Source organism: Dipodomys spectabilis, unplaced genomic scaffold (genome assembly GCF_019054845.1).
Source record: "Dipodomys spectabilis isolate Male_0828 unplaced genomic scaffold, ASM1905484v1 ptg000302l, whole genome shotgun sequence".
In the NCBI taxonomy this organism is placed as follows: Eukaryota; Metazoa; Chordata; class Mammalia; order Rodentia; family Heteromyidae; genus Dipodomys; species Dipodomys spectabilis.
This window is the reverse complement of record NW_024870979.1, coordinates 1733852-1878030: the sequence shown is the minus strand read 5'-3', so window position 1 is coordinate 1878030 and position 144179 is coordinate 1733852. Positions and strand designations below refer to the sequence as shown.

At 41.7% G+C, this 144179-nt stretch overlaps 1 pseudogene; it reads left to right on the top strand.

Annotated features, from left to right (window-relative positions):
- The first annotated feature begins 70159 nt into the window (after positions 1–70159).
- On the top strand, positions 70160–122335 carry LOC122127557 (annotated as a pseudogene).
- Positions 122336–144179: the final 21844 nt, after the last annotated feature.

The window sequence follows — 144179 nt, the reverse complement described above, 5'->3', positions numbered from 1 at the left end:
CCTGGGACCTGGTGTCTACTCAGCATTTCCTTTTATGCCAATTGTACCGGGTCACCTGCTGCTTCCGCAGCACATCCCTCTTGCCTTTGATCAGTACACTGATAGGCTTTTATAACACTTGATATTTATAATCAGAGAGCTGCATGCGGGTATTGTGATATATTCAGAACATGCTTTTCCTTTTCCTGTGAAGGAGACTTATTCCCCTGATCACAATAGAAGCAATGCCGAGATTCAGCTGGAAAAGAGAGCTTCCAGTAGGACCACCTTGAATTTAAGTACCGGAACCAGCGTATGCTTTGTCCCCCGTGATGGACATAGGCTGGTATCTACTGAGGAGGCAATGAGATGAGATCACATGAAATGCAGCAAACTTTTATCTGCTACAGAGAAAGACCCTCCTGGGAAAATATGGGCCTGCTAGGAAAGAGTACTGGGTATCAAAGGTGATTTATATTTCCTGTAGTCAGTTCTGAACCAATTCCCAGAATGGCATGAAGGGATGCCAATTTGAACAGAAGACAAACTGTGCTCTCTTGTCCATTTCAAATCACATCACCTAGAAGAGCAATTCAAATGGCTTGGGTATATGTATATATATATATATATATATATATATATATATATATATATATATATATATATATAGTCCCTTATTTCTGAGGAGGTCCAAAGGCTGCCTACCCACGATCACATTTACCAACATGCTGTGAACTCTGTTTCCAACTTCCAGGGATAAGAGGAGACAGAGTAATTCCTCCATGCCCCACCTCTCTCTATTGAATACTCTCTGCCCAAGCAGAGAAAAAAAAATATACTTCTGATCCCAAAGGTGCCATCGAAACAGCAATGCTCACGCCACACAACTTCTTCCCTCTGCCCACATTTCATCTCAGTGGTCTTGGCCACGTCCTTGGATCTTTTGGAGCCTCTGTTTCTTTTGTCTATAAAATGAGTGCAAGTGACTCCTACCCGGAGGACTTACATGAAACTGAACTAGTGCAAGTAGAACATCTAGTAGTGTTCGCACTAATGACCAATGAACTGCTCCATTGGTCATTGTTACGTATTTATTGAAGTAGCCCCCTAACTCCAACCAGCATTAGGCCTGTTCTCCTCAGCCACTCCTACCCTCTTTCAAAGTCACTTTGAGATCTATTTTCAGAAAGGAGAGCAATAATGCCGTGTGCATGTATATACATACATGTACAATAGAGATATACAGATATAGACATATATAATAGCTATCTATTGTATACATATATGTATATGTGTGTATGTATATATACATGCACACACACATATATATGTATATATATATATGTGTGTGTGTGTGTATATATATATATATATATATATATATATATATATATATCCATGAGAAAACCTAATCATACATGAGCACAAGGGGCCAGGTACCTCGATCACCACCCTCTACTCTGACATGAGAAAGACAGCCTTCACTAATTGAATGGAGTCATTCAATTAGTAAATACCCATAGCTATCAAGGAGGTAAAGAAATTTCCAGAAATAAAGAAGTAGAAGAAGAAGAAAAGGTCAGACCTTGAAAGTTCCTCATGGGAGGGATACAGAGCTGTTACTGAAAATCAGTGTGGCTCACTAACTCCGTGCCAGGCACAGTAACGTCTCAGCTTTGTCACTTCATTGGTCGCAACGATATACCCCGGAGCCCAAGAGCCTGGCTCTGGCGAGAACATGCAGGCTGGTGGGAGGAGATCTTAACTTGTTCTGCCACACAGACACTGCAGCCAGTACCCCACACCCTTTCTCTTCCTCCGCTCCCCTCCAGCCCCTGCTTGCTGCTGAGCTGAGCCAGGGACCCTGAGGGCTGGTAGTCTGTCTTTGGACCGTTTTCAGAAGTAAGTCCCAAGATGTTTCGGAGGAGACTTATTATTAGCCTGGGAAGAAAGAAACACAAAGCACACAGAAACCATTCTTGGTATGAGCTTTTGCGCCCTGAACTTCCCTTGAGCATCACAGATTAGTCCTCGTGTCACTCGCTAGAGTAGCCCGGTAAACACAAAGAACTTCATTATCCCTTTCTAAAATGGTCCGCCCAGTTGAACGTGTATGTCCACACCTTAGATCCACACAGGGAAAGAGCAAGCAAGAAGCTTCACTGCAAGCTTCCTGGGATGTCTTTTGCAACCAAAGCTATTTATCTCCTCGAGATGGAAAATAAAATCCCAGCTGTTTTTATGGGCTTTCACTGCAGACTGAACCCCACGGTTGGTTGCAAATCTCTTTATAAAGAATGATTCCTCTCCAGCCGTATTCAGAGCCATTCCCCAAAGCTGGAGAGAAAATTCCAGGATAAGCTAGACACCAAGGGCCCCCCTTTCCCTTCGCAGTTTTCACGCCCCTCTGTGGGACTGGCCCTGACACTTCATACACAGACTGTGTGAAAGGAATGTCTTGTCGGCTTTGGCTGGTTATCATTCTTATTTCAGAACGATTTTAGAAAAGACCATAAGCTTGTGACAGAGTGAATTTGTGATCTTAGCCAATCATCTGGGCTGTTTGCAAAACTTCAGTAGGTGGCAGCGTTTTGCTGATAAATGTTTTGCTAGCCAAGTGATCTCATTTAGTGCAACTGCTGCAATATTAATAAACTGAACTTATGATCGTGTTTGCCAGGACCAAAAATATTGCCATTTCATCTAGTGGGTGCTCTTATCTGAACTGATGGCAACCTTGGGGTGAGGGATGGGGGGGCCATTGCTCAATTGTGTGTGTGAATGCACACGTGTGTGTGAGTGCACACGTGTGTGTGTGCACACTGTGTGTGTGTGTGCATGTGCATATGTGCTGTTATTTTTTTAAAGCAATTGAGCAGAGGGAGGGCTTGGAAAGGGAGGCTGGGAAAGAAGAACAAGAATGGGGGTAAAAGAAAAAAACCTAAAACGCCATGCCCACTACTTGGTTGGTTGGGCTGGCACGTATTTCTCCTTCCCCCGGTGCCCTGGGTGCCTCACAATGACCCCGAGGCCCTGCGGGAATTAGCTGAGAGTCATTGGTTATGGACTCAGCTCAGATGCATTGCACCTAAATGGAAAGCCTCAAGAGGCTCGAATCAGCCTGCCAGCAATGGGTTAGGCAAGAGAATAATCAAAATACGTGCTCAGGCTTCTCAGGGGTAGGACACGGCTCCATTACCTCTCCAAAAACAAAAACAAAAGAAAACCAACTTTGGCTAGGCCCATCATGACTGATCAAATGGACAGCCCAAGAATAGCCAGTACCCCAGGATAGGAAAGTAGAAGACGGAGCTGAGCATGGTTGCACATGCCTATAATCTCAGCATTCAAGAGGCAGAGGCAGGAAGATCTCAAGTTGGAGGCAAGTCTGGGAACTATAGTAAGAGCTTGTCTCAAAAAATACACAAACAGGGCAAAAAGTAAAGCAAAGGGGAGCAGAAAAATCATTTATTAAGTGTTTTGGACTGGCTGGACATGGTGACTCCTACCTATAAACCCAGCTGCTCAGGAGATCGAGATCATCAGTGAGATCGCCATTTCAGGCCAGTTCAGGCACAAAGTTTGCAAAGCCCATCTCAGCCAATTGCTGGGCATGGTGGTGCATGCCTGTGATCTCAGCTGTGCAGGGAGTATAATTAGGAAGATTACAATCCAGGATTGTCCAGCCAAACATGTGAGACCCTAGCCCCAAACAATTAAAGCATAAAGGGCTGAAGACATGGCTCAAGTGGAAAAGCACCTGCCTAGCATGTGTGAGTCCTCAAGTTCAAACTCCAGCACAGCTTCTCCTTCAGAAAATAGCTTCCCGCCAGGCACCAGTGGCTCACGCCTGTCATCCTAGCTACTCAGGAGGCTGAGATCTGAGGATCGCAGTTCAAAGCCAGCCCAGGCAAGGAAAGTCCGTGAGACTCTAATCTCCAATAAACCACCAGAAAGCCAGAAGTGGCGCTGTGGCTCAAATGGTAGAGTGCTTGCCTTGAGCTGAAGAGCTGAGGGACAGTGCCCAGGTCCAGAGTTCAAGCCCCATGGCCAACAAAAGGCTTCCACATTTCAACCAAAACTCTAGGCTCTTCAACTCTGACTCCACTTGTGTTTTCTTCGCCTACATAGCACCTGCTTAGTGCCTGACCTTCAAGGACCCAAGCAACCTACCTGTACTTCCCATCTTCCCTGTCAGCTGGGCAGCATTTCAGGGAGGGCTTGGTGGCAGTCTTTGACACTGAGCCTAGAAGATGCCACATCCATCCACACCCCTGGAGACGCCTTCATTCCATCGTCCCCGAGTCGGTTCAAAGCTTTCCTTGGCCATGAAGGCTCCTCAATCCGCCCCAGATGGCAGGGACATCATCACAGTGCCGGCAGCATGGTCTTGGTGGCCATAACCTGGCATCCCTGCAACTGCACAACTATTTCTGAAGCAAAGGACCATGCTCTACCTGGACCTCTAGGCATTTCACTAAAACATAGCTACTTAGCCAGACACAGTGCCCCATACCTGTCATGAGGAGCTCATTTTTTTTGAACGGCCCAGGCAAAAAAAATATGTCTAGGATAATCCTAGCAGATGAGCAGAACAGTTCAATAGCTACATACCTATGACCATATACGATGACGCCAAGTGAAATGAACTCCAAGATATGGACACAAGAGGTTCTTCTTTGTTGTTGTTTTTAATGTACTGTGTGATTTCTGGTTTCTTTTGTATTTTCCCCCTAGGGTTTATCCCCTGTTGTCACTATATTTGATTTTGGTATCCTGAGTATTGTATATACGTTTATCTGAATTAGGGAAGGGAAGGAGAACAACTGAAAGATGAGACAAAGGACAAAGGGGGAACCAATGCAACAAAGATACTCGCATGACTGTGTGTGGGAAATGATCCGTACAGCTTGCGGGGGACAGGGACGGGGGAGGAAAAGTGGGAGAAAATGAGGGAGAGGGTAACAAGCTTGACAAGAAATGTACTCACTACCTTACTATGTAACTGGAACCCCTCTGTATAACACCTTGACAAAAAATTTTAAATAAATATATATATACACATATATACACAAGAAAAAATAGGTTCGTGCCTCTAATCATAACTACTCAGGAGGCTGAGACCTGGAGTATAAAGGTTCAAAGCCTAGGTACAAAAGCTCAGGTGTCTCCATCTCCAATTAGCCAGCAAAAAGCCAGGCTGTAGGGGTGGCTCAAATAGTAAAGCACCAAGCATGAGCCAGGAAGCTGAGTCAGAGCATAAATTCCTGAGTTCAACAAGAGCAAATAGGGCTGGAAGCATGGCTTGTGAAGACTGTTTGCTTCATAAGCAAATGCAAAGCCCTGAATTCAAACCCCAGTAATGCAAATAAACAAGCAACCCCCCCTAGCTAATACATCACGTATGCTGTTTTCAATTTACACCTGTTATACCACTTATTTTTGCTTTGTATCAAAATAACAATAATACCATATGTTCAACGCCTGCTTTTCTCTCTAAAGTATAAGCGCCTGGCATGCAAAGGCCTATTATAGTTATCTTTATTTATCCCTAACCTCTAGCACAAAGGTTTAAGAAAATTGTTCTGGATTAGTAAATAATGGATGGATGCCTTTACATTTGAACTAGCATGCTAGTCAGTCTCATAGCTAACTAAGAGGAACACCTTCAGTTCATCTCTCTGGAATATCAGTGTTAGATTCCTCACCAGGAAAAGGTCCCTATAGCACACAATACCTCTCAGCTCTTGAAGACAAGACCCAGGCCTCTGAGAAGCCGAGAGCCAGAATGAACTAATGATTAGCTGAACAGATGGCCTCTGTGCCAGAATAAAAACCTTCTCCTCAACACTAACTAGTAATCTTTCTTATTTCCATGGATGATATCTCATCAAAGCAAAAAGATAACCATTATATGAAGATCATCTTTCCTCCCATGCCAGGTTCTCGCATTAAAGCCAATCAAGAAACTTGGAAGATTCTTTCACTGGCAATAGAATCAGTTAGAGCCCCATGTGGTCCAGAAGAAACATATTGTCTCCCCTTAAAAGGCTATTACTCGGCACAAATTAGAATGCCTAGTTTTGCTTGCCCCATGCCTACTGCCCCCTAGGAAGAGCTTTGCTAACACTGACTTACAAGCTAGACCATAATTTCAGAGAATAAGGGATGGCAAGTTTAATAAGAGAACATGATGTTCCATTTACATTGAGTCTCATCATTGCATTCAACTGCTTTCCAAGAACTACAGTGCTATTTAAGCTAAAGATTTTATAACAAGTTGGAAAAGATGATATGGATTGGAGAAGGGACTTGGACATGGTGTTTTAGCAACACATATTTGTAGAGCACCCGTTGTTTTTGGCTCGTCTCTTTGTATATAATATGAGGCAGAAAGGAAAACCAAGATGTTCCCGTGACATTATGAAGTCTTCTGGGGGCCAGATGCAAAGCTCATGCCTGTAATCCCAGCTACTCAGGAGGCAGATAGCAGGGAGACTGTAGTTCAAGGCCAGTTTAGGCAAACATTAGCAACATCCTATCTCAAAAAAACAAGCTGATTGCAGTGGCAAGCAAGCAAGCACATGCACACGCACACACACACACACACACACACACACACACACACACACAAAACTATCTGTAAGAACTCTATTTTTTTTAAAAAGATAAAAGTGGTATTCCCTCTGTACAGTATTTTTGCAATAAAAAGTAAAATAAAATTTAAAAAAAAGAAACAAAGGTCAGATGAGACAAATCAAAGCAAAAAATAAATAAATAAATAAAAGTGGTGCACACCTCCCATTCCAGTTATTCAGAAATGGAGAATGGAAAGATCAGGGTTTGAGACTAACCCAGGGACATAGTTAGCAAGATCCAATTTCAACAGATATGCAGGGTTGGTAGCATATGGATGTCATACTCTCTGTCCAGGAAGAATGAGCATGAACTAGGCTGGTCCTTGGGCCAAAGGCAAAGCCTTACCTGAAAAATAATTAGAACAAAAAGTGCTGGGAGAATGGTCCCAGTGGTAAAGTGCCTGCCTAGCAAACTTGAGGTCCTGAGTTCAAATACCAGTACTGCAAAAAAGGAAAGGTTGAAGGTAAAGTTATTTTGCAATGGAGATGAACCCTACAGAAAAATAAGATAGAGTGCTCCCCTCCTCTAATCTCTGATGAGATTAATCCATCATTAGTGTTTCAAAGATCTCCCCTGGCTCATGAAATCCTATTTGTTCCATTCAAACTTCCAAGCCGTGTCTCAGGAAACTGTGCATCCACGGTAACCTGCCCATGGTTTACTTTGGAGTGATCATTAGTCCAACCAGCTCTCAGCATATCCTGGGACCCAACTTATTGCTCCATTTTTTCCCCGGTACATTGCTCCTATGGACTACAGAAAATGTTAATCCCTTCCTGGTGATGACATAAATGAGCTACATAATTATGAGGGAGCTGGCAGGAGTCGTTTTCATGGCTTGCCCCGAGAACTATTTCTCCCTAGTGTTGTCATCTCCCATTTGGTAGCAACATCATAACTGAGGAATTAAAGTTGTCATACAGTGGGGAGTCTGCCATTCTCCCATTGCTTTTATTTTTGTCTTGTCTTGTTTTGTTTTGGGTTTTTTTGGCACCTAATAATCATCTGCTTCATCTGAGGTCTCGAATTCACATTGCTTACTACGTATGAGTGGGCATTGGGTGTGTTCGAGCTTCGGCTCTTAATGTTATGATGTTATCCTTAGGGCACAGCGTAGACCAGATAGGAGAAAACTTTGAAGAATTGGAAAAGTCTCACTACAATCCCCTGATCAGTAATGGAATTTTCAAATCTGACAAACCAGCTAGTGTCTCAAGGTGCCATTATTTAAGTCATTCATTTTCACAGCATTTGGCAATCAAATGAAAAGCATTTTCTATCAGCATGGCCTTGTCTGGCATGAAGTGACATTGAGAAATTCATTGCAGGAACCACTTTTATTTCACATTTGAGAGAAGTTATATGGTTGTTCTGAGTCCAAGAAACTAGTCAAGATGTGCCAGAAGGAGCAGTAGGCAGGAGACTCAAATCTGGGTCCATTTCTATTCCAAATAAGATGGCTTTATATATAAATCTCCTCTCTTCTTTGGATTTCTGTTGGCTTACTGGCAAGAAGAGGCCAGGCATTTGCTAATGGCCCTCCACTTTTAGCACTGTAGGATCCTGTCAGCATTATAATGTTGACACAGGGAGATCTGGAAACAACTTCCAGGCAAGGAAATCTTGACTTTGGACCACCATCTTCTTCTCAGTTTACATGCTCCCAATTTTCCTGGATCCTTAGAATAAGAAAATACTTGGGGCACAGTAGAATTTCCTCATGATGTTTCCCACATCTGTCTCTCACTTGCTGACCATTTTCACATCAAAGTCATTCTAAGCCTGCTGTGGTGGTGCATGCCTGTAATCCAAACACTCAGGAGGCTGAGGTGAGAGGAATGTGAATTTGAGATCAGCATGAGCTATCCCATGGCAAGTTCCAGGCCAACCTGATCTATATAGTGAGACCCTATTTAAAAAAAAAATTCTAGATGATAAATTGATTGCTTCCTTACCTCTCCAGATTATTTAACAGCTCCTCAAAGAACAACTCTTCTTCCATAATCTGATCATAATATTAACTATAGCACAATTATGGAAGCCATTAGTTAAATACTTCAACAAGCACTCACCACTGTATCTACCTACTACCTGCAGCAGCCTGTATGCTCTGCTTCCTTTCCCCATCCCAAGAAGTCGGAGTGCACTATGCTATGACCTATTCCTCCACGTCTTTCATTAGGTTCCAACATTTCTCATCCATGGAAAAGTATTTCTCTTTCACCTACTCCCAGGGACCTCCTTGTTGCCAAATCCAAATGTCACTCACAGCTTTCAATATACACAGTTATATATGAAATATATACATACAGATATGCTAATGGAACCTAATTTTGTTATGGCCAGCTAAGATAACCACCCTGAATCCTAGACCAAAATATTCAATTGCTTATTAATATTCACAGTGATCAGAATGATCCATTTGCAATGTGGATGGCCTTCATTTAATTTGTACCACGCCAGTAAGGGTTACTTCACCTTCCAGATAAAACCATGGGCTTAGCTTGACTCTTGCTTCTCTAAATCACATGTAACCACTCAACAAATACTATGGTTTTACCTTTAAAGAGAATAACATTACTTTTTATCACCTCCACCACAGCCACCCGGATCTGAGTTAATACTGTGTCTCAACCGCGACTACCGCCGCTTCTGTCAGGTTTTCCTGTCCATCTTTGACATCTCTAGATTGTGGTCATTACCGTGACCTGGTGATTCTGTGATCAAGTAGATCAGATGAGGTCATTTCTCTGCTTAATCCAGCAATATGCTCTCATTTCACTCCAAATAGAGATCCAGAGCTCCTCCATGGCCAGCAAAGGGCTCCATAATCCACCCCGTCAGCATTCAGTCACCATCTCCTCCGCCCCCACTCTTTCTTCGGTTTACTAAGCTCTGTGGGCCTTAGATGCTCCTGGAACATGCTTAGTACTCCGCTGTTTTCAGGCCTGGCTTCTACACATTCCTCCTTCTTCCATGACTGGTTCCTGAGCATTCTTTGTCTGCTCTTCACCTGCCACCTCCTCAATGAAAGCTACATGGACTCCTACTTCTAATTAGAATCCACCCATCCAATTTGTTCCATTACCCACCCAAGTCATTTTTTCATAGACTCAGTAACTCCTAATGTACGATATACTGCCTTAGCTATGCATCTATCATTTGCCCTATGTACTCCTGCTAAAATGAAGGCTTAATAAAGGCTTTGAATCTTGGCTTTCTTGACCCCAACAACTAGACATTTTTCCTGGCACATAGTCTTATTTAGAAGCTGAATATCTCCTCCAGTAGGACACAGAAATGCTCAAAAGGTATGGCTTACGATAGTCTGCTCTAATGTAAAATGAGGAGGTAGATGTATGATGGAAAGAGTAATTTTTATCTAAGTATTTTATATGTAGTGATTGTGGTTTTATTTCACTGAAATTTGAAGGTAGGTGGGACTGTTGTCCAATTCTGGCCATATCACTTGTCACCTCAATAGTTTGCCGAAACACCTTTGAGCCAACTATGAAATTATAAGTAATGAGGGAACCTGCTATTCAAGGTTTTGGAGAAAATGATATGCGTTGATTTACAGAAAGCATGTAGCACCGTGTCAGGTACAGACTGCCTTCTCCATACAAGTTGTTTTGAATGTTTGAATTGCATGAATTAATCAGCTGTGCCGAGGCTCAGGGAAGGCTTAATACTTAACCCCTCTCTTCCCAAGGGAGCCCTCTGAGGAGAAAGTCTTCGAGGAGGAATTTCTAGCATCAGGAGCAATGAAGAGGATTTTCATTGTGAATGGAAGGAAAGATGATAAGCACAGGACTGTGTGGTCTCATGCACTCCATGGGAATCCAGTGTCATTAGAACCTCCAGGTCCAAATGTTTAGCCACCTTAATAGACCGTGACTTCTATAACATAGACAGAGAGTGGCTTTGAAGATGAAAATCCTAACAGCACGACCCCCACTGAGATAAATGCTGAATGACAGGAAGGACAAGCATACAGGAGAGAGCTACAATGAAGACAGAGAGAATATATATATATATATATATATATATACATATATATATATATATATATTGGTGTAGTAATTGCTATGTTAATACCTGATTGGATAACACACAAACCCCCATGGTATGTGAAATGAGAAATTCCAAAGACTGTAAATATAAGAAAAATGAGAACACTTGACCCTAACAGTTGGGATTCACAGGCAGGAGCAGTTGGCACATGGAGACTCATATTCCCCAGCCTACACACGTGCAGAAACACTTGTTTCCAACCTCCCCCTTCCTTTAATAAGCCAATAAATATTGATTCTGACCTGGTTGCCACTTGTTTTCCTAGCATCTTCTTTCATTCCAAGGCTTCTCAAGAAACTATAAAAAGCTAATTTCCAGTTCTTCCCAGCCTGGCTAGAAGGACTCAGTTTTTCAATCAGGTATCCCAGAGGTCTGATAGTGATCATTATGAATGAGAGGAGGTATTCTGTATTCCTCACTGCTTGCTCGCAGACACCAGGAGCAGGGCTGGCTACCTACTGAGGCAAGGTTGAAATTTAAACGCTTGTACCTGCTACTCACCTTGGGAGGATCACAGAAAGTACAGGCAGCCAGGCCTGACCTTGAAAAGGAGGGTCAGCAGACACCGAAACACGCAGCTTTCAGACCAAGCATAGGATGAGATGCTAAAAAGGATCCTTGCTTCTGCCTGCCAGGCTTCTCGCTCAAGCAACGCGATTCTGAAGGAAAGCATTTCGAGCAACATTCAGGATGATTAAATTGGAGATTTAGAAAAATATGCCTGGAAGGAAAAACTTGATCTATATTTTGAAGCAATTGTTTTTCATTTCTCAGCGTCTCTGTAATTGAAAAACATGTATTTAAGGACCTACTGTGGGTTTAGCACTGCTGAACTAGGGTATCTGGGAAACCACTGAGAACTAGAAGACTCAGGTTCTGAACTCCAAGAGATTTCATTAATTAGAAAGACAGAGGAGGGGCTGGGAAGGTGGCTTGGTGGTAGAGCGCTTGCCTAGCATGCAGGAAGCCCTGGATTTGCTTCCTCAGTACCACATAAATAGAAAAAGCTGAAAGTGGTGCTGTGGCTCAAGTGGTAGAGTGCTAGCCTTGAGCACAGAGAAACTCAGGGACAGTGTCCAGCCTGAGTTCAAGCCTCAGGAATGGCAAAAAAAAAAAACCCAAAAACCAAAAAACAAAGAAATCCAGAGGAGCTTGTTACACTCACATTTGTGATGCGTTTCTACTTGGGGAGTCTCAGACTTAGAGACAGATGATAGGGATCAAGGCCCATATTAGGAAAATTCAGATGTGCAGAGAACTTTCTTACATGGTAGAGTTCTCATCCTCATGGATTCCCTGATGTCCCCAGCCAGCGTTAGAGCTCCCAATCACACTTTAACTTGGCACACTTACTTGTACTTTAGAAACACAGGTCATGTGTCACTAGCCGCAAGGAGGATTCTTCCATATAATCATATTGCTGAGTAAATACATAGATCAATGAATTTAAGACTGCCTGGCCCAGATAGGTACCAGAGGCTCACAGCTGTAATCCTCGCTGACCAGGAAGATGAGAGTTAAAGATTATGGCTCAAAACATTCTGGGCGGGAAAGTCTGCAAGACTTTTAATTCCAATCAACCAGCAAAAAGCTAGAAGTAGAGCTGTGGCTCAAGTGGTAGAGCATCAGCCTTGAGAGAAAAAGTCAAGTGAGAGTTTGAGGCCATGAGTTCAAGACCTAATACCCCCCCCACACACACACACACACATAACAATAACAACCAAAGTCCCCATCTGAACTGATAAGTGGGAGAAGCAGAGCTTTGATAACACTGTTGGGGTCAACTTGGGGAAGGTACAAGTGCGTGTAGATTCGAGTCCTTAAGGAAAGACACCATGAGAGAATCTGAGCCGCAACTTAACAAATGCACAGCATTTATATGGTTATGTCTCAGAAATAGCAAGGGCTGTCACCAAGTAAGACATTATTAACATCTCTTTTTATTTTGCTGGGAGAATGCAGTTTTGCATTCAGTTATCCTAAGGCTTTGTTAGAAGAGGGTCTTTTAACAAAGGGTATCTCTCGTGCATGGACTCAACATGAGCCACAAAAACTGGGATTGAGATGCAGGCTGGGATGAAGGAGATCCTAGTAGCCTGGAAGATTAGATGGCCGACAAAGCTGAGATGTGTCTCTCCTCCCAGCATGCCTTTGCATGGTGTGAGGGAGACTCAAACTCTTGGGAAGACAACACTGAGAGGAAGAATTCAGGTCATCTGCCTGCCCAGGTGCATTAGACTTATGAAAGGCTTTGATCCATGCCTTCAATTCAACTCGAAGCCAGACGCTAAGATGTGGAAGGACAGCAATGGATACCAGGAAGCAAAGTCTTCAAAGTTTGAACAATCAGCTTAGTTACCTTACCAAGCCTCACACATCCAGATGTAAAAAAAAAAAAAAAGAAAGAAAAAAGAAAAAAAAATAGCCATAAGAATAACTAAGAATTTGGGGAAAATCAAAGGAGAAAATTTGTGGAAATCATTGTGGCATCATGTAAATACTTTAAACTGCTTTAAACTGCTGATTACCAATAGACAATACTACAGTACTGTGGTAGTTACATAATTAAACTGAAGGCAGAGGATAAGATTTAGATACCCAAATATACTTGAGACTACAGATGCATCTTCCATTGAGGTCTACATTCAGAGGACACAGGAACAAAAGGCAAATGCTGGTATGTACCTGGGGAAAAGTGTGGAGTGGTGTGCTCACTGCCTAAAGAAGTCAACTCCTTACTCCAGCCCCTCAATCTCCGCCACCACCTCCTTGCTCCCTCCCCTCACCCACCTTTCCCTATTCCTTCAGCTTTGCATAACGGCCTAATGCACAGGACTTCTTCCAAGCTTACTATTTCTCAAAGTCTGGTATTTTTGTTTGTTTGTTTCTTCTTTTCTCACCTCCTTTTCAAAGTCTAAGCCAGATCACTACCCTCTGGAATGCGCACTATTTTGAGCCATTTGCTCACTGGTATCCAACCTGACATAAGTCAGATGCACACATTGATTTGAAAGCTTTAAACCTTATTTTTCCTGACACCACTGGATGTTTCAGCACTCCATCCCTGAGTTGCATATGCAGGCTTTACGCGCGTGCGCACACGCGCACGCTCACACACACACACATACACACACACACATACACACACAGCCTCTCATGTCTTTTGAGGGTCTTCAAAAACCAGCAGTAGCTTACAGCTGCCAAGAAGGCGTCTTCATAGCTATTCTCACTAGTCCTTACCTTTTCTGGTCCTCATCCCAGAAAGAAATTTCCAGCATCTCCTTTCCTGTACTCTTGCTACATCTGATACTTGGAACCATGGTTGACTGAGGAGCAGGCATGGATAGAAAATACTTGGGGAGTGAAGTCAAAATTGATACAAAGTAGGGAATCCCAACTCTGCTTCCATGTTCTCAGCTCCCATGGCTTCTCCCTGGAAGGATGCCACTGCTGTTCTACCCTCCTTACCGTTGGACATTTACTTTGGATATTAACTTGCAACCATTCTCATAACTGCAAGTTACTTAACAGCCAAGGAATAATTATTAAGATGTCCTCTCTCACTAAAAGCCTCCTCCTAGAGTGAATCCCTGCACACAGACTCAAAGGTACTTTGTTGAGAGCAGGTTCCACTCAGTCAACAAGGGTGAGGCTAACATCTTACTATCTATGGCTACAGAGAAACAGAGACTTTGGCTCCCACTGTGTGTTCATAATGATTTTCTGTCATCTTTGTCTGTCTGTATACAGCGTCTTTGAAATCAGCAGAGACGGACACTATCAAACACATATGGAATGTCGAGGAAGACATAATCACAAACCAGGGGATATTCCACATGTACAAGACTGATGATCACACACAAAGATGTTGCTGTCCTTATGTCTATTCATTTATCTGCCTGAATCAAAGGGTTCTTAGAGGCGGGGGTAGAAGGGGGGTCTAGGCATGATTAACAATGGGTGCAAAGCAGGATGAGCTAGATTAAACTGCTCCATATGCAAATTATACAAGTCTGATTGCATCAAACCATGCACAGTTTAATGAGGATAGTAAGACGCCTTGATCTCTGCTTGGATATGTTCCTAAAAGGAAGACTGTTCCCAGATAAAGCGTGGTTTAATAAGGAGATTTTTCATTACAGAGTCGATGAGCATTTGCATATCTCCCTCTCCGCTTCAGGCCTCCTGTTCCTTCCTCTCCATCTCTTTCGATCTCTCTCTTGCTTTTCCTTCCTGGCAAACGCCCTCCCCTCCAACCCACCATCCTGTCTTTGAGCCATGTGGCTATTCCAAATTCTTATATGATTTTTGTAAACTGAAGCCAGTAAATATTTACATGTTGTAGGCATATATTTTAGAAGTGTGTACACTCAGTAAATTAGACAGCCCTACATAGATGCGATTAAAACCTTTAAAATACGATTTGAGCAGTTATTTCAGAGGACTTTCCATTTGTTTAACATTGCTGTGTGTTAAGAATTATTTAAATGTGTTCTGGTAATTTGTGTGTGTGTGTGGTATGTATATATTTCACTATTTTTTTCATCTTTCTGAATGCTGTGTAAATTTAACCTACAGGTGAAAAACCCCATGATTGAAGTTTGAAGTTCTTCTATCATTTAATCTTTGATTATCCACTGAACTCTTCCCTCGCCCATGCAGTAGAGTGATACCCCCATACAGGCTGGTGAAGGATCAGCTGACACAGCGTATGTAAGGCAGGCAGTACAGGCTCAGCATATTGGACTTGTTCAGTTGTGCATGTTATTCTTAGCATTACAGTCCCTGGAAAACACAGTAAACATGTATCCACACCTGTCTAAACACGTCTGATATGGACTATGCATATACAACTATACGTGTACACACACACACACACATAAGTGTGTGACTCAGCTGTATCTCCTGGCCACACTGCACTCAGACCCCTAGAATTCCCTTCCTAATTCACAACCAGGATGTCACTTGAGGCGGTGGAATAGCGGCCATCTTGACATATGGGAGCTGGTGGAATGGCAGCCATGTTTTTTTTTTTTTTAATTTAATTTTATTTTATTTTATTTGTGAACATACTGTACAGAGGGGTTACAATTACATGGGCAGGATAATGTGTACATTTCTTACCAAGCATTGCAGCCTCCTCCTTTGTTTACCCTTCCCATCCCTTCCCAGCCTCCCCCCTCCCCCCAATCCCAATCCTTCCCCCCCTTCCCCCCCCCCCCCCCCACCGACGTTGTAAAGCTCGTTTTGGACATGACAACTTGTACTTCTCATTGTTGCAACAGGTCCACCTGTATCCTTAAACAACTGGTTTTTCCCCATCTCCTCCACAAGTTATACTGACATCAAATATAGTGAAAGCAGGGGTTACACTGTGGGGGAGGGACATACAAAGCAACAAAGAGATAATCTTATAAATGCGTTAGAAACACATGCATGAAAGAAAAAAACATTAAAATACATATGTAAGGGTTCATTTTCCTGACATCACATTATCTGACCTTTTCCGCTTGACTCATACATATACTAGATATTGCAAATAAGGGAAACCATGGGACCTATGTTTCTTTGGGCCTGGCTTACTTCACTTAATATAATTTTTTCCAAGTTTTTCCATTTCCTAACAAATGGGGCAATGTCATTCTTTCTGATGGAGGCATAGAATTCCATTGTGTATCTATACCACATTTTCTTGATCCATTCATCTACTGAGGGGCATCTGGGTTGGTTCCATATCTTAGCTATGGTAAATAATGCTGCAATAAACATAGTTGTGCTGGTAGCTTTAGTGTGGTCTTGTTTGTGATCATTTGGGTAAATGCCCAAAAGTGGGATTGCTGGGTCATAGGGGAGTTCTATGTGAAGTCTTTTGAGGAACCTCCATACTGCTTTCCAAAGTGGTTGAACAAGTTTACATTCCCACCAACAATGAAGTAAGGTTGCTTTCTGTCCACATCCCCTCCAGCATCTGTTGTTGTTAGAGTTCTTGATTTTTGCCGTTCTAACTGGAGTGAGGTGATATCTCAATGTTGTTTTGATTTGCATTTCTTTTATGGCTAGGGATGTTGAACATTTCTTCATGTGTCTATTGGCCATCCTTCTTCCTTCTTCAGAGAAGTTTCTCTTTAAGTCTTTCGCCCACTTATTTATTGGGCAGTTGTTTGGCAGCCATGTTTTTTAACCCTTCGAAGCCCAGTCCCAAACTGGGAACCTGTTGTCTCTTGCTGTTGGTCTCAGTGGGTCCCTGTGCTGACTTCCAGTCCCCAGGTTCAGGAACATGTGTGTGGTTTCTTTGAGAGATACTGCCATGGCTGAAGGCCTAGAGGTGGTAGAAAGCCTCCTATCTTCTATTTGCCCTACTTTATGTCCACACCATCTCTCCCTATGATGATGACTGTGTAAAACATACCCTCAGCAGCATTCGGTCAATCCTTATTTTTTTATTTTTATGCATGTTTCCCCTTGAAACATAATCAGTACCTTAGAATTCATGCAAACCCAGTAAAAACACTAATGCTGCCATTGTTAGTATCTTACAGGTTACCAAGAGGGACACAAAAATTACTCTGTTTTTTCCAGAGACTCAAACCTCACAGAACCACAAAAGCCACATCTGACTTGATTCAACTCCCTGCTCCTTAACACTGAAACTTCATGCCTTCTAAGTCTTTGATAGGTGAAAATTTTTCACATTACAATTGATATTTTAGAAATATTTCTGTAACAGGGTATTTTTTTTGCCAGAGATGGTGGGTGTGGTACAGGTGGGAAACTATGATTACATAAAGTATGACTTAAGTAGTTTCTGCCTCCCTTCTCTCTCCCTCTAGGATATTTTCCTCGGGAAAAAAAAAAACACATCCAACTTCTATCCATCATGGCAGATTAGTACACTACTTCTAGAATTTCATATAAACAAAATTGTCAGCTAAGCACTTGTTGGTCTGGCTTTTTGCCTTTACATGTTTACTTTGACATTTATCTAGGTTATTGTGAACATCAATAATTTATTATCTGTATTCCTTGTGTAACAATCCTTGATGTGAATAAGCCACAATTTGTTTACCTATTTGCCAGTTGAATGACTTTGGTTGTTTCCCAATAGAACTACTGTAAATATTTCTGCCCAAGTGTTTCTCTGGACATAACACTGATTTTCTCTTAGGATACCTTGGAGTAGAATGGTAGATTCATAAATGTGTGTGTTGGGTTTTCTGAAGACAGAGTGGTCAAACCATCTTATATTTTCAACATCATCTCATGAGCATCTCAGTTCCTCATCCACACCAAATTATGATTGTCAATCTTTCTACATTAAGTTGTTCTAATCTAGATGTACTGGTTCTTTGTATTCATCAGGGTTCTCAGGAAAGACAGAAGCAATGAGATATTTATGGACAGATAGCCAGATACACAAGAGTGAGGGGTTATTAGGGAACTTATTTTACATTATTATACAAGCTGGAGCTCCTGGGGGCTGGTGAGATGGCTCTGTGAAAGGTCAAAGGTATGGGATCTTGCTGGAGGGAATGTGGACAGAGAGGAACCTTACTGCATTGTTGATGGGAATGTAAACTTGTTCAACCACTTTGGAAAGTAGTATGGAGGTTCCTCAAAAGACTCCACATAGAGCTCCCCTATGACCTAGCAATCGCACTTTTGGGCATTTACCAAAATGATCACAAACAAGACCACACTAAAGCTACCAGCACAACTATGTTTATTGCAGCATTATTTACCATAGCTAAGATATGGAGCCAACCCAGATGCCCCTCAGTAGATGAATGGATCAAGAAAATGTGGTATAGATACACAATGGAATTCTATGCCTCCATCAGAAAGAATGACATTGCCCCATTTGTTAGGAAATGTAAAGACTTGGAAAAAATTATAGTAAGTGAAGTAAGCCAGGCCCAAAGAAACATAGGTCCCATGGCTTCCCTTATTTACAATAACTAGTATATATCTGAGACAAGCAAAAGAGGTCAGATAAGATGATGTTAAGTGAAATGAACCCCAAGATAAGGACACAGTGGGTTTTTTCTTTCTTGCTATTCTTTCTAACGTATTTATAAGGTACCAAGTGATTTTTTTTTGTTGCTTTGTATGTCCCTCCCCCACAGTATAACCCCTGCTTTCACTGTATTTGATGTTGGGATAATTTGGGGAGGGGAAGAGAAAAAACAAATTATTTAAATAGGGATACAGGTTGACCTATTACAACAATGAAATGTATAAGATGCTATATTGAAAAATGAACTTTACAATTTAGGCAGGGGGTGGGGGAGGGAGAATGTAGTTGTGGAGATGGGAGGGAAGGGATGGTAGGGGGAAAGCAAAGGAGGAGGCAACAACACTTGATAAGAAAAATGTACTCATTACTTTGCTCATGTAACTGTAACCCCTCTGTAGAGTATTTTCACAATAAAAAACTTATTTGAAAAACTTATTTTTAAAAAAAAGGAATGGGATCTTGAAAAGCCACAGGTGGAAATTTCAGTCAGGTTCTGGAAGTCCCAAAACCCAGAAAGCCATTAGAATAAGTTCCAGACCCCCAAAGGCAGAAAGCCTTAGAGTTCTGATGGCCCAGTTCAAGAGAAAGGGTGTTCTAACTCCAGGAGGGAGAAAGAAATATTGCCCCCTTGCTTTCTTTCTACCTTCCCCTCTTAATCAACTGGAATCTGCTCTGAAATGCCTTCTATCCATGCACGGAATGAATGTCCTGCCATTCTTCAGGTAGCCCTTCATCTAGTCAAGTTGACAACTAACATCCACCATCACGTTCTTTTTTCTCTTATCTTTTGTATAGAGACTGAGGCTATTGATTCGGAACTTGTCTTTTCCTAGTAAAGTCATTTAAAACCATAAATGCTACCACAAATGCAGCTTGCATCCCACAAATGTTGATGTTAGGTATATTTCTGTATTTTTCTAGATCAAATTTTTTCCATTTTCAGTTCTAATATAGTCTTTAGCCTATGGTTATTTATAAGTATATTATTCAGTTCCCAAATATTTGAGTATTTTTCAAAGCTATGCTATTGTTACTAATTTTTTTCAATTGTGTTCAGAAAATCAATTTCACATTATTTGCATCCCTTTAAATTTATTAAGATGTATTCTATGTCTACAGTATGGTCTATTTTAACAAATACTCTGTGTGTACTTGAAAATAATGAATATAATATAGTGCTTTATAAATGTCCATTTGATATTAATGTTAATATTATATGCATAAATATCAATTTGACAGGTGCTCATATATAATGCCTTTCAGAGTGTTTCCAAAACTTCTATGTCCTCAATGGTTTTATGTACTGAATCTACAAATTATTGAGAAAAGGTACTAAAACTGTTGACTATAGTTATGGATTTGTCTCTTTTTCCTTGAAGGTCTATCAGTCCTCATAGATTCTAGAGTCCTTTTATTGGGTACAAATACCTTTGGCCCTTTATGTCTTCTAGAGATCTTGTTTGGCTATAGTACTAGATATTGATTTGAAATATATTTTGTCTGATCATTCCACATTTCTTTGGATTGTTACATTGCTTTACCATGTTAAAAAAAATGTTTACATTATTTACATAACGTGTTTCTTGCAAGCAGCAGCTGTTGGGTCTTGCTTTTATAACCAAAATCACAATATCTGCCATGATTTCCAATTTGTTTGAATCTATTACCTGGTTATTTGTTTTCTCTTGGATGATTTTTCATAATTTTCTTTCCTTTGGTGGCTTATTAGCTATGGATATATTTTTGCATTGATAGTGGTGGTGAAGTTGATAGTAGACATAATTGTCCACACTGTACTTAAAGTAATATACTCATCCCAGTATTTTGCCAATTTTTTTTGGGGGGGGGGTTCGGTTGTGGGGCCTGAACTCTGGGCCTGGGCGCTGTCCCTCAGCTCTTCAGCTCAAGGGTAGCACTCTACCACTTGAGCCACAGCGCCACTTCCGGCTTTTTTTTTTTTTTTGCTTATGTGGTGGTGAGGAATCGAACCCAGGGCCTCAGGCATGCAAGGCAAGCGCTCTACCACTAAGCCACCTTCCCAGACCGCCAAATTTTTCAACCTAAAGTTACAAACTTAAAGTTTACATAGAATGTTAATGACTTGTACAGCATATCTCTTGCCTTTTATAGTATAAATGAAGCTTTCCCTATGTGAGCAGATTAATTTTTCTCACACAATTTATAATCAAGATCTCAACCTACTCAAAGTAAATAAAAGTATACTATACTGTCTGGTAAAGGGTTTTTTTTTTTTGTTGTTAAATGGCAATTCCTTTGTACAACTACTTAAAGATAATTTTTAAAAGAGGAAAACAAAGAAAAAGATTTTTCTATAGACACCAGAAGTTAAACTGCACATAAATTTCCAACTCGTTTATTTGATTTATACTTAAGCTCTGATGTATTATTATAGACATCTGTACCTACAGTGAGATCATGTATGTTCTAAGTGTTTGGTTATTCAAAACTATTCTCTGTTTTTATGGTAAGGATCTTGGCAATAATCTGCTGTCTCTAGTTAGAATGGACATCATCAAGAAGACAAACAACAAAATATGCTGGTGAGAATGATGAGGAAACAAAATCCTCACACATGTTGATGGGAATGCAAAATAGTAAAACTACTACAGAATTCAATCTGGATGTTCCTCAAGAACTGAAAATAAAGCTGTCATACAATAGAGCAATATCACTCTTAGGCCTGTATCTGAAGGAATGTAAGTAAGATACAATAGAGATTCCTGAACACCCATACTCATTGCAGAACTACTCGCAATGGCCAAGCTATAGAAACAGCCCAGATGCCCTACCAATGATGCACAGATACATATGATAAATATGAGGGTAAAAAGGCAGAATGTATACACAATGGACTATTACTCAGCCATAAAGAAGACTAAAATTATTTCCCCTGCAGGAAAATGGCTGCAACTGCAGCATATCATGTTAAGCAAGTAAGGTATGTGCAGAAAGACAAATACCACATGTTTTCTCTCATATGTGATGCTAGATCCTAAAAGAAAAACATCTATGTATACTGTTTAAGGAGATTCAAGGGAAAAGGAAAGGAGAATGGTAGGGAGTAAAAAAGGCTGAAATACATTATACCTGCCAATAAAATGCATAGTCTGTTGAATAATAGGGGATGGAGGAAGTGAAAGTAAACCAAGGGAGTAATGCAATGAAAGTATGCATGTATGAAATACCAAGGTGAGAACCCTTTGAACAATTAGCAATCACTAAGAAAGGTGAATGACAGGAAAGCAAAACAGATACTGTCTGGGGTGTGGAGACTCATGGATGGAGGAGAATACATGTGTTTATGTACATGTGTAAAGATGGAATGATGGAGCTTGTTGATACTGGTTTGGAAAGATGCGATGGAGGAGGATGTGGGTCTGACCAAGGCACATCATATGCATCTATTGTCATGTCCAAATTACAGCTGCTTGTGCAACTAATCAATGTTAATTTTAAAAAATGTAAGAAAAGCATAATTTGCTGCCTGAGGTTTGAAAAAAACTGAGCAAATCAATTTCATTCCTTCAGATGATATCAACTTATTAAATTATTTTAAAATTTAATTGCACTGCAATGAGTTATTTCTGTGCTATGATTCTGTCAGAGTTCATAAGGATGTGGAAAGTATCAGTCAGTCTAGAAGGAAGAAGAACCAAAATCTCAGCAAGAGCAACTATTTTCTGGGCAAATCCTGACTTGAAGTTTTTATCTCAAGACACAATGAAAAGAGAGTACTGTATTCATTCATTCAATATGTTTTTATTATTTTGCTGCATTTCAAATAAATTTTCTACTTTTGACACCTGCCCTAAACAATTTATGTTGTTTTTACATTTGCAGATATTTGTATGCATGACTAGGACACTATGTTACGTTCATTCTTTTATTTTTAAGTCACACACACATTTTAACCTTCATGGGCACATTGTCATTATCACAGACTATAAAGCTTATGGACTCTACAAACTTTGACACTACAGCTATTTTCCAAAGTCAGGTGATATGTACATTTCTTTCCCTTCGCTTAATGTAAGCTGTTCCCTCTTTCCCTCATTCCTTCCTTCCCATCGCTGCCCTTGAGTTGCTTAGCTCACTTTCATCAATGTCCATTGCAGCTGATGGGCCCCTCTATTGTATTTTCCCATTTCCCGTGTTTCCCACTGATTCTGTGCCCTCCTTCTACCTTCCCTCAGATGTGTACATGTATACACCATATATGAGGTCAAGAACATGGAGTCATCTAAAAGTGATATGACAAATTAAGAAAAGGTCCTTCATTTCTTAAGTCCTGTTTACTTCATCATATCTCTTTGTGTTTTGAATTTAACATCCTCATATCAGGGAGACCATGTGCCCTTTGTCTCTCTGATCTTGGCTTACTTCGCTCAACATGATTTGTTCCACTTCCATCCATTTCCCTGCGAATGCCATTATTTTGTCCTTTCTAATAGCTGCATAATATTCCATTGTATATAGGTATCACCATTTTTGGATCCATTCATCTGTAGTGGGGCATCTAGGTTGTTTCCATATCTTGGCTATTGTGAACAGTGCTGCATTGAACATGGAGAAGCATGTTTCCTTGAATCCTGGTTCCTGTTGGTCAGGATAGATGCTTGGGAGTGGTATGGCTGGGTCATAGGGAAAGACTATGTTTAGCTTTCTGAGGTACCTCTAGACTGCTTTCCAGAGTGATTGTACTAGTTTACATTCCCACCAGCAGTGCAATAGGGTTCTTCTTGCTCCACATCCCTGCCAGCATTTGTCGTTGGCTGAATTTAGGATATGGACCTGTTATGGTCACTCTTAGTAGCCTATTTTCTGTTATTATAAATTAAGGATATAGCCATCAGTAGATATAAATCATGTCAAAATTCTTCTGAGATAATTCTCATAAACAGATACTTCTTAATTTATAAAATGACAATTTCCTTTGTCTTTCTCCCTCAATATCTCTCTTTCCCCCACTTTCCCTCCCCCCTTTCTGTCTGTCTGTGTGTTATATTGGGACTTGAATTGAGAGCTTGAGCCATACTTCAATCTTTTTTCACTGATAATTTGTGAAATAGGGTCTTACATTTTTCCCTGGTCAGCTGGATTCCATGATTCTCCTATTTATGCATTCCACTGTAGCTTAGATGACAGCAAGCTCAACTTTTTTTTCTGCTGGGACAAGGGATTTTCCTCAAATTTTATTATCTGGGTAGGCCTAGGTAGCCAGGATTACAGGCATGAGCTGTGGTGCTCAGAATACACTTGTCTTTCAAAATGAATTATTGTCTTAGCTTTCTTCTTAGAACTCTCAAAGAATACATAAGTCAAATAAGTATACAACAAGATGATTGAATTACACCAAAACAAAAGCTCAACCCTTTTTCTTAGACGTGAATAATTCTTACCATTAAATCTCAAAGCTAAAATGGTAACTACTCAGATTTGTAATAACTCCAATTCCTTACCTCTTGTTCCTTACCTCTTGGTATAGATATTCCATTTGACTAGAAAAGAGTAAGTAAAGATACAGCATACTACTTTGTGTGTGCAATGTTATTCCTTTTGGGATAATTTACATAGCCATAAAACTAATACACCTCAAGTCTCCCTCAAATGGGTCTCTGCATGGAATCTTAACCGAGACACACAGCCCAACAGTCAGAAAGTCAACTTTAAAAGGGAACTCTAATCGTATACTAATTGTGACAAGGGCCAAAGCCTTTATGAGGTGATTGGGCATGTATTACTGCTGTTATAATCACATGTATGTATGCTAAATACATAGAATGTATATTCTATATAACAATAAGTGCATCATTAGTATTACAGGAGGGAATTCTGTGTTGTGAGAGGAGATTCATGGTGGAAGTACTCCCTCTCTTTTCCTCCAGCCTTCTGTGATGTTGATTTCCATGCTGTACTGCCATACAAAGCCTTCTCCAGATGCTGTACCCTGAGCCTGGACACCTCAGCCTCCAGGACTATGAGCCAAATTTGTCTCTTTCCCTTATAAAATACCAATCTGAGGCTTTCGCGTGACACTTCCACGGGAGCAAATACATCTAGAAACTAACAGAACTCAGTAGGTTTTAGATCCTGGCTACCTGTAGCAGAAAATAAATTCCTAACAATAAATCAACTCAATTATCTAGAGAGTTGAGTGTTACCAAGATTTTGTTGAGGATCACTTTCTGAATTCTCCTAATCAATAATGTGACCTGTCTCCCTGCACCATAATTCAACTGCAAGAATTTCCCCCAGAGAGCAATAAGCAAGAGTGGACAGACAAGCAAGGAATAATCTTTACATTTTTTTTAATGGCTGAGGAAACAAAATCAAAAGATGAAGAATATTTTGTGACGTGGAAATTTATGTGCCATTTCACCTCCAGTGTCGTCTATAGAGAATTCTTTTTCTTTCTGTTTTTCCCTTCTTTTAAAGTTATCTTGAAGTAGTTGTACTAAAGAGTTGTCACTTAACAAAGCAGTTTATGAAACAATATATCTTGATCTTACAGGGGACATAGATACCGCTGCTCACGACATGCTTTCCCTAGCGGACTCTGCACTGGCTACAGAGGGGCCTGCAGACAGACCAAGGCCCCTCGATGTTAAAATATTGACCATCTGGTGTTTCATATAACATGCTTGCTAACTCCTGCTTGCCTCAGAACACTGCAGGCTTATTTTGTTCAGGAAGTTACACTGGTGTCTGCTTAATATTTAGACAGCTAAAGCTCACTGGAGGTAACTAAAGTGAACTTTCCATTCAATAATAATAATAACAATAATAATAATAATAATAGGATACCACAGGTGTATTTACCCTAAACATACATCTTCAGGCTTCAAACTGGCTAAGTCTATGAAGAGAGTGTACATTTATAGGAGAAATCAGCCTGGCCTTCTATGGGTACTATTTTTATTGTTAGTAAAAACTGAACTAAGGATTTAGAAAAAAATAATTGTTTGTCTAGCAAATTTAGGTAAGAGGTAGATCTGAATGTTTTCATATGAATCATGGACTTTACGATTTCAGGCAGTTCCCAAAGAATCCTCCTATTCGTCAGTGAGGGTGTCTAATTATTTTCTCCAGAATACCGCTTCTCTCCCACTGTTGCAACAGCTACCCAGCATGAAGAGAGGAAGACTTGTGAGGGAGAAAAGAGAATCCCCATGCAGCTCCTCGATGTGCTTAAAAATTAGAAGAGTCTGTTCATGTTTCGATACTGTAATGCTACATTATGCCGAAGCGCAGTTGTACAATTTATCCCCTCTTGTTTGCTCCTCCCTCCCCCTGCCTAGTTTCTGCTTACTGGAAATCTGGGTACCTCAACTCCTGTTCTTTCATGTTAGTCAGCCAGGATGAACCCTCCCTCCCCATCACCCTCCTCCCCCTTCTCTCCCTAAGTCACTAAAAAGTACTCTGGGAACTTCAAGGTTACCGAATGCAAAATCTGCCTTTTATTTAACTCACAGTCAGTGGCAGAGAGTCCAGACTGGCAATTGTGCAGATCTGCCACGGCTTAGAAGAAACACGGAAAGGGAGAGCAATAATATTTTTAGGGTATTTTAAAAGAACAATATTACTCCATTAATAGCCTTATTTACACCAGCATAGCAGGCAGAAATGCACAGTTAAAACTGCATTTTTTAAAAGATAAATACCAAATGTATTGCTATTAATGCATTTAAGAAGCTAAAGTCCTGGTGAGCTTTAAGTGTGTGGTGTACAGGGAAAACATTTGAAGTTATCAATGCAGAAAAGCTTGATGTAAAAGGAAAAAGCTCTAGCTTAGAAAAGAGTTGAAACTACTGCTTTTAAGTGACGTGAGTTTTGAAGGTTTTTGAAAGACATAAAGAAACCCAAGTGTTGGAGAGCTGACAGTAGTAAGGGAAGGAATAACGCACAAGGTCTGGGCAATAAATTGGAAAGTTCTAGGCAGCACAACTTGGAGAGAGAAAGCACCCTAAACATTTCTCCAAGCCCCTGAAGCGTAAAGTTCAAGCTTATGCTTTCTCTAACAAGTCTGGACATGACAACACACACACACACACACACACACACACACACACATATCACATTATCTCTGTCTTCTCTGTCTCTTTCTGTCTCCTCTGTCTCTCTTTCTCTTGCTCTTACTTCGTCTGTCTCTTTCTGTTTGTCTCTCTCTGTTCTGTCTGTCTGTCTTTCTCTCATACACACACACACACACACACACACACACACACACACACACGCACACAGACAGGTCACATGTGATCATAGGTCAGAAGAGCAGAGGTCATCCTCGTCCTGACTACCAACCTGCTACCTGCCATCCAGGTATGGGAAATATGGGCAGCATGTGTCCCCCAAAACTGGTATGTTGAAATTCTAAACGCCAGTTATTCAAACTGACTCTATTTGGAGCCACGGCCTTTAAAAAGTGACAAAATTAAAATGCGCCCCTGAGAGTGGGCCCTAATTCAGCCTGACCAGTGGCCTTGGAAGAGGAGGAAATCGGGACACATGAGAACACCAGCGGCTGTGCATGCCTGAGGGGAAGCCATGGATGGCCACGGGGAGAAGGCGGCCAGCAGCACAGCCAGGAGAAACACTTGCCTCACCCCAGTCTTGGATGTCCAGGTTTTACGATGAAGACAGAACCAATGCAGCTTCCGCAAACTAACAGAAGAGGAGAGCTGAAGATAGGCTTTCTACACGTAGGCACTGTTGTGAAGAGCTGTATGCTCAGCTACTTAAGTCTCTGGTACATAGTAGCCTCCTACCAAGCATCTACTAAACTGATACCTGAGGGAGCAAGAGTTCCAGGCCTCCTCGTCTGCTGGGACAGACCACCCCACTACCAACACATTAGGTCCTGATCTGTATCAGAGGGAACGTGTGTACGGACTTCTTTTAGCCACAAAGAATGACATCAGACTGTCTTCATAATCATTTGTATTGCTGTTGTGGCAACGAGTAACAGCCCCACAACACTCCGAATGTCTATCATGACATGGACAGAAGAGGAGGTGGGAGGAAAAATAGGCTAACGTATCATTATTGTGCAGGAATGCAAGAATTTGGGGATGTCAAATAGTTTATGTGTGTTCTGAGGCTGAAAAGATACATGAGTTCAGGACACAGAGCTACCAGCAACACCACAAGCCACACAAGACCTTCTTGAAATGAACTTCTGAATAAATAATTATGGAATCAGGCTATTAGAAATTTCCATTCGTGAAGGGTCCTTTCCACAAATATTACCAAGCTTAGCAAACCCATGTGTCTTTTTTTATAACTCTCATAATAATATAAACTTGCCCTCTGCTTTAGACACAAGGTACCTCAGGGATGCTACGAAGAAACATCATATCTGCAAAGCATATAACTTTTTTCACCATTGGAAACAGAACCCCAAGAAGTGTGATGACAAGTTAATTGCTTCAGTACCATAGTCTGAGGCATGTAGTTCATAATTTCAAAGAATGCATCTGTGTTCAATCCTTAGATTCCCAGCCAAGCATTTCTTAGCTTCTGTCACTTTTTTGCCACTAAAATTATTAAGACCATCTTGACTTTAGGCAAGGGGGCCGTAATGAAGACAGACCCTTCAAGATCTAGCTGCCTTCTTCCACTCTGGACTCCCAGTGACAGCGAGTCACTTTCAACCATCTGAGCTTAACTTTCCTTATCGGTAAACATCAATCCCACAATTCCCACTGCAGTCATTACAGACAGAGATGCAAGGTAGATGGCCAGAATTTAAATCCTAGCTCTTCCTTTTCTAGTCATACAGGGGAGAAATCTAACTAATGAGCATTTCTGGGCCTTGGGCTTCTCATTTGACAGCTTTTCGCACACTGACTATGGTTTGGCAACATACAACAGCACCCAGCCCAAGAGAGGGTCAGAGCTAAGATCTTCTCCTGGTTGGCCCTGCTCTGTCTGCCCCTGGAAGAAGTGGGTATTACCCAGTACTATATCATCTCCAAGTCCAGGTGCCTATAGTTGGGAGGCATACAGCTCATTCTCACAGTGTTATGGAGGTGCCCATCCTACTCTGAGGTTAAGTATGGTATACAAATGTCCCTCAGCTTTCAGTGTGAGTACATCCCTATCAACCCATTTTAAGTTGAGACTATTATAACTCAAAAAACACATAGAGTGCACATAACCTTGTGAACAAATCATAGCTTACCATATTATATCCCACAGGTCAGGTCACAGACAACTATTTTCAGATGAAAAAAAACATCTACCATACATCCTGTCTTATCCACATCATGTACCCAGCCTGATAGGAATCATGTGACCATAACTAAGAAATGGCAACACTGTACACTGTACACTGATTTCTCCCCAGGACCACAGGACTGACTGGGAGCCGTAGCTTACTGTCATTGTCCAGCATCCGGGGAAAGGAACAGACCATCTATCTCTACTATAGGAAAATGGGCAGATTACAAATTCCAAGTATGGTTTCTACCAGGTACATATCATTTCCATACCATTATAAATTAAAAAAAAAAGATGAGCAGAACTGTCGTCAATCAAGGCCTAGCAAGTGCAAGCCTAAGTTGTAGCACCCGAGCCAGCGTGACACTAAGTCCCTCTTAGCCCCTCTCCTCTGATCCCATCCTCTGGCCAGTGCTCAAAGTGCTCCAGCCTCCCATCACTTCTGTGATGGCAACTTAGCTTCCCAATAGGCGCCTGCCACCAGGGCAGCCCTGGCTCACTCTGAGTCGTTGTGTGAGCATGAAGGTGATGGCCATGCCTGCTGGGACCCTGCATCTGAGCTTGGCTTACACAACGCTTTCTCCTCGGTGCCCGCAGCCCCGCCAGCTGGAGCCCGGTTCTCAGCCCACCGCAGAGAGTGTCTGGATGCATTTCCACCCGTCCCCAATGCTTCCAGCCGCTGCCTGCTCCTCAATATTCTCCCTCCATCCTGTGGGCTCAGGGGCCTGTCCTGTGCCGGACCTTTGACCTCTGTCCACTGTGACCCCCAAGTAATTTGCTGGAGGCCACACAGTTAATAAGTGAAGGTCACATTTGAACCTCACACTACCTGACTCCAATTCCAGCCCTCTTGCGACTGTGCTAGCCTGCGTCTTTTCATGCACCAAAGTGGATTCTGATTGCTTTCACAGCCTCTCATTTCTATTCCTGAGGCAGAGCGGGGGCTGAATCAGGACAGACCATCTTTCCCCTGGAAACTGGGTCTTTAACCTCTAACACTGAACCTATCATACAGTGATGGAGTAGGTGACTTTTCATATTTGTCTCTTCCACTGAGCAGAGGGGAGTCTGCATAGGAACTGTGACATTCATTTCCTGGGACCCACATCCTGCAACCCAGGGGGTGCTCAACAAATATGTGGGTGAACATGAGGGGGGTATAGTACCGTGGATGACAGAAACCCCGGATTCAAAGGTGCTGACTTAGCCACGGAACCATGGTGTGAATTGTCATAGATCACACCAAACATTACATTCCCCAAGCCCACTAAAGCCAGGGATACTACTGTAAATATGTTTACATCTTCATCAGCAACAAATACAAAAGAAAAAGTGCTCACTCTTGCCAATTGATACTGAATCTTGAATAAAGTTATATCTGACTTGTGCCAGAATTCTGTTACTGAGCTAAATAGAGATCTACAGTGAAGGAACAACTAAATAACCACAAATAAAATAAAAACAATACTATTCTACACTACTTTGTGGCCTGAAGGGGGATGTGATTGTGTATGGGTGTGTGTGTGGGGGGGAGGGGGTGTCAGTGTGTATATGTGTTCTGGTGTAGGTGGGTGTCTATGTTTATGTATATGGGAGTGGGTGAACCCACAGGAGAATCTGATTACCTTCTAAGGAAAAATCATTGAAAAGATGTAGGTTTTGTGGCAAAAATAAGCCCCAAAATGTATCTTTAAGGAATAAATTCATACTGCCTAAGAATCCTAAATGTTCTAGAAGACTTTGGGAGGGGGACTTTGGAGGGAGTGAGGTAGCAGAATCTTCAGACCGATCATGGGAAGAGTGGAATCCCCTCCACCACTCTTTGGCTTTCTGGGGCCTCCGCGCAAGTGTGCGGATTCATCAGCAGACCACTGAGTGTGAGAGGAATTCCATGCCAAGAACTCTTGTCCAGGCCATGTGGAGGTCAGGTGGAAACACAAGCCGTAGCCTGGAGTCCACTTGCAAGGCTATTCAGATGAGGACTCTTTGGCTGGCTCTCCCGAGATGATTCACCATCCCCCAAGTGGAAGGAAGCACAGGCATCATTGATGTGATGTTTCACTGGCTAATGGAGCTCACGTGATAGATGGTGGCTGCCTGGACATGTATGCTGTGGAAATGGCTTTGAGGAGCCCGAGCTGCTGGAAAAAAGGCCAAGAACCCTGGACAGGATTACAAATGCTCACAGCCAGGTGCAGTGCAGAGCGCTGACACCTGAGGATCCGATCCCATCAACGGCACCCTTTGGAGTTGTGCAATGCACCACTTGCCTTCCATACACGATGGCCTGCACTCGGGTTTCCTGGGAAAACTGGCCCAGCAGAGCTAGCAAGGGACTATAGGGCTGTATGGTGTCGAGTAGTGCAGTCCAGTACCTTCCTGGTCCAGTCCCTTCCAGTCCAGTACCTGTACACACACAGCCCACAGGGATGTGAAGCCACCCAGAGTGAGTATGCAGAACATGCAGGGACAGAGCTGCTGTCAGCTGCAATGTCTGTAGAGATGCGCATTACATGGGCAGGAAGTGTTCCTTCAGGGGTCTGACCCAGCCTGTTGTATAATCCTGTTACCGCTCAGGAAGGCCACCAGGACAACTTACAGGACTTGGTGGGAAAGCCAGTGTATGATAACCAGTAGCCTTGCTTTGATGTTACAGGGAGAAGGCTAAGGAGAAAGAATATTCCAGATTTCCTATGCTTTTCCTCCCTGCCACCCCGCACAGTAAGTTTTTACCTCACCTTGACTCAAGCTAAGTAGCCCAGATACTGCAATTGCTAAGAAAGTGTGTTCCTGCTGTGTCATTTACCCAGAGCCACACAGCCAAACTCCAGTAGAGTCTGATCTCAAACTCCCTGATTCTATTTTTCTGCTTCCTTTCCATTTGGGCTATCTGCATCCTCTCAAACACCAAAGTAGACTCTGGTTCCTGGAACAGAGACTCTGATTTTGATGCACTCATTAGAATTGAGGTTCAACTGGTTCCAACAATTACCTTCAGCAGTTCATGGTTAACTCACCAAGCACTGGCTAAAAAAAAAAAAAAAAAAAAGCCCAAATATCCTGTTGCTAACACTTCTTATGTGGCCCAAGCCTCCCTGGTTCTCAATAAAATTACATTTAGAGTTTCTCTTCAATCCTGTGTATGGTTCCTGTGTCCTCTCTTGCCTTAAGTTGAATTTAGGACAGTCCTGGAGCTGATCACCAGCATCTTCTTGTGACCATCCAGGTCACAAGAAAAATAACAACATTTTTATGTGAATTCTTTCTACCTGTAAGTATTCATAAACACTTTGGCTTAAGTTGTTGAGGTAAAACTCTGAACAGTTGCCATAAGTTTAAATAAAATTTAGCAGGAAAAAAATAGCAAACAAAATCATCTTAATTTAACAAAGAGCTATATTTTAGTTTTATCCAATTAGCAGTGCTCAATATTATTAAAATCTGTTGACAAAAATGTAGCAGATGCTTCATTTCCCTTGATGTTAATTAATGAAGTTTTTTTTTACCTCTACAAAATTTGGAGAAACCAGAACTTTTATAATCAAATAGCTTTCGCCTACACAAAGTAAATCTACATGGGGAACAACATGTAAGTGTGTCCATATTCAAAAATTATAATTATCCCTCGAGTTCCCTCCATCTTCATTTCTTTCTGAGTGTTCCAAATGAAATGATGCATGAACTCCACTGAGATAAACAGTGAAAAGAATCACGTGGTGGATTATTAGGTCACATGCTATTTATTAGGACAAGAATGGATCATTGATAAACTTAGAAGATTATAATAACCTTAACATGTTACTCCACAATCTTCAACCTACAGAAAAGAAAGTCTTGGAGATGCTGATTTCTAACTTCCTTACTGTAGAAAATTTTGAACCTATATGAATGAAAATGATACAGTGAATGCTCAATTACCCATTGTAGAACTTCACAATGATCAATTTCTGGACATTCTTACTTCACTCCTAACTCCACACGCTACCCCATTCTGTCACTACATGCATAAATATCTCCTTAATGAAAAACAAGCAAATAGTTCTATGGCATCTTGCTAAAATGACACCAGTTTCTCCATGTCCATGTATGAATTTCTCTGATTCTCTCTTCATTGAAATAGGGCATTTGATTTCTTTGAACTAGGAAGGCACAAAGGGTTATTGATTGCATGTGGTTGTGATAAACTACAGCAATATCCATCTAGTTTACAGTAAGTATTTATTTCTTGCTCAAGTTACATTAGAACTGAGCTGCCCTGTGTCCTTTGGTCCTGGCAGCTTTGGCGGAAGGGGTAACAGCTACAAAGGGCCCATTGATCTGGGCATGGAGGGCGAGACAAGCAAATCATGCAGCAACACTGACAGCTTCTCTTGGATTCCATGCCTGAGTCTTGAGACAAATGAGCAAGCCAATGAGCAAGCCAATGGTCAAATGAGCAAGCCAATGGTCAAATCCAAACTCAGTTTGGCCCCCACGCCAATGTCATCCTGGTGGGGGGAGCATCTTCATCAGCGCCTCAACCACAGCAATGTAACACTGAAGTATCAAAGCAGGGACTCTGGGATTGAGGTTCCTCACCCCTAACACATAAGCGAGAGGTGTGTCATCAACATGCCATGCTTACGCCAGCTTCCAGTACTCACCCCCCACACCCCCGACCTTGAATTGCTGTTATTGAGCTCACAGGATGTGAGCGGAAGTCATGAACGTACCTGTGACTCATGAGTCTTGAGCCCAATGACCAAAGCAAATCAAATTTGGCCAAGTCCAAGTTCAGTACACAGAAAACTAAGGGAAAACTTCCGCGCAACACTATTGGAGTAAAGCAAATTCGTGGCTGCCTTGTTCACAGGTCTTCTCAGATACAATGATACGCACCATGCATGGCCATCCCAAAGACGAGGAGAGGCAGCAGCTGCCTTTCCCACGTGTGTTTGATCCCGGAGTTGTATTTTCAGAGCATCTTAAGGAAGCAGAGCTGTGAGGAGGGTCTTTGATGCACCATCCTTGCAGGATATGATGGCTCTTGAAGTATCTCCAGTATGAACCTTCCTGAGTATGTGGTGATCCCACCCCCAGACAGCTGTACCATCCGTCTGGCTGCCATTCAAAGCATCCTGATGTCTGAGCCCCACTCAGATTTGCATTCAGATTTAATTGGCAGGTGTGGGCCGTAGGCACAGGCTCTGTTTTAACTTCGTGTTCTTCTAATTGAGTTTTGACCTAGACAATCTCGATGTCTTATTCACGCACCATCTGCTCCGGATGTGGCTTGTCTTGTGTTTTCCAGTCTCCTCCTATCTGTCCATCAGATCATGGGTCCTCCACATTTGTGGTCCTTAACTTTAAACCCCAGGCTCTATACCACTTGGAGGTTTATAATGTTGCTTCCCAAAGAAGCTGGTCATCCAAGTACCTAGAGCAATTTGAAGAGTGGGCACTCCAGTTTCTAGGCCCCATGAGGCTGGTGGCAAGATACCAGGGAATGTGTTTAGTGTCGTTTCTTTCCAAGTTAACCAAGAGACTTCAGTGACCTAATGAGAAGCAACTTTGGGGACCCCTGGCCTGTCCACCCCAATTGTTTCTACCCTCACCCAAAGACACTGACTGGAAGGCATAATTAATCACTTTTTTATTTGCCATCCCAGAGCTTGAACTCTGGGCCTGAGTGCTGTCCCTGAGCTTATGTGTTCAAAGCTAGCAATCTACCACATGAGCTACAGCTCTGTTTCTGGCATTTTTGTGGTTAAAGATAAGACTATCACAGACTTTCCTGCCTGGGCTGGCTTCAAACCGGGGTCCTCAGCCTCCTAAATAGCTAGGATTATAGGTGTGAGCCATCAGTTCCTAGCCAACCACTCTTTAAAATATATAATAATTCTTATCATAAATATATGATAATATATGATTGCTGCTGAGCTATGTAAGAGGCTATAATCTGATAGGTCAGGTGATGAGTACAATGCATCTTGGTAAGAGGTACCCCTTCACCGTTCTCCCCCATTTTCCCCTCCCATCCCTACCTTCAAGTTCTGGAGTTCAACTTTTTACATAATGTACATTGAATTTAATGAGTACATTTGCTCACCCTTCCTCCCTCCATTCCTGTAAGTTCACTGGGAAGTTCTGATGTCAGTTTTGAACCTGCAGCTTCCATTTGCATGAATCTGAAGTTTTAAAAAGTTTGAGTGCCATTTCGTTTCTATGCAATGTCTTATTGGCAGGAGATACTTCTAACTGGTGAGTCATGGTATTTGTATATAGGTGCTAGACCTGACACTGTGACAAATTTAAGGGATACAAATAGTGGTTCCCAAATGCTACAATTCCCAGTGTACTTTCCTTGCTAATTATTGTATAACTGTTAAACCAATCTGAGTCAGAAGACAGTTGACTCAAGGAGCTAATTTAGTTGACGGATTTTCAGTCCTGGCTCATAAAGAAGTAGCAGACACAGCACCAACAATTATAGGAATGTAAGAGTTATCCATCCAGTAGGATCCAAGACCATGAGAAGAGCTAGTTTAGAGTAGGGACAAGGTCAGGAACCTGGCTATGTGAGCAACTGATGAGATTCGGCCCAATCAGGAATGAGCTTCATGAGGGGCTAGTAATGGAGGGATGTTGTGATGGTTCAATGACATTTTTAACTAGAGGGCTTGAAGCAAGTCCTCTCCTATACTACAGGCTAAACTAATGCTACACAATGTCATCTATGATTAGTCTTAAATCATTGGCACGAATGAGAAAAAAGGCAAATACATCATCTAAACATCATTTTCAAAAAGGTTTTAAATAAAGACATTTAAAGCTGGTGCTCTTCACCATGACGCAGTAAATCACCAGAGTAAGAAGGCAGGGTCTTTGCAAGTTGCAAAAGGTTGAACTTTTGTTTTCCACAAAATGGCATATCTGCGTGAGAGTTCAGATCTGATTCATGGCATGAAAATGACATTTGATGTGCCCGCAAACTGCGAGGGGGTTTGAGCACGGGCGGCGTGCAGCTAGGGCTTTTCCTGCCCGATTCCAGAGGGGAGAGAAGGAAAGAGGCCAGGGCTATTTGCACACCGGCAGCAATTATGCTCAGAAAGCCAGCGGCTGACAGTCCCTGCTTTTAGGCAACGCGCACTGCTCCCTGCCACTGGCTGCTTAATGCTCCAGAGGTGATGTTGCCTGAAGGGAAGGCGCGAACAGGTGGTAATTATGACTGACACGATGTCGGCTTGTGCAGACATGCAGCCTCGGAACAAAACAGTGCAGTTAGCTAACAAGAGACCCGACCGGCAAGGTTTTCTGCGGGCACTGTGTCTCCTGTCTGACACTTCTGAAAGGGAGGGAGGAGGGGGAGGAAGGCATTGTGAGGCTGAGTATTCAGAGGGATAATGGGCTGGCTGAGTTGAAGGGAGAATGCTTAACATTTGTTCCTTTAGCAGGGGATTCTATGAGCCACTGTTTTCATGTTGATTTGGCTGTGGCGCTCTTTGCTGGCAATTTGTCCCTTTGAAAAGATGTCCTTTGGATTCTTTTCTTTGATACTGGGCGGCTTTCATGCATGACCCAACATTTGGAGCAATTTTCAAACAGTTCATGTATTTCTCCATATTGCAGGTCATACACACACAAAAGGTTTCATCATACAGTCTGGGGTCTTGGGAGGTGTACTTTGTGCCCTTCTGAAGATGAAGGGAGGGAATATTGAGATGTACCCTGCCATCAGAACTGCATCACCCCAAGACCCATCAAGAGCCATGTGTCGGTGGGGGGGGGTAGAGCAGTGGTAAAGAGCCAATTGTGTAATATGTAATAAGTGCATGTGAAGATGCTACCAGATGCCTTCCCTGCACTGGTTTTCCTTGCAAAACATCACCCTCAGCTCATATCCCATGCTACTTTATCCGGCTTGGCCAATTCTGTGCCTTGGATCTGTGTGATTGGAAGTTGACTTACATTCCAGTGTTTGACCTCAGCACATCATTCTTGGGTTGCTGCCAAAATGATTTTGCACATACATACACCCTCCTTTCCCACCTCTGCCCCTCCTGCTTCCTCCTTCCTCTTTTCCTTTCTTTCGTTGTTATGCCTGTCCTGGGGCTCAAACGTGGGCCTCATGATTTTGCTTAGACCTTGCACTCAAGGCTGGCATACTACCACTTGAGCCATGCCCCCTGCTTTTTGCTGGCTATTGGAGAGAGTCTCACAGACTAGACTTTTCTGCCTGGGCTGGCTTCAAATCATGATCAGCCTCCTGAGCATCTAGGTTTACAGGGAGAAGTCACGGACGCCTGGCTGAGCTTCTTCTGTAAGGTACTAGACTCAGCGTCACCAGGTGGAAACACGAACTCCAAGGGCTTTCCGGAGAAGCAGATATGTGTCCTTGGAATGGATCATAGTTCATTAGCTCCTCTATTGCTCTTTGATCAGTCCTGGAAAGAATTCACTTCAAAAGCTACTTGAAATAATGAGTATGTTTTTGTCTCAATGTTAAAAAGATCATTTAAACCCTAGGATCAATGTTGTGGGTGGTCAGTAACCAGTTCAGACTATTCCACGGTCTGGAGAATAGATGGCTGATCAGTTCAATTCGACCTCTGTTTCTTACACTGGATTATGAAGCACCGGAATTTTATTTTTCTTCCTTTCGTCTCTCATGGAACAATGCTTCTCTGCATCATTGCTTTCCCTGTGTTTGTCCTTCCATTGTAGAGAGATCTTCCTTTCCTCCCCTTCACCATTCACAGTATACCTTCAGACCCTTTCTTTAATCCTTGGCTTTATTCTCTCAAAGCAAACTCCTCTGCTATCTATCACTTGCAATCCTCAAGATTCCAACGCAAACCTGCCATCCAGACTGGTCTTCAAACGTCCCCTCAGATGAACATGCCTGCGTCATCCAAGTTCTTCTCAAGTCTCACAGCTCTCTTGGCTAATTGGAATTCCTCCCTCCTCTTCGCTCCCCGGTGTTCTCTCATCCTTCCAAACCGACAGCAACTTCAGGATGTCCTGTTACCTGGCGCTCTTTCCCCATTCACTATATCAGACATTTGTAGTAGGAAAGAGACTTAGGAGTTGAGACCAACACCTCTCAAACTAAAAAAATAACTGCAACCCCAACAAAGACACTTGTCAGAGAATGTCACAACCTCTACCCCGAGCGTCAGAACCGGGACTCATTCATCCATGTAATACATTTTTTCAATTCTTATATGTGTTAGTTCACCAGCCCAACACATTTAATAAAGTAGAAATGGGGATATGGATTCTGGACCTCCTGCAGCGACTGTAGAGGAAGCATGACATGGGAACTTCATGCAAGGACATCTGTGGATGGATACTTAAGGGAAAGGCTCAAGAGAGACACAGAAGTCAGTCCTTGTGTCCTAAGGCCTCTCCATCCGGCCCTAGCTGCCACATCTTCTCAGTACAATTCAATTAATGTGACTCCTCCAGAATTTCCTAGGAAAATTGATTTATTAGGTGAAATCAGAGCCTTTTCACAGCTACCTATACCTCTGCATTCATTGTATCCTTAACAGACACGCTAATGTTAGAGAAGCTAAAGACAGATCAAGAAGAGACCCAAGTTTTCACTGCGTTATTATGTTTTTATGATTTTAAAGTACATGAAAACAGTACAAGACAAACAGTTTAGGTGAAGTATTGCAATCTAATTATAATCCCTGAAGGTATGTCCTGGATTTAAAACTAATAAGGAAAAGAGAGTAAGTTGAGATAAAATAAAGTCTAAGTGCCTTGAGATCTGAAATTCAAAACGTATATTAAATACACTAAATTCGATAGAACCAAATATCACAAAAGACTTTAGAAACACCTTTTCGTTCAGGAGAGCTCATCTCATGTGCAGGTGAGATTGTGGCAAACAAGTTTCCAGCGAGCACAGGACTTTCTGTCCTGGTCCAAACAGGCAGAGCTAAGTTCCATGCATTCATGGGCTATCAGAATCCATGGCTCCCCTTCCTGATGGCCAAGGACCTTAGCCATCTTCTACCACTCAAACAAACAATTATAAATAATGACCCGGAGGAATTTCCCCTTCAAACAGAATAGTAAGAGGAAAGAGCCAGCCAGTTTTAATTATCTTAGTTTTTACTGACCTTAAACATTTAGGAAATTATCTAGATCCTCTATGGGAAAAAGGCACTGATTCTATTTGTATAATACTAATGAAACTTACATTTTTATTTTTCTCTGGAAAACCATATCTCATTCTGCAAGTGAGTAAGGGAGAGAGTACACACAGTCCCGTGAGGAACACCTATGAATCCAGGTTCAATAAGGCCATTCAGTGAAATGATACCACAGGAAGAGCAAAAGTAACTCACCATTTTCATGTCCTGGAGAATATAATGATATCATTTTGGATATTTTAATGATAAGACATGATTTTCAATATATTAATAGACTTACAAAATATAGTATATAGCAAGTATTATATTTTCTAGTAACACTTTAAATGAGATGTTATTAGAATTGATGTTTCTTTTTACTTTTTTATCAAGCTATGAGAAAATTCAAATCAACCCAAGTGCAGCACGCTGTATTTCTATTGGACATGGTGTTTTTTGTTTTTTTCCTTGAGATAGGGTCTCACTAAGGAGCCCAGGCTGACTTTGAGCTCAAGATCTTCTGTCTCAATCTCAGGAGCACTGGGATTACAGATGTGTGTCACCACAACCAGCTTTAGATCCATGGTTCTTAAAGTGACATCGCTGCACTAAAAATAACATCACCTGGGGGCTCATTTCCAATGCAAACTCTCAGGTACCACCAGAGACCTACTGACCGTCCGAACCAGACTCTGGATCTTCAGGCTCCAGAACCACAGATTTAATCAACTGGTAGCAAAACTATTCAAAACATGTGTCCCTACTAAATTGGATAGACTTTTATCTTGTCATGCCTTAAACAATACCATTGAGCAACTCTTTATATTACATTGGCAATGTATTTGTTATGATAAGTGAAGTTAGAGATCATTTAAAGTCTCCAGAAGGATGTGTGTAAGTGATCTGTGAATGACATACATTTTGAGGAACTTGAATAACATACATTTGGGTATTGTGGGGGCTGACAAGGAGTTCTGGGGCTGATACCCCAAGTGGTTCCCTTAGGAACCATCTAGTGACATGAAAGATGCGGGAGCAGTGGACCTAAGAGTAATTTCTCCCATATGGATGTAGTGAAAGTGTTTACTGAACCTAAAATTAGAGGAGGGGTGGGCAAATACAGTCATCATATGTAATGTACATATGTGATACTGGAAACAGATAGCTTGAGGAGGTTGGGTGGGGATTGAAACAGATAATGGGTAGAATGGTGAAAGGGTGACATGTGGTTTAGTGGTCGAGTGCTTGTCTAGCATGCATGAAGCCCTGGGTTCGATTCCTCAGTACCACCTACACAGGAAAAAGCTGGAAGTAGTGCTGCGGCTCAAGTGGCAGAGTGCTAGCCTTGAGCAAAAGAAGCTCAGCGACCGTGCCCAGGCCCTGAGTTCAAGCCCCAGGTCTGGCAAAAAAGAAAGAAAGAAAGAAGTAAGGAAAGAAAGAAAGAAAAGGAAGGAAGGAAGGAAGGAAGGAAGGAAGGAAGGAAGGAAGGAAGGAAGGAAGGAAGGAGTGATATGAATCAAGATTCATTGTACTCATCAACTGACGTGGTAAGACGAAATCCCTTTGTACAACTACCTAAAGATAATAAAAATAAAGAAATTGAAGAGAAGGGTGTGTGTACTCCTAAGCTGACATGCTGAATTAAAACTGCTGTGTACAGCTACTTAAAGTTAACAAGGTAAAATAAAATAAAACTTCCAAATAAATAAAAGATACATAATTATATTTAAATGCGATGTTCGACTTTCAATATTCTCTAATTTCTGTTCAAAATATTTTCATATGACCTGTTTTGTTTAGAATCTGTAAAATATCAAGGGATTTCACATCCATTCAAAAACTACATATTGTGACATTTTCATGACAGTAGATATAATCATCAAAACACAAAAATATTGACTGGACTCACTCTGGACCACCTATCTCTGGCTTATTTACTACTCCCTCCTCTTCATATCTGCACTCATAAGCTTTTCTAGTTTCTCCAGAGCATGTTAAATTTGATCTGATCTGATCTGTCAGGCCTTTGTCATCTCTCTTTCAAAGAGGGGAGGGAAAAAAAAGATTCAAGGTCAAGCTGTTCCCTCATCACAAGCAGTTTAACCTAATTTGCCTGAAAAGAGATTTGAATTTTCAAAAATAAGCCTAAATTGGAAGCTAGCAAATTAAATACTGACATTCAGTGAAAGCTAAGAGCTATGTCGTTCTAAACGGAAATAACAGGTGTTCTGGTCATCTTGGATGCTCTCGGGGGTCACCGGAGGGCAACAGGCACAAAGTGCCCAGTCCTCACCCGGGTGGGGATTCACCCCTCAGGAGCGGGCAGACTCGTGGGACCAGAGACAGCAGACATGACACTGAAGGATGAAAGGCACCACAGAGAGCCCCCGTGGAACTTCCCCCTGCAAGAGAATGATCACAGACCCGCACTGTTGTCTAGATCATATTGCCTGTAATATATGTCCATGTAATTAACATTGTGAAAATAATAAATGTGCAGGTTTTTGGTTCTATACCATAAGCAAGACATAAAAGTGGCAGAAATAAAGCTAATGGGAGACTAAAAAACTAAACAAACACAAAATGGAATGGCAAGGCGTCTCCGATCACTCCCAACCTATTAAAATCTCTGGAAATAATCACAAAAAGACAGCAGGTTATAAAAACTCTAAAAGAAAAGCAAATCCAGAGCTCTTTGAGTCAAAGGAAATGAGAATACAACCTCCACTAAGCACCCAACAATTGCTAACACACCTTTACTTCCCTTCTAAAATATTATCTGGATGGTAGGAAATAAGAATGAGAAATTCAGGCTCCTGAATCATCTTGTCCTGGGCCTGAGATCCCATTCTACCTCTTACAAGAGGTAGAAGTTGAGTTCTCTGAATGGTGGTTTTTCAACTGTAAAACGCTCTTGCTGCCTTGTCTCCTGTGCAGGGTGGGTAAGCTGAAGAGAGATGACATATTTTAAAGGTTTTTGTCCAGCACCCAACACATAGGAAGAAATCAATCAATGTACTGCTTTTACTTTAATAGATATTGCTATCATCCATGCAACTTTCCTGACACTTCCAAATGCGAAGGCTCCCACAGGGAGGGAAATAAACACTTTCAATTTTCAACTATATGTAAGACGCTCTTTGATGGCCCACCTTCAAAACACATGTAAAAGGTGGGCACTCCTCTGCCTTTCACAGAGAGAAAAAGAAGGTCCTGAGATATGAAAGAACTTGGCCAAGATCACACACATGGTAAGAAATAGCCAGAAATCATACTCCAAATCTAGCTGGCTTTAAAATGCAGTCTTTCCAACAGACCAGGTTGTCTGTTTAGAATTCTTAGCATTGGTAGAGATTGGGAGGGTCCCACTGTAACTTTCTAAGGAAAGAAGATTTTTTTTTTTTGGTTTTATAGATAGAAACTGTAATTTTAACCAGAATAAGTAGAAACGCATTATGTGTGGAAATTAGTAAAGATGTTTACATTTTTGTTTGGCTACTCTGAGACTTAGGACCCCCAAATGCTGAGCTAATCTTGGGTCTCATTCAAACAGCAACAAGAAAACAGCTCTCAAGAGCTGATCTCTGAGAGCAAGATGCAGTTACATATACATTGAATTTTAACAAATAGATTTTCATAACTATAGGATTTTCTATATTTATTAAAAAGAATCTGGCACATGAGAAAATATCAGATTTCGCTATTCCACCTCCATATGTGCCAGTTATCTATAAATATAGAAATGCAATAATTATCACTAAAACTGTTACTTGTTAAATTTTCAAAAACAGATAAATTGTGAATATGAATTTGAAAAGAAAACTGCTTTAAGGAGTTAAGAAATAAGGAATCGGTGACTTTCTAACTTTGCTGTGGCCTGAAAAACCTCCCAGTTCAGACATAGTAGGGCACAGCGGCTTCAAATCCTATTTATGCACCTCAAATGCTGGCAATTTCATTTACCTGTACAGGCACTCATTTGCTACTCAACCACTCTGTCTGTTGGTAATGTCTTTGTTTATTCAAAATCTGCTGATACCAATACTACCTTTCATGGAGCCACTACTCTGTGCCATGTAGCCTATTGACTGTTCTGGTGCCTTCCTGTGGACCTTTCAAGCCAACCTTACATAATACTCACCTGTTCCCATGAGATACCTTCATTAATGTGCAAACTGTGATGTGGTTGGTAAGTTGCCAGTGTTCCTGCCTCACCAGGAAGAACAGAAACTAATACAGCCAGGAGTTATCCAAGAAAAGGAAGAATGGGCAGAACGTTCCTCTCCCCTCTTTGTACAATGGTTTCCTAAAAGTAGACAACCCTGCAGAATCATCAGCTACCCTCATCTTCAGGGTCAATACCCCCTGAGGCTTTTCTGGTCTGGGTCCTCTTCTCATTCTGGGAAGATGGTCTCATCACACGATTCACAGAGGAAATGGTGCTGTTCATTTACTTACCTCCCTCACTACTATGTATTTGGCCTCAAGAGGCACTTGACCCAAGCCCATTACAACCCTTCACCGGATTTTGGTTCATTCAGTAAAGATAATTGTTTCTTTTACTAAACTAGGAAACAACGTGACTCGTGCCAAGGGGTTAGCACTCCAGATTTTTTTCTTTTTAATACACCAGGAGAATGAAGAGTGAGGCAAGTAGAGAGGGTCCCACAGCATTCGAGTTCAAGGCACTCATGATTTGACTCTAAGAACCAGAAATGCCTTTTGTGTCCAATGAAAGCTAAGTTTCTGACACTCGCCACCCCAGGAGTCCTGCTAGTTCATTTCTTCCTTGTCTCCTCTTGGGCCATTTTGAGATGCAAATGTTGGACCTGATGTTTGAGTCACACTTGCAGCTTACAAAGACATTTTGGGACCCAAGGTGTGTTTTCCATTTTAGCTTCATGCCATCTACAAATTTAATAAAGTACTTAGCAGATTCCTCATCCAAGCAATTTATAATATCTGAACCACAGACATCATAGGACAGACCCATATTAACTGTGAGACTCTCTCTTCAAAACTGACTTTGTCTGCAAGCAACATTTTCTTCTCTGAGCTGTTAAGTCTGTAGTATAAACTCGCATCCCTGCCTCATAGTCTTTCCTCTCCCCAAAGTGTCTTCCAGGATTGCCAAACCTAATGGAAACAAGTGACACTGTAATTCACAAAAACCAAGCATTCGGCTTGAATAGAAAGAGAGGGGGAAAGCTTAAAACTTGGAAAGGTTTTGTTCTCACTTTATGGATGAAAATTCTGAGCTTAAGGGACTTGGCTATCATCATGCAGCTGGCCAGGTTGAAAGATTTTATTTTTTAATTTTTAAATAATGAATGTGAAGAATTAGAATTAAAATGTGTTCCAGTATCTATCAAACGGGTCAGATGGTTTTTCTTATTCAGTTATGTGATTTTTTAATAAAAGAAAATAATTTTTCATTAACAATACTAGACCAGAGGTGACTTGGATGATGTATTAAGTGGAAGGTATTGAAAGCAGGGGGATGGTAAAAGTGTAAGGACTAACCAAAGATAAACTATATATATATATATATATATATATATATATATATATATATATATATACCACACACACACATATATAACATTTACACAGTGTCAACATCCTCTGAGACTTTCTCAGCTTTGCTGGGAGATAAGATCAGGTATGGACACATCATTCTTCTTACTCAAATCACTGGTGTGATAATGCCTCCTTCACAACACTGTTGTGATGCGTAGGTAGTTTCTATGACTAAAGAATAGTACCCCGTGCATGCCACATAGTAATTTCTCAGTCAGTGTTAGATCCTTCTTCCTACTCTATTGCTGAGATATGTTAACCTCATGTTTAAAAAAGTAAAAAATCAGCCATGCCTGTAATCCTAGCTACTCAGAAGGCTGAGATCTGAGGATTGCAGTTGGAAGCTAGCCTGGACAGGAAACTTATCTCCAATTAACCACCAGAAAACCAGAAGTAGTGCTTTGGCTCAGAGTGGTAAAGTGACAGCAAAGTGGTAAAGTGATAGCAAAAATCAGCTCAAAGACAGCATCCCAGCCCTGAGTTCAAACCCGTGACTGACAAAAATAAATAAATCAAATAAAAAAACCAAAGATGCCCACTCACTATGGAAAAGTAGGAACGATTATAATTCAAAAAAGTAAACTCTATGAATGGATAAACCAAATGTGGTACATATGTAGAATGGAAAAAAATGGCCTTAACAAGAAAGGAAATTCTGATACACTCTACAGTGTAGACGAAACCCGAGGAAATCATGCTTCATGAAATAAACCAAACACAAAACCAAAAAATTTGCATGATTCCACTTATAAGAGAAACTTAAGAGTCACAAAACTCGTAGAGACAAACAGAAGAGCAGTAGTTTCCAGAACTGAGAGAAAGGATCGGGAGTGTCACCATGTAATGGGTACAGAATTTTAGCTGGAAAGTTCTGAAAACAGATACGAGCGATGGCTGCACACAACGTGAATGTACCATATACTAGCTGCCACCGAACCTACTGGTCGTTCCAATGATGGATCTCAATATTATGTATATTTTACTGCAATAAAAAATTACCATTTTAAAATTAATCTTGGCGATGTGTTTGATTTTACTGTCAATTTCAAAAATTAACCCAAAGGTTTCCAAACCATAGAGTCAGCCATTTATAAAATGCCCCAAGGTCAGCTTTGGGAGGGTTTTGCTGGATAGGGCACAGCAAGATTGAAGAGGCCACGCCCACTGTAAGGAGGTGGTGGGATGGATTCGCTCAACACCTACTTGCCTGTAGGTCCTGTATCCTACAGAGCTGTGGCTGTCCTGGGCACAGCCATAGGGTTGTATCTCTCTAAGCATCTCCTTACTTTGCCCACCATAGTGTTCTTTCTGAGATGGTTGAAACAGCAGGCTTCATCTATCATATTTTCTCATTTGATTTACTCAGATTTACATTTGTTATAATAGCTCTATCTTCATAATTAAAAAAGCACGTCAGCTAACATTTTAATCTGAGGGAAATTCTTACTAGCAAAACCCTGAACATCTTGGCTCACAGTAATCACTACACCTTTAAGCTCTTGGTACTTTCTCTCTGTACTACTCAATTGGCATTTGTCATCTGCGGCTGTGTGACATATCTTTTGTGTTGTCGTGTATTGTCATCTATCACTAAGTCACGTTCAGTAAATTCACTGACAAACCTGACATCATCATCGCCTCGGGGTTGATTGAGCATCCCTTGCCTATAGAAGAAAAATACCTCAGACGTTTTCTGTAATTGTTTGACATGTTTTCTCTGGATTTGCTGTCGTCTTAAACCTGTGCTGCCTAAATTGCCACTTGATAGTTGAGATCCAGCCTCTCTCTCTATTCTCTTGCCAGAATTACCTACTTAAAATTTAAACCCAACCAGGTAACTTCTCCACTGAATATCACTCATTCAGTTCTTTCTTCCTTACATTTTCTTAATTGAGCACTAAGTGCAACTATCTTGTACTAGACCTTGGAGGAGTAGCTAAAGATATAGAGATGAAATGTATCACTTGTTTTTAAGAAGCACATCTTTGGGGACCCAGCCTCACCTGATACCAACTACTGTATAGTGTAGGACCAGACTGCAAGCCAGATACAAGTACATGGAGAGCCAAGACATGAAAAACATGGGTGTGAGGATTTAGCGAAGGCTGCTCAGAAACTCTCATTGTTTTCCATATACCCATTAAGATACTTACACTATTCTAAAGGATAGTACATCTTTGAAGATTGCTTCTCCCTGGCTATAGACAGATGCTCTGGGCTGCTAAAACACAACCACAATGCCCAGGGGTTTCCCTCACGAAAGCAAGAGTATAAGAGGAACTTGAGTTGGGAGACTCTTCCCAACACACAGGAAGACCTGTGTTCCACACCACACACAGTTACTTTGCATATTTCAAACACTGGGCATCAAGTCAAAGGACTAGGCCCAAATTTCCTCTTACAAGGTAATTCTGCAGCCAAATTCAGTCGGGCAGAAGTTTTTACAGGAATTCTGGGTCCCTGACCAGCAGTGGTTGAATGGCCTCCATCTTCTTAATTGAATGTGAAAATATCTTGAAATCTGAAGCATTACAAGCAGTGGCTCCAAGAATGGTTCCTCACTTAAAAGTAGTCATTATTGATCGGGGCTGTGTCAATTCCAAGACCTTACAGATCCAATTAGAACAATAAGAGCTGAGGACAGAGTTTGGTGGTGACATTGCAGTCCCCGGGGACTTTCCCCCCTACCCTGACTCAGTCAATGCAAGATGAAAGCATTGAGTTCAAAGGACCTGAAAGCATCCAGACTGGAAAACCACAGGGGACCAGAATGAGGCCTCCTGCGCCTTCCACTGTGTGCATAGCTCTGCTTTCCACTTAGTGCCCACACAGCCGCGAGAACAATCCCGATGCGAGACATCGCCTCTGCATGGATCTCCTTTGGCACATCCTCAAACAGAGGTCTGGGTAAAAATATCAAAGACAGAAAGAAACTATGTTACCTGCCCCTAATTCTGAAATGTATTCCCTTTTGAGTTGGCTTCCCTTAGGGACAAGGAAGTCTATCCATGAGTGCCTGCTGGCCTCTAACGCAACTGCATGAGGAAGGCTGAACAGAAGATGAGTTATACAAATGCTCGAGCATCGTTAGATGTGATGCCATACAACATTAAAAGAAATGTGAAAAGTGTGTGTGTGTGTGTGTGTGTGTGTGTGTGTGTGTGTATGTGCTGGTACTGCAGCTTGAACTCAGGGCCTGGGCTCTATCCTTGAACTTCTTTTGCTCAAGGCTAGCACTCTTACCACTTGAGTTACAGCTTCACTTCTGGCTTTTGGTGTTAATTGGAGATAGAGGCGCACTGATTTTTTTTTTTTTTGGCCTGGGCTAGCTTCCAACCATGATCGCCAGACCTCAGCCTCCTGAGTAGCTAGAATTATAAGTGTGAGCCACTATTCTTATCATATGAAATAGAAGGCTGTTCCCAAGGTAAATAGGTTTTATTCTCCCTGGTTTATTTAGGCTACCTATTCTACTAGAAGAAGATGGGGTCTGAAATTCAGAAATCTTTTTTTAAATTGTGAAAATACTGTACAGAGGGGTTACAATTACATGGGCAAGATAATGAGTACATTTCTTATCAAGCATTGTAGCCTCATCCTTTGTTTCCCTTTCCCATCCCTTCCCATCTCCCCCGCTCCCCCCTTCCACTGAATGAAATTCGGAAAGCTTGAAGTAGTTTTTAGACCCTAGGAATTGAGAGTGCATCAAGGTTTGTTGTACTGTGTCACCTAATACTTCTATTTCTTATTCTCCTCTTTATTGGCCCAGGTCTCCCTTTCCTTCTTAGATATCACCCCAACACCCACTGAAAAAGTCTATAAAGTGATCCTTAGTGTGCTCACTAGCCACTGCCAATATTAACTTTCAATACAAACAGATGATAGGGTAAGATGCAATTTGCACGTGGCAGATAAAGTTATTTTGCCAGTGTTGGGGGACGTCTCCATGGCTTTAACTTTCTACCAGTCCTCTGACTAAGCTTTCCTCTGATGGCACTGGTGGGACCACTCTCTGAAAGAGTCCCTGCCCCCCAAGCTTCCCATTGTGTGGAGTAAAGTCAAGCTGTCTGAGACTTTCTGGTCCTACCACAAATCTGTCTACATCTATTTGATATGAGGGTTGGAATTCATCACTTTGTATTCTGTTTACTGTAACTACAGAGTGATGGCAGTTCTGATGACAAAAGGTACCAGTGAGCATGCCTGTCTTAGAATTCTCCAGAAGGGGGAAATGCAGATGCTACCACAACTCAAAACTCTACCTTCTGGCCTGCCTGAGACTCTTCCAAGGGTATCATGGACCTGCACCATGCCAGACCCTAAAAGTAGTGAATTCAGCATGGGATGGCTTGAATGTAAAATGCCCATAGACAACAGGAAATAGCAGAAGGAAGTTCAGGCATGAAGTAAGGTGTAGAAGTAAGCCATTAAAGTGATCTATGGAGAAGTCACCAGACTGGACACAACTGTGCAGAGAACCCATAACATAGAGTTACCGGGACGCTGTCCCAGGATACAGGCCACATTTAAGTGGAAAAGAGAGGGAAATGAATGATAACAGGAAGAATGAACATCAAAGAAGCTGAAGAAAATAGATGCAAGGAACTAAGTAAACACCAGAGTCAGACTACAGAGAAGCCAGATTCACAAGATGTTGGTTTGATTGGTTCATTAGGCACTGGCCATCATCAGCACTGGCTCCCAGAACGATTTCTGCGAAAAGGACGTGGGAGGAGGCTGGGAAGAGGCAGAATGAAATCCTGTTGAAGAGCCAAGTGTAGGTCAAGAAACAGAGGTGTTTGTTTTTAAGGGAGTTTGAAAAGGATAAGAGTTGAGGGAGGAACAGGGTTTGTGCAATGTTTTCCTCCTCAGATGAAGAAGATGCAGTTATGCTTGTAGCCAGAGGGGGAAAGAACCACAGGGTTGAGGAAGAGAAATGGAAGATTTAAGAAAAAGAGAGAATAATTGATGTAGCAGAGACTTGGAGCAAACAAAACAAGACGGGATTGAGATTCACAAGAACCAGTGTTAGCCTGCAACAGAGGGAAGAGAAGGATAACAGAGGGGGGAAAATACCATACTGTAAAACCCATAAGCAAGAAACACAGAGAATTCTTTTCCCATCGTTTCAGTCACAGAGAAGGACAAGAAAAATGTAACCATGACCCAGATACTCTGTTCCTCTATTCTCCTACTTTAACAGAGATCCAGGAGAAATTGGGAAGGAAGAGATTGGAAGAGAGGGACCCAGATTCAGATTTCTGAACAGATTACGGCAGGGCTGAACATTAGACATAATTCTTAGAGCCATAATAAATACCAAAACCTTCTTGAAACCTGTGGGAAACTGGCCCTAGAACGGCCACTGGGACGGAAAAGCAAGAGCCTTAATTTGAAGTTAAAAACAGGAGGATATTAATAAAGGGACCACAAGACCCACAACATTTTCCAACTTAAAAGTCAACACCAAGGTTAATTTAGTGAACAAAAATCCAAGGCAGCTGTTGGAGGCATGCATGCCACGTTCAGCATTCAGATAGCACCTTGAACGATGTTTGCCTTGAGTTTTTAACTTGGTGCATTTAACTAGCGCTGACTGACTTCTGAGTGTGAAGTTATAGCACTACGTATATTTTCTATTCTTTCGTCTTCATTTCCCATGTTCATTTTATTCTCACTAAAAAAAATTACTCAAACTTGTAATGTGCCATCTCTTCAAAAAAAAAAAAAAAAAAAACCCAGAATAAACCAGAAACTTCCAGGTGACTGTCAAAAATCAGCAGGTCAAAGAGAATAAAGAAAAGTGAGTCACAAACAACTCCTCTCAGTTTAGTTCTCTCATCCTTGTTCCAACTCAGCCCTCGCTCTTCTACCCTCCTAGGACTGACGGAAGTGTTCAGTGAGAGTTGAGAAGGAAAAGTGTGTCCAGGCGTGTCTTTTTGCACCATCTTTGTCTTCCATCTTTGAACTGGTCTGCTGTTTACTGAGTATAAATGTGACTTCTAGAAGGTCTCGTTAGAAAGATCCAAGATCACAGACAAGCTCTGGGATGCCTACCTTTATCTCATTAATACTTCAGGATTAAGAAACTATGGTTGGGTAGTTATCTCTCTTTCCTTACTACTAGCCACTGAGACAGGCACTGAATCAGTCCATTGGCTCCCAAGGTGACATTGGCCAGCCAAACTTAAACGCCTTTGGTGCACAGCTGACCTCATCTCTCTGGGGACTTGCCACTTTCTTCCGTAGAGTCCCCCATCCAGTGCCTTTTTGTGACAATTAAATTCACTGGAGGAAAAAAACAATTGGGAATTATTTCCTTGGCAGCCAGCTTCTGAAATTTTCCAAAGCATGCTTTTTTAGCTCTCTACTTCCCTTCAGCCACATGATGATGTCATTCGCCTCCCCGAAGTGCCAGCGAGTCTGCTTTCATAGCTCTGAAATTGGCCAAACTATAAAAACCTCAGATCTCAGTTTAGGTTTTAATCCGTTTTGCCAAAAAGGCAAAAATTACTTTCTACTCTTCTCAAAGCCAGAATACCAGCCATGTGCACGTGCACGCGGGTAAATCTCAGTTCGTGCACCCGTTCCGTGGCTTCTTGTGGTTCACAGCGGGGGGAGGGGGCTGCCCTCATTTTGTTCAGAAGTTTCATTTTCACAGCTTGACCTCGAGTGCTTAGGGCCATACCTGTGACTGGGCACCTCCAGACTTGACAGGTAACTGGGAGAAAGAGACCGATTTCTCCAGTGCAGTTTTACTTTGCTTTAGGTTGGATTCATTAGCAACTTTTTAAAGTTAGAGTGTTTTCCTGCTGATAGGGAAGTTTCATAGATTCTTGTTATGTATTTACTAAAGCTTTTTAATTCACCTACAAAGCAGAGAGAGAGAGAGAGAGAGAAAGCCTGCTTCTCCCTCTAATTACAGTCCCATTTCCTTAGCAAGTCCTTGAAAAAAGAATTCCCCAAGTCCCTAATCATCTCTCTATCCGTAATCTCCATAATTGTGTCCCTTCCAGATCCTTCTTGGCATAGCCCTGAGACTGATTTGCTCCATGTGGTTAAAACCTTTTATTTCATGCCAGTTAGGACTTGTTTTCTCCACTTTCCTTCTAGGGTCTCGGTGCTACATAGGAGGCGATTGATCACTACAGGCTTCCTTTTAGTCCCCAATGAGTAACTAGAGTCTTTGTTCCGGCTTCTTAATTTCAGGGCAAACTGAACTCGGCCTGATGGGATTATAGCCAGGGACTCTGCCAGCTCCCCTCCTCCTCTGCATTTCCTGTCCCCAGTGAAGTTGATTGGTTTGGTGTAAAGCCATCATAAAGAGAATTATTTCTCCTCTAAAAACACATCAAATCAAATATTGGAGTTAAGTGGCCCTAATCCATTTTTGGACCAGTGGCACTCACGTTGGGTGGGTTATGCTCCTGCTCCTACTCACAGCCCGGGTCACTGACGGGGTAGATGGCAATTCTGGAGCCATTTGTGGCTGTCACAAGTAGGAGAGGCTACTACTGGCATCTGGTGGGACCCAGAGAACCCAGACAGGCACAAGAATTATCCGGCTCCTCCCATGAAGAAGTTGAGATGAGCCATCTGATTTGAGGAACCCCCAACAGACTCACAGTGATCATATCTTAAATCTCTCTGTCTTTGTCCTCCAGTAGACTGGCACATGATCAGTATTTGTTGATGAGCCCTTGCTACTTAAGAAACAAACCTACAAACACCTGTCTGCGTGGCAATCCCATGAGTAGCAGTCTTCAAGATTAGAAACTTGTTTAGTGACAGTCTAACCAGAGTTCCTCCTGGGGCTGCTCAGATGCTCCCTTCCTTGATGACGGGAGATGGCTGCATATATCCTCACCCAGTGTCTCCGTGGTCCTGGGGCCCATCCATAAAACCCGGGCAAAGGAACCAGTCCCTGGCACAGGGCTCCTCCACTCAGGAGGATCCTTCCCTCCGTGGGAGGATTCGACTGGAAATCCTCTGGGGTGGGTGATGAGACTTCTACGCCTCAGGATGAGGATATGCTCCATCCTCATCAAGCCGAGAAGGGCCTGGGGGAGGTGAGCAGACAGGAGTGGCGTGTCTGGAATAAGGCTTAGGTGGACAGCTCAGAGGGGCATTCCTCTACTACCTTTCCCAGCCAAGGCCCTGAGGGGTGAGATCCCGAAACAAGCCTGGACAATGTGAATTCCGAGCACAAAAGACAGGACAGCAGCAGCAGCAGACGGCCTCTGTGACACAGGTGCCAGGGCTGGGAAGGCACATGGAGGTGAAACAGAGGGAAACGAAGGCCTGGAAGGAGGACTGTGCAGAGAAGCACAGAGAGAGCGAGGCTGCGACAGGCCGCAACTCCCTGCTGTGCTCATCACTCATGGAGTTTGCTCTCTCTGGAGCTTTTAGATACGGGCACAACCTTCTTACGTTGCAAAGTCAAAACTATTATCTTTGATTGATTGAGTCTCCCTCTTATGGAGTCTCCCTGGAAGCATGCAAAGAAAGGCCACTCAGGCCCAATCCCATGGGGTCGCACCCTTCCAAGCCTCCCTGGTATCAGCTGGGGGACGGAGGCCCATTAGAAGCCATGATGTCCCCCAGCACCTCACCAGCTGAGAACCTCAATGTCTTTTTGAAGGAAATGATCACCAGACCTCCTGAGTCTGCTCTCCCATCACCAATCACCTCCCCTCCTACGAGATCAGGCTTGTGATCGATGACAGACATATAGATCTATAGACTGCCAAGGGTCTTTAACTACCCCCAACACACACACAGACACACACACACACACACACACACATACAGAGTCGTGTAAGAGGTCTTGGGGGATGATCTACAAGGCTATGGTGGCACACAATAATGTCCACTCATTGCTTCCTGGCCATGAGGTGACCATCTTCCTCCACTTCTTGTTTCCACTGTTAGGTACTATTTCACCACAGGCCTACATGCAACAGGACCACATAACTATACACCAAAGCTGTAATTCCCCAACTAAACAGTTCCTCTTTTTAAATTATCTCCAGTATTTTGTTACAGAAATAGAAAGTAGCCACACACACACACACACACACACACACACACACACACACACACACACACACACACACACACACACGAGGTATATACTACACACTTTTCCAGATCAGCCCATTAGATAACTAGCTTAGCTGGTCTGGGTTCCATGACTTTCTGGAGACCACAATCACTTCCTCAAGAGGTTCTAGTGAAAGATGAAAAGTTCAAATGCCGGGCAGCCCGTGGACATTTTACTTCCACTGTAACAAACCATTCTGGAGTAAATTCATGTTCTGACTGCTGAGTCTATTGGATCTCATTCTTTATATAAGATTTCCCAGCTGGACGTCCATGGCTCACGCCTGTAATCCTAGCTACTCAGGAGGCTGAGATCTGAGGATCTCGGTTCAAAGCCAGCCTGGGCAGGAAAGACTGTGAGACTTCTATCTCCAATAAACCACTAGAAAACCGGAAGTGGTGCTGTAGCTCAAGTGGTAGAGTGTTCACCTTGAGCTGAGGAGCTGAGGGACAGCGCTCAGGCCCAGAGTTCAAGCCCAATCACCGACAAAAAAGAAAAAAAAAGATTTCCCTGTGTATTTGGAAATTTAAGTGTGATGTTATCGGTTTCCCACACAGTTATCCTTTCTCTGCTACTATACACCTACTCAACTCTCCTCTTCTTTTTCACATGCCAGTGCCACTCCCTGACTAGAACTTCTCTGCTCACTTTCCTTTGACTCTCTCTTATCTAATAAATATCATTAAGGTGGTTCATATGGCATTTCTGGGTACTATGGGAGGTACCCCAGACACAGCTTCCTGTCTGGCCAGCCACCCAAGCCATTCTTTACCATGAGGTCATGTTTTTGTCTTGCTGGTTATTACTATAGGTCCAATGAGTGGATGTTTATTCAGATGGGTACCATTTTGTCCAGCCTTTTTCCCTAGGTACCAGATGCCCATCCACCTCTAAGATTGGACAAATGAGCCTGGTTGAAAGGTAGACAATAATGTCTCACAAGATAGACATTATTTCCTACAGAAGTGAAATCTCCAGGCACACACATCACTCTGAATCATAAATTGTTCTTGCTTAGTGGTTATCTCTATTTATTTTCCACATTCCTTTCTTTTTACATTTTAACTTCATTGCTATGTACTTGGTAGAGGGGGGTCTCTGAAGCATGAATTCTTATGCCATCTGAGATTAAGATTTCCAGTGAAGGCTTAATTTTTTAGTAATATTTTCCCTAATTATAGGGATGATGGATATTCATTGTAGAAAGTCTTAGAAGCTGAAAATTATAAATCCCATAGCTCTGAGATAACTGCTGTTAATATTTTAGCATATTTATTTTAAACCTTCAGCTCTAAAAATTCATACTCACACATACGCTTATGAAATTGATTCATCCTGTACATTCAACTTGGTTTTTATCACCAATTATTGTTTTAGCATGTATTCTAAATTCTGCTTGCTGTAGACAATTCATAAAATATAGAAGACAGGTCTATCTTCTCTAATTTCACTTTCCACAGATAGCCACTACGGCAATTAAAAGCATTTTATCCTGTACAGTTTAACATAATAATAAGGATTCCAAGGTCTATAACTTTTTGCACAATACTTTTAATATAATATTATCAGAAATTTTCAAACTCACCAAAACCTGGTTTGCAGTAGTTTCACAGCCTTCATTTTGAACTTTCTCCCCTTGAATGAAGAGCATATTTCTTATGAATTTTCTCATGTATCTTAACTTTAAAAATGTATTCAACTCTCAAAACTATTATGTGTTTTATGGTCAGGTATGGTCACGGGCACCTATACTCCCAACATTCAGATGACTCAGGCAGATGATCACATGCTTAGAGTAAATCTATAGAGCAAGAGCCTGGCTCAGCACTCTCTTACCCCTCCACCCCCAAAAGGAGTGGACTACGTACTATGCATTCTCACCTTATTACTTAAATCTCAATAGGTACTGTATATCACTTTAAAATGTTTTTTTCATTTTCATGATCTTTGTTTTTTAATTACATTTTTATAATCTTTAAGTAGTTGTACAAAGGGGTTGCCACTCAATGCATCAGTTTAAAAGTACAATGTATCACATTGATATCACCCTCTCTTTTTCTCCCCCATTCCTCCCAATCCAACCCCTCCCTTCAATGTTCTTTGTTGTATGGCTATCATTGAACATTGTGACTTCGTTCTCTTCCCTCCCATCTTTAAGAGGGAAGATTGAATCAGAGACTCTCATCTATTTTTCAGCCAATTTGTCCACATTCTAAGAAACTTTGTTTGATACATGTTAGTTAGATGGATGGGTCTTAAAACAACATTTTTATCATTTTAACATAAGAAACATTCCTCTTTGATTTACTCATGTTTGTCTTAATTTATATTTTAATGTGAAGTCTGCTGCTACAGACTTACTTTCTTTTTTCTTTTTTTGGGGGGGGAGGTCCAGTCGTGGGGCCTGAACTCTGGGCCTGGGCGCTGTCCCTGAGCTTATCAGCTCAAGGCTACTGCTCTGCCACTTGAGCCACAGCGCCACTTCCGGCTTTTTTCTTTTTTTGTTTATGTGGTGCTGAGGAATTGAACCCAGGGCCTCAGGCATGCAAGGCAAGTGCTCCACCACTGAGCCACCTTCCCAGCCCCAGACTTATTTTCTTTTGTTGGTTCTCTGATAAATATTGGACAAACCTCTAAGTTTTACTCATTGGTGAGCTCTTTCCTGAGAAGTGACTCATAAGAATGGAGTGAAATTTTGTTTTTCTTCATTTTCGTCTTTTTTCCTCGTTTTGTAATCCAGAGCACATGTGGACTTTATTTTTTTAATCATTTTCATCATTTTTATTTTTATGTTCTTCCGGTATTTACTTTGTGGTTTGCTGTGTAGACATATTTCTGCCTTCATCTTCTTCCGTAGGTTAAGTATATATCTTATTTATGATTCTATGCAGGGTTAGATTTATGCTTTGAAAACATTTCTAGTTCATAATTGGGCTCAATTACCTGAAATAGAAAATGGTCTACAGCAGCCCAGACTGGGACTCGATGTTCTTGGATCCCAGGAAGCGGGTGTGCGGGAGCAGAGGGTCCGGCTGCTCCCAGGGCCACCCTGGCTCCACGCCCCTCCTCTCCCTCTGCTCTCTCCTGCTAAGCATAAGGCATTCATCACAAGGAGGTCTAAGTGTCCCAGACATGGCTGCCCTTTTGCCTCCATCCACATTCCAAGCAGTACAGAGTGGGAGGGCTGAGGGGAGGAGGGGCAATGAAGGAAGCAGCTGTGGTCTGCATCTGAGAAGTCAAACTAACCAAGTTCTTCAGCACAGCACAGCCCGTGACTTGGCTTGGCGTCCACTCCAGCACCAAGAAGGCTGGAAAGCAGAGGGGTTTTCTTCTTCTGTTTTTACCCTGAGTAATTGGCTATCCTGAACAAAGGATGAAGCATTCATTTGGAGCAAACAATTAGGTGTTGCCTATGATCCTTTCCAAGACTCTTAGAATCAAGAGTGCAACACTGAGTACTGTCTGCCCTGCTGAGGTTCCGGCTGACCTCCCAGCCCACGTTAATCCTGGGTACTCATGAAGTTAAATAAATCTCAAGCATCTCCTAAAAACTCCTTCCAAATTGTAGTTTCACATGATAGAACATCACATTGACATTGTTTTAAACCATCTTCACTTTTTCTTTCTCCTCCCTGTAGGGATTTTGAGCGCAGAGGTGCATGCTTGCTAGGTAAGTGCTCTACACCTTGAGCTATAACCCTGGCCCTGTCTTGTACTTGTTTTTCAGATAGGGTTTTGAATTTTTTTTCCAGGAGAAGGCCTCTTTGCCTCAGGGATTATAAGCATGAGCTACCATGCCCAGCTATACATTCAGGGATTTTTTTTTCGTTATCATTGGATGTGTGTGTGTGTATGTGTGTGTGTGTGTGAGTGTGTGTGTGTGTGTTTGTGAACTCAGCACACCACTTGTCTTTTCCACTCTGCACTCGGGCTCACATTCTACAACGTGAGACATAGATCCTTCTCTGGATATTTCTTAGATTAAGTGGAGATAAGCGTCATTTTTTAACCTAGGTTGGTTTCCAATTGCAATCCTCAGATCTGACTCTTGAGTAGCTAGGATTATACGCGTGAGCCACCAGTGCTCAGCTTGGGCTCAGTTTTTAAAACAGTTTAGACATTATAAACCCTTTCATCTATAACGTTGATCTTAATTTTTCCCTCAGATTCTTTGTTCTTGTCTCTGTCTCTCTCTTTTTCTCTCTGGCTCATTTAAACTTAGAGTCTTACATTTGGAAGGTAGGTAACTCTACCTCTTGAACCACAATTCCAAAATGTTTTGCAACAGTTATTTTTAACATAGGGGCTCCCTTTTCGTCCTGTCTTGCATGTACAATCTTCTTTAGCCTTCCCACCATATCTGGCATGACAAATATGCACCTCCACGCTTCTCTTGGTTGAGATGAGGTCTTGCAAATATTTTGTCCAGGCTAGCCTGGAACCACAAGTTCCCCAATCTCAGCTTCCCTCCCAAGTAGCTACGAAAACAGGTAGGAGCCACCATGCTCATCCACCTCAGACTCAGATAACTTGATGCTTAGATTTTGGATTTGAAGGTTCATTTTCCATTGTCTCAAGTATTTGGTTAAGTTGCAGTTGAACACATGTTTGCATATATACACATATACTTCACTATATACTCTGAACTCTTCTACATCACAAATTATCTTTCTATGTCAGCACTCCAGGATCTAAATAATAGGTCACATTTGAAAATGGTTGTCATTATTAAATGCCTAAAATGCAGAAGAAAGTTTGTTCTTGTTTTATTTCAGAGGAACCCTTCCATTGGATGGAAGTACTGCAGGGTACCCGTTGGTACACTGGTAGGTAGAAGTATGTCTCTAAAAAAGATACAATGGTACAAGTCTGTTCTGAGTCCTAAGGCCTGAGAACCAGAAGTGGGGCTATGCAAAGACAAAGTAAGAAATGATGGGTTTCCAGCTACAGCAGAGAGTAAAGTGTGTCTTCCTTCTTCTACCTTTTTGCTCTATTCAGGCTCTCAATGGACTGGGCAGTGCCAAGCCTACTTGGCAGGACAGACTTCTTTGCCCAGTTGTTTCAAACGCTGGTCTCTACGAGAAATTTCTTAGCCCTCAATTTGACATATCAAGTTAATCATCACAATTATTAACTTATCTATTTCTGTCAATGTTTCATTCCTGATAAAGATGTTTGCATCTAAAGAGTACATTTTTTTCTTCTTTGTTAGTATGGCTAAAGAATTGCTTTTCATTTTTTTTCTATTGATATCATGTTGTTCACTGATTTCTTCTTTAACTTTGTTAGGTTGCTTAATTTTGGTTTAATTACATCTAATTTTGGTTTTATTTGCTCTTATTTTTCCAATTTGTAAGATAGGATATTTCTTCTCTTCTAATACAAGAATGTGACACACTTATAATCGTAGAAATCCAAAAACAATCTTAAAAAATAAACCTAGAAAATAAGTTGAATCAAATAAAAGTGAAAATGAAACATCAAATTTATGGAATGCAGTTAAAGCGGTGCTTAGAGGTAAATTCATAGCATTGAGTGCTTTTTGGCTAAGTACTAAGGAGTGGAATTGTCAGACTATATGGCAATTCTATTTTACTTTATATTGGTGATTCTATTTTAAATTTTTTGAAGATGCTCCATTCTGTTTTCCATAACTTCTTCATCATTTACATTCTGACCAACAGTATATAAGAGTTTCACTTGCCCAAAACATGTCAACCTTTTTCATATTTTTCTGTAATAGCCATGCTAGCAAGTGTGATGTGATAGCACATTATGGTTTTGATTTGTATTTCCTGATGGCATTTTGCATGTCTTCTTTGGAGAAATGCTCTATTTAACCCCTTTACCTGTTTTCCAATATAGATCATTCTACAGGTTTTTCCCCTTTCTTCCAGGAAATTCAATGGTAAATCAAAGGTTTTGCTTCTGATAATGTCTCACTTATTGCTCACTTTTTATTTGGTTACTTCTCAATCTTTTTTTTCTTTTTCTTCCCATGACTAAATAATTTAAATTCTGTCAATATGTTCACCAATTCTTTTTCCAACTTTTTCATTATTCTATTGGGACACTATGTTTTTTTTTTTTTTTAAATTTCAGATAGTACTTATTTTCATTATAAAAATTCCTTGCGGTTTCTTTTTGTTTTCTTTTTTTCTGCTGAGAACTTTTATCTTCTATTCATTTCAAGAAAGTTTGCCTTTAACTCATGGTTCATTGACATAAAAGCTCCCTCAAAATCTTTAATAATTCCAGTAGTGAAAAAAATGCCTTTGAAGGAGGTTGAGAGACTCTGGCCCCTTCCTCTTTTCATCTTTTGCTTCCTGATCATGAGGTGGATGGTTTTCCTCTGCCACATGTTCCCTTCTCCTGACCCATGCTGCCGAGTCCCACCAGGAGGAAGCACAGGTCCGTGGGCCAGAACCTACAAAAGTGTGAGCCAGAATAGACCTCTTCTTTGTGTATAAGTTGGTGATCTTAGGTGCTGCATAATGACAGGAAATAGGCTGATGCGCTTGTTTAGTTCCACGGGGGTTGATTCAGTTACATTCTGACTATACCCCTCATCATCTTCCACAGGTCAGGGTTCTAGCATCACTTCAGTCTGCAAAGCCTTGCTGTGCTTCTATGGGTCTCTTCTGCATGTAGCTTAAAAGTGGCCTTGAGTTGAGTGTTGGGATATATATGCCCCAGGCCCAGAGTACACTCTTCTCTAACTATCCTTTCTCAAAAGTTCCCCTCTCAGACTCCACTCCACTTCCTCTGGCCAGGAAGATGAGTTTCTCTCTCTAGGTTTTGATCTCCATGGTATTTCCTTGTTCCTATCGATGAAAGCCACCCTTGAGATAAAAGTGTAAGACTGTAAAACACCGAACAAATTGGGGATTCTTGCACACGTTATTCAGGCCACTGAAGCCTTTTTTCTAGTCTCTCTGACTATGAAGAATTATCTCTTGGAATTTAGAAATCTCACCACCACCACCACATCTAAGCATTACACCACCACAGCGGTAAGAGTTAGCCTTACACATGTCCTATAAAACAAAAAGAGATTCAACATGACAAAGCTTTTACCCCACATTCTCTAGCTGTCACAGAATTCTTTCATTGGTTTCTGACCACAAATACAGCTTTCTTTTGGATTTTGCTGTCTTCTTGCATCACACATGTCCACCTCTGTGAATCAGTTAAGACATCAAGGAGGGAGAATTTTTCAGGACTTGCTTGTTACAGCTCCTTTAATATCCTTTAATGAACTTCCTACCATGATGTTGTGATATTAAAATATGAGGTTTGGGGTAGGTAATTAGGTCATGAATGGAATCAGTGTTTTTGTAAGAACAGATATATGATCTCTTCTCCTACTCTTCCACCTTCTTTCCCTCTTTCAATCTTCCCTCCCTCCCTTTCTCTTTCCATATGCCATAGGAAGATACAGCAAGAAAGCAGCCATCTGTGAACCAGGAGGACCCTCAGCAGACAGGGATCTGCCTGTGGCAGCTTGATCTTCCACTTCCCAGCCTCCAGAACTGTGAGAAAGAAATGTCTGTGGTTTAAACCACCTAGTCTATTATAGCAGCCAGTGCTGACTCAGGTATAGCTATTCTGCAGATTTCAGCTTTGCTCCTCTGCCTGCCTGCTCCTTCTTTTTTACTTTTCTGAGTTTTTAGGTAGTTACTTTTTGTATTCTTCCTAAAGGTTTGAGTTTTAACCAATTAAATAGATGAGAAATAGTAGGTTTACTCTCTTGGACAGCACCATATACTCTCTATTTAGAACATGTAGTCTCTTGGATTCTTCTGTTTTTATTTTGTATTCATCAGGTAAATGATATTTGGGTTCTATCACAATGATATTGATTATACTAAAGTAAGAAGACAGTAATATCACTTTAAGGATTATACCTACTGTCTACCATAGGCTTTTGAGTTTCCAGTTTGTTGACTCATATTAAAACCTTTGTAAGGGTAAACTAATGTAATCTTTGTGTTATAGGTTCCTTATTTAACTTACTGATAAATAAACCCAAAAGAACAGCATGGAAACTATGAAGCTTTAAATAAAATATCTTCTTCTAAGTGAGAACTGTGTTTTATGAAGCTAAAAGATTGGTAGTCTGTAATAACATGTCTCTTCCTGTCCTACAAGAATGATCAGAAAGACACCATATGGCAGCAGTCTGTGTTTCATATATAAATGGGCAGGAGGAGGAGGAGGAATGAGACATAGGGAGATGAAGGTAGCTTTGATTATTAATCAAAATGGTAAGTCAAGACAAATCCCATTTCTCTGGCACATACACACACACACACACACACACAAACACTCACACACACAAATGTTCTGCAAGGTAGACTGCTTGCCACATACAAGATAAGACTTTAACATACATGACAAGTTTCTCTATTTCTTAACTTTATAGGAGAGGTATATTATTACCCACTCCTTTCAACTAATTTGAAGAATGATAGTACCAAAAGAGTATAAATATAAAGGTGAATTGAAATTCTGAGTATTACTTCCTACCTCCTCCATTTCCTGCTAAACATGATGTCAGGCTCTCTCTCTCTCTCTCTCTTTCTTTCTCCCTCCTTCCCTCCCTCCCGCCCTTCCTTCCTTCTCCTCCCCTGCCTCTTCCTCCCTCCTCACTTCTCTTTCTCTCAGAACTTGGGTAAATAAGATAGGCCTCTGAGTACTTCATACTCTAAGACTTAGGAGCTATGAGCAAGGGTATCTAAGCAAGCCAGAAGGCCCATTGTCCCCAGGACTGAATAATGATAGTGTCTGGTTGTAAATACATTCTGCTGGGAAACTCCCAGCCTTCCCTGTGAGGTGGTGTCCTTGCCCGCCTCCCTTTCCATGGTCCCTTTCTCCAGTGACTTTTAGAAGAGATTTCAGGGCCTGTGCCTTCTGCCTGGGTTGAGCCTTTGACTTTGAAGGGACAGAGAGAGTTGGGAACAAAAGGCAGCCACTAGCAAGTGACTCAGAAGTGGGAATTCCATTTACCTGACACCATCAAGGTGGGAACAGGAGACAGAAACTGAGGCACAAAGCAGATTGCCCAAGCAAAGTGGCCACCATCTTTCTCTCTGCTGTCTGTCTGCACCCTAAGAAAGAGTGGGAAGCAGGATGGGAGGGCTGAGGCAGGGAAGGAAGTCAATGATAGGCCAGGTGCTCACAGTTCACAAGAAATCGCACACACCCACATGGCATGCTGAGTTATGTAACCCGAATCATCGCCACTGTCAATAAACCAGCGAAATGGAGGTGTTTGAGAGAAGGACTATGGGAGGAACGCTTGCACAGCAGCAGAGCAGTTGCTGTGAGCCTCCTGTACCCCAGAGGGGAGCAGCCAGTGCAGCCCTGCTGTTAGGGGTGCTCAGTGGGCTGCCAGGGGGACCCCGCCTGACCACCACCGTGACACTCAGAGAAGCCCCGGAAGAACATAAATAATGTGTTATTCAACATCCCTGTGTGAATAGCACGCCTCTCTATTTATCCAGCCTTCTCTAAAGAGCCCAAACCTTTATCCAGGAGACCAGAACACTCGCTCTTAACACCTTGGAACAGATGGAAAGGGCACAATCGGGAGCCGCAGGAAGAGCAGAGAAAACCGTACCTCTTCCGAACTCACCTTGGCTCAGAAAGAACATAATGTGTACGGTGAACCGTCAAGAGAGAAATCACAGTCTCTTCAGAAGTCGATGTACCTTTAATTGCAAAAGTACAACAGAGTACCATTTTCTAGACAGATGATCCCACTTCATATCTCTTGCTGTTCTTTGGGTAACTTCTGTTATTCCTCTTCCATCTGTTATTTTCATTTATTTCAACTAGATTTTTTTTTTTTCCAAATTGGAGGATCTTATTTTGGGAACGATGTATTCCAGAAATGTTACCCCATTTAAAAGGAACGATGTGGGTTGTTTTTTTTTCCTCTCTCTCTCTCTCTCTTTTTAATTTGAAAGAGGATTTTCTGAGTCTGGAACTTAAGTATATATTTTCAGAAATATAACAGTTTTCTTTTCTGAAACTTGCAGCTAACTCTCCCTACTGAGCCCTGAGCCTTGAAGAGAGAGGGGGCACCTGGCCACTGACACAACCCCCCCTCCACTGCAGAGCAGAGTTTCCTGCTGCATGTTCACCTCACACCCTTGCAGTTTCCCCCTTTAAGGAAAGTCTAAAGCCTAAAGCCCCAGCTGAGATTTTGGCAGTCAAGGGAACTAAAACACACACATGCCAGTATCAGTGGTATATCCAAAGAGCCAGCTCTCCCGGGAACAGCCAGACATTCCATCAGAAAAGCAAGAAGGAATATGGAAGGGAAAGCACACATTTGCCTAGAACAGTCATCTTCCTGCAGCACAGGCCTGGAGACCCCATTGTTTATGTATTGGTGATGTTTTCTCCGCTCTGGGTCTTCTGGTGGATGTTAATTTCTTAACAGTAAGAAAGTAAATACATGCCACTTCCCTCCAGCTAGTTCTCAAGCCTGCTCTCCCTTCCCCTTTCAATTGACTTTGGCCTCCACCAAGATGGATTACTGCGGATTCCGCATTCCATCCGTACCACGCGTTTGTTTGCAATGAGTCTGTGAGCTCTCTTCTGTGCCTTGCTCACTGCAGGGTAATTCCTGGCCTGTCTCCTCCCACCCAGCTGCCCGGTTACCTACGCTGGGAAAACTTCTCCATCTCCCAAGCCACAATGGTCACATGTCCAACAGCTCCCTGTGGCCCATTCCATTCATCTCACTCAGGGCACTGCTAGTACTTCATCTTCACTGCCGGCTTTCCCCACAAGACAGTGCTAAAGTTAGGTGTCCCCTCCATGTTTGTGGGTGGAGAAATTGAACTAAATTGTATGGCTTCCCTGGTTAAGGAGACTCTAGCCTGCCATCAAGCAGGGTCAAAAGAGAGATGGTGTGGTAAATCTCCCATGAAGTATTAACCTCAGCAGCCATGTCTACTGACATCATCATGAAATGTCTCTGCCACTTGGGAGAAAAACTATGACTAGCCCAAGGGATTCTCCTCCGACTTCTGCCACAACTAGCTGAAAGATGTTCTGCCATTCACCCCTGCTCAGTTTCTCTTCTGTCAACACCATAATGATCTTTCCTTACCTTTCGTACACATCTTGAGATTCACAGAAAGATCTTAGAGATATGAAGGTTTCTAAAGCGCTAGGATCACTCTCGTATCAATTTCATTTCCCTCAACTTCACTGCCTTTTCTTACTCACCAATTCCTGGTTATCTACTTGCCAAAATAAAATGATACTCAAAGCAATAATAGCCATACTGAAAATATTTGATTAGAATTCCGTTTCTCAATTTTGTTCCCTACTTGTAAGCTGCAAGTATAAAGGATGCCTATGTGAATTCTTGAGGAAAAAGCACATTAGCACATACCATAAAATTCTGTTGTACAAATGAGGGAAAGAAGAGGAAACAGTCGAGTAGACAGGGATTTAAAAATGGCAGACATAACATGTGTCCCCATCACACTGCTCAAAATGGCACATCCTCTTCCCATAATGCCTTAGGCTCCTACTCAAACCTGACATCAGTCGGAAGGTAAGGCTCATGCACAGTGGGGCCTGACCAATCAGAATTACTTCCATACTCATACCCTGAGACAGAAGAACGGACAAGAAGAGCTAGGGAGGCACATACCTAAGCTGTGAAGCAGTTACTGCAAAGTCCGTGAAAGGAAGGACACAGGAGAGGAGATGTACCACTGCCTCCCAGGAAGGCGTCATGGACAGGGACCTATCTGCAGTCTGTGCTCTACTCCACCTGCAGCATACTTGCTGCTTTACTTCACTCCTCTTCCTCTCCGTGATTTACCTGGTGGAGAAACAGACCCCTACCCTCGTACAGCATCACAAAGATAACCTTTGAGCTTCCATCTTGGGAAAACCTGGAATCTGGCTATCCCATCCTCCCATCTTAGAGAGAGAGCGTTGCTGGAAACTAAACCTGGAAGAAGTCCTGGGCCCACGTGAATTAGGCACAGGGATAGAATTGAAACTCAAGTTCTTAGAAACTCAAGGTCAATAGTCTGTGGCTGACAGTTGGCTGAGGAGATGTCCTGGAGAAATACCATTAGTAATATGCCCCAAGCTGAAAAGACAGGGTGCTGCCAAGTCCTTCAGCAGCCATAAAGCACAGAAAAGCAGACACTGTTCCTTCCTCTCACCTTTCCTCACACCAGAAACCTCCACAGCATTCCGCTGACCTCAAGGTGTGCTCTGGCTGGGGCAGCTGTGTCTGTCCTCACCCTTCCTTCCTCCAGCCCACCGCCGTGCAGCTAGCTCCCTCGCCTCCTCTAAGTCTTCACTCGGATGTCACCTCATACAAGAGAATGCTACTAACTACCCTCCTGAAATCACGGTCCCTCCTCCATACACGCCACAGATCCCCATGACATCAGAGGCCTTTGCTTTGCTTACTAATGAAACCCAGGTACCTCCGGCGATGCCTGGCATTGCTCAGAGCAATTGCTGAGAAAAATGAATGAATGGGTGATGACGTGAGCAGAGTACATTCCTGGGAGATGATTTAAAAAAAAAAAAAAAAAACCACCATGTTCTTTCAAGCCAAGTGCGGGAGGTTCACAACTGTAATCCTAGCCACTCAAGAGGCTGAGATCTCAGGAGCCAGCCTGGGCAGAGAAATCCCCATGAGACTCTTATCTCCAATTAACCACTCAAAAACTGAAAGTGGTGCTGTGGCTCAAGTGGTAGAGCACTAGCCTTGAGCACAAAGAGGCTCAGGGACAGTGCCCAAATCCTGAGTTCAAGCCCTGCAATGCACAAAGAGAAAAAGAAAATAGAAAACAAAACACGCTGTTTCTTATCAGTGTGTCTCTCCTTGTCACCAAAACACCCAGATGTTTTCCCCTGGTCAGAGAAGGCTCATTCATCAATCCTTAGGCTTGGCACTCCACACTGCCTAGACTCTGTCCTAGAAGACTGTCAGCACTTAGCACTATCTGCTGAGAAGGTCACCTGGGTTACTGCAATTATCTGAAATAGCCTACCAGGACGGGAACACCATAAACTTCCCCTAAATGATCTCTCTAGAAGGGATTCCATGGACTTAAAGCCCTTTGATTTTACTATGGGCAGAGAATTGCTTCAACTTAAACTTCAAGGTCATTATTCTTTAATGATCCCTCATGCCAACTCATTCTCTGGCTAAAAATGCAATCTACATATATGTTGAAAACATCCCTATTTGTGTCCTTAAGACAATTCTACATTTAGGTTTCACTAACTTAAAGACGACTTTAACCAGATCAATTTCTATTTATCCTTCACATTAATTATTTGGGGATACATAGTCCACCTTCCTCAGGTCACTATAGCAACTCAGCTGATCAATGCTGCCTAGATGCCTTTGTCTACCATCCCTCATGCTTCCCAGCATACCCCCAGGACAACTAAGGTGTCAGAAAGTGGCTTTGCTGCTAAGAAGAAACCAGAGCCTACTTCCTTGCTTTTGACCTATGACATATAAAAACTCATTAAATTAATGTTATACTTCTAATGTTTCACGTAGTGATCATGTGATTATGCACTTGGCAGCACACACACTGGCCACTCTTCCACTAATAGTGATGGATTGGCTCTACCCCAGTATTTTTCCATTTATTTTATCTTCCAGCTACAGAGCCCTTTTACTTCAACAGAACTCTTCATGGGACATACACGCAAACACACACACACACACACACACACACACACACACACACACACACATCAGTTACAATTTGATCTGCCGGGAGGAGAGCAAGCAGGCAAGAGGATCGAGACCAACCAACTCTCAATCAGCCAATTAGGAAACACTTTGGTACAGTTTTGAAGTTGCAGTCTAAATAGTTGTGTACCAAGGTGGTTGTACTTATTCATCTAGCACACAATGACAGAGGAAAATACACGCAAAAGGGAAGCATAAATGACAGGCACAGTCCCATGGGAAAAATATTATACACACTATTTCTCATGAGACTACAGACTAACACTTTAGTCCTTAACTAAGGCAACCTGCAGGAAGAATATATGTATTAATTACAAAATAAGAGTGAAAAAGGAAAGACTGTATTTTGCTAACACTCCAGGCTGAGTAGCGTTAATCTGAAAAAAATATGCAATCTTCAATGCACATAATCTGAGACTTGTTGAACACCAACATAATACAAGTAAAAAGTCCACACCTGCAGCTCACCAGAAGCTGTTACAGAAGCCAAAGTTACATGTGATCAACCTTCTCTCTGTGGCAGACAGAGTTTAAATATGCATCTAAGTCCATCTTTGCCAGCATAGCCAATGTCAGGAAGAATCAAGCCCTAAATGAAATTCTGTTTTTTGGTGCTATTAGGGTTTGAGCTCAGGATCTTACACTTCCTGGGCAGGCACTTGAAATGTATCCCAGGCCTTTTTGTTCTGGCTATTCTTAAGACAGAGTCTCCTATGTACACTTCCTGTCACAGCTGGCATGATTGATATGCATTGATGCACCTCGCTTTTCCTGTCAAGCTAGAAGGTCTCAAAACATTTATCTGGGTTGGCCTTGAACTCCCGATCTCAGCCTCCCAAATTAGGTAGGATTATAGGCATGAGCCATCACATACGATGAAACTTCTATTTCTTTGAAGGATTGCCCTTTGTCTTCTCTTCAATAAACATAGTCAGGAGCTTTAGTCTATTTTGGGTGCTCTAACAACAAAATACCACAGACTGGGTTGCTTATAAACAAGAGAAACTTTCTTTCTCAACCTTTCTGGTAACTGAGAAGACTTAGTATCTGACAAGGGCTCACTTCCTGATTCACAAGTGGTGACTTTTGGCTGTGACTTCACATGGTGCAGGGTCAAAAGATGCCTCTGGGACCTCTGTTGTCAAGGGACTAGTCTCATCCACAAGGACTCCATCTTCACAGCCTCCCCATTTCTAGGTGCACCTCCTCCTGATACCATCACTTTGGGACAGGGTTTGCATGGAGGAGTTGTAGATGGACACAAGCAGTCAGACCACAGCCTTGGCTAGCAACTTCTCCCTGTTTGCCCTGAGCTGTAGGTACTATGAAAGTCCTAGTGCTATGTTGATTTATAATGCAGTGGTAAAACGAACTGCCTGCTAAATGTTCTGTGAGGATAAAGGCAAGGTTTCTTTTACCATCATGCGTTAGGTTCATGTAAATTTGGAGAAAATCTTTCATTCCAAAGATAAATGAGGAAAGCAGGGCGGTCCTACCCTGAGTCCATGAACATTCTACCTTATTCTGGATTCTATTGCAGTACGTTCATATTTTCATGCATAAAATCTAATTAGCTGCACAGTGCATACTAAAATAGAATGCATTTATATGTGGCTTTCTCTCTATACAACCTGAGATAATGGATTTACTATGTCAACCCAAGAGTTAAAAACTCTACCAAATCTAGGGCTTTATTTCTCTGTGAGACCTGAATTTAGTGTTAAGTTTGGCATTCTCTCTCTCACTCACACACACACACACACACACACACACACACACAGACAAAAAATAGGTGAATAATAGTAGTTTAAACAAGATAGAAAGTGGCTTTCTCTCATCCCTCCTTGGGCACCGACAGCACTGTTTGAAATTCTAGTTCACCTTACCTCATTCTCAGAATCCAAGATGGCTACATCTATCTATCAGGTATCAAAACAGAGACACGTGATGAAAGAAACCAAAAGAGCACAGCAATTACCTTTGCAAAACCTGCTGTGGATGCCTGGTTCTGTGACTGTGCAGGAGATAACTTCTCTGAGCAGATAAAAGACCTTGGCCGCATCGCCTCACGGAGCACAGAGAGCATCTGGCACATGCAAACGAAGATAACATGAACGCTTGCAGCTCGTAAAGGTTTGGATACAGCATCCTACACATGACTGTCTCCTATAGGTGCTGGCAGGAAGGCAGGTGAGTGGATTTCCTCACATCAGAGACATTGCTAGAGGACCAGGAAATATCCATAACAGACTCGGGAATGATAAAGTCTTTCATGAGCCGTGTGTGTGTGTGTGTGTGTGTGTGTACACACATGATGGCTTCAGTCCAGCTGCTGGGCCCATCTTGGCATGGGGAGAAGGTATGAATCATGGCAGAGCAACAGGAAGTGCTCACGGAGGTGGATTTCAACTGCTATGAACAGAAAGGAAGTGAAAGGGCCATGTAGAAGATGTGAGACAAGGAAGGGCGTCAGGAGGAGGCCTCACGTGAACAAAGAAGCACCACCCAAAAGAAAACCAACCAGAAGGGTATTCAAGACAGAGGGACAGATGCGTACCAGGGCATGTGGTTAAGTCACTGTATGATTTAACCAGGAAATCATCAGGGTAGTCATTGCAATTAAGAAAGTTAAGTCCTGACACATGTCCAGGAACACAGGAGAAAGACTCCAGCTGCGAAGTGAGCTCGCAATTATGTCAAGGGTGCAGGTGAGAATCCAGAGCTAGCTAAAGGGACTTCCCTGTCTAGTCCAAGACAAAATAGAGAGCACATTCTGGCTTGTATCCCCTGCCTCCCGCCTCCTCCACGAGGAGGTGCCTCCTGGCACTTCTGGAGCCTGAACACAGTTGTTCCATTGGTTTTCCTAGGGTTGAAAGAGTTTACAAGAATGATCTGTTCTTGGCCTTCTATCATTTTCACCAATGTTTCAGGTCAGACAGACGGGGCTGGGCACACCCGGGCTGCTGACCCTCACGGAGATCATGTGGTCTATGAAAAGGCTATGCAAAGAACGTGGAATTCACGGCGAGAAAGGCCGGCTCTGGCCTCACAGTGCTTCAGCTTCAATTTCCTCCATGCCTTCCTGAGTCATCAACCGACTCTGCTCCCCCTGCATGACTTGATGATTAACTCTACCAAAAACCCCACTGATAACAAGAGAGCCCAAAGCGTGCCACATGCTTTGGTTCCTGCGCCGCGTTGCATAATTCTCTAGTTTTACCCACATTTTGGCAGTTAGTCTCACTCTCCCTGCAACAGAGAGAAACATTTCTTTACCAAAAAAAAAAAGGACCAACCCCCTCATATTCACACAAAATTGTTTCACTTCTAACTTCATTTCAGTCCTTACGTAAGAGCCGTGGCTATCTAATATTAGATCACTGTATTGCACAGGACTTACTTCTAAGCATGGGGGGAGCTTCTAAGCATGAAAGAGCTTCCATTTCTAAAGCTACCTCCCCATTCCCCCACCCCCTGACTCCCACCCCAAATATTCACTTGTATTTTTACACCCTTCATTTGATGTTTTTTTCAGATTGGATTTAGTTAAAAGTTTGAGCGCAACAAGAAGAAATGAGTTTATTGTCATTATTCATACAATTAAATATGACTGTGTGTTTGGGTAGCCGGCATGCAGCTGTAACCGCATTACTGTGCCTATGTCTTAGTGATACGGTAATCTGATTAAAGCTCAGGATGTGGGGACACTGAGGCAACAACACAGCTCTGAGAATAACTAGGGTACCCAGGAACCACCAGAGAGCGGATGAGCTAGCCCCCAGAACTACACAATCCCCGTTCTGTAGAATCTGTAGAACCCTTCACACTGAAGATCATCCACTGCATTTGGACCCAGAATGTGATGCAGTCTTTGTAAGTGGGGAAAAGTGGTCTAGAAGATGATCTGTGGTTTTACAGATACTGACTGGAGGAAAGTGGGTCTAACTACACAAGTGGATGAAGACAGGGATCAATGGAAGATGGGTACCCTATGGAGAAAGGCTATGGCTTGATTCTCCTGCGGCTGAGCTGAATGCACATAGCTGATACTCTTCAGATGCTAAAATTTTTCTCCGAGCCCCAGGGTTAGCTTTGCACTCGAGCCCATCAGATCTCAAGTGTGGACGAGGGATCCCTGCCCCATGGGGATATGCAACTGCTTAGCCCAGTTACACCAAATATAGCAAACCTTCTAAAAATGTGAGCCTCCTCTCACACCAAGTTCCAGTCTCCACCAATTAATTTCCACATGCCTTGGCAGCTGCTCCAAGATGTCTGCTTCAATGGAAAAAGTTTCCATACCCAGCTTCCAGTGTGGAGGGGCTGAGGGGTGAGGTAAGAGGGGCGAGAGAGGTGGTGGGAAACCTTGGGAAAGAGCTAAAGAGGAGGAAAAGGCAACTCATGCTTAGAGCCACATTCTAGCATTTGGCCCTGAAAAAGACCCAGAATGAGCCGAGAAAAAGCCTCCCCCATTCAAGCCTCCGAGTCCTGCACTGCCTCTGATCCACAGCGGTGGGAGGGGCAGGGAGGGCAGTATGGAAAAAAGCAGATTCAGAAGTGTTAGCGTTGCAGCACAAATGCATGGGGCAGGGGCAGATGTCTTCATATGCACAACTTGCAAGAAAGCAAATGAATGCTGTAATAATCTGGAAAACTTGGGGATGTAATCAGTAAGTGATGGAGGCTAAGACAAAAAGATACAGCTAAAATTATTTCGTATGAGGAAACTGAGATTCAGAAAGGTTAGAACACAGAGACATTTACCGACTAATGTGTAAAAATAATAGCACTTGAACTATATGTGTTTAATGTATTCACTTTGAGGGTTTAAGCAGATAGAAACAAGAATCTTCCTTATTTTCTTAGTGTGTTTTTTTGTCTTGGTTTTTGAGTGTGTGGTTTCTGGTTTTGTTTTTCTGAGGGCTGGGTTTTGAACTGGCCTCACATTTGCTAGGCAGGTACTCTATTCCTCGAGCCATATTCCCAGCCCTCTGACTTTAGTTTATTTTTAGGTAAAGTCTCTCACTTTTGCGCCACCACTCCCAGCCCTAAAGAGGCAGCCACCTCTGGTTCTCCTCCTCCTCCTCTTCCTTTCTGTTCCAGCCCTCATGTCCCTGTGTTCTCCTCCTCTTCCGCATCTCCGCTGCTTAGCCTGTGTTTGGCTTTTAACCAAAACCACTCTTATCAAAGAAGGATCCTTATGAGCAACGAGTTACTAGTGTCTTTTGCCTTGATCCTCCAAAGAATCTCAGGAAGAAAATAGGGCAATTTTCAGCTATCATTTCCAATATCCAAATGAAGAAGCTAAGACTCTGAAAGGCAATGTGGACTGCTGGAGACCATGCAATTTGTACAGAAAGGAGCGAAATGCAAGCCTGGCTTCCTTATCTGCTTGTTGGTTTCAAAACCCCATGTCGCTCTCCCCTCTATTACACTGAGCACATGATTTATAGAAATGTACAGCTGGTATGGGAAAATCAGTCATGCCATTAGTTCATTTCTATATATGTTTAATTTCTACTGATTGTAACTATGTTTTTGCTTTTCTTTTTCTGTGCTTTTTTTCCCTGCATCTTTAATGGATGGCTTTGAACTTCAAGAGATATGCTCTAGGGGAAACTATGACAAACTTAAGGATATCTCAACATTTTATATATAAAAAAAGCCCTTTGGCACAGCATTCAGTCTTGAGTTTTTCTTTTAACAGGGCAATCTTTTATTGCCTATTAGGTAAAAAGACAAATGAATATATTTAGCCTTAATAGCATTCCTTTTCAACTGGAATGTCTCTGCTATTTCTCTTCTTCTCTTTGTTTCCCCATCAGAATAGAACATCCATCCATTTTATCCAGAAGTATAGATTGAATATATTCTATTTGCAAGGCACCAGAGGACTCGTTGACAATGAAGCCCGTTGTACCTGGCTTAGTGAGTCTGCTTGTCTGGCTTGAGTCCTACTTTAAATGATAATCGACACTTAGGCCCCGAAATTCATTCTAGGGAAAACAGAGGCTGAAAATGATGTGAGGGAATTTCCTCCCGCTCTGGGCAAAGCTAAAATATTTATCATGAGAATCTGACCATGAGCCCATTATTGTCTGTGGAAGAAGGTCAAATCTAGTATTGAATCAGGCAAAATGAAATAGAGATACACAAGAGAACACACACCACGAACCAATGAGTCTCAGCTGGGGACGCTTGGGAGTGAGTGGAAGATAGACAGATGTTGGCATTGCAGCTTCTAGAAGGTTCCTTGGTGGCCAACTGTAATCATTTTGGCCTCTGTGTGTCAGTGGCTATGATATTCCAGGTTTTACAGCTTACTGGGGTTGGCTGGGGTGGTGAAAAAAGCTAAAAAGAAAAAAATAAAGACCTTCTTGTCCTCAGGACAGACATTCTGGGACAAGTTCAGAAGATTTGGGAACATTGTTGGCTCAGTGTCCTTCTCAACCAATGCAGGAATGCTTTGTAACAACAACAACAACAACAAGTTTGTTCAAGGAAGGTGCTCCAGATGACACCACCACCAAGGACAATCCTTCCATGGCATCCCTGTCCTGTCTGGCTGTCTCTGTTCACAGCCAGACAGGGGCCAGCCGCTCCCTGGAGTCCCCAAAGACCTGGACAGATGGAAGCGAATGAAATAATAACACCATGAAGTAACTACTGAAAATTCAATGTTAGACATTTCTGGTCTTTTTCATTTCTGCTGGCCACCACCTCTAATGGGAATTTCCCACTGATCAATGGCTCTCTTCAGACTTCCCGAGAGCCCAGCTCATTCTAGCAGTTTTCTTCTCTCCCAGCCCTTCCTTCTGCGTCCCTCACGTGTAAGCCTTCATCTGTCTCTCCAGTTCATGGCCTCTGATCAGTCCAGTCTCTTGAACATTCAAGTAGTGCGCCAAAAGTTCTCTTTCAACGTATTTTATTTAAACAGAATACTAGGTGGCCTGAGAATGTCATTGTTAGTCCCTTTGGGGGGCTAAAGCAGTTGACATTGGTTGTGATAACATTTGCTTTCCTTTTTCTGTTACAAATGTTTGGCTCTCCATCCATGTTAGAACTGCAAAACAAGCTTAGAATGTGAGAGACACAAGATGGAAATGTATACATATGATAGTGCCTGTAGACATATATACCTACTACATATGCACACATCTACTCATCCATACACATAGAATCTACATGCATGTGTGTATGTTTGCATTTATATATACACATAAAAGCTCATAAAATAAGAAACCTGATTGCTGAGCTCCATGCTGTGGTTCTGGGGCAGAAGAAGACTCAAATCAAGACCTGCTAAGCCTTGAACCCCATAGGGGAAAATTTGGCACATTGTCCTATTTGAGTCTGGCCACCATGGAAAGTTGCAAGGATTAAATCAATACAGGGTTGAGTTCCCTCACCAACTATGAATTTGTGGCCAACCATGCTTGCTGGGAAAAAAATCTGAAAAACATAATTAACTTGAAATAAAGTAAAATCGTATTGAGTACCTAAAGTCTCTTTGGCCAGCCCTCAACTGGTCAATCTTGGATTCAATTGTAACAAGTGACTGATACAAAGTAGATGTGGTTTAAGATAGGTATCACTGAGGATGTATGTGTTTGGAATATATCTTCTTTAATCACACATAGAATTTTAAATACAGACTTTTCAGAAGTCTGAGATAATGGTAAATAATTAATAAATATTATACACTTTAAAGTCACAGTGCAATTTGATAAGCTTGTGAATTAATTTAGCAACAGCCATTTTAGAAGTGAGTGGTAAGCTGGTAATTTTATTTACCGAGGCTAATTTAAGCAGTTACTTATGAACTCATTAAGGACTGAATCATCTTTATTCAATAAATATATAGTAAATATTTAGGATCTGTGTTTACTATGGTAAATCAGGGGAAAGATACCACCAAACACTGGGGACATTTCCATTTAATTATTGAAATAAGTAATGTATAGTGAGTTTTTTACTCCAACAGATTTTTAACGTTAAAACAAACAGTTCAGCATTAAAATTTTTAGCTATTTTAAGTAAGAAATTTAAAAATGTGATCACTGGGGGCAAATATTAAATTATCATAGCTGTATCAACTCAGGAAACTTTAAATATTGGGTTATGCAACCAATTCAATCTCATTTCCTTCTCACATGTTTATAACAACTGTGAAAGAAAGATAAGCCATCTTTGCCTGTGTGTTTTTTTCAGGTCCCAGATGATTGTAGTGTGAGGGAAAAACTGCACTAGGAAAGTATTCCTCTGTGGTAATTATGAAGTTAAAATTAAGACCACAAGAGACCAGTGAAAACAAAATCTAAACTGGTAAGCTCCACGCACTGCTGAAGTATTTCTGGCAGTAATCTGCATCAAACATTAGGCTACTAGGTAGGCCAAAGTTGTATTCTTTAAAAATTTTCCTTTTAGAAGACAATTTCAAAGGAAGAAAAAACAGTGACGTAAACATAAATATTCATTGCCGGAATAAAGCAATAAAGAAAGTAAAAACTATCCAAGTGCCAGTGGTTTAATTATACATCGTTAGTTGGTGAGATATGACAAGAAGGAAGATTAGAATTAATCAACTAAATAAAATTTTGTATGATGACATAGAGAAATCCTGGCTGTAGTATATTGACAGTCAATGTTAACTATATGCCCTCTCACGCACTACCAGTTAACTATTTTGGAAATGGGATGGAAAAGCAATTTTGGAGAAAAAAATAAAAAGAGGCCTGCTATCAATATAAAAGGAGTCTCTCATGAAAACTGCTTTCCCCTAATCCTGGCCTCATGTGGTATTACCTGCCTATATTAAAATGGGGGAAAGATAGGTTGGTAGATTAGATGTTGTCTTAAAGGGAAGAATAAAATAAATATATACATGTGATAGAGGCAAAGGGAAATCCACATGGGGAAAATATTTTTCTAATCTTATTCTCAAAATTGGAATGTAAAGCATAAACTAAGTCTCTATCTGTAATTTTAGAAGTTGAATTACATTTCCTCAGAAGATACGTTCCAATCCTAATCTCTAGTACCTGTGACCTTGTGCGGAAGAAGAATCATTGCAGAGGGATCAAGTTATGGAGAAGTCATCCCAGTGTTAGTGAGGGCAGAACCAACAACTGGTGTCCTCAGAAGACCTGTTTCTTGTTGACTGATCATACTGTTCGTTCTATTTTGCAGAGGTAGGAACCAAACTGCAGGCTTAGCACAGGACAGGCAAGCATTCTACCACTGAAGACCTGTTTCTTGTTGACTGATCATACTGTTCGTTCTATTTTGCAGAGGTAGGAACCAAACTGCAGGCCTAGCACAGGACAGGCAAGCATTCTACCACTGAAGACCTGTTTCTTGTTGACTGATCATACTGTTCGTTCTATTTTGCAGAGGTAGGAACCAAACTGCAGGCCTAGCACAGGACAGGCAAGCATTCTACCACTGAAGACCTGTTTCTTGTTGACTGATCATACTGTTCGTTCTATTTTGCAGAGGTAGGAACCAAACTGCAGGCCTAGCACAGGACAGGCAAGCATTCTACCACTGAAGACCTGTTTCTTGTTGACTGATCATACTGTTCGTTCTATTTTGCAGAGGTAGGAACCAAACTGCAGGCCTAGCACAGGACAGGCAAGCATTCTACCACTGAAGACCTGTTTCTTGTTGACTGATCATACTGTTCGTTCTATTTTGCAGAGGTAGGAACCAAACTGCAGGCCTAGCACAGGACAGGCAAGCATTCTACCACTGAAGACCTGTTTCTTGTTGACTGATCATACTGTTCGTTCTATTTTGCAGAGGTAGGAACCAAACTGCAGGCCTAGCACAGGACAGGCAAGCATTCTACCACTGAGCTACACTCACAGCCCTTGTGAAAATTCTGGACACAGAGATATACACAGGACAACCAGCATGTGATCATGGGGGCCACTGGGGAGAAACATCCGTAAGGCTGAGAATGTGAAGGAAGGATGCTAGGAAGAGCTAAGGAAGGATCTTCCCCTAGAGCCTTCCAAGTGGGCATTGCTCTGTCCTACCTTGACTTTAGATTGCTGGCCTCCAACTCTGTGAGAGAATACATTCCTACTGCTTGAAGCCACAGTCACCCCATGAAATACATACACACAGAAGCACAGTGTGCCACTCAGACTTTGCATCACTGTAATGAGAGTATCTAGCATAAAATCATAAGGAACTTTTAGCCTTCTGTTGATTCTAGGGTGCTTGGAATATTGTAACATTTTGGGGTAAAATGTACTTCTTACATGGTTACAACTGAAGAAAGAAAGTCTAGATGCACAGATTACTGACATATGCTTCTTGAATTGTTGGCTATTTTGGTGTCAACTTTTACATTGAGAATTTCATAGAGTTTTTAGTGTTATTTTACTCCTCATGTGTGTATGTATAACTTATATGTATATGTACGTATATGCATATATATTCCTAACATACTGTTCAAATACAATTTGTTGTGCTTGAATTCTGATTACATGAAAAATCACCACTACACTATTACTATTATTATATAATAGTGTATGCCAATAATCATTTCAAATGGACATTTCTGATGGCCCCAGAGTATTGATCTCTAAAGTTCTCTATGTCTACAGCCAAAATGAAGTACAACTTTACAGTATTTTTTCTAGGGCCCCTCCTTAAAAACAAATGAACATTAAAAAAATCACATGTGAAAATGGAGCCAGGTAGCTTGAGGGGGTGACTGAAAGCAAGAGCAGTGGAGAGAACCATGGACAGGTGACACTGGTCAAGGCAGAGTGTACTCATAAATTGACTCGTTGCATTGTGGCCACTTCGTATAAGTGTGTAAAGCCAATAAAATATTTTAATGTTTAAAAAAATACCTTGCGGGGCTGGGAAGGTGGCTCAGTGGTAGAGCGCTTGCCTTGCATGCTCAAGGCCCTGGGTTCGATTCCTCAGCACCACATAAGCAAAAAGAAAAAAGCCGGAAGTGGCGCTGTGGCTCAAGTGGTAAAGCGCTAGCCTTGAGCTGAAGAGCTGAGGGACAACACCCAGGCCCAGAGTTCAGGCCCCACGACTGGACCCCAAAAAAAAATAAAAATAAAAAAATAAAAAAATACCTTGCATAAGCAACACGAAGGAGAGATTCTTTACTTTGCTTATGGTTTCAGAGGTTTCCATCCATCGTGGTAGAATAGCAATATTCACAAACCTGTGGCAGGCCCGTCAGGAAGCCAGCTAGGCCACCTAACACCACCATGTTGGCCCAGGAGCAGAGTAGTGCCGTAAAAGGAAGAGGGCAACACAAGACAAAGTTCCCAAGTTCACACCTCCAGCCGTCCACTTCCTTCAACTAGACCCCACTGCCTACTTTCTACACCCCTCGAATAATAACGCCAAAGATCATGAATCCACTCAGGAATTAAACAGGTCATTAGCACAGAACCTTCATGATCTAACAATCATCTCCCAACAAGTCCTCACAGACACTCCACCAAAAGTGTGCTTTGCTAATCTAGACATTTCTAGATCTGATCAGGCTGCCAATCAAAATTAGCCTTCACACAAACTAACATCCAAGGATAATCTCTTGTAAAATGTGGCTGATGATTATTGATACTTCTGAGGTGAAGACTTCAAATGGTGTTCTCTGCATACTCGAAGAACAGCCCTTGCAAACTCTTGGATAGTTTAGGGACAAGAATTCGAACATTTGGAGCAGTGCTTGAACATGAGGCCTGATTAAAAAGTAAGAAAACTTGGCTTCCAACACTGATTCCATTAGGCTTCGATATATTGGAAAGAATCTCAACCTTCCTGTGTTTAGTTTTTGCCTTGAGAAATGTTGATAAGGATTGCCTAGTTGGGGCTGTTGTGAGAACCACATTAGCTAATAAATGAAAAGCTGGCCCATTATAAGCCTTCAGTAAATGTTAGCTGTAATTATCATGTCTGACTAAACATTTTGGTTCCATTCTCATTTAAGAATTATGAAAGTTTCACAGACATATTTTTAGAATGCATATATCAATTTGTAAATGACTTATATTCCACCATATCAACACTTTTCTTTTCCTAACTGCAGCTAATTCTTTCCCAAATTCAAATAGGACTTCAGGAGCCCTGACTCTGAACCCCCCTCTACCCCCCCACCCCAAAACACACACATACACAGGGACAGGGACAGGGATGAGTAGGTACAGAAAGCAAAAAAGAAAATGACAAAAAGGTGAGATTATTCTTGAGGATGAGAAAGACTTTGGAGCCTGGGTGTTTGACAAGCAAGGCACTTAGATAGATGTGTCCTCCACCGTGGATGGGAAAACGTTCACGCTGATTCTCATTCCATTTGTGTGGATGAACGACTGCGAGTCACCGAGAAGTCGTGTTACATTGGTCCAGATTTGCAAACTCACTCCCGGACTCTCCTGGGATAATGCTTTGGAGCATCATTAAACATCTCCATAAAGTGCGAAGGTAAGCAGTTTTCAGGATAATTAAAGCCAATAAGATACAGAGCTGCCAAATGCCAGCCCCCACCATCAGCCTTCCTGGTTCTCACCAGCAGATGCTAACAGTTGTCACTGTCCTGTTCCAAAAAGCATCCCAGATATCTTAAATATTTATTGTCCCCATGCCACCCTGCCCTTCTCCAGTAATTATGCATGCAACTCTCTAGGCCCTCTCCTTTGATCTTGCCTCATAGGACAATATGAGAAGAGGCCTCCAGCTAGGAAAAGGCAGGAAGTGAACAGCTTTCACAGCAGGAAGTATAGCTCTATTCAGTGTCAGAGATTTTTGAAAGAATAGTTCATGTTTCTGAAGGCCAAATCCAAAATTTACTCCTGTTGAGAAACTAATTAGCTATTTAAATGTCTCTGACTAATCTTCTAGGCTTTCTTCTACAAATTAAGTATAAAATAAGATTGCCTGATAACCAGTATACAGTGTAATTAAAAGGCGAAGGTGTGCAACGTGCAGTAGTTTCTAAATGTAGCATTCAGATGGGATCCTGTCCCTTCAGCCATCCCAGGCTCAAAGCCGCCCAAGAATAGACACCTGAGAGAACTCAGCTGGACAAGGTTGTTGATAGAACCAGGGAAAGCGTTGTTCATAAAGAAAAAGGAAGAAACTGCAACTTATTTTGGTGAATGGTAATGGTGCTGGCATGGTTCTGGCACCTGAAAGAAATAGCTTTGGTTGGATGTCAGCTGAAAAAGAGGAAAAGAAAAGAAATGGGGGGGGGGACAAAAAATAAGCTGAGCATAAAGGAAAAGATTAATAACTCCCACTGATTTTTTTCCCCAAATAGGCCAAGAAAAGGCTGAAGTCTTTACTGACGACAATTCTGGAGTTTTTCCAAGTACAGAGAGTGGGCCTAGAAAATGCACTTAATGAGTAAGTGTAGCAAGTCAATGAATTCGAGACTAGGTATTAAAAGGAAGAGCAGAGACTAAGAAGTTGACATCAACGCAGCTCCGTCCACTCACAACGAGGCAGCACTGATAAGTGGTTTACAACACTGGAGCCAGCCCGGCCTCCCCCACCCCCCAGCCCCCACCCCCACACTCCCTTGAGGAAGATCTTAATTCCCAGGTTGTGTGCTTCAGCACGAAGGTGCGGCTGTGTGATTTGTCACCCCTACATGGGCCTGTTAGGAATGAACGGAGACAAGGTAATAATCATTCAGGGCCACACCTGTGAGCCTCAACCATCCCAGGTGGCTAGGGTATATTGACAGCTTAACAGGGACCCCTAGAAATCCACTGATTTGTAGTCATTGACTATGATTATTGATCCAGCCTCTGGTTATAAGAAGGGGGGCGGGTAAAAGGAGAAAAGTGACAAGTAAAACGTGTCACTCTCCTGGAACATGTCCCCACGCCCTGCCCATCTCATCTGGTTTGGGGGCAGTCATGCCATTGGTCTGCATTTTTTATACGTTGGCTTTTCATCCAGTCGAGGAAATTTTTCAACCCAGAGTTTCCATTATGAATTCGGAAGGGACAGGTGAGCATCATTATTATTCATTAAAATGCAAACATAATTGCACAAAACAACCCAGCAGTGTTTATGTCTACAAAGCTGTGGCATCCAATCATTTGACAAAATAGGGCTGAAGCCAGCAGCAGCACCCGGTTCTAGGAAGCTTCCAAATGCAGAAACTCAGTCAGTTGTGCCCGATCGTTTTTGTGAGTTCAATTTCCATTGTTTTCTATTTTGTACAGCAACATTTTTTTTTATTACCGTAGAAATGTGAGTTCTCTCCTTCATTGCAGACGCTGTTTCTCCCTACCCCTTCCCTGGCCACCCAGGCAGTTCAATTTGGAATTGTAATAGATGCCTACTTGTTTTTTTTAATTATATTTCAAATCAAGTCATGAAAATAAACTTAAACGAGAGGCATTGAGACACTTGTGGAAGTATGAAAGAAAGCCATTTAGCATCCAAGCTTTCCTGACTCAAACTTTCAGTTCACCCTGAGCTTATCCCGCAGAGGTTGAAAGTTCAATCATCGACGTATCTGTCTGCCTCAGGTACACCGCTGTTGTTTGAAGGATACTTGAGAGACGTGTGTATTGTGCACCACCGTTAAAGTCCTCCCCCACGTGCAGGGATGGGAGGGGTCGTAGAGAAAGTGCATTGATGTCCATTTTTCAGATTCGGAAACAAACTCGGAAGGAGGAAGCGGCTCTTCAGAGCCACATCCTTGATCAGAGAGACACTGGGCAGTGCACACCGGAGGTCTGCTTTTTGTGTTAAACTCCCAGCCAATCCCACTGCAGCTTCCAAAAGGACTGTCTGTTGAAGAGCAGTCTGCACCCCACAGAAGATGCAATCATGACTAACAAAAACCACACGCTGCTACGTTCTGTGTCCCTCACCCCAAATATGAGATGGCTTGCAACTATCTTATGCACCTGACTGATTCACCACATTGAATTTCCAGGAGACTTTTTTTTTTTACAATGACATCAGCTCCATTACTTTTAAAGAAAAATATTATACATTCAAATGTCCATTTGATTCCTAAGTTCACTTCTTGAAGATTTAAAGTCTTGCTAAGGTTCTGGCTCATCACGTCCCACGTTGCCAATGTAGCAACGACACCAGCGTGTTTGATAGAGGGTAGAAGGCTCATGGAATGAGTTTTCCAAGAGAGGTTGATCTTAGTTAAGGACGGTCTAAATCAGCAGCAATGCCAGGCATCTGGATGAGAGCTGCAAGGGTCTGTCCTGTGGCAACATGGGGATTTCACCTCTCACTCAAGCCAAGACCAAGCCCATTTGTTTTACCGTGACTCACCATCCATGTAAACAACAGAGGAAAAGTAGAATGTTCCTCATTTCTGCTAGTTGAAAGAAAAACAATACAAACCAGCAGTCAGCGGGTTGATGGGAAGGTAGATGGGAAAGAAAGAACGAGAAAGAAAAGGTCTTTCCTCCTGGACTAAAGCCAGGGACAACCTCAAAGAACAAGCTCTCCAGAGATCAAAACTCCTTGGAGGGATGGTTCTGGGGGTGTGACCCAGCCTACCCCCCCCACACACACACATGTGATATATGGGTGGGAGGTTTGAACTCTTGAGGGTGGGCTCTGAGAATGGGTCCTTTCTGAAGGTCCTTTGTGCTTCATTTGTGTGGGGGCTGAGTGCTTTGAAGTTCCAGCCAACAGCGAAGAGGAAAAACTTGCCCTGGTGTTTTTTGTTTGGATGAGAGCTGAGATTCTGCTAACCGTCTCTCCGCCTTCCCCCTGCAAGAGGATTGCAGACCGAGCCAGAGGGTGGGTAGAGCCTGGGAGAACTCATCAAAATGTCTCCCCCAAGCCAACACAGGCTTCGGATCTTGTAAAGTCACTTGTACATCATGACTCTCCAGGTTAGAAGCTCATGAACACAGCTAGAGAGAACAGGCCCATGGCCATGTCTTAGAAGTTCAAATACCTCCAGCACACTGTGCATGACAATGGAAAAGTAGTCCTGAGTTACTGGGGCTCAGCTCCAACTCTCTGGCACCAGCGTGCTCTCCTGTGGGGGACAGTCTCCGTAGGACTTGCTTCTAGAGTCAATGTTATGAGTGGCAAACTGTCAGGTCAACAGCTATGCCCTGATCTTTTGTTCTAGAAGGAAACATCTGTTCCTTTGTCAGGGAACGCTTGCCAAAACTCTGTGATTACAAGCAGAAGGCCCGAAGGGAGGAGGCCGTGCACCCCACCTCCCCCCTGTCAGGCCTTGGAAACTCCCCACACATGCCTGGGCTGCAGAACCCTGGAGCTAGTCACATGGAGATCCCCACCCCGGCCCAAGTACCCCAGCAGGGGACTGGGGAAGGTGAGCACGGGTGGATGGGGTTCATCATCCATCCAACCAGGCTCATAAAGTCAAGTTCTCACTTGGCAAGAGGGCCTGAGCCCCAAGAACAGACGTGAGTCCTGTGAGTCAGAGTTCACAGTGTTCCCAGAATGCAACAGTCAACGGCTCTAGATCCACAACTGCCGCATCTGTGGACTGAGAACATCCAAAAATATTCTACCTATGCAAGCCTGATGCCCTAAATAATACAGAATAACAATGATTCACAAAACATTGATGCTGCGTGGCGTATTATAAAGCAAGCTAGGAAGCACTGAACATGTGCAGGAGGAATGTATAGCTCTGTACAAAGTGGATGCCATTTTAATTTTATTCTTGGGTGGCACCAGAGTTTGCACTCAGGGCATGGTGCTTGCTAAGCAGGCATTATACCACTTGAGCCACTACACAGTTTGGGGTTTTCTTTTGTCGGTCCTGGGGCTTGAACTATGGGCCTGGGTGCTGTCCCTGGGCTCTTCAGCTCAAGGCAAGTGCTCTACCAGTTGAGCCACAGTGCCACTTCTGGTTTTCTGGTGGTTCACTGGAGTTAAGGGTCTCATGGACTTTCCCGCCTGGGCTGGCTTTGAACCACAATCCTCAGATCTCAGCCTCCTGAGTAACTAGTATTATAGGCATAAGCCACTGGTGCTTGGCTTACACAGGTTTTTTTTTTTATCATATTTATTTTGCATGTGAAATGCCACAAGTACCATTATTGCTCTTTTATTTACTATAGTTTTTTTTTAGCTTTTTTATTCTTTCAGAGTTGAGGACCAAACTCAAGTCCCTGCACTTACTAGGCAAGTGTTCTTCCACTGAGCTAAGTCCCCAACACTTGCTTTAGCTATTTTTCACATAGGCTTTTGTGTTATTGCCTAGAGCCTAGATCATAGTCTTCCTACAAACGCCTTTGGTGGAGCTAGGATCACATCTATGGACTACCATACTTCACTTGCTGGTCTCACTAAATTTTCCCCCTGGCTGGCCTGGCCCACCGATGAACACATCCCTGAGCAGCTGGGACTAAGGCATGAGCCACCATGACTGGTCCTGCTGTGTCATGTTATATAAGGAACTTGAGCGTCGATGGGATTAGCAGATACAGGGATCGGTATTCCCTCACTGAGGGATGGCTGCACACTGTCCCATACACAGAAAGGTAGAGAGATGGGAGCTGAAGACCACAGTGGTCCACATGGTACATTTAGAAAGTGGTCGAGGAGCCGTTGGGGCCCTGACCTCTGGCTCTCAAAGGTGCTCACAGCTCACTGTTGGTTCCAGGGCACTCACAGTGGACTCAGAGTCTGGGTCTGAATCCAGGAGCCAGTTGTCCAGCCCTGTGAACTCTGAGGCATGAATGAGCTACTATGCACAAAGTACTTACAGTGCAAAGTCAGAAGACATAAAAATCAGAAATCTACATTTCTATCTTAAGAAGCCAGAAAAAAATAGCATGAATTAAACCCAAAAGAGAAATAGTAAAGAGGCCTGGGAATGTGGCTTAGGGGTAGAGGGCTTGACTAGCATGCATGAAACCCTGGACTTGATTCCTCAGTACCACATACACCAAAAAAGCTGGAAGTGGCACTGTGGCTCAAGTGGTAGAGCGCTAGCCTTGAGCAAAAGAAGCTCAAGGACAGTGCCCAGGCCCTGAGTTCAAGCCCTAGGACTGGCAAGCAAGCAAACAAACAAAAAAAACAACAGTGAGAAATAGTAAAGAAAATACAAGATTAGAAACAAAATAAATGAAGTAGAATAAAATTGACAAGCCACTAGCTACATTTTTCAGAAAGAAAGAGAAAAGGAAGGAACAAAGGAGAAGAAAAAAGGAAGGAAGGAGGGAGGAAGGGAAACAAAAGATAACATAACCAAATCAGGAATTAAAAAGGAAACATAACCAAACGTTTCTCAGACATTAAAAATCCATAAAAGCAAATATCATGCTGAACATTACTATCTGCTCACACCCAACTGTAATTCTAGCTACTCAGGAGGCTGAGATCTGGAGGATTGTGGTTTAAGTGTAGCCTGGGCAGAGGACATAACCACTAAGTAACATAACCACTAAGTAGCAGGAGGGAGGGAGGGCTCAAATAGTAGAAAACGAGTCTAGCAAGCACAAGGTCTTGAGTTCAATCCCAATACTACCACAAAAACTAGAAAAGATTAAATAAAACTCATGTACTATGACAAGCACTATGTTAGCAAGTTGTGAAACTTAAGTGAAGGAATCATCACATAGGAAACACATTGTAAATGTACAAAGGAGTTGCCATTTAACAAAGCAGTTTATGAATACAATATATCTTGGTCAGTGTCGCCCCTTTGCTTAAAGATAATAAAAAAAATAAAAAATAACTATTAGGCTCTTAGAAATAATAAAAAAGAAATACATCATAAGAATATTGTATAAGAGGGCTAGGAAGGTAGCTCAGTGGTAGAGAGCTTGCCTTGCATGCCTGAGGCCCTGGGTTCGATTCCCCAGCACCACATAAACAAATAGAAAAAAGCCGGAAGTGGCGCTGTGGCTCAAGTGGTAGAGTGCTAGCCTTGAGCTGAAGAGCTGAGGGACAGCGCCCAGGCCCAGAGTTCAGGCCCCACAACCAGACCCCCCCCCCCCAAAAGAAAGAATATTGTATAAGAAATACAAGTGTTATGGATTGTCCTATATTTATTGAATTCTAAATTGAATTTACAATCAGAATCTTTTTCCAAAGAAAATCCCAGCCCAATTGGTTTAATGTCAAATTGTATGAAACATTTGAGAAATGAACAATGCAAATCTTTCAACAAAAAGTAGTTCAAAAAATAGAGAATCAATATTACATAGCTCTTTATGCATCTAGCATGACTTTGATACAAAGCTAACACAGACCTGTCAAAAAAAGAAAAGTTATAGATAAAAATCCTTCATCATCAACACAACATTAAAACAGAATCCAGTAATATATAAAAAGAATATTTATTATTATACCATGATGAGGTATGGTTTCTCTAAGGCAAATTCACTATTCAGTAACAAGGTTAGCCATTAATTGAGAATCAATCAGTATAATTTGGCACATCAATAAAGAAAAAGAAGATTTTTTTTTTTAAATTTTTTTTGGATCCGGTCGTGGGGCCTGAACTCTGGGCCTGGGCGCTGTCCCTCAGCTCTTCAGCTCAAGGCTAGCGCTGAGCCACAGCGCCACTTCTGGCTTTTTTTTTTTTTGCTTATGTGGTGCTGAGGAATCAAACCCAGAGCCTCATGCATACTAGGCAAGCGCTCTACCACTGAGCCACCTTCCCAGCCCCAAGGAAGATTTTTTTTAAGAATCACGTCAGTAATTCAATAGGCACAGAGACTGTATTTTGTAAAATTCAACATCAATTCCTAATAAAAATTCCCTGTGCACTAACAGTAGGAAAGCCTTCTTCATCCGGATACATGAAAACCTCTGGCCATGTCAGAGAAATGTATGTTCTTTGAAAAGAATGGAGGAAAGGCAAAGAAATATACCTGCCGTCATGACTCACACTACCACCCAGCCCTGTGAACCAGCAATATGATACTATGATACATACATAAGAGAAAGAAAGGACACACAATTAGAAAGCAAGAATTATATTTACTAAAGACACAAGTATCTAGGTCCCAGAGTCTAAGGAGTCAACAAATAGAGTTGTAAACATTGATATGTAAATTGAATAGAGTCATGAGTTATTCCATTTGTTTTTATGGGTTGAAAACCAAGGCCTTGAACAGGCAAACCTCTGCCATGGAGCTGTAACCCCAGCCCAGCAAGGTGAGAAGAGCAGGATGATTGGTTACAAGAAATGCCAATCAAAGTATGGCACGGTGACCCACTGAGTATATGAAGCTGAAGGAAACAGAATGTGAAAGAAGCAGGAATGTCTCTTTGATCTTCTCTCTCTCCCTCCCTTTCTTCCCCCCCCCCCATCTCAGATCTTCTTTCTTCCTAGAGCAGGATCATAACAGAATTTCTGACATCCTTCCCTCATGAGGAGGCCCAGAGACATTCACTCCAGGGTGGAGGGAAGGAGGTCAGTTCACACAGAGCCCAACAGGAACTCTTGGCTCATTACCATCAGGTGATGCCTTCTCTGTGTTCAATTCTACTCCTCCGCGACCGTCCATCCATCACTGCAGCATAGTTTTCTTTCCATCTTCCATTTCTGAGGGCTCTCCTGTCATATAGAACTCTGGTAAAAATAAATCAGCTATTTTCTCTCTGGTTGATCTGTCATTTGTTGTGAGGTGACAGCCATGAACCCTACTACAGGTAAGGAAAAGATGCTATGTTCCCCCGCCTCTGTGTGGTCAATACGTAATTACTACGCCTGTCATGAACTATTCAAATTGAAATTCAAAAACAGTAACATTCGGGGTAACGTGCAAAAATGTACTTAGAAATGAATTTAACATATGATGTGTATGGTCTAAATACTGAAAACTAGGACACACTTCTAAAGGAAAGGAAAGATACAAACAGAGTGATATAAACATCATGTTCATGAATTAGAAGACTCCAAATCATTCTTTTTCTTTTGGTTTTCTTTTTAGCCGGTCCTGGGGCTTGAACTCAGTACCCGAGCACTGTCTCTGAGTTTTTGTGTTCAAGGCTAGGGCTCTACCACTTGAGTCACAGCTCTATTTTTAGCTTTTCTTGTAGTTAATTGGAGATATCAGTGTTACAGACATTTATTTTTGCCTGGGCTTTGAACTGTGATCATCAGATCACAGCCTCCTGATAGCTAGGATCTTGGGCCTGAGCCCCTGACACCTAGCTCAATATCATTAAAATAAGCATTTTCTCAAAATGATTAAGATTCAACACACTCAGGATTAAAATCCTATCCAATTCTGCTGGGTGCCAGTGGCTCATGCCTATAATCCTAGCTACTCAGGAGGCTGAGATCTAGGGATCACAGTTCAAAACCAGCCCGGGCAGGAAAAGTCTATGAGACTCTTATCTCCAATAAACTACTCAGAAAACCGGAAGTGGTGCTGTGGCTCTAGTGGTAGAGCACTAGCCTTGAGCTGAAGAGCTGAGGGACAGCTCCCAGGCCCAGAGTTCAAGCCCCATGACCGAAAGAAAAAAAAAATCCTATCTGATTCTTTTAGAAAAAATAGCAAGCTACTCTAAAATGCATGCAAGATACAACCTACAATATAGCCCAAACAATTTTGAAAAAGAACAAAGCTAGAGGATTTTTATTAAACAAGGACTTACTGAGTTCTGGACTTACTATGTAAAGTTACACAGAGCAAGACAGCATGGGGCTGGTGTAAGGAGAACCATATAGAATAATGAAACAGAAGAAATTCTGGAAATGGACATTTCAATACAAGTAGAGACTTTCCATCAGATGTCAATGCTAGAACAAATGGGGACTGTTATGGAAATAAATGACTCTCATCCCATATCTTGCACCGTGGCCAAAAACACACTTGAGATATCTGAAAGAACGGCACGGAAGTTTAACCGATTAAAGTGTAAAATCACACAGGTTCTAGAAAAATCTTCCTAATTCTAAACAAGGCATCATGACACTAAAGGAAAATCCATAAAAACAAGTTAAATTTTGGTCTTTATTGTATATATTAGAATGTTAGGTTTTTTAAAAAGAGGTAGCCGAGTAAGAACAGCACCACACACGCGGTATTCAGGTAAGGGGTAGGTTTATTCAGTAGAACTGCTGGGACCAGGCAAGGCTGGCACTCCACGTGGCTGGGAAAGGCCTGGGAAGGAGCGAGAGCTGGGAAAGAGAGGAAAGAGAAAGAAAAGAGCTAGAAAAGAGCAGAGAGAGCAAATAGCTAGCAAAGAGAAGAGCTAGAGAAGAGCAGAGAGAGCTAGAAAAGAGCAGAGAGAGAGCAGAGAGAGAAATTTTGGTCTTTAAAAGGTACTACTAAGCCAGGAGCTGGTGCCCACACCTGTAATCCTCGCTACTCAGGAGGTTGAGATGGAGGATTGCAGTTCAAAGCCAGCGTGGGAAAGTCTATGAGACTCTCATTTCTGATTAACCAGAAAAAAAAGCCAAAATTGAGCTGTGACTCAAGTGGTACAGCATTAGCCATGGGTGAAAAAGCTCAAGGACAGTGCTGAGACCTTGAGTTCAAGCCCCACTACCAGTACCTGTACACACACGCATGCGTGCGTGCACGCGCGCGCACACACACACACACACACACACACACACACACACACTTATTTGCCCTTCTGTTTTAACATTCACCCAGATTGTTCCCTTCATTAAAAAAAAAAAAGAAAAAGGAAAGTTGATGCTCCATATGTTTAAATTCTCCACCAATGGAGGAAAAGGAGAATCTAAGGCAGGGTGAAAATCCATCTCATCATCTCCCTGCTCCTAACAACAGACAGGGGAGAAGTCAAGGGCTGTGAATGCTGCTATTGTGGATGTTATCAACTGGGTTCTCACCTGGGCACCACACTTCTGAACAAAGGAAGGGAGCATGGTGCTCTGGCTCTTCACCAGATTGGCCTGTGGCCTGCATGGGAGGAAGTGAGCCCTGCTGCTGTTCACAGCCTCCCAGTAGAGCAGGCTCCTGTTATGAGCTTGTCTGGCCACTGGGTGTGACCTCGCTCTGCAAAAAAGAACCTCCTGGTGGTTTCCCAGCAGCGTCTTGCCCCCCCCCCCCCGCCCCCCCCCCAGGCTTACACAGCCTCTTAGAAGAGAAGGGTTAAAAAACCAGTTTGGCCTTTTTCTTTTCTTTTCTTTTTTTAACTTGCAATGTACTTGAGGTCCACTTGATTATCTTTCTGACTCCAAAATGATTAATATGCTGCTTAGGTTTCCAAAAGACCGCATGCAATCTCGTATTCCTTATAACACAAACCAGGAGAAATCACCCTCTAAATGACTTGTTTAAAATGCAAAGGATGAGCTGGGCACTGGTGGCTTATGCCCAACATCCTAGCTACTCAAGAAGCTGAGATCTGAGGACAGTGGTTCAAAGCCAGGCAAGAAAGTTCATAAGACTCATCTCCAATTAACCAGCAAAAAGCCCAAAGTGGAGCTATAGTTCAAGTGGTAGACCACTAGCCTCAAGAAAAAAAAAAGCGAAGCCAGAGCTTGAGGCCCTGTTCATGCCCTTGTACTAGTCAAAAAAAGAAAGATTATACTGGCTGGAATGAAATATGCCAACATCAAAATGTGTCGATCCAACATGACAGCAATCTGATTTCCACAGCTAATAATGTCTGAGGCTGAACTGCAAAACAAGAACTCCCCCCTGTGTTTTAAATGGCAGTGAACTAGACCCACCTCCTCTTAAACAAGGCTGATCAGCAACAGTAAGCACCTAGACTCAAGGCACAAGGAAGACAGATTTGCTCAAAGGTTTCTATTGGCAGAGTGGGTGTTTCCATTCCTTTCCAAACACCTAAATACTTTATATAGCAGGCAGATAAAATGGAGCATTTCCAAGAAACATATAAAGGTTAACCACTCACATGGCTGGTTTTCTAGCTTTATTGAAATATAACTGATTAATAAAAGCTGCATGTAGGTTTCCATGTATGTAAACAAATTGTGAAATGATTAGCAAATTGTGCTAACACACCCATCAGCAAACATAGTTAACTGTTGTGTGTTAAGAACATTTAAGATCACACAGCAAATTTCAAATATATGATATACATTCAGCTCTACCTGTAAAGTAGACCCCAGGATTTATTCATTTTATGACCAAAAGATTGTGTTTGTTCCATGGCCAGCATCTCACCATCTCCTAGCCCCACCCCCTCCCCTCAGTGACTTCATCTCTGACAATAACTACTGTCATCTGAATCTGTAAGTTCCACATTTTCAGATTCCTCTCATTAGTGACATCAGAGAGTATTGGTCTTTGTGTGTCTGGCATATTTCACTTAGCCTAAATGGTTGGTCCCCAGTGGATCTATATTGTTGCAAATGGCAGGATTTCCTTCTGTCTTAGGGCTGGATAATATCCTATTGTTCATATAATATAATCACCTATTGTTAACATAATATCCTGCAGTTTCTTCCCTCATCTGTCCATCAATGGGCTCTTAGGTTCCGTCCATATCTTGTCTAGTACGAAGACTGTTGCAGTGAACTCGGGCACAACTGTCTCTTCAAGACACTGATTTCATTTCCTCCAAATAAATACCCCAAACTGGAATTGCTGGGTCATATGGACGTTTCAGTGTTAATACTGTTTTTGTGCTTGTGCTGGTATTAGGGCTTGAACTCAGGAAGTTCAAGCCTCTTGGCTTTTTCTCTCATGACTGGAGCTCTACCATTTAAGCCACCATTCCACTTCTAGCATATTTGCTGGTTAATTGACAATAAGAGCCTCACAGATTTTTCTATCTGGGCTGGCTTCAACTATGAGCCTCAGATCTCAGCTTCCTGATTCGCTAGGATTACAAGCATAAGCCACTGGCACCTGGTTTCTAGTTTTAACATTTTGAAGAACTTTACAATGACTTTACAAACTTACATGCACTCACACGGCGTTTTTCCACACTGTGACAATGCCTGTTCTGTCTAGTTTTTGGTAACAACCATCCTGACAGGGGTGAGGTAACATTGCTTGGTTTTGGTAACATGGCCTGATTGGTGATGGTGAGCCTTTATGTATTTTTTTATTTTTGCACGCTTTCAATTACAGAACACACACACACACACACACACACACACACACACACACCACACAATACACAACACTCAACCCTGCTGGCAGGGCGGGCGGGCAGTTAGGACTTGGATCCCTGGTTTCCTGCCTTACAGAGGTCAGGAGAGAAGAGAAGCATCAGCAGAGGAAGCCATGGTGGGACAGGGCAGTCCAGGCCCCTTGGGGACACACTCCAGAGATACAGAGGAGGGTGCTGGCTTCCTTCCCAGTGGGAATTCCTAATCTACGCCCTCAGGCAGGGGATCTCATGGGGAACCGCAGGACTGGGTTCCTTGCGGCCACTTCAGACTCATCAGTGCCCAGGCCTGGCTTGATCATGGGGTAGATGCGGTTGGAGCAGGTCTGGGGTCTCGAAGGGAAAAGCCAGAAGAAAGCAGAGCAGCTTCAAGCAGCGGCACTACCAGGCCCTTCCCAGCCTTGTCATTTTTGCTGCCTCGACCTTCTGCAGCATTGTGTCCCTGAGGGGGCGGCCGGGTGGATCTCCACGAGCTTTCTGGCTATCATGTACCCGTAGTGGAGTTGTCCTGAAGCACCTGTGCCTTCATGAGCCTCCGATGTACTGAAGTCCTCTTGTCCTCAGACGCCCCAGGTTGACATTTACCTTGTGTGATGACTTATTGTGGAGGCCCTGAGAAACTAATACAACCATGCAAGAAAAAATAATCATGTGAGCTTATTTTAATCATGTGCATAAATAAATGTTTAAACTTTCTGTACTGCCTTGGCCATGTCTTTTGGCCATTCCTACATTTCCCCTAGGAAAACTTCTATTCCAGTCCTCCACCCTTTTTTAATTATTTTGTTCCATTGCTATTGAGTGGCCCAAGTTCTTCATATATTTTATATATTCAATTATTATCAGAGCTAAAGATTATAAATATGTTCTCCCCGTGTATGGATTGCTTTTCCTTTTCATTAGCCATTTCCTTTGCTGAAGGTTTTCCTGTTTGATGGCTTGTGTCACCTAGGTCTTGGGATCATACCCAAACAATTATCAGCAAGTCAGGTCCCTATGTTTTCTTCCTGGAGTTTTACAGTTTCCAGTGAAGTTAACTGTGAGTAGAGTAGAACATAAGGGTCGAATTCTGTTCTTTTGCATATGAATATCCAGTTTTCCCAACACCATTTATGGATGAGTCTGTCTTTTCATTCTTGTATATTTTTTGACAATTTTACCAAAGATTGGCTGATTGTTTGTGCATAGGTCAAACTTTATTCAAACCTTGGAGTTCTTTGTTTTCTCAATAGGTCTAAGGGACTCTTCCAGTGCCATACCATTTTGATAACTATAACTTTTTAGTATACTTTGAAATCAGAACAGTTACGTAATGCCTCCAGATTTATTCTTTATACTCAAAATTGCATTGTCAGTTTTGAGGGACTTTCCTGTTACGTTCCAAATATAGTGATTCCTATTTTTAAAAAATGACATTAAAATTTTAGTGGGAGTGCACTAAGTCAGCAGAATCACTTTGCTTCATTTGAATCATGAGCAGAGGTTATTTTCCCATTTATTTATGTTTCCTCCAGTGTCTTTCCTAAGCCTTTTACCACCTTGGCTAATTTATTCCTAAGTATTTTTTTTCTTTTTCAATATTCATTCACATTGGTTTTCATCCAGCCTTCTAACTCTTTGCATTCTCAGGCATGCATACACATGCACACATGCATGTGCGTGCACACGCACACACACTCACACACACACATGATCAAGTCTTAGCATTTTCTTCTCTCCCGGCATGCACAGGGTATAGTCCCTTGATTTCTGCTAGCTTCTCCCAAGGTTCCCTTCGCATTCACAGTTTTCTGAGAATGCACATAGGCACACTGTATATACGGGAAGAAACAGGGTCCCACACCGCCTCAACAGCACATCCTATTTTTCTAACATCTTATTTCAAAGAAATGCTTAATGTGTATGTGTAATGCTCAGAAAATATTTGTTGATTGCTAATGCTGTGTCTGGAAATCAGTTGGAAGACGCTTTCCCAAGCCTGCCAACTCACAGAGATCAGCTAAGTGCTTGGCGTTCCTCCATTTCTGTAGCTGAGATTTTTTTCTCTCTTTGGAGATGTTTTGGGGGGAGGAGCAGGGAGAGGGAAGCTAAAATCTTCATGACAAATCACAGACACGGAGCTCAGACTAGGAATCTTCAATGAGCCCTTGGCATGGGTTCTTCTGTACCAAACATGGCCATTGGCATTTTTAGTGCTATGTAAATAGACACCACATCCTATAAAATTCCTTAACGCCTAAGAGGAGACTTGGGAATAATTTATAAAAATTAGTGAGAACAAAAGTAAACTTGTGGGTTCTTGAGAATTGTAACTGTATGATTCATTTTCAAGAAAAAAACAAAAACAAAAACAACTCTCTGAACAGAGTACCAGTGGCTCACCTGGTTTTCATCCACAAAGTTGAGGAGCAGCTCAAAATTCAACGTGATGACCAGAAAGTACACTTGTCTAGACCCAACAGAGTCACGGTGTCTGGGAACTCTGACCCTGCCCTTCAATCCCGTCCCTTCCATGACTGAGCTGTGTCCATCCTTCCCTTCTTCTCTCCTTTATAGAGATGCTGTGGTTGGAGAGAAAGCGAGTGATGGATTAAGAATCTCAGCTTCTCATTTTATGCTTTTGCTCTAAAAAGGAGAGCGTGGCCCCAAAGTAAGTTATCAAAAGCTGGAAGAGACATTTTCTCACCTTTCCACACTACAAATCTTTTTCACTTGGTCTCTGATTTCTCTCCCAAAGGACAACTATTCTACCCCAGAGCTAAGACTTCTGGGCTGATACAAGTGAGCGGTGGTACAGGAGGGTGTGCTGTTCTGTAAGCGATGTCTTTGACCTTACACAGTGACCGCCAGTTTCTGCAGAAGATCTTCTCTGTGGGTCAGTCAACAAACACACGGGGTATGGACTATGATTTGGACAAGTAGATGTGTTAAAAGGTCTGAGTGTTCAAATCTTAGACCCCAGCCTAGGGCCTGACTGAGAGGTGGTAGAACTTTTTGAAGCTGGGCCTGGCAGGAGGTCTTAGGTCACTGGGGTGTGCCCTTGAAGGGACTATGGGAACCTCTGGCCCTTCCTGCTTCTGTGTCATTCCCAGCCATGATGGCTTCCTCTCTCATGATGCACTGGGACTCACAGGCCCAACACAATGGCACCGACCAGACGTGGACTGAAACCTCCAAAACCTAAGTCAACATGAAATGTTCCCTCTTGTAACTTGAGAATCTCAAGTATTTTGTTACAGTGCCAGAAAGCTGACTGACACCGTGCAAAGTAAGGAATACGTTCTCTTCTTTCCTTCACAGGTGAGTGTACCCCAGGCATGCCGGGGTTCCCTTTCAACGTTCATCTCTCCTGTCTCTATCTCTCTGCACCTCTCTCCTTCTCTCTCTCCAAAAGTATCCCCCAACCCAAGTACTCTTCCTCTCTCCCCACTGTGTTGGAGAACAAAAAATAGCCCATTTCATTTAGATAGTCTACAGAAGACAGTCTGTCCACTAGATAATTACATTTTCCTTCCTAATACCAGTCACCTCTGCAAACTTTCACCCAGCATTTTATGCCACAACAATTCCTCCTTTGAAGATTTATAATCTTCAAAAAGCCCCTCAGCTTAGAGGAAGCAGAGAAGAGGGAGACACAGAAGGTCCTCCAGTGTCTACACCACAGGCACAGCCAGAAAGGATAGGCAGGAGGATTTTTCCATTTTTTAAAATTTATTTATGTTTTTGGTTCTGGATGGTTTCTGTTTTGACAAGACCTCTTTAAAGACCTGCCAGTTCAGTTCTTAAAAAAAAAAAAATATGCCCTGGATTTAAATTTGGCATTTAAGAGTGGCAGTCCTGTGAAAAAAAAATTTTGTTTGTTTTGTTTTAGAGAAATACTAATTGGGATACAAATCTGTTAAGGTTTTTCTTAAGAGTTGTTCGGTGTAAAGATAGATGTCAGGATCTTTCCTTGATATTCTGTAGGCCTACTATGTGAGGAAAACAGATTTGGGTGGCTATAATAGCTAAACTGCCCGTCTGTAATGCCCATTTCTGCTTCAGGGCAACATGTTGGTGCTTGGGGCTGAGAATCCAGACGGTATGTCCACCCCGTATCCAGGGCCTTCCAGGATGGAACAGGAAGTGAACTTCCACCCTCAGCTCCTCATTGAACTTGACCTTTGCCAGGCCCCCTGCAGGATCCCAGATAGAATCCTTTGTTCTCAGGTGTGACACAGGGTGGCAGGTGAGGCCACCAAGGGAGGCCCCTTGTCCCCTGCAGTGGGGACAATCCACTCAGGTCCACTGGCCCAGCATGGAGCAGGCGATGTTGATTGACACACGTCACCCAATGTGTCCCTGGGGCGGTGAGGAATTATCTACCTTTGTCCCCACTGAAGTCAGGACACCCATTGGCCTCATCTAGATTTCTCAGGAAAAAATATTCCTGGTCCCTGGGTATTTTTTTTCACATTTATTACTGTTTTTCTCCATATTCAAATAGTCCTCAAGCAAACTTTTAAAAAAGCTACGGAGCAAAAATACATGAGCTCATTTTCCTAGGTGGTCTTAAGTACCCTGACATTATTAGTTGCTTTCTCTTCAGTCCTTCCATGATTTCCTTATTCCTTCCCCGCACACCGCCCCCCCCCCTGCCCCCTTGTGGGCCTGGGCACTGTCCCTCAGGCAAGTGCTCTATCACTTAAGCCACAGCACCACTTCCGGTTTTCTGAGTGGTTTATTGGAGACAAGAATCTCATGGACTTTCCTGCCCCGGCTGGCTTTGAACTGTGATCCTCAGTTCTCAGTCTCCTGAGTAGCTAGGGTTACAGGTGTGAGCCACCAGTGCCCGGCTTAAAAAAATTCTTATCTAAGAAAATTCATTTTAAATTTGTCTCTCATTTTTGATGTGCTAACTGTATTTATTTGCTTACTTATTTTCAGTATAGAGGAGGGCTTATTGTGATATTTCCATGTATATGTAAAAGTACGTTATGTCTCATGTTCTTCTTTTCTTATTCGTTCCCAGCTTTTCTGCGGTTCGTGTGTTCTGTTGCTTGCTTCCACACCTGTATATAATGTACATCAGTTACATTGGCCTCTTCTTCCCTTTCTGGTTACCCTCCCACTCTGGCTTGTCCCTTCCCAAGTTGCATCAATTCAATATTCATGTCCTTATTTTTGCTCTGTTTTGTTTCTATTCTCAGGTCTAGATTCTAGGAGAGAAAACATGGAGTATTTTTAATTCTGAATGTTTATTTCACGTTACATGATGATCTCCACCCTCTACACTTTCCTGCAAATGGTAGGATTTCTTCTTCTTTAGAGCCAGGTAATACTCTATTTTGTATGTATTCCACACTTCCTCAGTGCATTATCTGTTGTGATGAACAACATCATTCCTCATTAGGAACTGCAGCTTAGACTCACACGCTTCCTGCCCCGCACAGGCCCACTTGTGAGATGTCACCTCATCCTGTCCTCTCCCTCTGTGCCATGGCCCGTCTCCCCCTATACAGATATAAAAGGATTGAGTAATAGGTACAAGTCATGGATTCTGCTTTCTGTAATCTAACTCAAAATTTATGTTTTTAATCTTTATTAATTACATCCACTTGAACTTTTCTCTGGCTTTTTGAGTCATGTATCTAATTTGTTTGTTTTCATTGTACCATTTTTAATTGATACGTTAGGCTATGGCTTTTTCTTTTAGCAATGAAAAAAGGTACTAAAATCTACAGATATTATGGCCCAGTTCAGTGGGAGTGTATACACTTGGTGTAGTGAGGACCTGCATTCAATTCTTAGCCATTTCCCCCAAAGAAAAGTATAAATATTATATAAATATTATATAAATATTATAAATGTTATAAGTATAAATATCACATTGGTTTGCAGATGCAATGAGTCTATGGATATATATATATATATGTGTGTGTATTTGTAAGAGAGTGTATGTGTATATATCCACTTATATACACATTGTGTTTCAGGGAATGAATGCTAAGAACAAGAAAAAAAAATCTAGAAGAACATATACCAAAATATTAACATTTGCCCTCCAGTACTAGAAATTACAAGATTTTCTTTTTTTCTACCCCTCGTTATATTTTTCTAGCCCTTCCAAAATTTTACATGAGATTGAATTATTTTTCCTAGGAAAACAAAACTGTTTTGGAGAAAAGTGAAACTCAAACCAAGACAGACTATAAGCATATTAGAACTCAGTCCCTGCCTACTAAGGAGCTTGTATTGACCAGATCGCCTTGCGCCCCTCCCCCTCAGCGAAATTTACTGGTTGAATGCTGTAAAACCATTTGTCTCTTGGGCATGGACCTGAGAACTCTGGAGTCAATCTTCAGAGTGCTCGTGCAGAGATCCCTATGGTGGGGAGATGAAAGATAGCAGAGGAAATCATTACTCACAATAAAAGTCTTCCAAATGTGAAAACCCATATTTGAAATCTGACCTGAAAACAGAAGAGTCCAGATTCACCAAGTGAAAGGACCACGGAGACAAAGCACAATACTTCTCCATTCTACCCATGCGTCGCTCAACCGGAGCAGAATGGAGGTCATGTGCACCCAGTATCAATCTGCCTGAGGCGAATGCTACTGAAACACAAAAATGGTCTTTGTCAGCACACTGTCAAATTCAGACAGCAAGGAATTATTAATGCAGGGAAAATTCTAGGGTCTTGTATTGATTCACACACAAAAAATATTTTGTCTGTGGAAGTGGGCCTAAAGCAAAGCTCAGAAAACAAGAAGCTCATGGGCCTGTGACTGTGTACCCTCAAGTTAAACCAGAAGAACCAGATTGGCTCCTTGGGCTCCCTGCTCAGAGTGGCAAGATCTGCTGTGCTGTTGGAAGGAAAGAGGAAGAGCTGTGAATAGCTGGCATTATTTCCAATGTACATTACGTGAAGGAAGCAGAGAGGTCAGACTCTGGCTCACCCGTGTGACCTCAAGTTAAAGGGATTCTTTCTACTTGACTGGCACGAGTGGAGAAGAGGCCGCAGAAGAGGTGGAAGTAGACAACGGGAGGAGTGATCACACCGTTCTGATTTCCTGGTGGCAATGCCCAGTAGCAACGGATTCATTTCCTGGACTTTTTTTTCCGTTTCTTGGAAGTCCCTCCACCCTTCAAGTAAGAGAGGAGGAGAGAGGTTCATGTAGTTTAAACCTATACTTCACAAAGACAATAGGCCATTCATTCTTTCATTCATCAACAAACACATCTCCCATCACTGCCATGCACTAAGCAATGGCCGAAAGAAGGAGGGTACAAGAGATGAGCAACATGGAGATAAGCAAAAATACCATGCTGAGCATGAAGGAATTTAAGTCAGAGAGAACTGGCAGGTGGTAAACTCTCAACCTGTCAACTGCCAGCCTCCTCCCACTGCACTGCTGGCCCCCTCCCCACATGGGAAAAGGGCATCGGGGGTTTGGTAGATGCATGCTATGTTCACACGTGAAGTATCACAGTGAGCCTCTCTAATATGTGCAACTAATTTATGTCAATAGACTATCCTTTACAACTCACCCATTACTGGAATACGGTATACGTCCCTATAATATGCTAGATTCTATATCTTAAGAATAAAGAGAAAGAATACACAGATTAAGAATGAAAGCCACCCTCTTCCCAGAATATAATCATCTAGAACCAATTCAGAAAAATTTCAAGGGATAAACTAAACCTTCAACAGAATAAGACATGGTAGGTCTAATCTCATCTCTCCATTAGAAATACACTGAGATTGTGGATCAAATAAAGTTTCAATACAAAATAATAGCGTGGGGCATTCAAATGCAAAATAACAGAAAAAAGAATAAAATCAATGAAAATAAAATTCAGAAAATGCTTAAGGTACCCATAATTAAAGAAGTCATAGAGCTTTTCAAACATACCCATTAAATGTAAAATAAATTACTATATATTAACCATAACATCTACATAAAGGGAATTTTTTATTTTTTATCTTATTTTTTGATCTTTCAATGTGCAAATCCTACATTTAAAAATCTGCAGAGGGTTAGAAAGCAGTAACGATATGCAGGGAGTGTACATTCATCTGAACTCTTTTATTGATCCCAAGTATTTGTGTTTCTAACAAAAATGCATATCCATCTTTCTAATTCAGAAGATCCAGAAAAATCCAAAGAAAATATGCTTTGGATTCCCTAGCATATTGTATACAACTACCAATATTTTGGTGAATAAATGTTTAGATTTTTCTTTTCTTTACATTCACTTAACAAAATATAGTATGAGTATACACATGTTTTATAGTCCTTGTGTTTATAGTAAGTCAGGGTCATGCACACAATATTTTCTGATTACTGTTAATTAAAATAAGAAATAAAATGCCATGTATTAAGCACTTTAAACTATTCAAATATTCATAGGCTTCTGTAAACATAATTTAGAATTTATAGATTATTTTCGATAAGTGATAAAAATAAGACTTCTATATCAAATCTGCAAATGCAGCTTCTATAGGCATGAAGATAAATATTATCTTTATGTATTAATAAAGATAAACAATAAGCTAAATATTTTAATTAAGAACCATTGAGGAAGGCCAAAAGACACATAAAGTTATGAAATACAAAACAGATTACAAAACCAATACTATGAGAAGAAAAATCTCCTTAAGGAAACTTTATCCTATTTTCATCTGGTAATGGTTGACATGTTAAGTGTACATTGATAATTCTAGATACTCAAGAGTCAAAGATCAGGGGAATCATGCTTCAAGACCAGAACAGGAAAAGTGCTACTGGGACATCTCAACCAACAAGCCTGGCATGTTGGTGCATGGTATGCATCCGGAAGAACAGCTACCCCAAAGGAATAGATAGAAGGATCACCATCATAGGTCTACTCAGGCCCCAAGAGTGAGCTCTTCTTTGAAAATTAAAGCAGAAAAGGCTAGATGCACATTCAAATGGTAGAACACATGCCTAGCAGGTCAAAGGCCTTTAGTCCAAAACTCAGTACTGCCCTCCCCCACAAAAAGTCTACTAAGGTTTGCAAATCATTGGTACAACTGATCAAGAAGAAAAGGTAGGTGTGACACACACAATTAAAAATGAAAAGAATAAAGTTGGATGTCAGAGGAAGAAGAAGGAGGAGGAGGAGGAGGAGGAGAAGGAGAAGGAGAAGAAGGAGAAGGAGAAGAAGGAGGGGAAGAAGGAGAAGAAGGAGGGGAAGGAGGGGAAGGAGGGGAAGGAGGGGAAGGAGGGGAAGGAGGGGAAGAAGGGGAAGAAGAGGAAGAAGAGGAGGAGGAGGAGGAAGAGGAGGAGGAAGAAGAGGAGGAGGAGGAGGAGGAGGAGGAGGAGGAGGAGGAAAACAGTTTGAAAGCAATGGTTATCTAAATATTTAAGAGAGACATTTTAAATGTATAGTTCAATTTTTTAATGGAAAATTACTACATGCAAATAACTATCAAAACTGAGTAGCTGCACTAAACAACAATTGTTACTGGAGATAATATATTAAGTAACAAGAAAAGCAACTTGTACAAGGACTCATAAATAACCTAAACAGATGCTCATTTAACAACAGACAATGAAACCCATGAAGAAAAATCTGATAGAAATGAAAGGAGGGACTAGAAGATTGAGAATTTGAGAGTTGTAACTGGAGAGTCCATGGCTCTTTTCTCTGTAACCGTTGACAGAGCAAGCAGAAAGGAATGGAGAAGGGATACAGAAAACATGAAGGCATGTGTCAATCTACTTCATGTAACGGATACTCTGGCATTCCATCCTACCCTGGCAGACACATTCTTTTTGAGCAAACGGATAACTCACTACGATGGGTCATATTCTGGGCTATCAAACAAACTTTCATAAATTTAAAATAAAGGAATCTCAATAAAATAAGGGTTTTTAATCAATAATTCAATTAAACTTGAACTTGACAATGGAAAATCAGCAATAAAACTTTCAAATACTTGGCAATTAAAAAAATGTCTAAATAATTTATGCACCATAGTAAAAATTACAAGAGAAATTAGAAAATATTTTAAGCTGAACGAGAGAGAAATGAACCATACCAGAGTGTCTGGGTTTACCAATCTTAGTGTTCATGTGGGTATTTATGGTATTAAATACTCAGGGGGAAAAGAAAGATTTTAAAAGATCAGAGTAAAAACGCAATGAAATAAACACAGAAAAAGCAACAAAGAATCAAAAGTTGATAAGACCCAAAGCTGGTAACCACATATAAAACTTTCATTTATGATGATCATAAGCAATACCCCAAAAGCAACTAATTAAGTAAATAAATAATACATAACAATTTAAATATATATCATATATGAAAGTTACCACATCACCCATAACTTGAAGTATCAAAACCTTAGAGAAAATGAAATTAATTATGTTGATATTCTTGATATCCCAATACCTGGCATTGTTTTTCTCCTGAAATAATCCAATAGTTCGACAGAGATTCAGGGTACAAAAACTGAAAAATATATCAAGGATGGTTTTTTTGTTTTGTGGGTTTATTTTTTGTCAGTTGAGGGGCTTGAACCCAGAGCCCTGAGCTCTTTTGTTCAAGGCTAGAGCTGGTACAACTTTGAGCCACAGTGCCACTGTGGTTTTCGGGTGGTTAATTGGAGATAAGAGTCTCACAGATGTCCTTGCCCAAATTGACTTTAAAACCGAGATCCTCACATCTCAGCCAGATGAGTAGCTAGGATTACAGGTGTGAGCCATTAAGGCCCAGATGAAAATACTTTTGTTTTTCAAGTTACAGAAATAAGTGGTAAGAATTGAGATCCAGTGTTGGCTGGGGGTGGGGGATGGGGTTCTGATTAACGTGACAGTTTTATATTGGCGTATTAAAGGGCCACACTATAAAATAAAAATGAAAACAAAAAGACCTTACAAAGCCTGAATCCTAGGCTCAAATCAATTCAGCTCCTGATTGGATTTTTTTTTTTTTTTTGGTCAGTTGTGGGGCTTGAACTTTGGGCCTAAGTGCTGTCCCTCAGCTCTACCACTTGAGCCACAGAGCCACTTCTGGTGTTCTGGTGGTTAATTGGAGAGAAGAGTTTCCCAGACTTTCCTGCCCAGGCTTGCTTTGAACCATGATCCTCAGCCACCTGAGTAGCTAGGATTACAGGCGTGAGCCACAGGCTTCCCCGATTGGATTTATGTAATCTCTTCTACTGTCCTGGGAAAGCCCAAATATAAATAGTTAAATAGTTTTTTGTAGAAAGCGATTACTAAGATTACTAATGAGTGAAAGCTTTTATTATTTTTCACACACAATATCCAATATGCAGTTAAAAAAACCCTGTCCTACACGTAAGGATGTTAGACTAAAAGAAATATAGACAAGAAAGAGGCTCACAGATATTAAAGTTATCAGTAATGGGCTGTAAAATCACTCTGATTAAATTTAAAAATTGAAAAGAAGAGAATGTCAATTGACAAATGAAACCTCTGAAATGTATTCAATTGCAAGTCCTAGGACTAATATTTTAAATGAAGAAGTCAATACATGTCCTCAATAGGTATATACAAATAAGTATAAATATTAACAAACTAAAGAATTAAAAACTAGGAGAATAGTAAATATCTAGAACAAAAAAAATCCAGAAAGAATGACAAAATGGTATATAAAGCAGAAAAGAAAACAGAAGATATACAGGCTAGAGGACTAACATTATTCCCTTCTAGATTCAAATTATCTAAACTTTCCAGTTTTTTTGCCTCTAGAAGGGAAGAAGTTTGGCTCTGTCAAACACCTGTTCATGAAGAAGGAAAACATGTTACAAGCTGGAAGGATATATTTACAGTCCACATAGCTGGCGATGGACTCGTTTCTAAAGTGTACATCGCTCTCAAAAGAAACTAGTAATTTGATTATCTCAGGTCTTACATTTAAGCCTTTAATCCATTTCAAGTTAATTTTTGGATATGATGCAAAAGGAAGATCCAATGGCCCTCCTGCATGTGTGTACCATTATCTCAGCGCCATTTATTTGAGACTTTTCTGTTGAATATGACACCAAGCACCAGGAAATAAAACTACAAATACACCAGTGAGACTGTGCCAGATACAGAGGCTTCCTCCCAGCAGAGGAAAGTCAAAATGAAGAGTCAATTTGTGGACTCTGGTGCTGGTGGTTCATACCTGTAGTCCTAGCTACACACAAGGCCAAGATCTGAGGATCAAGGTTTGACGTCAGCCCAGACAGACAAATCTACAAGAATCTATGTCCAAGTAGTAGCCAGTAAAATGCTGGAGTGGAGGTATGGCTCAAATGGTAGAGCACCAGTCACGAGAAAAATGCTGAGCCACTGAGTTCAAACCCCCTAGCATTATCTCTCTCTCTCACACACACACATAAATACACATGCATACACCCAAACTTACACAGAAGTCAGAACAAAACAAAAAATTGTTATATTTGTGTCTGAAACATACTAGAAATCTGCATATATGCATAGGTATAATTATGGATATGTACACACAAACACATTTATAACTCAATTTAAAAAATGGGCAAAGGTCTGAATACACATTTTCCCCAACAATACAAGCCACTGTCCAATAGGTATATGAAAAGGTAACCAACATCATGTACCATTAGGAAATACAAATCAAAACTCCAAAGAGATGGCAGTTCAAACTTGGTAGAATTTCCGTCAAAAAAAGAGACAAAAACAACAAGTGACCAAAAGTATCAGTTAAGATGTAAGAAAGGAACCCTGCACACTGTTAGTGGCAATGTAAAATTTAAAAAAAAATGGATCTACTATGTGAGCCAGTCATTTCATTTCCAGGTAAAAATACCTGAAGGAACCGAACCAGTAACATGAAGAGGTATCTGCACCCATAATCATGCCAGATTATCCATGGTGTCCAAGTGTGGGACCAACTTAACTGTGCATTGATATACAAACAAAGAAATTGTGTTAAATACTTACATACAATGTAATTTCATTTCCCCACCAAATTAAAGAGAACAATATGCAAAGAAAATCAGTCAGGCAAAGAAAGGATACATACATTTACCCCAGTGATCTAAACCCAGGAGTCTCTCAGAGCAGAAAGCAGAATTGTGATTACCACGGACTAAGGAATGGAGAGACAGGGAGATGTTGGCAGAGGGGTGAAAAGGCTAATTCTAAGATGAACTAAATCTGAAAATCTAATATGTAGCATGCCTGTGATGTGTGTTGATTAGGTTAGGTAATCATCATATAATACATAGGTATATTAAACCATCACATTATACCTTGAATACACCCAATCTTCCTTTGACCAATATTGTACAAAAAGAAACTCGGTCATTACCAAAAGAACAGTACAATTATTGTGAAAATGCAAATCATGGGTGGAAATATTCGGTGGTAAATAAGCACAGAGTGGTCTTCTCTGCAATGAATTTAGAAAATGCGAATCAAGAGTACAAGGGAGTATGTTGTGACTAGCTGGGAGGTAGACAGCAACAGGAGGCATCAGCAGTAGGAATGCCAATAGCACCGACATTCTGGAAATAGTTGGGCAGTTACCTAAAAAACAAAAATGTATGTAACCATACGACTCGCAGAAATGAAAAGCGGAGCTCTAGAACTTCTGTAGATGAACATCCATTGATTTCCTATCTGGAAGACTCGTGGGCTCCCCAGATGTTTGACCATGAATTGGGTTCCAGTTTCATTTTACTCTTGAAGCCATTCGCCACTTTCAATGTGTATTCCAATCTGTTTCGATGCTGCATAAAATTTTTTCTATTCCATCTGGCTAGTCATCCCAAGGTAGGATGTAGAGAGACCAAAAATGGGAAGTTCAATTGAGAATTACAAGAAAGTCTCAGCATTCAGATAAGTGATCATGACAAAAAATATTATGAAGCATAAAAAAGAGAATAGGGTATTAAAAAATATTTGGAGAAACTAAATGGTATCTGTTCTTATAGAATAACATATTGAATACATTGATGCATGATTTTCTATAATAATCCCAAATGACTGCTAGCATTCAGCTCTGTGCAGCATGAACTTCTGAAGCGTTGTCTGGGGATGACACCACTCAAATAGCTCCCTCCTGCTCACTGAAATGGTCAGATACCTAACACAGTGCAGGAAGGAGCAGAGGATTTCACCAGCCTGCAGGAATGCCGCCCATGCCACGTACAAAGGCAGGGAAAAGGAAGCACAGAGATACCTGTATTCCTTGGTTGAGACTTCTATTGTTCATCAAGTTCTAATTACGATATTTGAACTTGAAAGGGCAGCTCATGCCACACTATAAAGTATATCTTTTCTGGAAATGGATCTTAAAGATTTAAATGACAAGTTTATGTACCCTGGGTTGACCCCGTAGTTAAAGCAGCATTTTTGTAATACGCAAAACAGTCTGCAAAGCAGCACTTCTTGATTTGTTTGTCCTCCAGACAAATTAGAAGGTTGTGCAATAGAGAGAGAAAAGATTCCTCTTCTTTCATGACCAGAGGGCACTTTCACTGCAGTGTAATCACAAAAACAAGTTTCTCAGTTGCAAAGAGATAGCTAGGTAGATAGATAGATAGATAGATAGATAGATAGATAGATAGATAGATAGATAGATAGATAGATAGATAGATGTACCATTTTCCTCAATTCAAATGAGTTCATTTATTCCTTCATCACAGACAAGAAAAAGCTTTCTATATCAAGCAAGAGGAAATGTAGGGAATTTCCACAAAACAGAATTTTAAAATAAAATGAAAAATAAAAGGAAAGACTTCAAGAATACTTTGATTCCTTTGAAGCATACAAGGGAGTTAATGGAAATTGTGGCCATAGCAGTTGAGAACTAAAAATCTTGTATCTGGAAAATCAGCATGTTTGGGAAGATAAAAAGAGGAAATCTACGTAAAGAGGAATCATCGTGGGTCATTAAAGGTCTGTGGCGTTCTGTCACTGGGACGTGCTTGGATACATGTTAAAGACATAACAGGCTCTACTTCTACTGGAGCTATTTTTTCCCAACAAATGAAACTGCAAGCACAAAAACGGTTGACAATGTGAAATTATAAAAAAGCTGTCAGAAGGCCTGTTCAGGAGATACGCTCACCATCAGCACAAATGCTAGGAATCTAAGAAGCTTTTTTTTTTTTTTAAATGGATTCAGAGACCTTTGGAAAAAAAACAAAAAGGTCTCCTTCTCCAGTAATTGAATTTGACACCAATGCTCTTTGGGTGCTGGGGCTGCTCAGGGTATTTTCCCATCCACATCTAGGCTAAATTGGAGATGGTGACCTCTGATAGACTAGAGCAATCCAGGAAGTAATAGAAACCTCACTTCATAGAAACCTGTGACAAGTTGGGATTAAATGCTAGGCTGGCCAGGAGCAGTCTCACCCCTTCTCCGGGATCCACAGCCTTCCTAGGAAAGGAGATGTTAAACAACATTCTACAAAGGCCACTTTTGCCAACTAGCTCAAAAACGAAATTGAAAATGATAAACGAAGATCCACCTCCCATTGGGGACACAAACAGGTCTTAGATACAAACAAGTTGTCCTTGTTTCCAAGTGCAGTGCATTTGTCAGAACTCTGTAACCGTGGCTGTGAAGTACTATGGGATGGGACCAGGGTTTCTGCAGAAGGATGGTTCTCACTGGGTAGGTTCAAATGGTGATAAAAATAGATACACCCAACTACTGAAAACAAGGAATTGGTTATGCCAAGTTACATCAGGGATGGAATGTATGCAGTCCTTTCAAAGAGTCTCTAAGAAATACTTAGGCTAAGTTCCTTCAGCCACATTATAGGGAAAGCAAGAGAGAGAGTCAATTATGCATTCTGTGAACACACATCCACTTTCATATATAATATATGCATAATTAAAAGATTAGAAATGATAGAGTGATGATCACCAGGCAATAAGAATGCAAATGGCTCTTACTTTTCCTCTTCTGCTAACCTGAGTACTACTTTCTAACCAGAAAACTAAAAGGCAGCAGCTAAAAGAATACAAATACAGTCATCATCCTTATAAGTACTAGCATTTTTTGTTGAATTTAATTATTCATTATTCATTACTTGCTATAAGGAAACTTATTTAAAGACATTAGGTGTACACTTCTATAAAGGAAGGCCCAGGAAATATATGTATGTAACTGTAACCCCTCTGAACATAACCTTGACAATAAAATTAAATTTTTAAAAAAGGTTTAATGTCTAGGATAACAAAAATCAACACATTTTAGAGTAAGGCAATCTCATGCACATTTCTTACCACATATCTGCAGTGGCCAGCACATTTCCAAAACTTAGTAGAAGTGTGTTACACAATAATGAAGTGAAATTGTCACTGGCTAGGCTTCCTAACAGACAAGAAACAGCAAAGGAATTGGTTTGTTAACTTAAAACATTTTTTAAAATCTAACATTAAGGACATAGAGGAAAACAATTGAGATAAAATACACAGAACATTAATAACCTGCAAAAGAATATATTGCAACAATGAGATGTACAAGACATTATGTCAAAAAACAAACTTTACAACTTTGGCATGGGTAGGGTATGGAGGGGAGGGGAGGGAGGGGAGAGATGGGAAGGGATGGGAAGGGGAAACAAAGGAGGAGGCAACAATGCTTGATAAGAAATGTACTCATTACCTTGCTCATGTAAATGTAACCCGTCTGTATGGTATTTTCACAATAAAAAAAAGAGAGAGAAGGGATAGCAAAAAATCAAGCAGAATAAAAATACAAAGAAAAAATGCAGAGAATTTCTCTCTGCATTTAATGAAGAAGATAAACATAGAGATCCAAGAACTGAGCAAGTTATGAACACACAAAGAGATCTAGACCTAGGCACCTGGTAAACAAACTGCTAAAAGCTAAGGACAGGGGAAAAAAATAAGCTAGGAGAGAAATCTGAAAAGTTTCCAGGGTGTAATCACATATTTCCTCCTGGAAATTGTATAATAGATGGTTAATGCCTCACCAAAACCACAGAACCCATTGCACCAGGGAAGAACATTTGAAAGTGCTAAGGGGAAAAACAGAGGGCATCCCACAGTCTGAGGCAAGGAGAAAATAGCCAGGTGCTGGTGGGCCACAGTAATAATCCTAACCACGCAGGAGGATGAGATCTGAAGATCCTGGGCAAACAAAACTGAGAGACTTTATCTCCAATGAATCAGCAAAAAGCCAGAAGTAGATATGGCTCAAGTGGTAGAGCAACAGCCTAAGAAAAATTGCCCAACAAGAGCATGAGGCCCTGATCAAGATACCAGATCAAGAAGAAAGGAGGAAGGAGCTATAAAAGAATAAAAACTTAGACTATCTACACTCTTTCATGAATAAGAAAGATATATATAGCTATATACATATAATATATATAGCTATATACATATAATATATAGCTATATATATTATATATAGCTATATGTTATATATAAAACATAATATATAGCTACATACATATATATAGCTATATGTTATATATATAAAATGTAAAATATAGCTATATACATAATAATATATATAGCTACATACATATATGTAGCTATATATATAAAATATATTTGAGGTGCTCCCAGAAAATAACTGCTAACTTCAAAATTATGCTCTGTTCACTTATTATTCCTGACCTAAGTAAAATAAAGACATTCCCAGACATACAAAGACAAGGAGAGGTAAATGATCTTTTTTGAAAGAAGTATTAAAGGAACAATTTCAATGGAACAAAAGGTAAACTAAGTAGGAAAAAGTGACAGTCTTTTTTTTTTTTTAAGAAAGACATCATGACATTAAAGTCATACAGACAGCAATGAGCTGAGGTTGGGGAATTAAGAGTGGTTAGGACACAGGAGGCCTGTTCTTTTAGGGAATGAAGAAATAATGAGTACGTATGGGATTGTAAAAATTTCTGGTTAACTAGGTATTTCTTTTAAAATTGAAGGTTACTGAAAGGAGATATAATTTATAACTTCAAACCAGTGCAAGGAAAAATAAAGAAAAAAAATTACCAAGCTCATATAAGAGAGTAAGAAATGTAAAAAGGAGGCCAAGAAAAACAAAGCAAATGCAGACATGGTAAATTTGATGTTGGGAATGAATGAATATAAGGACATCAGTGATCCTGAACAGTGTAAACAAATTAAATTTATCTATTAAAAATAGAAATTATTTGGTGCATTTTAATTCAGCTACACAGTGGTTTCAAAAGATACTCAAAACCTCATAGAGAAATTTAAAATAATGTATGAAAAAATATACTCCAGGCAAATATGAAAAGCAATAAAAAGCCAATATAGCAAATTATTACTAGACAAAATAGAATTTAAGAGAAAATAATAGAAATAAAGAACTACACTCCATAATAGCAGATGGAAATTATCCAACAATAAAAGTATGAAAATCATAAAAACAGCATGTATCGACACACATAGCCTTGAAAATATGCAAAGGCCAAAAGTGACAAGATTATAATGAAATATTGATACATTTTTATCAAAAAGAAAGATCAAGACAGAAAAACATTATTAAGGCCAAATATTTAAATGACAGAATGAACAAGCTTAATCCAAGCACAAACACAAAATATTTTCAGAAAATGTTCTAACAACTGTGTTGCAAAGGGTATTATACTAAATAGCAAGGAAATTATACTATCAGGACAACATTATCTGGAAACAATGTAATTTACTTGAAATCAAACAATGAAGACAGAGCTAAATATACATAATCAAGTCTATGTTGGTCTTTTCCTTCTTTATTTCCACTTCATTCTAACAGTAGTCAGAATAAAAGTAATGTATTTTAAGCAAAATCATTAAAACTACTTTGAAACTATTTTCAACATTAAAAGCACTAATATATTTTTCAAGGCATATTGAAAGAAAGACACCAGGATTCAATTTAGTCTGGAGGGAAACAGCAAATTCAAAATTAAGAAGGAAGAAAAGAGTAGACAGGAATGAATAATAAGATTGATTGGAAAATGTATGGCAAGTATTTGTAAGATAAGCATTTTCAATACATTAATTCTATAGCACCAACCACCAACGCATGGTAAGGTTGGTGTGGTTTGAATTTGTCCCCAACTTTGTGTGATAGAAACTTGATCCCCACTGTGGAAGTGTTAAGGGACAGAGCCATTAAGAGTCGCATAACTCACACTTTCTCCACCCTCATCAATGAACTAATGCCAATAATGGAGAAATGAGGTATAAAAGGTATAAAAGGTAAGTTTGGCTCTCTTGCCCTCTCTTTGCCCTTCTGCCAGGGGATGCCATCTGCCATATCATAAGGCATCAGGAAGGCCCTTACCAGACATCAGACATCTGTCTTAGACTCTGTTGCCAGGCTGAGAGGAAGTGAACCCCTTTTCTTTGTAAGTTACCAAGTCTCGGGTATTTTGTTTTGGCCACTTAACTGTGATGAAAGACCGATGAATGAGCAAGAGAGAATAGAGCTATAGCAATTTTAAGAAAAATAAGAAAGGGATATAACTGTAAGTATTTTCCAGATTTTTTAAAGCCTATCCAAATATCATTAACAAGGCCAAATATTACTAACAATTAAAACTGTATAATTTTCTAGGAAGATGCAAGTCATGAAAGTTTGCTCTCTAACCATGATGTTTTGTGAACTATTATTTCTCAACATTTTGGTTAAGATCAGGCAAAATTCTTTAATCAATAAACTATTTTAAAAAATAAAACTAGCATGCAAAGTAGTATTTATCTCAGAAATGTAAGGATGATTCATTTTTAGAAAACCATTCATGCACTAATATATTAAAGGAGGAAATTGGTATAAGCATCTCCATAAATTAAAAATCAAATTTAGCTCTCCTCTGTAATCATAGCTACTTAAGAGGCTGAGATCTAGGATCAAGATTCAAAGCCAGCCCAGGTAGTAAAGTCCATGAGATTCTTATCTTCAATTAACCACTAAAAAACTGTAAGTTGTAGATCATCAGCCTTGAAAGGATAAAAAGCACTAAGGGATAGCATCCAGGCCTTGAGTTCAAGCCCAAGGACTGCACACAGACAAAATAAATCAAATTTAACCAAATTCAACGGCTTACAAATGATAGTCTTACTAGACAAAAAAGGAAAGAGTGGTTCTTTTAAGTTTCAATAAAAGATTCTTGCAAAAATCTATAGCAAATCTTCTAGATATAGATGACATTTAGATATTTATTTTATTGTACACAGAAGTGGAAGCTTGTTATTATAAAAAATAATTATAAGCAACAATAAACAGAAGAAATTAAATATATACAAGAACAAGAAAGAAAAAACATAGTTTTCATACTTATAGATTATTATATTACCTATATAAAAAAATCTAAGAAACTTAGCAAAAATATTATTAGAACAAATAAGAAAGTTCATCAAAATTATTAGATTCAAGATCATTATACACAAGTAGTAGTTTTACTCTGCAATAGACTAAACTATCACATTAATTCAATAATGAAAAACAAATGAAAAATTAAAATCTACTTCACAGATAATTTGTTCTTTCTGCTTATAAGCCTAGGGCTTTTATTCTTTATCATGAATTTTACCAAAAAGTACTTGGCTGTATGTTTTTGTTTTTTTTTCTTCTCCTCAGTCCTCCTTGGAACAGTGGGCCTTCTTAATCTCAAGATCTCTCCCTCTAGCTTATAGATATTGTTGCTGAATATTTGTTTAGTTATATAGCATATTCAATATTTGCATATTACATCTCCTGAATCTATCCCTATCTCTTTTCCCTGATGATTTCTGTCTCTTTGTAGCTTCTTTTGAAGTTAGAATAATTAGGAAAGTATGATATTGAATGCAGTGATAGAATTATAGATAATTATAATAATAGGGAAAGGCAAATAATAAACTCAAGTCTAATAGGAATTTCAGATTGCCACAGGATCAATCCACACATGGTTGAAATTAAACATTTTTAAACTTCTCTGTAGACTTTAGCAAAAACAAAGAGAAATTAATCTTGATTAATAACAGGCAAATCAATATTTTCAGGGGACAAGGGTCATTTACAAGGAGATACTACAATATAGATGAATTGTCCTCAAGTCCTAAGAAGAAATCCTTCAAAACTCTCCCTTCTGAGATTGACAGAAAAGACGCTACCTATAAAGTACCTTCTCCATATCTCTTGTAGGATAATAGTTTCAGCAAACATAATGAAACCAAGAATACAGAATCCCACAGATCGTTATTAAAATACGACCTTTAATATCTACACAATACATTGGGGAAAGACAAAAATCCATGTTCTACAGAGAGTCATTATGGTATTTAGCTGTGTGTTACTTAAAGCAATTATCAAATTTACAGATGAGCTACGCATTGGCTCTTACTAAATGTCAAGTGTTCGCTTCTTACTGACCTATTCCATGTTGCAAACCAACTCTCAGAAATTTACTACTTGGACAAAAATCCAAAAGCAAAACAAACTGTGTTTCCCTTTAAATGAGACCACTTTTTAATAGTGTTAAAAAGTAGAAATTACATTTCAACTAGTAAAAGCACGAAGGATAAGAACAAGGAAGGAAGTGGCTGCCATCAAAGGCAGGTTCACTCCCAATGTCCCTCAGCCATGAATCTCTCCCTGAGGGCCTAGCACACTCCACCTACAAGTCAGCATTGGTAGCCTGACCCACGCCAAGCAGATCACTATTTTTTTTGTCTACTCCTTCCATGGAGTTAACAAAGAAAGCCATATCTAAGGTTGGCATTTCCATGCTAGGAAATTCAGTGGCTTATGCACCTGTCTGCACCGTTGAGATCCGATTTCTAGGAACAGTGCATTATTCCGCCTTTCTTTACATTGTTCCTAAGATGTCATTCTCCCCCAGGAATCTCTTCGGTATAAGTGGTTCTCTCCTGGGGAAAGAATTGCAGGGTCTCTTGCCTAGCAGTTCTCCGGCTTTCATGGGTACACAAACCAGCATGGCAAGGAGGATGTGTTAAATAAGCATTTCCCTGCTGATCTCGAGCAAGACCTGGATGGTGGACACTGCTCCTAAGCTTCAAGTCAGCGAGGCTATGGGCCACATTATCACTGTCTAATTTCCTTCAAAAATGAAAGTTTATGACTCCTTTAACTGTAATCATGATCCCAATCCCAGAAGATACTTACACCGAATGTCAGGTGTAAATTATGTCCATGCAAAATACATAGTTTAGAGCTTTAAAACCCAGTACCTCAGAGATGGAGCTTTTCAAGAGGTGAATAAATTAGAACGAAGCTTCTCAGGTGGGTCCTGATACAACCGAGCATCCTGGCAAGTAGAGGGGATGCAGACACTTGACTTAAATGCAGGTTTGCATGCACACAGACAAGGCCCCGCAGGAAGGAAATGTTCCGCAAGCCAAGGCGCCAGGCCTCAGAAGAAACCATGGCTGCCGACTCCATCACCACGGCTTTCCAGCCTCCAGAACACTGAAAAATAAACCCCTGCTTCTCACATTGCTATGGCAGACTAAGTAAAGGAATGTGTAGGCATGATTCACTGACAGTCTGAGACCTTTGAGAAGCAGTGAGCAAACACAGATATCTGGGTGTTGGCTTGGGTCCATTCATCTAACTTTCAAAACACAGGAAGAGTATGATTTCCAAAGATTAGAGATGGGTATGCTTGAAATGAATTCCCTCAATAAAATTTTGGATAAAACTGCTACACAGGGTGGCTCTTAGGAGACAGAACCATAGCTACTCAAAGAAAAACTAGGTTCAGTCAAGATTAAGTCAAGCTGAGTAACTTCAAGCCTGAGTCATACCGTATCTGTTTGTCAACAGGATGAGTGGGGGAAGGGCTGTGTAATGTTTAGGGGGGGAAGGAGGGACCAGAGAAACACTCACTGAACATGACTTGGCATTGAGTAGATTTCTGGTGCTCCGGAACCTATGACCTAGGAAGTATTAGAAACACCAAGGTTATGATGAGTTACAAGCTGGTTAATGGCGTACATAGACTCACTAATCATACCTAGAGAGGATCTGCTCATTGTCTCCCAGTAACTATTTTCCCATTTTTTCAGATAATAGAATTTTTTACCTAATGGCTGAACATACTACTACAACAACAAGAAGCCCTATGACTTTTCTCACTTTTTTTTTTTTTTTTTTGTCACTCATGGGGCTTGAACTCTGGGTCTGGGCACTGTCCCTCAGCGCTTCAGCTCAAGGCTAGTGATGTACCACTTGAGCCACAGCGCTACTTCTGGTTTTCTGGTGGTTTATTAGAGATAAGAGTCTCACGGACTTTCCTGCCCAGCCTGGCTTTGAACCACGATCCTTAGATCTCAGCCTCCTGAGTAGCTAGATTTACAGGCATGAGCCACCAGTGCCCTACTTTTCTCAGCTTTCTTAGAAGTCTGTCCTCCCAAAAATAAACAAGGATGGATGCAATATGTTGTGGGAACCATGTCTTTAAAGGGGAGGCCAGGTGGGGGTACAGCCTCTCTCAAAGGCAGGACACATGCCCTGGGTTTGGTCCTCAGAAATCAAAACTAAATAATAAGGTGCCTCATTTGTTCTGTTCACTTCTTTTTGACTAGAATGTGATCAAGTTGGCAAGCCAAGCTGGCCCAATCTGGAAAGCTAAGTTAGAAGATGGCTGGGTCTCAGGCCCTTCCTCTGGTCCTAGACCGCTTTTTCCAGACAGGAAAGTGAAAAGACTGCCCACTTGTTTAAGCCACAGTTTTTCGGAGTCGATCTGAGCCCTGGAGCCTCCATCTGCTGTCATGGAGCATGTTCCTCTGATGGGTAGAGGACGCTGGGCTAGGAGAGACAACTAACCAACAGGGTCAGCATCGATCAGAGAGCCCAAACCACATGACGCAGCTTAACAGCGTTGCCTTATGTTAAAAGACTCAATTGCATAATAAAGTATAGGAAGAGCCACTATAAAAGAAGTCCATGTGTTTATTTAAAAAAAGAAAAAAGAAAGAAAAGAAAGAAAGATTTCTACTGCCTTCGAAGCTTGATGTCTGCCCAGTGTTAGGCTGCAGCAATCCCATTAATGCGGCTAGAGGCCCGGCCTCTGCTCAGATCAGACCACACAGGAGAGCAGCCGAGGACGACCAGCATGGAAAGCCAAATGGAAACAGCACAGAGGAAATGGATTTCGTTTTCTCCCAGAAGGATTTCCTTTGTGGGAGGCAGGGTCTCTCCCTTCGCTCCCTGCCACATGGCGCCACACAGACTTCCTTCCACATACAGCTCTCTGGTTTGTGAGAGACGGGGAAGGTTCAAGGACTCTACTCTCAGACCTCCTGTTCCCCAGTCTTGAAGGGCAACTGGGAGAGAACTGGCACTGGCACCCTTAGGTGTTTGAAGGGAGGGACAAAAGAGAAGAAGTAAACGTTGAATTTCCTGGATGAACCGGAAGTTTAGTGTCACATCAGATTCCGTTTCTTTCCTCCCCTAGTTGAGGCTAGCTTGTGGCTCCAGGCCACAGCATGATCTGTTCTGCCATTTGCTTTCCTGACTCTTCCCTTCCGCCCCTCCTACACTCTGCTCCTTCACCAGAGCAGGTCAGAAGAATGGCGAAATGATTTACCATCGCTAAGATGTGGAACCCACCCAGATGCCCCTCAGTAGATGAATGGATCAAGAAAATGTGGTCTGTGTACACAATGGAATTCTGTTTCCACCACCTCATTTGTTAGGAAATGGAAAGACTTGGAAAATTATGTTAAGCGAGTTAAGCTAGATCTAAAGAAACAGGCTGTATGGTTTCCCTCATTTGTAATAACTAGGATATATCTGTGCTATTCTTAGCAAAGGATCACAATAGCTCGATGGCTAGTTGCATATGACCATATGAAGTGAAGCTTAGCAAATCAACTCCAAGAAATGCAAAGACGTTTTTTATAATGTACTGTTTGCAATTATTTCTTTTTCCTTTCTTTCCCTCCCCACTTTGATTTATGCCCTGTTGTCACTGTTTTTTATTTCTGTACCCTTTATCTTGTGTAGAAATTTATCTGATTTGCAGAGGGGAGGGGAACCACAGAAAGGGGGGGGGGGGGGACAAAGGCCGAACCAATGCAACAGCCATACGCACTGGACCCGGTGCTGGCAACGGACTTTGCAACGTGGCGGGAGGGAAGTCAGGGGGAAACAGGAGCAAATGAGGGAGGGGGTAACACTGTTCAAAAAGAAATGCACTCACTACCTTACACAGGTAACTGTAACCCTGCCACGATGTGTTTTACGTCTTTTCGTTGAGCGGAAGCTGTGGGAGTTCTGTCTGGGCCCATTCTAGCTGGCCCTCCTGTCCTTGAGGTCAGGTACCAACACAGACCCACCAACAGCTGATGGGGGGGGTTCTTCAGTGATCTTCAAAGAATCTCTGAGCTCACCCAGTTCTGGTGAGCTCCCTCCCTTCCCTCCCTGGCTTCTATGGCACAGCGCATGGACGGTGACGCTCACCTGGACAGGAGTCATGGGTGGCTTGTCCCAGGTCCTCCTGTGGCTAGGTCCAGGGCCCTTCCTGGCTGATTTGGACCCCAGGGCCACCAGCTTTCTCTGACTGCCACCTCTGCGATCTTTTTTCCTCTGCTATTTTTTTCAACACTGCCGACGACTCTACCTGCCTCTGGGCCTCTGTCTCCTGCAGGCAGGAAGCGAAAACCAGGTTCCCTGTCCACACTTCCTCTCAGACTGCAGACTGCCCAGGCCAAGCACCCCCTCCCTCCCCGCTGCTTGTCTGTGCCAGCCTCACAGGCTCACTGATCCTCTCCTCTCCCGCAGACTCTCCTGGAGCCTTTTACAACTGCTTCTAGGGTCTCTGTGAAAGGAAAAGAGTTGCCCTCCATCAATCAAAATGCATTGTACTCATAAATTGATTTGTTCATTGGTAGCTCCTTTGTACAACTACTTAAAGATAATCAAATTATGATTTTAAAATGTAGTTCACCTTGAAATTTTGGATCACTGCACTAATCCAGACTCCTTACTGTCTATGCCAGCCAGGTGATCTGTTGGGTGAGGACTGATGGATGCACTATTTTTCCTTTCTTAGTAAGTCCTTCCAGGGCACACCTTGCAGCTCTTCCTTAGGATGTGAGGGGGGAAGGGCTCTGAATAGCATGCTCCTCTTTCTTTCATACCCACAGACTTTTAGCATATTGCTAAAAGCACAGCTATCCTACTAGCCACTTCATTCTCCACGCTTCTTTGTGACTAAGGTTCTGGATTCAAATTTATATCTAACAAACACATGCACCTCTATGTGATTAGCATCCAGGGCCAGGTACAGACTTGGCCTGGCTGTGGCTATTGGCTGGGAAGGCTTTATCTCCAGAGCCCATTTTCTTACCTGTGCCCCCAGCTGGATCTGTGTGTGGGTGTCACTCCTGAATTCCAGCATCGTTTCTCAATTGGAAAGGCAAGAGATTCACAACACCATCAAATCTGCCTGCTTTCTGATCAAGCATTTCCATTCACTTCTTGGCTTCTTTCACGTCTTTCAGCATAAACAACAAGCCAAGTGAACCATACACCTCTGCTTGAAATCTCCTGCACCTACAGATCACCTGATTCCCAAGGCTCAGTGTTTACTTCCATCAAAGATGGTTAAGATAACAGCCTTTGGCCACCACATACCAAGTCCAGTCCAGCCCAGTCTTCTTCCCTCTCTTTCAAGCCCTCACCATGGCTTGCTTCTTCAGAGATCATGGTGTTGCTATGATTCATTTGTTCAAGGCTCCTCACACTCCAACTTTCTGCCAGGATCTCTCCAGTCCCAAAGCCATGTCCACATTATAAGTGTTTGTTATAAAAGTACTAGTTAGCTATAGCTGTGTAACAAATTACTCCAAAACATAGTGACTTAAAACAAACAACTCTGTGAAACTCACAGACTCTTCAGGTCAGGAAATCAGGAACGCGTCAGCAGGGAGTGCAGGCTTGTTCTCTCTTGAGCACAGTGCTGTGATGTCAGCAGGGATGGGGTCACCTGGAGCTCGGCCGACTTCCCTGCAGGTCTGTTGGCAAGGCACAGCGTCTCACCCCTGGGCTTCTCCATAATGCTAAAAAGGGAGTGAGAAAAATGCAAGACGATCTTGCAACGTCATTTACTGTCAGAAAGCGAGGAAATATTTTAAGATGTGTTTTAGTCAGTTCAGCTCTGCTCAGTTCTGTTCTGCTTCTGTTTCAATGTGAAGGCTTGTCAACAGGACCCCAGAACTACTCTGGAAGGACTCTGGCCAAAGTTAACATAATTTGAGTGAGGTAATTATCTTGGTCCATTCTAGGCTGCTATAACTGAGTAACATAGGCTAGATAATTTATGGAAAAGAGAGGTTTCTTTGGCTCATGGTCTTGGGGAGTTTAGAACACAGTTCCAGCCATCATGCTGTGTCATAACATGGCAAGAGGGCAAGCAAGTGTGCTTCAGACAGAGAGGAAATCAGGTCGGACTCTGAGCTCCATCTGAGTCTGCTGGAAACGAGCCCACTCCTGCAACAAAGGCATCAATTCATTCACGAGGGCTTCACCACAGTTTTCAGGCCTCATTTCTTAATGACATTGTTGGAGGGGACATCCTAGTCATAGCAATAATAAATAACCATGTTATTGATTTATTACCTAATGAATAAAGTCAATGTCCACAAGTCCATACAAATACCAATAAATAATTGAGTAAGTGAATGAAAAAAAGAAGAAAGGTCCCATCTTCCTTACACAGGAAGTCTGATTCATAAATGTAGAAGGAATCCAGAAGTAGGAAATCATTATTAGAACAAAATGAGAATTGCTCTGTGCCAGACTCACTGATAATTACTTAAATTATTGGGTGAATAGAAGAAGAACCAACAGGAAGTAGGTGCCCCTCCATTCACAATGGAGTCAGGTCCTGGTAAGCTGCAAATGCATTCGACCGAGCCCAGCTACTGAGCTGCACAGTTCAGCAGCACAGTCCACTGAGATGGGAACTACCTATCAGGCACATGCTCAGGGAAGGTCTGAACTCAAAAGCTGAACTATCATTTCCACTATCATTTTGGCAGCATCATAAAGTGTAAGAATCATACATAATCATAAATCAGGGATGCCTGTAGTTGGTCCATATTTATACTCCTCCCCAACTTTATTAATTGCTGTTGTGCTTTTGAAACCTAACTATAAAGTCATTCTTTCTTGTGTGTTGAATTTAGTGACCTGTTTCGATTGAATACACCACAGAAAGGAAGCAAAAAAACCTTCTGACTTTCTAATGGAGTCACCTTAGCCAGGTGACTAAAAATCTATATCCCCTGATACTACGTGGCTGCCCAGTGATACAATACCACGAGGATGTATCACATCCATGGCGCTATACCCCAAATGTATAATAAGCTCAGAGTAAATTATGGTTTTGATGGCTTGTGCACAAAAACCTATGTAGGGCAGGGCCTGGAGGACAGCAGTGGTGGCCACGCAACTGGTCCTGCGGGGATGTGGGATGCAGGTGCTGAGACACCATGCATAGAGGAGGTAGAAGAGAGATAGCACCTGAACCAACGGGCTGTGCATCCCACCAGGCCAACTCCACCCAAAAGCAAGCCTGCCGAAGGAAAGGAAGCAAAGACAAAGCCAGATGTAAGCTGAGAGGACTCCATCTCCACCATAGAAGAACCAGAGAACGAAACACCACCTGCTACAGCTAGCGAGACAGCACAGCCCCAGGGGGAGCCTGAGAAAGAAGAGAAGGAAGAAAACAAGTCTTCTGAAGCCAGCAAAAAAGGATGAGCAAGATCAACCCAACGAAAAGATGAAGAAAGTGAAGAAAAGAAAAAAAGCATATATCTTTCTGGGCCGCCCTTTCTACCAGCCAGCAAGCCAGGGCTCAGAAACAAACACCCATGGCTTCCTCTCCATGTGCCAAGATGGATGCGGTCCTACCTGCGCTATGAAGGCATGCTTCAGAAGAGAAGTGCATCAATGGTTGCTATTGGAGAATATCCTCCTCTGGAACTAGAGAAGAAGAGGCTATCTCCTTAAGCCAGCACTAAACAGAGAATTAGAGGGGTCATCAAACGGTAAATGGAAAAGGTGCATCTGGAAGCTTAAGTGTGGTCCAGAAATCACAAACAACACCTCAGAAGTCTAGGAAAGGAAAGAAGAGCTCCACAGGATTTCTAGCTCCACAAGTAAAATTGGAGAATGCACTCCCGTGGGCCTTCACTCACCTCTGTGAACTTAAAGAAGCGGCCTACCATCTCATCAGGAAATACGTGTCTCAGTATTATCCTAAGCTTAGAGCGATGTCAGGCCCCACTGTTGAAGAATGCTCTGCAGAGACGCCAGTTAGAACAAATACCTGGCAAAAGTACCGCAGAGACCTTCCAGCTGAAGAGACCACCAGGCTTGGTGGAAGCCTGCTGGAACATGCCGTCTTGTCTGTCATTACTGCCATGAATGAGCCGAAGACCTGCTCCACCGCTGCTCTGAGTTACATCTTGGAGAACCATCCAGGGACCAGTTCTGACTATCAAATAGCAAATGCTGAAGAAAACTCTGCAGACATGTGAGAAGAGTGGGCGGATGGAGCAGATCTCTGGTGAAGGATTCAGTGGCACCCTCCCCGTTCTGCTTTCCCAGGAGTCCTATTTCCAAAGCAAGAGTAAGATGACTCTCAAGGTGAGGATGAAAACGAACACAAGTCATCAGAAGAAAAATTGGAGGATGAGGAGCCCCTACCGGAGAGGAGATCGCAAAAGAGCGAGACAGGGTGGGAAGGTGAGAGAGGATCTACGTCTGCCTCTTCAGCAAAAGAAGTTTCCCATTTGGGGATTGAGGCAAAGGTGCTTTCCTCTGGCTGAGCCGTATCCTAACACCTCTGTGTGTGGTGTATGTGTGAGTGCATGCATGTGTGATGTGTGTGTGGTATGTGCATGTATTTGGTGTGATCACGTGTGTGTGAGATGTGTATTTGGTTTGAGCATGTGTGTGGTGTGAGCATGTGTGTGTAGTATGTGTGTATGTTTGGTATGAGCATGTGTGTGTGTGTGTGGTATGTGTATATATTTGGGGTGTGTGTGTGTGTGTGTGTGTGTGTGTGTGTGTGTGTGTGGTATGTATGGTGTGACAATTCTCGCCCAAGCCTATGCTTAACAATGTGATACTTCTCCCACACAGGCCACAAATCATCATTATAGATTAATAGGAAAAAGTAAAGAGCTCACTCAAATTGCACTCTCATTCTGTTGGACATGTATGTATTTCATCCCATACCTTCAACAGGAATCCACTGAAATGCAAAAATAAAAGAGCAGTAAAGAGCCTGAGCAGCCGCTTCATGATCCACCTTGAATGTTGTCTTTGTTGTTCTTAAATGTTGATATGTTACCACACACAGAGAGAAAATAGAGCACAGACTGTGCGATCTGAACATCCCAACCACAAAAACAACCATATTGTAACACCAAAATATATTTATAAAACTGGTCAAGGAAATTGAATTTAACATATGCTGTTATCATACAAGAATTTTTAATGAAATAACACTTTGTATTTATATAGCACCTTTCTTGTAAGGAGCAAAAATATGGCTCTGATATTATTACTCATTCTCATACCATCCTTGACAGGTGGGCAGTAGCAACATTTATACCAAGTTTTAATCACTGGGAAGCCAAGATGCATAGCAAGAAGGAACAAACCATACAGAACAAGCCAGAAACTTGGAACTTTCCAGACTTCATGCCCACTGTGCTACCTACTCTTTTTTTTTTCCTCTGAAATCTTGAAACCTTGCTTAAATACTAATGAAAAGAAAATAGAGGAATGGCAGAAAGATATAGCAGCCTTCCAACAACCTACTCATGGAGCTCACCTAGACTGAAAATGACTGCAAGTTATGAACCACACTCAGACCCTGACAATCTATACTACAGCCTGAGTAAAGTTAAATATACCCCATTAAGGTTCTCAGTAGTTACACCAGTTGAAGACCCATACCCCATCAATAATATAAAGTGCAGGTGGTGCACAGCAAATCAATTAGGAACATTGGACAAATAAAATTGAGTAGCACAAGAATTCTTGATTCAATTATAACTTCACAGAGAGAGAATTTTTTGGATGATACTATACTATTTACCTGAGAATCTCTTCAAAAATATTTCCAAGGAACAAGATGCTATGTCGAAAAACAAACTTTATAATTGGGGCAGGGGGTAGGGGGTAAGGGGGCAGGGGAGTATAGCTAAGGAGGTGGGAGGGAAGGGATGGTAGGGGAAAAACAAAGGAGGAGGCAACAATGCTGGATAAGAAATGTACTCATGGGGCTGGGAAGGTGGCTCAGTGGTAGAGCGCTTGCCTTGCATGCATCAGGCTCTGGGTTCGATTCCTCAGCACCACATAAGCAAAAAGAAAAAAAGCCGGAAGTGGCGCTGTGGCTCAAGTGGTAGAGCGCTAGCCTTGAGCTGAAGAGCTGAGGGACAGCGCCCAGGCCCAGAGTTCAGGCCCCACGACTGGACCCAAAAAAATAAAAAATGTACTCATTACCTTGCTCATGTAACTCTAACCCCTTTGTACAGTATTTTCACAATAAAAAACTTAATTAAAAAATATTTCCAAGGAGGCTAAGTATAGCATCTCATTTTTATAGTCCCAGCAACTGAGGAGGCAGAGATTGGGTAAATGGAGGTTCAAGAGCAACCAACGTGGGCAAAAAGTTAGCAAGAATCCATCTCAACAAATAAGCCGAGTATGGTGATACACACTATGGTTTCTACCAATGAGGGAGGTCTAGGTAAGAGGTTATGGCTCGGGCTAGCCCAGACAAAATTGCAAGACCTTATCTAAAAATTAATCTAAGAGCAAAAAGGCCAGGGAGACATGGTTGAGTGCTTGGTTCAAGATTTTGAGCTCAAACTCCAGTACTACCAAAAATAATTCATTCAGCCAGGTGCCTGTAATCCTAGCTACTCAGAAAGCTGAGATCTGAGGATCACGGTTCAAAGCCAGCTCTGACAGGAAAGTCTATGAGACTCTTATCTCCAATTAACCACCAGAAAACCAGAAGCGGCACTGTGGCTCAAGTGGTAGAACGCTAGCCTTGAGCTGAAGAGTTGAAGGACAGAGCCCAGGCCCCACAACTGACAAAAAACAAAACAACAACAACAACAACAACAAAAAAACCCTAATGCAAGGGAATAAAAGTCCTTTAAAGATAAATTAAAGTTATAGGCATAGTCAGAGCCTAAAAATGTGTCTTGAATAAGAAAATTTCCAGAAAACAAATTTCATATGTGTGCAATGTCTTTTGTAAGGTTATACTACATTTTGTCTTCAGTGAACTCTAAAATACCCAAAGATGCACTCTCCATTTTGTCAGGTAATATGAGGTGTCTGAGAGATCTACTTAATCAACCAATGTCAGCAAACCTTGGGATTAAGTCATCCCTGGGGAAAGGATAAAGGTGTGTGATGGGCAATTTCTCAGTTAAAGGAACAAGGATGGGAAATTCTATTATAATCCTAATAGGAAATGTCAATATTTTATTAAAAACCAATAACAATAGTCAACCCTTATTAAGCGCATAGGAGGAGATCCATGCTATCCATACATACTACATGCATTATCCTCTCTCAACAGCACAAACTGCTTTGAGAGACTTAAAGAGGGTAAGACACCTGTTAACTCCAAACTCCTTCCCGGACATAGGCTGGCTCTCCTTCACTCACCGGCCCTCACTTCTCCACTCAGAGAACTGAGTCCGATTCTCCATTTCTTCTCTTTTGCTGAAGGAAAATCCATAGCTATCATTTCTAATACTGATAATGTACAATCAAAATCCATTCAAATCTTACTGAGAGAAACACTTCTCAAAGACTCAAGACCAGAAATTCTCATACGAACTCACATACCCACTATTGATATTGATGAGAATACACTATCCAATTCCAATTTCATTCTTCATCTTTCCCTATTTGACTGACTTCTGACTTGTTACGTTGTACCAGAAAAGTGCAAATCAAAAACAAAAGAGAGAAGCAGTTCTTTCAACCATTCAATTTGGAGGAAGTCCGGTAAATTCTAATAATACATCTTTAATTAATTAGTTACTTAATGAATATAACTAGCTAATTAATTAATATCCCTCAGGTAGAGTTTATTATTATTTTTTTAACCAGAGAATTTCTTAGCCCATGAAGGAAAGGGCAAAGTAATGATCACCCAGTAGCCTCTGAACTTCAGGACAGTTGGAAGCCCACCTCTGAAGACTATATCCTCTTTGAGGTCACAAAGAAAATTAGGCCTTGAAAAATGCTCAGAGCAATCTGCATACTGGCCACCAGTGAATTAGTTAAGAGCAAGTTTCATTACTATAAATAAGCAAATCAGACTGGTCATCTCTTGCTTGCATTTTTTTGGTTCTTAATATCCACCGCAGAACAAAATACATTTTTAATCTCATTAGTTGTTTAGACTTGAGAACTTTCCTTCCAGGACTCGAAGCAAGAAAATGAGTTAGAGAGGAGACCTCTCTTCAAAGACTCACTCTAGGTCTTCCCACCCTCCCCACCCCCCCACACCCCCGTGACATCTGCTATCACGGCTGTTTTGATTTTATTAATACATTATCCATCAGCTTAAAAATCCTCAAGTTTTCTCCGTATGTGGTAATCTTGACACAAAAATTCACTATGAGCAAAACCAGTTCATGCACTTGTGTGTTACTTAACCTGGCTCCCAGATCCGCCATGTTGGATCTCTAATGGAATCTTGTATTCCACCTGAACCATTCTTAAGTGGATCTCTCCTTCCTTTCATCATGAAGACTAAACTTCCTATCTTCCAGTCAATCCCATCTGAGAGTCACATTCCAGTCACCAATGAAACTCTTAACTCTTTTGGGAATCCATGAATATATAGATTTTCTTCCTCCATCTACATGAAACAAAGTTTCTTCTGTCTGACCTCCTTTTTAAAGCTTCTCCTTCCTAATAATTTTTCATCTGTTCAGTCTCACAAGTGTTTACTCAGTAAACACCTAGTTGAGGCCAAGGCATTGAATTAAGCACCAGGATGCAAAACTGAATAAGACTCAGCCCGTGTCAAAAAGGCCCATGTTCTGACATTCTCACTAAATGGGGTGCCAAGACAGGGATAGAGTTTAGCTCAGGACACACAGAACCTCCGAAATACAGCCCTGCCATTCAGCTGGAGACCTGTCTTTCTCCTAACTCTTCATGTTTCTTGTTTTCAGAATTTGGTTTCATTAACATGTGTAAATATTTTCTTTGTTATCAACCCCCACTGCCCGGAAATAGCATTCTCACCTCTTGCCAAGCCATTGTATTAGTTCCAGGCCAATAAACCACACAGAGTCCCTCACCATCTTCCCAACACCAGGAATACTGCAATACCTAGAACCCTGAGAATCAAACCCATTTACTCCACGGGTTAGCTTTCTTAACCCACACATGATTTGGGGAAGGTGAAGTTTTCATTCTGTGTGCTTAAGTTATCTTGGCAATCAACCAACAGCCACTAGGCCCTATTGCTTCCATTTCCGATCTTCATAAAGAGCAAAATAAAAATCCCCCCTTCGTTTTAATCTGCTCGGTCTCTAATGTGATATCCTTCATGCATCCTCAGTGAACTGGCCTTTATTTTACCTATTCCAGTTTTTTGAATTGCATTGGCAAACTTTAAGAAAATAATCTTTAGCAAATTGGCACTGAAAGTAATTGAGGCAGAAGATGCTTTTGGTCCCTGAGCCATTGTTTGAGCTGCGCTGTCGGGATGGAAATAAACAGCCTGATATGGGTTCAGGTGCATGGATTCTAAAAGCCTGTTTCTCATATATTCAAAACCTTTCATCATGGGATAAGCCTTATGCTAAGTGTCACTTGTCATTCTTTTTCTCATCATGGTTCTTCAGGAAGCCCAAATACCATTATGTCCCTTTCTTTTTTAGAAACAAAAATAAAGAAATATAAACTTGACTGCAATAGAGCTCCCCAATGACAGGGACAGAAGAAAAAAAATTAGGGACCTAGAGAGCCTGTTTCAGATCGTACTCTGCTACTCTGTTTTTGTGGTGCTTGGCAGCAAGTGAGTTCCTTGAGCTGTCCTTCCCTGCTCTATGAGATAGGGGGTGAGGAGCCCTGACGCGATCACCTGTGCTAACTAACCAGGAGTGAGGGGCCTCCCCAGAGGACAGCATCTCTGCACCCTCGGTCCTTATCTGCTGAATTAGCATGGGATTATTTACTATCTCATCATCTACGTCGGTAAGACTGAGGTATGCCAACCGTGTGCCTAAGAACTTCAGGACTTCAGGTCCCCAGTGAACGGCTGAGATCCACTTCTGGATCCATCACCTGAAGAGTCGTGGGACATTAGGGACATTGCCTGGACAAACTTGAAGGCTTGAATAGGAGACTCAGGAAGCTAGTAGTCAGCCTCATGGCAACTAGCAAAACAATCTATACCTGTAGCCCAAACCAAGGCATCTAGATTTTGTTTGTTCATTTGTATGCTGGTACTAAGACTTGCTGAGCTAGCTCAGAGCCTTGGGCCAAATCTGAGGGTGCTCTACCACTTGAGCCACACCTCTAGACTAGCTTTTTACTGATTAATTGGAGGTGGAGTCCCATAGACTTTTCTTGCCTGGGCTGGATTTGAACTATGATCTTCCAGACCTCAGCCTCCCTCTCGAAGAGCTAGGGGTGAGCCAGATAGAATGCCTCCTTTAGGGGGATGGAGAATGCGGGTGTGGGGGGAGCATGTTTGCCCGCACTGGGGCTTGAACTCACAGCTTTGGCACTGTCGCTTAGTCTTCTTGCTCAAGGCCACACTCTACACCTTGAACTACCACTCCCCTGCCAGCTTTTTGTCAGTTCCTTGGAGATAAGTGTCTCACAGATGTTCTGGGCTGGGCTGCCTTCAAACCTCAATCCTCAGACTACAGCCTCCTGAGCAGTTAGGATTACAGATGGAAGTGACTGGCACCAGGCCTAGAGTGACTATGTTTTAATTCTTTTTTACCAGGGGGTATTATTTGAAAAGAAGAAACACCAGGTAGAAGCCTCTGGTGTTTTACCCAGAAATCACAATCCTCACAATAAATCCCTCACCAAGGAGCGCCAGCCGCTGCTAGCATCCACCATCCACACCGGTGTCCCGGGACTCTTGGTCCCCACCCAGTCCCTTTCCTTTGACATCTAAGCTTCCCTGGAGGAACCTGTCCAGGTGCCTGCAGTGCTCCTCCTCCAGAGGACCATGTAGACCCAGTGCATGCTGGGGTACGCGCAGCCAGCGAGGCAGGCCGGCTGCTCCTATAAGCAATCAACACAGGCCTTCAGGCATGAGATTTAATTGCTTGTTCATTATTTTATCTCACAGGGGCTACGAAGAGTCACGGCATTTCTGAGCACACCATCTAACAGAACCCCGGGAGCTGTCAGATTCAAAAATAACATCAGCAAGGAGAGAGGAGGCAGTCTTCAGCCAAAGGACCTGAGGTCCCCGGGACTCCACACAAGGACCCTCATCTAAACGCAGAAGTGCACACGGTGCACTGCCCTGTGTGAGTGGGAGGAGAAGGACACAAAGAGATGGGAATTTGAACTCACAGCCTCTGCGTGCACCCAGGTCCCTTTCCTGCCTGATTGTATACTGAAAGCGTGTACTTCACTCCGCAGCCAAGCCCAAAGATTGCTTTCAAAGAGCCATTGTCCTTTTGAAGAGGTGGCAAGTACTAAGTGAGCTGGCTGAATCCTCTTTGGGTTTAAAAGCTGTAGAGTTCTGCTTTTCAGGTGTCAAAATTGCCTTAAATCTTTAGCTTGGCTTTACCCAGCTGCTGCATGCATAGAATAGAACCTGATCAACTCCCCGCTACCTCTCCAAAAACCTTGTTAAAATATACCTATATCAACAAATGCTTCTTCCTTAACATTTTCTGTTTAAAAAAAAATTTTTTTTTCAGATGTGTCTTAAGAGGTCAGGGCAGTCCCACAGTAGATCTCTTACTTAAAAAAGAAAATGTGTTCTCCATGTCTCAGATCGTGAGCATGAAAGTTACAGCCAGGTCTCCTCCCCTATTTTATTTCTGCCACCTGCGCAGGCTTGACCCTGTCTCTGTGAGGCAGAAAACTTCAACAAAGGCAAAAGGACTGGAAAAGATAAAGTGCTGGAAAGATTGTGAATAAGGGGATTACGGCTTTGATGAAGCTGGAAAGAAATACGAGGCTTAGGAAGTGAATACAAGTCAACACGGTGAAGATAGGCTTTCCCCAAAAGATTCCCTTAAAAATTAAATAGATGCATAAATATACATAAATTAAATATATACATTTTTTTTCTTAAAACAAGTACAAAGCCCAGGTTTTGGGGAAATTGAGGACTCTAGACCTTCATTGAGATGGAAACATACTGCATTCCAAGGCTCCCTGAAGAAGACCACACTTTATGCAGGCCCAGCAACCTGCACCGAGGAAACAGGAACAACCAGGCACTCATGGGGAGAGAAGGAAAAACCTCGATACACACACACACACACACACACACACACACACACACACACACACACTCAGAGAGCCTTGAAAATGTGCTTTAAAAAGCTAGGTGCCAGTAACTCACACCTGTAATCCCTGCTACCCAGGATGCTGAGATTGGAAGACTGCAGTTCAAAGCCACCTCAAGCAGAAAAGTCCATGATTCATCTCCACTGACATTTTGGTAATTTTGCTGGATGTGGAGTGTTGGCTCGAGTGGTAATATGATAACCTTAAACCACAAAGCTCGGGAACATAGCTGAGGCCCTGAGTTCAAGCCCCAAAGAAAAGTGTGTTTTAAAGAAAACATAAAAACAATGGCCTAGAATGAATGCTACATTTTGTCTCCCTCACTCCCCCACCTCCAAACCACGACACCCAGCACATCCATCTCCACACTCCACCACCCTGCACCCCCGCCCCTGCTGGAGCCAGAAAACAAACAGAACAACACAAGAGCCTCCAACCCTCACTGAGGCTCAAACAGTCACACCCCAACCCATTTTTGCCTTTCAGGAAGGCCAGGGTGAGTGTCTAGCAGACTGAGAACCATGGAATGCACACAGAGACCGTATTCCACACAGGAATGCAGTGCCTCATGCTTCTGTGGATAATGACTCGCAGATCGCTATATAGCAGACCCGGTCACTGAATCTTGCATTAGAGGGATGGAGACATGTACTGGGAGATACAGAAGAAGGCTCGGCCCAGTCTGTACCAGGCCATACGTCTTCTCTGTATTTTGTTCCTCCTGTTGGGCTGGGCCGGGCTAGGCTTTTGTTCCCATGCCCTAACCTGGCTGCAGTCACCTGAGGAGCAGATGCAGTCACTCGGTTGGTGTTCATGTTGTCTGCATTGCTTCCAAAGTCAGGCTCACCGGAGACAGCAATTTCTTAATGGAAAGAGTGTTATACGTTTAGGCCACAAGCCTGAATCTTTGAAACAGCATGACTCAGATAGCTCAGCACTCAGAGAATTAAGGTTTTTGCATCCCCTGGTGCTGTGTGAGGTTTTCCTTAACTCTCTTGAGGACGAGAGAATTCAATTCCTGAAGCCATCTCATTTGCCATTTGTACAGGATTCACCAGCACCTGTGTGTAAGAGGTAACGGAAAGTATAAAGATAAATAAAAATCAAAACTTCTGCCTTCAAGAGGCTAGTCCTTTACACATCTTGGAATCATAAGTTAGAAACCAGTTTTGAAGTGCATTACTTTGCAGATGAGGACATAATGCCATGAACTACTTTCTAAGCGCCCCAATAGACAATGGTGATTGTCAACCCCACACGAAAAGAAAGCCTGCTCTTTTCCAAAACAGCTGCACGGACAATTGCTCCCACACTGTGGAGAGCTAGAGTGTTGTCAGTCAAAAGCATATACCACCCATAGACTTGCACCACACCTGGCAGTATGTGTGTGTGTGCATTTACGCACGTGCAGATATATGCACATACACAATCACAGAGTTCTCACCACGAGTGTCTGAGGCATGGATTGCTTTTCAGAATATGAATGTGGAAGCTGGGTGCAGAGCACTGGAGCAACCAGTCCACTGTACCGGTTCATTACACCAGTCTGTTGGCAAATGATGAATCCAAGCCTCAAACTTCAGTTCACCAACCCCACTTCCTATTTTCTGTAGTTATTTCTTATTGATGAACAGATTGTCTATGTCCTCCACAAAATACACATGTTACAATCCCAATCCCCATGGGTGAGATCTGGAGATGAGGCCATTAGGAAATAATTAGGCCATGAGGGTGGAATGCTCATGACGGAATTAATGTCCTTAGAAGAAGAGATAGGAGATATTTTTCTTCTCTATACTTGGCTGTGTTACAATGAAAGACAGTCATCTATAACTAGGAAAGGTCCTTCGACAAACACCAGATCTGCTGACACCTTGATCTTGGTCTTTCTGGTCACCAAAACGGTGAGCAATGAAAGTTTGTTGTATAAAAGACCCTCAGTAAGCCCCAAAGTAAGTCATAAATTCCCTTTGTTTCTTCTCTGTGTATTTTTGCCACTCTCCTTTGTATCAAATAATAGAATCACAGGATTGGGGAAATGGAAACATTCTCAGGCCTTTAGTCTTGATGCATCTCTCATCCCATCCCTGAGGGGGTCCCAGAGACTCGTGTGGGGTCACATGCAGGAGCCTCGAGTCAGAGAGGCCTGTGTCTGGAACTCTGCTTGAATGAAATGTATGCAGCAAACTCAACTCCTGTGAATATCTGTTTCCTCACCTATAAAGTGAAAAGAGTACTGCCTCCCATACAAGCCATGATGCTTTTCTGTAAAGACAAAGCAAGTCATTTAATTGAATACTAAGAAACACATTTAATCTGTGGACAGACAACAACTTCCTGTCCGTGACAGACACTAGTTTGTTGATGCACCTATCAGACAGGGATGTACCAAAAAGCATATAGCATACAGCATACAGGTCACCTTAATTACAGTTAGGCCTCTACTGGACCCTCAGTAAACAAGAGCCAGCATGATTTCTATCTAGCAACTAAATTCAAGCACCGATCTCAAAGAACAAGCCAAATTAGGCTGTCAAATTGAACAGAGAATATTTCAGGATGAGGGGTTGGCACAAGAACAGGATGAGGCATTTCATCCGAGAGAATTTCATTAGGAGTAGGGAAAGCAAGGCTGGATAAAGAAACAACAGACCAAACACCAGCATGGCAGCTGAGCCCGGGCCGGACAGCAGCCCTTGCGGGTGGGCTTCACGGTGAGGGAATTTGGTAAAAATGAGAATTGTTGAGATCAGCCTCACTATGATTTGCAGAGTGGACAGAGCAAGGAGACCCATCGGGGGAGCAACCTGCAGTACCTTGGGACAGCAGATTAGTCGAATTCTGACGACTTCCAGCACATATAGCTCACCTCTCCATTCCCAAACTAATTGGATTTCACAGAGCGCCCAACACTATTCTGCACAGTAAAGATTTTTTCCCCCTAAGACTTAAGGGATTTGTACATATGGATTCCATAAGGATTCTAGTCACTCACCTTCTACTGATTTTTAGCTTAAAACACAGTAGAAAATTATTGACATTATTTCCTTGAAAAACCTTCCCTGCCTGTGCATGTCTATGTCAATAATTGTCATGTTGGCAATTGGAAATGGGCCTTTGGCAGCTTGCCTAGGAAAGTCAAATAGTCTCCATTAGGTTTGAAAGCTCTGGGTTTCAGTAATGGGTTGATACTCTACCTGATATGATTGTACAAAATTACATAATTGATTTCTGGGACACTGTGCCACACGGATTTTTAAAGGTTTCTTTTTTATTTTCGTGCCTCAAAAGGCAAGTGTGCTTTCGTTCATTTTTCACAGTAAGAGGATTTCAAGTCTTGCTCCTGGATGGTCCAGATTAAACTCAGTTATTTTGTAAAGTGCTGGACCCCTTGTCTCAGTGAGTCTCTGCAACAGCTCAGCACTTATGCATTGTCTGCCTGCAGGCAGAAGGAAGCGTGGAATAAGCACACATAGGGTTTCACCTTTCCCAAGGGGAACATCTACTGCATCCCACCCGTGGCCTGGCTATGGAATCCGTTTGGAAAAACACTTTATAAATCTCTTTTCTCTAGGATCACTGGGGAAATAAACATTTTAATACTCATAATAATTGCTAATATACATTGAGTACACATAAGCAGTTTCTGAGCATTCACTCAACTGGTTCTTGTGCAGATCCTGTGAACTGCATACCTACGGTTTTTTGTTTCCATTTTACAGACTTATCCGACATCACAAAGGAGCGAGTGGGAAGACATGAACTGGAACTCAAGTTTAACAACCCCAAAGAACATTTTTACCAAAGAAGAATGTAAACTCCTCGTCTTAAGCTAGAGAATTTTGTTTCCTTTTAAAATGCAGCCACACTTTGTAGAGGAATCTGGATACGGTTACCTAACTGCTCAGCAGAGGTGGGGTCGATTTACTGATCTCACCAATTCTGAATAACTCACAGGAAAATCACAGTTCTCAGCCTCCCCTGAACAAAGGCTGAGCCTCCATGATGGTTTCTACCAGTAAAATGGGAGGGCCTACTAGACCAAGCTGGTATATCCCTAGATTTGTAAACTGCTTACCCCAGCTGTATTCCTTCTGCATTCAGGGAGGAGGACCACATACTTAAGATGGTGGCAAAAACGTCAGAAGGTGCCTGGATTTCTGAGCAACCTCACAGAATGAAGCTTCCCAAGAAAGCAATGGAGGCTCAGTAACCTGTTCCAGGAACGAGGGACAACTCATTAAGATATCATGGTTGATCTATCAGCTCGCGTTCCTTTATTCTGGCAAATGTATTTTCCTGTCATAATAAAATATGAAATATTTATGGATAACATGTACATAAACTGCTCAAACTCTAGAGAAATATCCCAAATTTCATCATTACCAAGGGAAGTTCGCAACCACAGGGCCAAGACTACTGGGGAGCTAATCACAACCCAACACTTCCCTTAAACACCTCGGAGGCCTCCCCTTCCTCATCTCTTTCCCAATTACTCCTGGAGCACTTCTATCAGTTTATTCAGTCCTGTTATGCCTCAACATTCAAGTTCAGTCTGGGGCTTGAACTCAGGGCCTGGGTGTTGTCCCTTAGCTTGACACACAGTTCTACTTCCAGTGTCTTGCTGGTTAATTGGAGATAAGAGTCTCACAGACTTTTCTGCCCAGGATGGTTTTGAACTGTAATCCTTAGATCTCAGCCTCCTGGGTAGCTAGGATTACAGGCGTGAGCCACCAGAGCCCAGTGAGGGCTTTTATCTTAGAAAGTCACTTCAGAAAGTCCCCATTTTTCAAAGTCTTCTAAGTCACAGCATGTGTGGGAGGGTAGAACATGACAGTTGTTCCAGTTGCTCTTAAATTTCACAAGCTGAAGATGTGTTCCCCATCAGTCCATCACAACCATCTGGGGCTGTTCAAATCAGTGCTTCAAGATAGACCTGGAAATAATTAGCTCTCATAGGTAAGAATGGCAAGGATCTAGACAATGCTCCTGCATGGTTGGAAATGGCACCTTTATGTCATAAATTATCTGAAGTTCTCAGATATCACTCAAGAGCAGAGTCCAGTGGCACACGCTGAAGGGAAATGACACTTATTTTCCTCTTCATGCTAGTTAGCATTGTGCAAAACTGATTACCTCAGCATCATGGCCAGTGGGATTTAAATTCATCCTGGCTGGTGGCTTAGGATATTACATATGCATACAGTCTAAATTCACCATAGCGGTGTTCATGTCCTTAAAATATTTTCAAAGCAAGTTTGACAAAAAAGCAAGGCTGGGACATGACAATTCTGTGACAGATCTCTCAAATAAAGAAAGGTTGGAGCCAAAATTAGTCAAGGGCTGATCAATATGAAGATTCAATTCAGTGCTCAATGCTTTTTTTTTAACATTAAGCTTCATATTTTTAAATTGTTAAGCCAATATTGAGACTTTTGGGGTTTGTCTTAGAATAGGGAACACTGAGACACAGAGAAAAAAAACCCTCTTCCAATACGATTAGAAATAAGGATGAGATTTCAGGGTGTCTGTATTGCACATGTACTTGAATACTAGAAACAGAGAGAGAACAAGAATCTGTACACAATGCACAATGCACATGTTGCAACAATAAGTTAGCTCAGATCATTCTTAAAATAGGTAATAGGTTCAATGTACACATGCCTTTAATCCTAGTTACTCAGAAAGCTGAGATCTGAGGATCTAAGATCTGAAGACAGTCCAGATAGATCAATCTAAGAGGTTCTTACCTCCGTTTACCAGCAAAAAAATATAAAGAAGTGGAGGTGTTGCTCAAGTGGTAAAGTGCCAGCCTTGAGAGAGAAAGCCAAGCCAAGAACATAAGGCCCTGAGTTCAAGCACTAGGACTTGATAAATAGATAAATAAATACATACATAAATAAATAGGCAATAGACTAGCTATGTTTCCAAGCTTCCTTTATTTAAAGGCTGTTCCCTTCATGAAAGGCAGTATCTCTCAACATGTAGTCCAGAGATTGCCTAACATCACCTAGGATGTTAAATTAAAATCAGACTCACAGGCCTATCCTCAGCCTAATGAGTTGTCATGTCTGGGGCCAGAACACACAGGCTTTGAACCATTATGATGTGACTCAGAACCACTAGCAGAGACAGACAGGTTGTAAGAGGTCAACAGGAGAAACATAATACATCCAAGACACAAAGGAATTTTAAACTCAAGAACACAGAGAACTTAGACACCAATAGAACTGGTTCTTTTTTTTTCAAAATTAAGATTTTTTTAAAGAGCAGAATAAATACCTAGTTATAAAATGCATCTAAATAACACAGAGATCAGATGAAAGGGTCATATGAGAAAAGCATTCTGCTTCCAAGAAAGATAAATTTGAAGTTTAATTTTTTTATTCTACTATATAGAAAAAAAAGATCTTAAAATTTTTATGGCTAATACTAGAGAGACAGATGGATAGCTATAATAGCCCCTACTGCGATTAGCCAACAGCTTAAGAGAACACCTTTTATTCTTTATTTTATATTTCCCCACTGTAGGTTTCTTTCTGTTTTTAACAACAAAGACTTTGTAGCAGTCAAAGGGGAAAGGTTCTGAAGTAGTTATTAGAGAGACAGTTTTCCCCTAAAACAGTCTATACAATTCATCCTCCACATATCAGAACGGCTCAGTGGGAGGTTAAATTCTGAAAGCTGTTTGGTCGGGATTTCATATTACACCTTTCCATTTATAGCTGGCTTCCAATCTACCGCATTCAAGTTCTTACATACCCAGTCCCTCCACTGTCCCTGGGGCCTGGTGCCTGGTGCCCGGCGCCCCTGGGAATCGTTGTGACTTGAACAATCAAACCCATCTTTTCAAAGGGAAAAGATGAGATGTCTCGTACTTTTTTTTAGGCCATAGGGAAGTTCCAATACATTTGAACAAGAATATAGTTATGAGCAAGACAGAAACCCACAAATGAAAACAGTATAAGAAACCTGATTGTCTGCACATGAAAGAGATTCTGTGTGTGTGTGACACAATGCATGGTGACAACTGTCACGAATGGTCTCCAGGGCATTCCAAGGTGCACTTTGAGAGACACATATAAAAATAATAGTACAGAAATGACAACACACACACACACACACACACGCACACCTTTTTAAAGAAAAAGATCATGCCATCCAGCTGTGAGCCTAGAAGGACAGGAACATTTTGGCTCTTAATGGAATCCCTCAGTATTCCCACTCAGGCCTTAACACTTCAAAGTTTGCATAAATACATAAGTAAATAAATTTATTTTAGAAAAGAGAGGGAACTTGGGAATTCACTCTGTATCCAAAAAATAAAATTTGTAAGATAGTTAAATTGTGGTTACTACTTTCTAAACGGCAGACCTGGACATGCTAAAGCTGAGTCAGAGAGCTCCTGTCTATCTGAATGCCACATGACTTCTGCCTTACCCACCACCTCTGAAGAAGAGGAAATTATGTCATTCAGCTTTGGCAATGTGATACATTAAACCCTTTAAGTCTGATTTAAAACATAGAAAATAAATATGAAGAGATGAAAGTGATCAGCCACAGAGCATTTTGCCATGCGAGATTATTTTTTATGAATCCCTTCTAAAAGAAAATCTTAAGCAAGCTCTGCAGACTTCTCTTCCACACTGAGACAAAGAACACACCATTTTCAGAGTTCCAGGCACGTTCCCTCCATTTCTCTCGCACAGAGGTCTGCTCTTAATTTTTTTTCCCCTGTTTCATTCAAAAAGCAATTCCACTACTAACCTGAGGTTAGCTACATTAATCTAATGTCAACTCCATTATTGTTAATTATTTTATGGTGGTGATATTTTAACAGAAGGGGTACAAAGATCCCTTAAGTCATTTGATAGCCCACCAAGAATTATATTGAAATAACTACATTGAGTTTCAGATCTCAGCGAGCAACTAGGACATAATTAAACTTTTATCTCTGCAAATTTTGCTGTCTTTTTTTTAAAACCTGGTTACCTATTGTTCAGGAGACTAATCTTATTTTGCTTCTCATGTGGGCCTAAAATTCCATTCAATGCTTAAGAAATAAATTAAAATGAAAGACATGTAATGTCTGGACATTTCTCAAATATGAATTTCCATTGACATATTTTCTCTAGGTGTATCTCCCCCCTCCCCATTTCTATACTCTATCAAAGTTAAATAAAAGTGTTCCTCTGAGCACTAGGAGTTAAATTAAAATAGTGATAAATCTGAAGAGGCAGCATTTAGATTCTGCCTGCCCTAACTTTGAAGAGAAGTGATAACCTGTAGCTGTAGAGAATTCAGATCTGCTGGGACCACTCGGCAAAGATCAGCTCCCGCCTCCCGGGCTCTTCTTTCCTCCTGCTCCACCTCTGCTGTTCTTCCTTGTTCCTGCTCCACACTGACTATCTATAGGCCTTAAATCTGATGACAGAGAAATTGTGTCCAAACCCTGGTCATTTTTTCCCTTTCATCTTAAAAAAAGTGAAATTCAAGTAAAGATGCAATAGGATGAAGTCAGAAGAATATAACCCCATCAAGATCACTTGTATACAATATTAACATGTTACTATTACATGTGATAATTAGTATATATCCTTATTATATGTTATATAATAAATAATATGTATTTATAAATATAAATCATAAAAATACATTATATAATAAATGTATGACCCTATCATATAATTATGATATATAATCACAATATATAATTATGATAGATTTTAATAAATTATTAGATATGGTTCTATTATATATAATAATACATCAGAGATCATATATTTGTATTGATTATCTGTGTCACACTGAGCAAATCCTTTTGTGCTCTGTATCTCAATTTTTTCATCCTAAAATCTAAGGAACTGTGTTAGATTCAAGGTTAGGATTAGGGTAGTGTGGAAAGGTGCTGTAAAATGTATACAAAAGCCAAAAACTTAAAATTGATGTAAAAAGGTGTGATAGAAAAAGTATCCAATGTTTAAATCAAGTCTCGAGGTATCTGGCTTTCCCTTGGCCTTGACACAACTCTTACAAACCCTGGTTCAGCCCCATCTCTCCCAGCACCCGGGGACCAGGCAGCTAATCTATCTGGCAGGCCTTGGACTCCACCATTCTCTATAGCTCCCTAAAACCTACAGACTCAAGGCAACCAGGCACAGCCCACTAGGGCTGTTCATGGTGACCCCTGAAGGGGAAGGATGGACCTTCCTTTTAACTTGGCTGTTTTGCCAGGGAAATAGTGACTTAATACTGCTCTGTACCGGGGTCTCTGCCTGTGATCAAGATTGAAATCAGTGTAATTTTCCTAAGAGCTTTGGGCAGGCACAGACTTCCAGCAAGCTGCCTCCAGCCACCCTATACCTTGCTTTTCATCCCCTTAATTAAGCTGTAGCCGCAGACTGAAGACTCGGCTACCAAGAGTCTCTTTTGAAGCCTGTCTGAGGCCTCCTCTTGCCATTCTTGTGGTCAGCTGGGACACTCCACACTGGCTGTGATGGCACAGAAGGAAGAGGAGGGCAAAAGCAAAGGGAGACCTGTGCTAGCAAAGGCCTCTAATCCTAGAGAGAAGGTCACCGCTCCCCCATTCCCTCCAGGGGGCAGGGACAACTGTGAGGTGAGATCCTCCAAGCCCAGCTGGTGGCAGGAAGTGGGGGAAGGAAGTGGAGCGCGTCCCTGAGCTGCTGCACCAGTACTGGATGACCGCCATGCTCTCGTGTGTACAGAAATAGACACACAAGAGTTATTCAAAAGACAAGAAAAGCTCCAACCCCGCCACAACCAAGTTTGGAGCATATGTATACTCCTGCTCACTTGGGTATTCTTCCTAAAACTCATCTACAATAGCATAGCATAAAACACGAGTGTGGGGCATCCATTTCCTGTGTACGAAGTGGCCAGATAATGCTAGGGACCCTATTGTTCCATGCAGGATACGAAAATCCTCCCAGTCTACCAGTTCTCCATTCCCACCCCCCCCCCAAACTCATCTCACATTAGGGGCAAGGCCTCTGCTGTTCTCCTAATACAAGCAATAATCATAAATCTAAAGATGTGACCTTTTTGCAGAAACTATGGTTACTTAAATAATCTGATCAGTTCCCTCTGTTGGTCGGGCATAGCTCATACTTGATGATTTATAAGGACTTCAAGATTCCTCTTTCATATTTAAAAACCCTTATGCAAATCCCGCCAGCAGCCCAGCAAAGGGAAGTTTTTGCATTAATACTCCATATTATTCACATACAAAAATTCCATTTAAACCTCATTAGGCATGTGACATAAATCCAAACAAACTAGAAAATGTCCCGTTAAGGTGGAAAAGTGACATATGTCTTCTAGTCCCCTGGCAGAAAAACAAGGAATAAAAACCACAATGAAGGTCTTTTCCCATTTGGGGGTAAGGCAGCAATGGCCACAAATGTTATTTTTCTACCTTGACTGGCTCTCAGCCTCCCCACTTTTATCTGTAACATTTAAATGAAGTATTTGTCAGCAACTATTTCTGGTAATTTTCCGTGTGTGATTCAGAGAGGCTGAGAGCAGGGTTGCTAGAAACGTAGTCAATGTATCCTGGGAAAATCATAAAAGGTCTGTCTGCTAACAGCATTTTTTTATTTCCCTCTAGGCATTTCTTGGGGTTCGAGATATAATTTATCTGTCATGTCGTATTAACAATATACTTTTCAGGGACTTAAAGATTAGCACGGCCCCTGAACTGCCATGAACACCAAGTATCCTGCGTGCTGGCATGGCTCATCCCCAATCCAGCTTTTCCTTTAAAACCATTATCATAATATCAGAGGGGTGCACGGGCTTTACAATGGTGCCCTCCCTTCCTTATGACCACTGCCAACTGCCAATGAGCCTGCCTTTCAATTCTGCCATGTGTTTAGGGCAGAGATTTGGGCAGCAGGGAAGAGCAGTTTTGCCTTTTGCAATTGCAAACGTGGGTTTAATCTCCCCTCTTGCAAGCTCAAGCACGAATTCAGCCCAGTGACGTGAGTGACAGTATTTCACCATCGTAATCTCATGTTTTCCTCAAAGAAAAAAGGGGAGGGGGGAGTTGGGGCCTGGCTTTCAACAGCTGCAGGATTCTCCCAGAAGTCTGAATAAGTGGAGCTTATGAAGCAGGATAGCCCTGGCTTGTATGAGTGAAAGAGAGCCTTGAACCGTGTTCCCAGCTCCTACGTGCACCCACCACGGCAGGTGAGGAAGTGTGTCTGTGAACAGGCCCAGGGCTCAGCTCTACTCTGTGGCTGTCAAGGGTAATAGGCACGCATCATCTCCACCTCAATCCATTTTTTCAAGAAAGACAAAGAAAATGGAATCCATGAAAGATGTAGAGAAATAGAAAGCGCAATGAGATAAAGTCATATGGTCAAAGACACGAGCCCAGCCTGCCCATTGCCGGGTCTTCCCCAGCACCAGTGTTCATCTGTAGTCTTTTAAGCCCTTCCCATCCCTCCCAGCCAGTGTGCAAATACGTCCCGAGGAAGGCACAACCGGGAATGGCCAGGAGCAGGAGCACAGCTGCTTCCCTTCCTGAATTTGGACATTGGCTGCATCACTTGCTGAATGACTCTATGCAGGATACCCCCCCTTCCCCTTCCCCAGCAAAATGATGAGTTGTGCATAGGGACACATTCAGGAGCTCACACCTGAGATCTGTGGATCAGGGTCTGAAGCCAGCCTGGGTAGGAAATGGTGAGATTCTGATCTCACCATTTATCTTTTTTTGGGGGGAGGGGGGGTGTCCAGTCATGGGGCTTGAACTCTGGGCCTGGGCGCTGTCCCTCAGCAGTTCAGCTCAAGGCTAACGCTCTACCACTTGAGCCACAGCGCCACTTCCTGCTTTTTTTCTTTTTGCTTATGTAGTGCTGAGGAATTGAACTCAAGGCCTCAGGCATGCAAGGCAAGCACTCTACCACTGAGCCACCTTCCCAGCCCCTCACCATTTATCTTATCCCATAAAAAAAAAAAAAAAAAAAAACAGAAATGGAGCTGCAGTTCAAGCAGTAAAATATCAGCCTTGAGAAAAAAGCCAAGCAGGTCCCAAGTTCAAGCCCCAGTGCCAGCACACATACACACACACAAAAGTGTCTCAGTGATACAAATATATATATATATATATATATATATATAATTATTATTCTATGAACAAATTATCTCTCTCCCTAACAAGCCTAAAAGTGAATTTACGGACTCATTTCACTAATATAAAATATAGCATGATATTTGGCTAAATAATTTTTGATGGGTCCATATATACCAGTGACCAGGAAACATTTTTATAATTATATAAATATGATGCTTTTTAAATTACAAAATGTGAAGGCAAAATTAACAAAAAAGCACCTCCAAAGTATAGTATGATAATATTTGATGAATCTACATGTCCACAAGAACATCACCACATGAAGCGAGCAAACGTGTTATGGGATCCTCTATCACCCCAGGAGACCACTGATTTATCCAATGATTTACTAAGGATTTGTGCACATTATCTACAACTTTATATAAATGGGACCATGCAGTGTGTATTCACTTTTGTTTGCCTTTCACTCAGCATACTTCTTTTGGGATTTATTTTGATTATTTTGTGTAGCAGTATTTCACCGAGTGGTGCTATGTGTATGCAATATAGGGTTTGGCTGTTTCTTTTCTACTTTTACCTGTTACTCAATGATTGAGTTTATTTTGAGGATTTGACTGTTAAGAAAAGGCAGCTAGGCGCATTCGTGTTCACGCCCTTGCATGGGGGTATGCATTTCCCCTTAGGGAAATACACCTGGTGGTAGAATGGTTGGCTCATAGGAAGGTGTAGGTTTAACATTTTTACAGAAGGCCAGATCAGTTCCCAAGGTAGATAGGGCATGCCACCTTCTCAGTATGTGAGTGCTTCAGCTCCTCTTCTTCCTTATTAATACCTGTAGTCGGTGTCATTCATTTTCCATTTTAACAGCTGTGAAGTGGCATCCTCTCGCTGTGGTCTATACTTGAATCTCTCTAATGACTGAGGACCCTGAACATCACTTTCCCCACGCTTATTTGCCATCCACATATCCCCAACAAACGTCCTGTTCAAGCATTGTTGGCCAAAACCAGAGTTAGACACTCACTTGGATAAATCAGTGCCTGAAAGATGCGTTACTAAAAACCAAAGGCTTTGTTCAGCAGCCAAAGAATGCTCACAAATCAGATTCTTAACTCCAGAGAACTTGAGAGATTTCAGCTCATGGACAGAAATAAGGGGAGAGTGGAAGATGGAGAAAGAGACAGAGACGACAGAAAGAGAGGTTAATAAATGAGCGGGATGTTAGTGGGAACAGGAGAGGCTTTCCAGGAGCTCAGGGGAGGCCACTTTGTATTCCTTTCATGGTCTAGTGCTTCAAGATATGGTGACTGGTAGAGTCTACACATCGAAGGGGAAAGAGAGATGTTAGGTAAATCTAGGTTAAATGCACCATGTCTTATAGTTTGGGACAAATACTTTTCTAGTGATCCATGTGTCTACATGCAGACCTGAGTAGAATCTGCCTCAAATGTTAAGACAGCCAAAGGGACAGACGCTGTCTGAAGACAGAGATGCAAAGCCTGTTTACCAAGCTTCCCTTGTCACCCCTCTGACATCCCCAGCTCTCATGGAAGAGCCAGCATTTCCAACAGAAGCAGCATACACGTCCCTGAAGAGTAACCTAGGCAACCGTTATCATCAGAACCCCGCGTCAGAGATGCTATCTTACAGCAAAGCAAGCAGGAGACTGAGAATGCATGGCCCAGCTGTGGGACCTCCAGCATTTGTGATCATTATGACAACCAAGAGCAAGTGAAGCTGGAGGGTTTGCATAGGTTTTCCTTGGTAACAATCTTTGGCCTTGGTCTGGATTGTCTTCTCAGAGCCAGGTTTTGAGAATTCTTTATGCAGTCTGCTTACAGGTTCATTATCAGATGTGTATTCTGTAAGTATTTTCTGCCAGCCTGTGGCTTGTCTTTTCATACTCCTATGAAAAACAGTCAATGTCATTTTTATTCTGATAAAATTCAGTTTATGTCAATTTTTTAAAGAATCATGCTTCTTGTGAGATATCTAAGAAATCTTTAACCCAAGATCACAAAGATTTT